This window comes from Podarcis erhardii, assembly GCF_964252035.2.
Source record: "Podarcis erhardii genome assembly, chromosome: 13".
Lineage (NCBI taxonomy): Eukaryota > Metazoa > Chordata > Lepidosauria > Squamata > Lacertidae > Podarcis > Podarcis erhardii.
Window position 1 is genome coordinate 14,341,130 of NC_138502.1, and position 140,040 is coordinate 14,481,169.

The 140,040-nt window shown below is 47.2% G+C and overlaps 7 protein-coding genes across 18 annotated transcripts; 3 read left to right on the forward strand and 4 right to left on the reverse strand.

Moving 5' to 3' along the window:
- Nucleotides 1-13,540: 13,540 nt before the first annotated feature.
- On the forward strand, nucleotides 13,541-20,185 carry LOC309326477 (uncharacterized protein). 5 transcript variants are annotated; one of them, XR_014150304.1, is made up of 3 exons: nucleotides 13,541-13,927; nucleotides 14,426-14,474; nucleotides 15,026-15,265. XR_014150304.1 is itself a non-coding variant. In XM_081835268.1 (3 exons), exon 3 carries the CDS (start codon nucleotides 18,511-18,513, stop codon nucleotides 19,873-19,875), a length of 1,365 nt encoding a protein of 454 aa, XP_081691394.1. In that variant the 5' UTR covers nucleotides 13,556-13,927; nucleotides 14,426-14,470; nucleotides 18,474-18,510; the 3' UTR covers nucleotides 19,876-20,185. The 5 variants fall into 5 exon arrangements, 3 of the variants coding, with proteins under 3 accessions (XP_081691394.1, XP_081691392.1, XP_081691393.1); XR_014150305.1 differs by having other exon boundaries at nucleotides 14,426-14,470; nucleotides 15,021-15,265; XM_081835268.1 differs by lacking the exon at nucleotides 15,026-15,265 and adding an exon at nucleotides 18,474-20,185 and having other exon boundaries at nucleotides 13,556-13,927; nucleotides 14,426-14,470.
- A 2,342-nt stretch (nucleotides 20,186-22,527) lies between these two features.
- Nucleotides 22,528-45,938, reverse strand: TGFB1I1 (transforming growth factor beta 1 induced transcript 1; the record flags this gene model as incomplete). Its single annotated transcript, XM_081835242.1, is given in 14 exon segments — nucleotides 22,528-24,036; nucleotides 25,690-25,838; nucleotides 26,344-26,425; nucleotides 27,598-27,771; nucleotides 28,155-28,406; nucleotides 29,316-29,415; nucleotides 30,778-30,874; nucleotides 32,894-33,036; nucleotides 34,299-34,378; nucleotides 36,960-37,117; nucleotides 45,556-45,757; nucleotides 45,760-45,831; nucleotides 45,833-45,862; nucleotides 45,864-45,938. Coding segments are annotated over 14 exon segments (1,881 nt in total). The 3' UTR covers nucleotides 22,528-23,769.
- A 4,583-nt stretch (nucleotides 45,939-50,521) lies between these two features.
- On the reverse strand, nucleotides 50,522-60,503 carry ARMC5 (armadillo repeat containing 5). Its single transcript, XM_081837076.1, has 6 exons — nucleotides 59,979-60,503; nucleotides 58,259-58,366; nucleotides 56,147-56,984; nucleotides 54,001-55,286; nucleotides 52,764-52,896; nucleotides 50,522-52,319 (listed from the first exon to the last, which is right to left on the reverse strand). The coding sequence occupies exons 1-6, from the start codon at nucleotides 60,316-60,318 to the stop codon at nucleotides 51,527-51,529; spliced, it is 3,498 nt and encodes a 1,165-aa protein (XP_081693202.1). The 5' UTR covers nucleotides 60,319-60,503; the 3' UTR covers nucleotides 50,522-51,526.
- Nucleotides 60,504-68,642: 8,139 nt separating this feature from the next.
- On the forward strand, nucleotides 68,643-78,785 carry LOC309326669 (carbonic anhydrase 4-like). 3 transcript variants are annotated; one of them, XM_081835541.1, is made up of 11 exons: nucleotides 68,643-68,728; nucleotides 68,967-69,258; nucleotides 71,133-71,217; nucleotides 71,372-71,401; nucleotides 71,741-71,905; nucleotides 74,306-74,454; nucleotides 74,876-74,965; nucleotides 75,657-75,735; nucleotides 76,145-76,308; nucleotides 77,601-77,756; nucleotides 78,428-78,785. In XM_081835541.1, the coding sequence occupies exons 3-11, from the start codon at nucleotides 71,139-71,141 to the stop codon at nucleotides 78,524-78,526; spliced, it is 1,011 nt and encodes a 336-aa protein (XP_081691667.1). In that variant the 5' UTR covers nucleotides 68,643-68,728; nucleotides 68,967-69,258; nucleotides 71,133-71,138; the 3' UTR covers nucleotides 78,527-78,785. The 3 variants fall into 3 exon arrangements, with proteins under 3 accessions (XP_081691667.1, XP_081691666.1, XP_081691668.1); XM_081835540.1 differs by having other exon boundaries at nucleotides 68,654-69,258; XM_081835542.1 differs by having other exon boundaries at nucleotides 68,654-69,258; nucleotides 78,431-78,785.
- A 1,539-nt stretch (nucleotides 78,786-80,324) lies between these two features.
- Nucleotides 80,325-92,819, reverse strand: LOC309326487 (carbonic anhydrase 4-like). Its single transcript, XM_081835285.1, has 9 exons — nucleotides 92,666-92,819; nucleotides 90,540-90,624; nucleotides 89,354-89,383; nucleotides 88,153-88,317; nucleotides 84,914-85,059; nucleotides 82,942-83,031; nucleotides 82,685-82,757; nucleotides 82,406-82,587; nucleotides 80,325-80,709 (listed from the first exon to the last, which is right to left on the reverse strand). The coding sequence occupies exons 2-9, from the start codon at nucleotides 90,613-90,615 to the stop codon at nucleotides 80,521-80,523; spliced, it is 951 nt and encodes a 316-aa protein (XP_081691411.1). The 5' UTR covers nucleotides 90,616-90,624; nucleotides 92,666-92,819; the 3' UTR covers nucleotides 80,325-80,520.
- An 18,995-nt stretch (nucleotides 92,820-111,814) lies between these two features.
- Nucleotides 111,815-128,198, forward strand: SLC5A2 (solute carrier family 5 member 2). The gene is made up of 15 exons (XM_081837158.1): nucleotides 111,815-111,949; nucleotides 114,444-114,515; nucleotides 115,239-115,343; nucleotides 116,211-116,270; nucleotides 117,264-117,368; nucleotides 117,628-117,733; nucleotides 120,095-120,175; nucleotides 121,018-121,247; nucleotides 122,242-122,377; nucleotides 123,480-123,587; nucleotides 123,784-123,934; nucleotides 124,363-124,531; nucleotides 125,187-125,402; nucleotides 126,015-126,186; nucleotides 126,668-128,198. Exons 1-15 carry the CDS (start codon nucleotides 111,839-111,841, stop codon nucleotides 126,892-126,894), a joined length of 2,049 nt encoding a protein of 682 aa, XP_081693284.1. The 5' UTR covers nucleotides 111,815-111,838; the 3' UTR covers nucleotides 126,895-128,198.
- On the reverse strand, nucleotides 128,195-139,070 carry RUSF1 (RUS family member 1). Of its 6 annotated transcripts, none has more exons than XM_081837160.1 (15): nucleotides 138,854-138,995; nucleotides 137,418-137,586; nucleotides 136,391-136,468; nucleotides 135,971-136,085; nucleotides 134,991-135,036; nucleotides 134,491-134,523; nucleotides 133,422-133,527; nucleotides 132,778-132,879; nucleotides 132,588-132,658; nucleotides 132,217-132,401; nucleotides 131,760-131,817; nucleotides 131,056-131,126; nucleotides 129,832-129,990; nucleotides 128,897-128,974; nucleotides 128,195-128,345 (listed from the first exon to the last, which is right to left on the reverse strand). In XM_081837160.1, the coding sequence occupies exons 2-15, from the start codon at nucleotides 137,565-137,567 to the stop codon at nucleotides 128,251-128,253; spliced, it is 1,347 nt and encodes a 448-aa protein (XP_081693286.1). In that variant the 5' UTR covers nucleotides 137,568-137,586; nucleotides 138,854-138,995; the 3' UTR covers nucleotides 128,195-128,250. The 6 variants fall into 6 exon arrangements, with proteins under 6 accessions (XP_081693286.1, XP_081693287.1, XP_081693290.1 ...); XM_081837161.1 differs by lacking the exon at nucleotides 138,854-138,995 and adding an exon at nucleotides 138,678-138,844; XM_081837164.1 differs by lacking the exon at nucleotides 137,418-137,586 and having other exon boundaries at nucleotides 132,217-132,344; nucleotides 138,854-139,069.
- Nucleotides 139,071-140,040: the final 970 nt, after the last annotated feature.

A 140,040-nucleotide genomic window follows, 5' to 3' on the forward strand; every position in this document is an offset into this window, starting at 1 on the left:
CGGGAGAGAGATTGCACTTGTTCCTGTGTCACATGGTCTCCTATTTGTTTAAGGTCAGCTGGAATATCCTGAACAAAGGAGGGCGGTCTCCCATACAGGAGCTCAAAAGGTGACAACAAGTCTTTTTGTGGGTGCACACCGAACACGAAACAGTGTTATGGGTAACACATCTACCCATCCCAATCCCGTTTCCTGGGTTAATTTTGCCAATTGGGTTTTCAGAGTCCGATTCATTCTTTCAGTTTTCCCTGAACTCTGAGGCCTATATGCTGTATGCAGTCTCCATTTTACTTGTAGGACTCGACATACATCTTGTACTACTTGATCAATGAACGCTGGCCCATTATCACTTCCAATGCATCTAGGTAATCCAAACCTTGGGATCAATTCAGTGAGGAGTCTTTTAGTTACCTCTTGTGCCTTTTCAGTTCGGGTGGGAAAAGCTTCAACCCATCCGGTAAGAGTATCTACAAACACAAGGAGATACTTGAATCCCTTAGAAGGGACCAGCTCTGTGAAGTCCACAATTAGGCTTTCCATGGGGACGTATCCCACATGCTGAATTCCAGGAGGTTGTACCGGTCCCTGCCTGGGATTGTTTTTAGCACAAAGAACACATTTCTGTGAAATGCAAGTTGCTAATTGTGATAGATTAATAATATACAACTTCCGACTGAGACTCTCTCTAGTTGCAGTACCGCCAAGGTGAGTAGATTCATGATAATTTCTTACAATTGTGCCTGCTAGATGATGAGGTACATAAATCCTATTGTCCGGCAGGATCATCCAACCGTCCTTCACAACCGCTCTTTCCTGTTCAGCCCACTTCCTCTCTTCTGGGGTATAGTGAGGTTTAACTTCTTCTGGAACTACCTCTGGTATGAGGGCTGCTATAAATCCTCCCACAGGCTTTTGGGCTGCCTCTCGGGCTGCTTTGTCAGCAGCATGATTTCCTCTGGTTATTGGATCCCTTCCTCGTCCATGACCTTTGCAGTGCATTACAGCAATCTGTTCTGGAGCCCATACTGCTTCTAACAGGATTTCTACTTCAGGTCCATATTTCAAAGCCTTCCCGTGGGCTCCGATTAGACCTCTTTCTTTCCATAGAGCTCCATGTGCATGCAGGGTTAAGAAGGCATATTTTGAATCAGTATAGATGTTTGCCTTACATCCGGCTGCCAATTGCAGAGCTCTAGTTAAACCTATAAGTTCAGCCTTTTGTGCTGAGGTGCCAGCAGGCAAAGCTTCAGCTTCCACAACTTCCTCATTGGTGACCACAGCATATCCTGCTCGTCTGGCACCTTCATGCAGGTAACTGCTACCATCAGTATAATATACAACATCTGGATTTTTCAATGGTTCATCTTTCAGATCAGGTCTACTGGAATAAACTTCATCCATTATTTGGAGACAATCATGTGATTCCTCATCATCTACCTCTGGTAGGGGCAGCAAAGTCGCTGGATTGAGCATATTCACTACTCGTAGATGAATCCTGGGATTTTCACACAATAAGCCTTGGTATCTAGCCATCCTTGGGTTCGTTAGCCAATAACTACCCTTATATTCCATGAGTGTCAGAACAGCATGAGGTACATTCACATACATCGTCTGGCCAAAGGTAAATTTATCAGCTTCTTTGACAAGGCTCGCAGTGGCTGCTACTGCCCTTAGGCATGGAGGCCATCCTTTTGCTACTGAGTCCAATTGTTTAGACAAATAAGCTACTGGACGGTTCCAACTTCCTAATCTCTGGGTCAGGACTGCCGCTGCAATCCCATTCTGTTCATGTACATACAGCTGAAAGGGTTTTTCCGAATTAGGCAATCCAAGGGCTGGTGCCTCCATAAGTCGCTGTTTGATAACTAAAAAGGCTTGTTTCTGTTCAGGTCCCCATACGAATGGGTCCTTTTCTGCACCTCGAGTGCTTTCATGTAAGGGCTTGGCCAGACTACTGAAATCAGGTATCCATAGTCTACAAAACCCTGCTGTTCCCAGGAATCCCCTAAGTTGTTTTCTTGTGGTAGGTTCCTTGATAAGGCAAATAGCTTCTTTCCTCTCTGGTCTCAATGCTCGTTGTTGGTGTGAGATGTCAAAGCCCAAATATTTGACCTTTTCTAAACATAACTGTGCCTTTTTCTGGGAAACTCGGTAGCCAGCTTCCCAGAGCAAGTGGAGCAGTTCCTCTGTCCCTTCTTTACAGGTATCAAAATCCTTTGCAGCTAGTATAAGATCATCCACATATTGCAGAACCACCTTTTCTCCCGGTATTGAGGGGTAACTTGTTAGATCCCTCGCCAAGGCAGTGCCAAATAAAGTTGGGGAATTTTTAAATCCCTGGGGCAATCTTGTCCAGGTTAGCTGGCCTTTTGTTCCTGTCAAAGGGTCTTCCCACTGGAAGGCAAATATAGGTTGGCTCTGTGGTGCCAGCCGGCAACAGAAGAATGCATCTTTCAAGTCCAATACAGTAAAAAATGTTGCTTCTGGTGGGATCAAACTCAGCAAGGTATATGGGTTTGGTACATTTGGGTGCAAGGTCTCGATAGCCTGGTTTACGAGCCTCAAGTCCTGCACTGGCCTGTATTCATCTGTCCCAGGTTTTCGAACAGGCAAAAGGGGTGTGTTCCATTCTGATTGGCAAGACTTAAGCAGACCATATTTTAATAGGCGGTCCAAATGTTTCTGGATGCCCTCTGCTGCTCGCCGGGGTAAGGGATATTGCTTTACAGATACAGGGGTAGCCATAGGTTTTAGGGTTACTACAATTGGAGCTATATTCTTAGCCATTCCTGGTGGGCTATTTTCGGCCCATACTCCTGGTGGCACCTGTAGAGTTTGGAGGAGCTTGTTTAATTCTGTATCCAATGTGGGTTGGACTTGCAAGGCTGACATTAGGCGCCATGATTGTTCCTTAGGTACTGAGAGGGTAATTATTCCTGCTGCTTTTGATGGCAGTTTCATTTCTGGACCTCGAGGAGTGAAAGTGATTTGGGCCTGCAATTTGGACAGCATATCTCTGCCTAAGAGAGGTATTGGACACTCAGGTATATACAAAAACTGATGGGTTAAACGATGTCCCCCAATCTGGCATTCCAAAGGTTGGAGGAAAGACCTCTTAGCTGACTGTCCAGTGGCACTTTTAATGATTACACTTTTGGATGCCTTTTTCTGCAATAGTTCTGGGAGTACTGAGTATTCAGCCCCAGTATCAATCATAAAGTCTATTAAATGGCTCCCTAATTGAATCGTGACCGTGGGCTCCTGGAAGCCTAACTTTATGGAGTCCGGTCTTTCCTAGTCTTGGGTAAAATCCTCTTCTGCCAGTCCAATGAAATTGTCTCTACTCCGTCCCTGTCCTGGTCTCTGATATCTTCCATCTCGGATCATTCCCCGTCCCCGTCCCTGGTTTCTTGGGCCGGAGCCGGAGCCTGGGCCTGGGCCTGGGCCTGGGCGTACTTCTTCCAACCTCAGGGGTTCAGGACACTCCCGCTTCCAATGACCCTCCTTCTTGCAATTTGCACATTGATTCCTTCCCAGTGGTGGATTCCTTCCTCGCCCTCGCCCTCCATTTAAGGGGCGGTGGTCTTGCTTCACTGCTGTAGCTAGCATCACCATCTTTTCCTTCTGCCACTTCTTCTTCTCTTGCTTCTCAGCCTCATCCCTATTCCGATAAACTCGGCGTGCAATGGCCATAATTTGGCTCATCAGCATCCCTTCCCATCCTTCTGATTTCTGAATTTTCTTACGAATGTCAGAAGCGCACTGGGCCACAAATGTAGCAGTAATCATTCTGCTGTTTTCAGGGGCTTCAGGGTCAAAAGGAGTCCATATACGATAGGCTTCCTGCAGCCTCTCTAAAAAGTCTCCCGGACTCTCATTTGGTTTTTGTTCTACTTCTGAGACTTTAGACATATTAGTGGGCTTCTGGCATGCCCTGCGGATACCTTGCACAAGTGTCTGGCGGTAGGTGGTGAGTCTGGCCAGGTGAATTGCATTGTTTGGATCCCAATTAGGATCTTCCAAGGGAAAGTTATCTTGGAGATGACGGTCAATATTATAAATATTTCCCACTCTGGCCTGCTCACGCAAATATATCTGTGCCTTTTCAATTATGTCTCTCCTTTCCTCAGTGGTGAACAGAGTATTTAGGAGCTGGCGACAATCTGTCCAAGTAGGGCTATGAGTATTTACTATTGAAGTCACCAAGTCCATCATAGCCTGAGGTTTTTCTGCAAAAGATGGGGTGTGTGTTTTCCAATTCATCAGATCTGTAGTTGTGAATGGAATATATTGCAGGGTCGAAGTTCGAGGTGGCCGTGGTCCGGGTTGCCCATTAACCAGCGCAGGCTCCTCAAGTGCATCAAATACTCTTCTAAGAGGGGCTACTACGTGACCTTTCTCTTCACTTTGCTCTAGGGGCCTCAAATCATAGGGGATGGTATCTGTCGCAAGGCGTTCTTTTAGCAGCTTTATACGCCTGGCTGTATTGCTTGCTGACCGAGCAAGGTCTCCCTGTAACTTCTGTAACATTTCTCTGGGACTTGGATGTACAGGGGTTTGGGGTGGGCAATCAGTTGTTCCACTAAAGGAGACTGTAGATGGAGGTCTATTAGGAGTCACAGGTGGAATAACCACTTCTGCTTGGGCTTTATTATAGGACTCCAATGCCTCCTGAAGATATTTATCATAATCTATCAAGGAATCAAGCTCTGTGACTCCACCCCCATTATTCATTCCAGTTTCTTGCCTTGGGGTTACAACTGGTGGAGTGTTTGGATTAAGCTCCCTTCGATGTGGAGCATAGGGTGGAGGTGGAAGCACCTCTTCCTCTGGTCCCTCAAAAATGGGTTTGAGTTTATTTGGCAAGATTCCTTTCCTAGCTTCGGCTTTTACAGCCAATAATTTGCATCGTTTGACTTTGCATTCCCTTATCCATGGAGGATTTTTATTTAATGTGCTCAGCCAGGAATCTATATATGGAAATTGTTCTGGGCACCCTCCAGTTTCTTTGGCGATATCAGTCCAAAGTTTGCTTACTAAATTTATATCAAAAGTTCCCTGAGATGGCCATCCAGTAATTTGTTTTGGCCATTCTAGTTCACATAACGTTCTCAAGCGCTCTGGCGTCATTTTGACTCCATATGCCCCTGAGAAGGCTTTCTTAAAATTATTTAACATACACTCAAGAGGTGTATTTTCCCCCTTTGAACCCCCAACTCCCATTGTATGGCCCTGTGAAGTATCCACTCAGTCACTCACAGACGCGCTTTGTGGGTTTCCTTGCCTAGATGGAGTCGCCTCACTAGGAGCCGAAGTACTGCCCACTCCACACTCAGGTCAGCTACAGATTGCTCTGTACTTTCTCACACATACAATGCGCTGGATACTTCACCACACTCTACCTCCCAATCCTTCCCTTTCCCTACACCAGATCACCATCTGATGTACCCAACCACCTAGCGTACTCAGTTTCCCCTTACTGAGACGCAGAAGTTTGATCAAGACTTCTCTTCCTCCTAATTAATTGGAGGGTCAAAAATCCCTTTGTGCACTTACCCTTGGTTGGTTCCCTGTTTCCCCCGGTCCGTCGCCGCCAGTGAGCAGGGTATCAGACAGACGAGTCTTCTGCGTTCCCCCTGGAAAAATTTACCAGTGCGCGCTTTGGGTAAGCAGTTGTCCTCTCTCTTGTACCCTGCCCAGTAGGGCGAAGGGGCTGCGTTCCAGCAGACCACTTATCCGAGTCACAGGGCACCATAAAATGTAGCACCCTGCTTGTGGTTAACGCTTAGCTGGAATGAAATATTCAACGCAGCAATAGAGAAATTAAAATAATAATTTATTTGTCAGACAAATAAATAAGAGGCACAGTGGTACATGGTTACCAAGCTCTGGCCTGGCCTCCTGCCATTCTGGCCAGCACTTATATTCCCTTAATCCAGCCCCCTTTGCTCCTCCTGTGGCTGCCTCTGTCCAATCAGCCTGGTTGAAATTCCTATTGGCTGTTTGGTAGAACCAATCACAAAAGATACACCCACAAAAGATACACCCACTTCCTTGCCCTTATAAGGGAGACAAAGAGCTATATATATGACATATAAGTAATAATATATCTTACATGGAATCTTAATTACCAGCTCACCTCTTGCCCTCCTTGCCCTATTGCCTTCTAAAACAAATGTTTAATCTTACATTTTTATGTTCAACAGATGTCAAGGATCTTGAGTTTCACATCAACATTGAAAGATTTCCTTCATTTAATGTTTCTAAACAAAATGCCTGACAACTATATATCAAGACTGCTTGGATGGCGTCTTCTGTCTGGCAGGGGGGCTAGGCTCATTTGCCCCTCTGGTCTCCTATTGCAATATGACTCTATGAAATAAGAATCTAGCATTTCTTAAATCCTTTGCATAATTACATTTAAGCCAATATATTTAAGCTAATATATTTCATACATTTATCATAGGTAGCCTCTTAAAAGAATAAAGCTTTTCAAAGTAAAAAGGAAGGAACTCAGTAAAACAGCTTTTAAAAGAAGCCTCTTCAGTTTGCACCCCTCCTTTCACAGCCAGCTAGATGCTTCTCCATTGCTCTTGGCCTTTCAACCTTAGGAAGAAGATATGGCTCATTTTACTGGGAGGCAAATGGTATTATTTTCCCCATTCCTAATGGTGTTTTTTCAGCCTTGGGGCAGCATATGTAATTCTCCCTTTTTATGACTTTGAGAATTGTTTTTCTACTATAAATCAATGGGGCCCCCTTGTCTTAGGAGAATGGCCAAGGTTTTCTCTGCCTGGCATGAAACATTTGAAAATCTAAGCCCATTTAATTTAGGAACCTGATCAAGATATAAGCCAATATAAGTCTTGATTAAAAATGCAGTCTATATTCAGATGCCACAAAAGAACCACACACACAGAGGACTCAACTATACAGCTGCAAAAAAAACCCCACACACATTTTAAGTGTGTTTTAAGTGCAATATACAGTACAATGTGAAATTAGATGGCGATGGTGAGCCTTATGGAAAATTCAATGTATTTTTAAAAACGCTTTTTAAAAAAGCATTTTCAGAACGGTTTATATGTGTGGAGATTCCACCACAGTTTCTAGTGGGGTGGTTAGATTTTTAACCACCCCACTAGAATCAGGCAAATATTTCAGGAGCTCCTCTGACATTTTCATTACTCATGTTAACTTTTAGTCTTGTTCTTTATAGCAGTTTCTCTTTCAACTGGGAGCTGCTGTGTGATGAAGTGGGGGCACTCATCTTGATCTCTCCATCACTACACCCAACCCCCAGAATATTTCCTAATGTTGTTCATTCATAAGAGTCACTGGCAGATCAGCTATTATCTCCCTTCCCTCAGATTGGGTGACATTATGCTTAGATCACTCTACATAGGCTTGCCACTTTCCTCTAGTTGCTAAAGAGAGCAATCAGTACCTGTGTATTTTGTGAAATTAATACTACAGTAAAATTAATACTACAGTAAAAAAGGGGGGGTGTAGTTTGTATTAACAATGTGCCAGGGAAAACTACTGAATCCTCATCCTGCTTTCAGTAGCGAGTTGTTTTTTTGTGTTTGCTACATTTCCAACCTAAGTGTTATACGAAAGAAGATGAAAAGCTCTATTGTTATTGGTTCCCGAAAGTTCGATTTACCTTGCTATCCACTTTGAACCTTTGAAGAAAGTGCTTTACCTGTCAGCCTCACCCATCTCATAGGGTTGTTGTGTAGATAAAACTGGGGGAATAGAGAAGAATCACATATGATGCCTTTTACTCATTGAAAGAGAGGAACAATATACATAAGGAAATGATGCAACAGATACGTCTAAGTATGTCTAAGTGGCCCAAATCAGTCCTTGGATTCCAGCTGCCCTTTCTATTCTGGTTCCCCACAAAAGTATCAAAGGGACAAACAGAAAGCAGAAGGATTATGTTCCTCTTCTCAATTTGTTGCTAAGATTTGCAAAATCAAAACAAAACAAATTCTTCAGATATCTGAAGAAGTGTGCATGCACACGAAAGCTCATACCAAGAACTGACTTAGTTGGTCTTTAAGGTGCTACTGGAAGGAATTTGTTTTGTTTTGACTATGGCAGACCAACACGGCTACCTATCTGTATTTGCAAAATCCTAAGTCTTGATTCTTGCAAAAAAAAAAAAATCAAATAAACCCAGAGATCAATCATCCCAAGTCAAGATGCTGCTGCTTCTGGGCCAAGGGTACAGCAGCTGATTCAAAACTTTCTATCTTTTCCCAGATCAGTAAGCATCACAGACAACCACCTTATCTCTAATGAAGGTTAAGTAAAGCTGCAGAAATAGTGGTATTATAAATTTTAGCACTACAAACTTTACAAGGTTTGTTGGCCTTGCTGTTCACATGGACTGTTCACACCTGATGTGACCAAAAAAACCACTGGGAAATATGCACACGCCAACACTAGAGAAGGGGAATTCACAGCTGAGAAACAGAACTACACATTTCACCAGGTGGCAGGAAATACTGAAGGCTTTCTGACTGCTAGTCACCTGATTTTTTATTCACCTTTAAAAATACCATAGGCAAAAGCCAATACAGTAGTAGCTTGGGTTACATACGCTTCAGGTTACATACACTTCAGGTTACAGACTCCGCTAACTCAGAAATATTACCTCAGGTTAAGAACTTTACCTCAGGATGAGAACAGAAATCGTGCAGCAGCAGCGGGAGGCCCCATTAGCTAAAGTGGTGCTTCAGGTTAAGAACAGTTTCAGGTTAAGAACAGACCTCCAGAACGAATTAAGTACTTAACCCGAGGTACCACTGTAGGTGTAACTAACCAAAGCAGTTGCACTTGCAGTGTCGTCGCAATGGGGGGGGCGGGGGGAGGTGTGCCCCCAGTGCCATGTCTGGGGGGGGTGACAAAAAGGCACCATGTGAGGGCTCGCTCCGCTGTGGTAGTGCGAGCAGCCATTGAGCCACCGCAGTCACATGTGGAGGGTCCTCCGATCACGGCTGCAGCCGTGAACAGAGGATCCTGGCACCGTCCGTACGGCGCTGAAGTGGTGCTGCCAGCAAACCGCTATGTACAGCACATATGCGGCGGTGCTATGTATGGCGCATGTGTCGTACGTAGGGACGCCGCACATGCGCCCTATGTAGCAATGCCCTGCCCCAGGTGTCATGATGCCTTTGTTCGCCCCTGTGCACTTGAATAAAATATTGGAGGTGGGGTTTGAAGCCCCGCTCTGTATAATCAATCACAAGACGCAGCACACACAACCATTTGAATGGTAATGGCCACCAACTTGGGGGTGGGCAGCCCCATTAAATATTTTATTGGGGGGCTGAAGGGACTCGGCCCCTAGGAGTCGGCTCCTATGGTTGTAGGAACATGGTCCTCCCAGCAAAATATATTGGGGAAATGTAATTTCCTTGAAATGGAAGCCAGATGCCTGCATTAGACCCTTGCAGCAACAGAGTGAGGAGGACTGAGCATGATAAAATACAGTAGTTGCCTCTGCAAAGTTCCCATTAGCTACATAAAAATATTTTTTGCTTCTTAAAGCATTGCTCAATACTGCAGCTCTTTCCCATCTCTCTCACACGACCCACTGCTGTGGCTTTGCTCACGATGTTGTCAGGTGGCTGCAGCCCATAAGTGCACATTCTGGCTGATACAAGCCACATCACAGTGGTTTGGCTGCTTTAAAACCCACTTCCTTGTCTCGTGAACATCTAACTGCTTTTTTAAAGAAAAGGAGAGAAACATTTGCTCCCTAGGATCTATCCATTAAATGTGCCACCTCTTTAAAGGCAATTTGGTGTCCTTTTCCTACTTAATGTGCAACATACTTTATGGCTGGATATCCATAAAGTGATTGCAATGGGATTAGGGGCTGGGCTAGATGTGTTCTTAGGGTCTTTTTCAACCTCAAGACACTTGATGGTTTGAACAGGAGACTGCTAAGAGAACCAGGATTACTTTGGTGGCCTGGCAAAGTGGCAAAATACTTTTCCACATTACTAAGGTTGCTGCCTCTAGCTCTTTTGGAAGAGGAGAGCATTTTGGAAAGAGGCCTAAGCCTCATCCCTCACTCCTCTGAGCTCTGAAATGTGCTGAGTCTGTGTGAGCAAAGATAACATATTGAGAAGCTACAGCAGGGAGAGGTTTAGACAAGAGTTGGGCTGCAGGTCAGAGTGTAAAATGAAGCTCTTGAAACATCACTGGGGTGCAAGCCTTCCCCCTCACTCCAAAATCTGGTGGCAGTCAGAGTATGTTAAGCATGCCATGAATCTATGCTGAATCTACTGTATATGTGAATAAACCATGTATCCCAGAATGCCTTAAGAGCTGCTCCAGATTGGTATATTCTGCCAAAGGTTTCTGACAAATACAGTGCATCAGTGGTGGATTTATTCTGCTTTAGTTTGTGTCCTGATGCTTCCCCAATGCTACCACATTATTGTCATCTGGAAAGGAAAAACATAAACCTGAATGTTGTCATAAGGGCAATCCAGGCAGAGAATATAACAACTCTTGGTCAGCTGTTAAGGCAGACCCACTATCCTAGTAGACCTTTCAGAAGCAGCAGGGAGGGAAAGGGTAGCTGGAAGGCTCAATTGTCATGTCCCAGTGGCCTTCTAGCAGCCCAACCAGCAGGACTGGGCCAAGACATTTTGGCACCTGAGATGAACCACAAAATGGCGCTCCCCCTCTGTAAGGGAAGAAGGGGTGAGTGAAGATCTACCTCAGGAACAAGGGGGGGACTAAAGAGCTACATTGGGAACAAGGTTTAGAACAAGGGTTCACCAGGAGGCTGCTGTACAGGCGGTCTAGGGAGGGGCTGCCGAGAAGACAGTAGATCCAGACTCCAAGGAGTGTGCTGCAGCCGTCACTGTCACTGCGGCAGTGGCAGCAAAGTTATCCCCACCACAGTAGAATTGCTATTTTTTTAAAAAAAAATCCTATCTGTATATCACATATATGCACGCCTCCATTTAACTTATAAGAGGACTCTAGAAAGGGAGCTGGCTCCTGAAAAATAATAACTTTAGCAACTCATGCTCACAAAATTTTAACAAGAGATTGTCAAAAGGCATAAAAACACAAATCAGGGACAGTTTTTTGCCCGAGACAGGGAGGAGATAGGAACTGTCCCTAATAAACAGGGATAACTGAAGCATTTGTCATATTCCTCCAGGACTTAAATTTTTAAGGGCTATCTGCCAAGAACACATCATCTAAAATTGGCAGAAGTGACACATCAGTGAGAGCTAGAAACTTTATTTTCCTCACCCAGCAAAAGAAATAGACACAAGCTGATTAGTCTGACCAAATATAGCCCTGGGGGAGAAGTCTGTCGTTCATCCGCTTGTGGTAAACTTCCTTGCTATTTAAAAATACAGATATATGAAAATTTCAACTTCCTCTTTCCTGTACTTTGGTGACCAGTGGTGGATACAGAGAAATAATAGCAGGACAGAAATGACTATATGGGATTATTTATGGCTGAGTCCAGCATTGCAATACCACTTTTGTGCAGTGACATGAACTCACTGCATTTGCAAGCTGACCTTGTGTTTCTCTTGGAAGCAGACGGGAAGAAAGAAATTCAAAATTAAAATGACACCATCATCATAAATATGGTATCCTGCTTGTTTCCTTTTTAGATAGATAGATAGATAGATAGATAGATAGATAGATAGATAGATAGATAGAGATAGATGATAGATAGATAAGGGAAATGTATTGGGGTCATACCTGAGGAAGCTTTATATGTAGAGCTGCACTCCATGATATTGGACTACAACTCCCATCAGTCCAAGCTGTTTTGGCTAAAGTCCAAGGATAATAGGAGTTGTCATCCAAAAACATCGGAAGAACATCACATTAGCTATTCCTGACCTAAATAACAATATATTTCATCTGTTATTGTTATTGTTATGCAATAAGAGATAAACCTAAAAAATTGGTGAAAGAAGAATGGGAATGTTTAAATAATTATTTAGGGCACAAGGGCTCAGCAAGAAAGATCTGGCTATGTTTAGAATGATACCACATAGAGAAATGTTCCCTGATACCAAGATGAGGGATTCCTTTGGAATGCAGATAGAGATAATTGATAAGAATAATGATCTGTGGTGAGCTTGACGAAAGTGTACAATAGATGAGCTTTCCTGCTTTGGCTCATCTTCCTTTTTCTTTTTTTTTTTCTTTTTTTCTTTTCTATTATCTTTCCCATAGTTGCTTATGTTCTGTGTCATGTACTTCGATATTTTTTGTAGTTTTTGTAGTCCCCCCCCCCATTACTATTAAGGAATTTACCTTTGTAATTTTGGTTGTCTATATTTATATGTACCCGTTTAATAGCAAAATAAAAGTTTTTTTTTAAAAAAAACAATATATTTTTATAGGTTTGTTGTGGGTCAAGTCTGATTTATCCATGAAACCCTTAAAGGCTTGTGATTCTGTGTCCAGTTTCTTTATAACGTAATTGCTTTAGCTGGCCAGCTAAGTAGCATAATTTACACGTCCAAAGAAGTTGCCATGTTGCCTTAAGGGAAAAATTGGAGCAACCCTCTTCCATCCCTCACCTAATTGGAAGTGACTATACCTTGTAAGGTAGAAGAAGAATAACCAGAGTCTCACCACTCAGAGATTGGTGAGTTAATTGTGTTCAAGGTCCTTGCATTAATTTACAAGGTTCTTGACAACTTTGGTGAAGGATCCCTCAGGGACCACCTGATCCCTCATTCCAGGGGAGTCACTGGGAGTTGTTCCCCATTGGCACAGATGCACAGCTTGTACCCACCAGGTGCAAGCATTCAATATTATGGGCCCAGTTTTATGGAACTCCCTTCCAGATGTGGTGAGTCAGCCCCACCTACTGAATAATTTTTTTATTCCAGCATGCATTTTAACTGAAGTCTGGTTTTATCATTTCAACTCTTCGTTGCATTGCATCAGATTGTAATTAAGCGGCATATAAATTGTCAAAGGAAATAAGGAATCAATTAATATTTCCAAAGAGCCCTGTTGACTTCTTTTATACCAGCTACTAGAAATCACAACAGCGGAGACGGGGGAGCGCTCTTGCCAGCTCGCTGGCTTTCCCAAAGGCATCCCAGATAGAGACTTTATTCGGCTATAAGCCCACAAGGTAACAAATCAATAAATAAAATAGCATTTTACATTCTAGGATATCAACTAAAATATTTCAACGCATAATCTCCTTCACATTACTTACAATCTCTAGATGTACCGTATTATGGCCTTGAAGATGAAGATGGTGCATAGAGTTTACTAGATTTTTAATAGTCATGCAGCATTCCATGAAGTCTTTTATATGAAAGAACTGCAAACAGGAATCTGGCAACCTGTAATGTTCTATAAGAGTCAATGTCCTGGAGTAGATAAGCTAGATGTAATTCAGGTGGTTTAGCAACAATTTCCAGAATGGTTGAACTCAGAATCCTTGATCGGGGAACAGTGTATAAAGGGCAATTAAACAAGATATGATAAAGGGATAAAGGCATCCCATGAGAACAGGGGTGCTGGATTAGATGGGGCTCTGGCTTGATCCAGCGACAAGAGGGCATTCTGCTAACTTGCTGCAAAACATCATGCTTAAGAAAAAACCACCATCAGCAGCAGCAGCAAAGCGGGAGAGCAAAGAGTTAAAACCACAGAGCGACCGCGGCATTCCCAGCTTTCTGCCAGCCAGGCTGGTGGTTCCTGAAGATGTTGGAGATCGCTGCAGGAAAAGAGAAGGGGAGCTCTGATAAAGGATGCACCTTCCTCCGTGGCTGCTCCTCCCTCCAGCTGGGCTTTGCTGGATGCTTTAAGCCACCTGGGGAGGCGGCTTGTGCCAGGAGCCATCCGGAGGGGAGGCGGGGATGGTGATGTCAGGGGCACAAATACCCTGAGTTCGGTAAGTTGGCCGGGTGTGGGCGAAGGGAGAATGAGAAAGAGGACGGATGTGTGCTATATATATATGATCATAGCATTGGGAGCCTGACGATCATCTAGTCCAGTCTCCTCTGCGATGCAGCGATAATCAGCTGTCCCATACGGGGATCGAACCTGCAACCTTGGCGTTCTCAGCAACACGCTCCAACCAGCTGAGAGAGAGAAAGAGGGAGGCAGGCAGAAAGGAGATGAACCGCGCAGGGAAACGGCAGTGGAATGCAGTGGGTGGGAGAGAAGATATAATGGGTGTTCTATAGTGTAATGCTTAGGAATGAATTGGAGCTTTACTAGCGGGTATTTAATTATACATTGCATGCCGAAAAAGAAAGGTAAACAAAGGGGAGGACCAAAAGAAGAAAATCCACATCTCACTGCAGGATTCAACATAGTAGTTCTCCCCCAATAGTTGCAATGGCAAAGTCCGCTAAACATTTATAAAGAAACCCTCATTTATTTACAGCACAATCCTAAGCAGGTCTGGTCAGAATTGAGTCCTGAATTCAAGGTGAGTTACTCCCAGAAAAGTGAGGTTAATATTGCAGCTTTAAGGTACTACAAGGGATTGAACCTTTGATCTTAATTTTATTTACTTACAGCTTTATTGGTACTATTTTATTTTATTGATTTATTTTATTCATTAAATTTATATATTCTCTTACAATAGTGCCAGCTGCTGCCTGCCTGCCTGCTATTGTCCTCCAGACTCATTTTATTCCAGTACTGGATAAGCAACTGCAATATCTCTCTAGTTTTGTTGCACATTCTGATTCCTTCCTACAGGTGTTTAAAACTACGAAGGGTATAATATAGTCTTCTTGAGTGCTCAAAGCCCTTTGTGTACAATGATCTCAGTAACCCTTACAACCACCGTGTAATATAGGTCAATATTATTCCCCTCATATTGTAGCTTGGGACAGGGTGGGACTGGGACTGAGAATGAGAAATAGCAAGCAGTGTAAAGGTAGCCTCTTTAATAATGTACTTTAACTTCTGTAGTGGGCTGACCATCATGGTGGTTGTGTGAATTATATGACCCTGCTGTTCCCATTTTGCAGATAAGGGCCTTATTAAATATGGAAAAGTCAACATTTGGATCCATCTTCAGAATCTACTTTATCAGTGATGCCTTTAGCCCAGTCCTCTGTTTTGCATGCCCTTACATAATGCAGCCTAAACACATGGATTTGAAGCAATTGCTTATTCCTTCTCTCTCTTTGTTCTTCCCCTGTGTTGAATTATAGACTGTAACCTTCTCAGGGCAGGGACCTGTTTTCTCGTACTGTGTTAAGTTCCATGCACACTGATGCAAATAAATTTATTTTGCACACTATGCAAATAAATAAATAAATAAACACGCATGAGGGAATCAACCTTTTTATAATAAATTGAGTGAAGCATACACACAAAGACACATACACACAAACATTGCATTTTACAATAAAATAAAAGCTCAGGAGTTGAAATTACACTAGAGCCATTTTTACCATGTTCATATTGATTGTGTTTCTTTTCTCATTGTTACATTTAACTTTTATAAAATTAACTCAGACTAACGTTTTTGTATTGTCATGTAGTCCAGACATCTTAGTGCTCTCTCCCATCATTGCTTTTTTGTTGTTGTGGGGTGGGGAGGGGTGCCCAAAAACATAAAAGGTTGAAAGCAAATGGGAAGAAAACAGCATATTTAATCAGTCACCCTACCACATCCATTATAAACGGTGCTAATTAAATATAAAAGACACACACACACACAGGAAAGCAGTAGAAAGGATTTCGGGGGGGGGGGACCAATAGTAATAACTGTAATAACCAAAGTACATTATATAAGACAGAGGATACTAACGAAAAGAAAAATAGATAGGGGAAAAGAGGGGTGGGGAGAAGGAAGGAAGGAAGGAAGGAAGGAAGGAAGGAAGGAAGGAAGGAAGGCAGGCGAGAGAGAGAGATTGTACATGTAGTGCAGAGGAAAGGTATTTGAAAATGGGTTGGGTGTGTGTGTTATCGCCACCCTTTCATTCCAATGACTTATAAAAAGGACCCATCGTTTTAAGAACTTGATCTCTTGTTGGTTTCTGGCTTCTCGAGTATGGCATTTTAATGCATTTTACCGCTTCTCATAATTTCTCTGGCCAGTCTTTTCATTGGGGGTGGGGGGTCACTTCATCTTCCAGCATTTAGCTAGACAAATTCTGGCTTGTGTTTCTTAAAATGAATACTGCAATATACATACCAATTTTCTTGAATGTCTGAGCATTGTTTTGGTCTGGACCCCCAGCCACCTGCCCCATTTCCCTTTCTTCCCCATACAGAACACATTGTATTATTTAAGAGTATTTGATTTTCTTTTTGGAAAGTCCAATAAAAAACTATTAATAATAATAATAATAAATCAAAATTCCAAGAATTCTGAATTTTATCCCTCTGAACAAAATACAGTAGGTTAGCTTTCTATATATGTGTGTGCTTTGAAATTCATGGTTGCTGCTAACATATCTAAAATAAAGGTATCTTCTAATGAAAATGAGTTACTAAGTATAAATACCATTAAAGAAATTGTGGAAAGAAGTACAATATTAGCTTCCCAAATTGCAAACCAGGGGTGTTTACTGGTCAAAGCATTTGACAAAGATGGGTAATAAACTCCATTTTAGGCCCCTAAACTCATTGGGTTTGGCCAAACCTACCTTACCTGTTTGTTTTTCAGCATTTGTAGGCTCTTCTATATCAAAAAGTTCTCGGGGCAGCTGAGTTAATCAAAAAAAGTTAAAGACAACAATAGGAAAATTAATAGAATACAATGTTAAGCAGAATTTAAATTCCACATTAAGCTCAGAAACAAAAAGGGGAGTGTCAAAAATGAAAACAGCAAGATTTGAAAGCCCTAGGAAATTAAGGTTGGTGCCAAGGAAGCCTCTCTGTGGAGGGCATTCCACAGCTGGGGTGCCACCACTGAAAAGACCCTTCAATTCATTTGACAATCTCTTCGCTGGTGGGGACACCTAAAGAAGATCCTCCAGCTTTGATCTCAGAGTCCAGGTAGGTACGTTAGGAGCGGCAACCCTTCAGGTACCCCTGTCCCATGCTATGAAGGGCCTTAAAACGGCATTTTGAATCTGGCCCAGAAACAGACTGTGAGCCAATGCAGATGCCAAAATAACATGTATTGTGTAAGATGTTTTTAACACTCAGTCCCAGCGAGCAATCTTGCTGTCATGTTCCTTACCAGCCAGAGTTTCTGGATAGTTTTCAAAGGCACTCCCCTCCACCTCACGACATGTTGTAATAACCTAGATGGGAGATTACCTGGACATGGTTCACCAGAGCAAGGCTTTCTCTGCCCTGGTAGAGTTATAGCTGTCCCAGCTCCTGCCAATCTAGCAGTTTGAAAGCATACCAGTGCAAGTAGATACATAGGTACCGCTGTGGTGGGAAGCTAAATGGCATTTCCATGCACTCTGGCTTCTGTCACAGTGTCCTGTTGCACCAGAAGCAGTTTAGTCATGCTGGCCACATGACCCAGAAAGCTGTCCATGGACAAACACTGGCTCCCTCAGCCTGAAAGCGAGATGAGTGCCACACCCCATAGTTGCCTCTGACTGGACTTAACTATCAAGGGGTCCTTTACCTTTACCTATAGCTGGGATACAAACCTAGGCTGGGAAGAGGCACTCTGAGCTAATGACTAAGATTGTTCCACAAGTACCTCTGAACTACAAAACTGGCCCTTGAGGTAGAGTGCAACCTCCTCCAGAACAGGTTGAACACAGAGGAACCACCTATTAACAGTACCAACAACATTTTGTCTGGATTGAGCCTTATTTATTGGCCCTTGTCCAATCCATTTCCACGTCAAGCCACTGATTTAACAACACACCTCACATAGGTTTTGATGAAAAAGATAAGTAGAACCCAGAGTTACCTGCAAATCCCCCAATGACCTCACATAGTTAAATAGCATGTTTTGAAGATAAAGAGGAGGGGATAACCCAATTGATGGAGGTTAACCTGACCTTTTAAAGGGGACTGTTTGCTCCTGTAAGATCATTTAGAATTAGATCATCTGAGGAAATTCTATTCATGGTACCACACTACAGAATGTCATAGGGCAGTGACCCCAAACCAGGCATTTTCTATTGTTGCCGCTCTTCTATGGAAGTCCCTTCCCTCTGCCATACATGAAGCAGCAATCATCAGTTGCTTCAAATATCTTCTAAAGATATATATTTTCACCAAGACCTTCCCTGACCAATAAGATTAGGGCCTGTTTTTATCTGTTTGAATTCCTGTTTTCATATGCTTTGATTTGCTTTTACATTCCATTTTGCTGGTTCTATGTTGTATTTTGTTTTAAGGATATTGTTCTGCTGCTTTTAAGTTGTACACTACTTAGAGATTTTTAAAATATTAAGCAGGTTTTCAACATAATGGCAAGGAATTAGAAAAGACTCATAAATGATTCTTGACAGAGCTTGTGTGATCCATAACCCCATTTCTGTGTTTTTTTCCAGTCTCAGTCCAGGATCTCATGTCCTCCAGGCTCCTAGAATGGAGCAGGAAGAGGATCTGATTACCCAGAGTTCAAGGGATCTACCTGAGGCTCCTAGAGGACACATAGCAAACGGTGGACCTGGGATGGCGGGACTTGTGGGCGAGCCGGCCCCTTACAAGTGCTCCATTTGCCGAAAGAGGTTCAACAAGACATCCAACCTGGTCCAGCATGAGAAGATCCACACGGGCGAGAAACCCTACAAATGCTCGCAGTGCGGGAAAAGGTTCACCCGGAGCAACAACCTGGCCGAGCACGAGAGAATCCACACAGGAGAGAAGCCTTTCAAATGTCCCGAGTGCGGGAAAACCTTCAACCGCAGCTCCATTCTGCTCAGGCACCGGAGGATCCATACGGGAGACAAGCCCTACAAGTGCCCCCGGTGCGGGAAGAGTTTCGACGAGAGCGCCCGGCTCCGGGTGCACCAAAGGACTCACCTGACGGAGGTGGCCTACTTCATCGACAGCAACGGGGAGGCCACGGCCATCGACACGAGCGGCGTGGCCCACAGCTGCTCCGATTGTGGCAAGACCTTCAGCCTCTACTCCAACCTGACGAAGCACCAGAGGATTCACACGGGCGAGAAGCCGTACCAGTGCGCCCAGTGCGGGGTCCACTTCAGCGAGGCCTCCAACCTGATCCGCCACCAGAGGTACCACGCGCGGGACAAGCCCTTCCAGTGCCCCATGTGCCAGAAGAGCTTCGGCCAGAGCTCGCACCTTATCCAGCACCAGCGCATCCACACGGGCGAGCGGCCCCACAAGTGCCCCGACTGCGGGAAGAGCTTCATCGAGAACTCAACACTGAGGAAACACCAGCGGATCCACACCGGGGAGAGGCCCCACCGGTGCATGGAGTGTGGCAAGAGCTTCAGCCTCAGCTCCCACCTGGTGACGCACCAGAGAAGCCACACCGGGGAGCGGCCTTACAAATGCGAGGAGTGCGGGAAGGGCTTCGCCGACACGTCCTCCCTCATCATCCACCGGCGGAGCCACACTGGGGAGAAGCCCTACAAGTGTGACGTGTGCGGCAAGGCCTTTGTGCTGAGCTCCGTCTACCTGAACCACCGCCGGACTCACACCGGGGAGAAGCCTTTCGGCTGCCCCGACTGCGGCCGCGCCTTCCGCCAGTGGTCGCAGCTGGTCATTCACAGGAGACTCCACACGGGCGAGCGGCCCTACAAATGCCCCTATTGCAACAAGGGGTTCTGCGACAGCTCCACCCTGACAAAGCACAAAAGGACCCACACGGGAGAGAAGCCAAACACGTGTGCCGAATGTGGGGTGAGCTTCGGCTCAAAGGCGCAGCTGGTGGAGCATCAGGCGCTGCACGGGGGAGAGGCATCCGCTCTGGCTATCCTGTAGCCCACAGCTGGCCATTGATAACCTTGCCTTTTATATTGGAGGTCCAGATGCCGTTGAACGCTTCTTCCCATCATCCCCGGTAGCTGTGGCCAGTGGTGAGGGATGATGGGAGTTGTAGTCCATCAACATCTGGATGGGCCATTCTTGCCTTTATTTTTGAGATGTGTATGGGATAGCTCTGCTAGCTGTTTGCTCATCTCTGTATTCTTTCTTGACCCTTTGCCTTCCAGTGCCAGTGAGCATGGCAACCTTCACCCCGTCGCTTAGTGTGAGGTGCATTGGTTGCTGGGCATGCAAATAGGGATGAGATGAATGCCTGCCAGAAGCAGGGGAAAGCAGAGGTGTTCCCCTCATTGGTTTCCACAGATGGGCACATAGGTGGGGGCTACTTTAACAAACAGGCTATTATCCTCCCCTCACTCTTTACTTTCAGATGATGCTCCTATGTGCACCAGCAAAACAGTGGACAGACTCACAAAGTATGGAACGTTGAGAGATGCACACTTTAGATTTTTTTTTTTAAAGGAGATGAAAACCTGCCCTCTATTTTTTCTCTGTGTAGAATTTTGAGAGTATAAGAACAGAAATTTCTCCAGCATAGCACTGTTATTAAGGGTTAACAATTACCACAGCTGCTATATTTTCCTGCATTCCACTTGGTGCTACAAAATATTTTTTTTCTCCTTGTGAAAGGAATATCCCACCATCCATGGATTTCACGGAAGAGACCCAATGTGCTGCCTCCAACCTGCCAATTCAGTGTGTGTCCATAAAACTTTTTTTTAATTGTCTTTTTACATTATTTTTTTAAAAATGTCTTTGAAAGCACCCCAAAGCCAATAGCACTGCTTCCTCAGGTATAAGGAGCAGCGTGGGAACTTTTGGCCCTGTTTAAATCACCCAAAGCTTGCTGTGTTGTCACACAAAATATAGTTAAGATTAACTATAGCTTGTTGAAAGAAGCCGACTTCAAACCACAAGGAGCTGGCCTATTTTCAACAAGTGGGACTGTCTCTGTGGCTCTCAGAGGGTTGGCCCAGCCTTAATCCAGCCCTCAGGCTAAAAGGGACCGTTGCCCTGCACTAAACCATGGCTTAGCTTTTGTGTGAAATGCACATGTGCAAAAGTAATCCAAACATTTTCCAAAACACTATATTTTTGTGTTTGCCCTTGCATTTGTCAATTCTGTTTTGGTCTATTCAATCTTCAAATGTTTGTTTCCTCCAAGTGATGAAATTTGAAGTTAAGCAAGAGCTGAATGCTTGATTTAATGGAAGCTCCTTCCAGGAGCTGCTCTAACGTTCAAGAAAATCCACAATGCTACATCTTGCAGGGATATTTGGTTTTCTCTTTGGGAGACTAATATTTTGAAAGAGTGGTGGGCCAAAGGGGCCAAAAACAGACTGGACAGAAAGATGGCCAATGATGGTCTTTGCTTACAGCCTTAAAATCCTTCCAAGAAGGATTGCAATATTTAGTCAATTATTTGATTAAAAGCATTGATAAAGGAGATGCCCCCACAATTAATTGGAAAGATCAAGATGCATTTAATTGATTCAAATGCCTGATTTCTAACACCAGTATCTGGGTATTGGAAGTGGGGATAATGAAACTAATGGGGCACTGAATAACTTTCCCTAAGTTTTGTTGTATAGCACACTAGGGCCTAGAGAGGGGATCAGCAACCAGAGCCCCCTGGGCCTAATCAAATTTCCCAGAGGATGCTCTCTTTCCCCCAATATAGAAGGCAAAGAGATGTAGTAATATTGCCATCTGTGGGATCCTCCTCATGCTGATGGAGAGGAGGAGCTTGAGGGGGTACCTCGATTTGCCCATCAAGAAAACAAGTGTTTTATTTTTGTATATGAGACCATTTAGCGAAGGGCAGGCTTTGGACGGTGGCTTAAGGTCCAGACCAAGATCATCACACCTCGTTCCTATTGAAATCAGTGGGAGCAAAGTAATCTTGACTACCTTGTCCCATTGATTTCAGTAGAAGTGCAACTAGCTTGGATTCAGCTCATTTGAATTATGGGCGAGGCATGTGGGTGATGATGAGTTACAGTATATGAAACTTTGGAAAGAGAAGTGATGGGGACAAAAACTTCCCTCAGGACTGATTTGGTGCCTTGGCGTCAAACCACAAAGAGAGGAAGCTGTGCTCTTCCTGTGAGAAGAGGACCAACCAGTGTAGAAGCTCTGAAGATCTTCCCTCCAAAATAAGGTGCCCTTCAGGTCTTCACCCTGTTGCTCTTTTTGTGGTAAAGGCGGTTAGGAATCCCTTGAAAAGTGCATAGAGCTGAAGGGGGAAGTCGAAAGAATTCCACTCTCTGCCTGCTTCCTCTGTCAGCACTGTGCTTCTCAAGGCTTAGGTTATTTCTCCTGGATTCAGCCATTACCCAGTTCCCTCAGAAAACCAAATTGTGTGTTGTCAGGGGTGGGGAATGAGAAGTGGCCAGAGGGGATGATGCCCAGGGACCTAAATGGACTGATAATGCCTGTCCTACAGAAAAACATCCTGATAATATCTTCATGCTATCGGGGAGAAGGACAAGAGTTTATTTTGGAGTGCAAAGTTTTCCAATATCTACCACACTTCCTTGTAAGTCCACTTTTTAGCTGAACCACCACACATGACAACTGTTTGGATTCTTTTTTTTTTTAATATACGTGAATTTTATTATATAATATACAGCAGTGTGAGGGTAAAAAGTTGGTGGCAGAAGGAAAACCACATGCTCCTTGGACTCCCGACCCAAGTTCTGTCATAATAAAAGCCTCAATTTGGGTTTACACCGTAAGATTTATCTATTTTTTAAATGACCCTGATAAAGTAAAACTGCAAGCTCAGGCACATTCCCCCACCCACCCATTCCCTTCCTCCTTGATTCTTTAAAACCCAAATCAAAAGTGTTTTAATTATTTGCAATCCAGGGCTTTTTAAAAACTGCAACATGCAAAGGGAGGGGGGTGGGATGCCACTTCCTTTCCTCAACACCAGCCGGTCATCTACCCAAAGCTGCTACATTAGGGAGGCTTTACTCTTGCCATCCCACTAACCTCCTTAGGACTCTGGGTCCCGAAGGGAGAGAGGCAGCTTCCCAAATCCCACTGACAGCTCACAGATATAACCCTTGGGGTGGTGTCAAACCTGATTTTACATAAACTCGCCCCAAAATCTCTGCCACTGAAGGATGGGCCACAGAGTTACTGCTGCCTCTCCCCTCTTGTAGTTGAACCATTTTAGATCATACTTGATCACAATCGTAAGTGCTTTAGGGCAGCCCCGAAGTGAAACAGCCCCTCACCTTGCACCCGAAAGCAAAAGCGGTAAAAGATACCAAAGGACCTGGAAGTAAAGGGTTTTTCTCCCCACCTCCCACCTGAATGGCTTTTATGGCTTGAGAGTAGGGAGATGGGTTTCAGGCGCTTCCTTTCCGACACACTACCGGACGGCATTGCGGGAACAGACTTCACAGGGAGCAGAGGGGGTGTGGCTTCTTTATGGCCCCGCCTTCTACCTGGGTGACATCGCCAGCTAGTCTTGTGTGAGTTGCGGCTTAAGGCACTGCCTCCTGTCTGAAGCGCTGGCGCTGTGTGGGTGTGGCTTAAAGTAGCATGTGACGGGGGGTAAGGGCTAATGATTGGCTGCTCGTGGCTGCGATGGGATTGGCTCCTGAGTAGAGTGGGAGAAGCGGACAAGTCCAGCTTCTCGCCTTTGGCTAGAGGCGTGGCTTTGGCAATTGTGTGGTGGCTCCGCCGGGGTGGAACCCATAAGGCACAGGCCTCTCCCATGCGTGGCAGTGGGCGTGGCTCGGTCAAAGGCTGGGATTGGTGGGCCTTCCCCCTTCCCATGCTGGTAGCGGGCATGGCGCGGCCGTGGCGCCCTCCTGGTCACCCAAAGAGCTTGATGAAGCAAGGGTGGCAGTAGGGCTTGTCGTTCTGCTCCTTGAAGGTGCCCTTGTTGAGCTGCTTGAGGCAGAAGGCGCAGACAAAATGCTCGGGGTGGAACTTGCGCGCCATGGCCGTGATGCAGCGGCCGGTGATGGGCTTCTCGCAGCCCGAACAGAGCGAGCCGCGCTGCTTGTGGTAGTGGATCTCGCAGAACGGGCGGCCGGCGTGCTCAAAGAAGCTCCCGTTCACAAATGGCGTGTAGCACTCCTGCAGCAGGGACAAAGGCAGAGGCGTTTCAGCAATTTGAAATGCAACGTGAAAAAAATAGTTTAAAACAACTTACAAAAATACGCCAGGGCCTAAAAATACACATCTTGGGAGTCAACAGCCAGGGTAAACAGGTGCATCTTCAGCATTTGCCAAAAAATGCACATTGAAGGTGCCACACACCCCTGTGTAGGGAACAACTCTTATTTAGTGGTCCAGCTACATCTTGTTTTCTACATCTTGTGTATTTTTTATTTTTATTTTTGGTGCTCACACTTTCAGCATGGTCCTCAGTTTCCCTTTTTGTTAACTTATGTTTGCTTTGCCAGAATTTGTGCTCCTTTTCGTTTCCTCACTTGGGCAAGACCTTCCACTGTTGAGGAGAAGCTTTGTTGCTTGTAAACCACAAGCCAATATCTTATTGGACTTGATCGCTTCCTTTCCTACTTTCTAGATGAGCTTCTGTTATTGTGGCTTTAAATAACCTCCAAATTGGGGGTGGGGTGGGCCTGGATAAATTTATCCCTCTTAACTGCTCTTAATTATTTTAAAAATCAATTCCTCCTTTGAAATCCAATGGAATAATGCTGGATTTTCTCAGAAACTTTCAATTGAGGTGATAGCACTACGGTCAGTGCCACTCGCATCTCACGAGTCCTGGACACTGGTTTGGATCCAATGTTAATTCTACTCAATGGAGACCCATTGAAACTAATGGCCAATACTAATTTAGGTCCATTGATTTTAACTGGGCTACTCTTGAGTACAGGGACACGGGTGGCGCTATGGGTAAAACCTCAGCGCCTAGGACTTGCCGATCGCATGGTCGGCGGTTTGAATCCCCGCGGCGGGGTGAGCTCCCGTTGTTCGGTCCCAGCTCCTGCCCACCTAGCAGTTCGAAAGCACCCCTAAGTGCAAGTAGATAAACAGGTACCGCTTTATAGCGGGATGGTAAACGGCGTTTCCGTGTGCTGCGCTGGTGCTGGCTCGCCAGAACAGCTTTGTCACGCTGGCCACGTGACCTGGAAGTGTCTTCGGATAGCACTGGCTCCCGGCCTCTTAAGCGAGATGAGCACACAACCCCAGAGTCGGTCACGACTGGCCCGTACGGGCAGGGGTACCTTTACCTTTACCTTACTCTTGAGTACAATTAGCATTGGGAAATGGAAGTTATCCCCCCCCCCCAAAAAAAATCCAGATATCTCAGCTGCCTCCCTCCACCAACTGCTGTTCCCATCAGCAAGGCTTCCTTAGCATCAGCCCCCTATTCCCCACTACCACTAGCTGAGTTACAATCCCCAGAGTGAAGAGGGATAGATTCTTAAACATCTCTGGAAATCGTAGCTCTGTGAGGGGAATAGGTGCCTCCTAACAACAAACTACAGCTTCCAGAATTCTGTGGGGGAAGCCACAGCTGTTTAAAGTGTATCACAGTGCTTTAAATGTATTGAGTAAAGGCAGCCCATGTCCAGATTTTCATTCGCTGATCCCCAACACCCACCCACCAATTTTTGCAGGAAAAGTTCCCTGAGGGACTTTGGGTGGAGCCCTAATTGACCCATCACTTTCTCACTTGGCTGCCTCCCTCATTGGCTTCCCCGCACCCCCCATGAAGCCCTGCCAGCCATAGGGCCCCTCTCCGGACATGCATACCCTGCAAACAAAGCATTCTGGGTGCCACAAGGCATTCAGGGCCGAGATGTAGTTCTCCAAGATGGCCTGGCTGCACCCCTGGCAACGGGTGGAGAAGAGCTCGTAGAAGTCCTGGCGGCAGTACTGCTTCCCGTCCTTCTCGTGGAAGCCTGCGGGGAACAACAAGGGATCCTTGAACTAAGCTATTGCCGCGTGTTTCCGTGGATGGAGGATTGGGGTGGGCTGTCCACACTTCTGCCATGTTCACTATTGCAGACCCTCCAAGCATCCCTATTTTCACGGGACAGTCCTGGAATCACAGAAGCCCTCCCAGTTTCTGATCCGAACCCCTGAATGTCCTGCTTTACCTTAGGAAGTCCTCTATTTTCAGTGGAGAATTGTCGGAGGGTAGGCAATTGGCATACGGCCCCGGGAAGGCTTCCCACAAGAAAAATGGGGCCCTCAGGGTGAGGAAGTTTCCCTGTCTCTGCTCTAGCCATGTTGTCTCCTAAACTACAGTAAGCTTACACGTAAAATACAAACGGGCCTATAATTCTTTATCCCCTACTTCCAAGGAAGACTAATCATGCCTCTGTGTGTGTGAGTGTGTTTTGTTGTTTTTCTTCCCCGCCCGTCATTTGAGGGGCCACTCACTAAGGCCCCACCGACACTCACCTTCCTCCCCAAAGGGCCGCCCACACTTGACGCAGCAGAAGTGTTCTGGGTGCCAGTTCTTATCCAATGCGGTCACCATTTTCTACATGAGTCAGGTGGATGCGGGGCAGGGGGGAAAAGGAGGTCGCGTCAATGAGGAAACAGCAACTTGGCAGCAAAGCAGCAAACTAGACACGACAGGCCTGTGTTTCCCAGGCTTGGCCCCTTTGGTGTCTCCTTGCCACTCTGGCACCCACAAACGGTCTCCATAAATATCCCCTTCCAAAAAATGACAATGTGCAAGAGATCATTTGCACCTCCTGTTCAGTTCCTGTATGGACTGGAACATGCCCACATGTCCATACCACTGTGTGGTCCTATCTCTTCTCCCACTCTTTCACACGTGGCAGCCATTTTGTGTTGTGCCATGCTGCCGCCACGGCAGCCATTTTTTGACCGGCGCCCACAGCACTTGCTCAAAAATCCAAACGTGCCAAGAAAAGCAGGCAAGCCCTGTATACTGTTGTCATATTCAGTAACATTTTCTGGATTACACTGGATTCAGACACACTGCCCATGCCTGGAGTGCCGTTTTAGGTTTCATCAGGAAGGGAGAGGAATGGAGTTTTGGTCTAGGGTTCAAAGGATTGCTCTTGATATACTCCAACTGTAAAAGTGCAAAAGGACCGGGGGGCGGGGAGTGGTGTACTTTAAGAACATTTGGCACAATTACTTTTTTTGCAGCACGTAATGACCAGAGATCTAGGAGAAATGGTCTGAATCACCAAAGAAGGCAACAGCAGCCCTCTCCACAAAAGAATAAAACAGAAATGATGCCTCAGGGTGGTCTGTCTTGCAGCATGAAACTGAAGGAAATTAATGAGGGGTAGCCAATGTAATGCATCAAAATGTAGTTGGACTACAACTCCCATCATCCTTAACCATTGGCTACACCTTCTGGGGCTGATGGGAGCTGGAGTCCAACAACCCCCGGAAGGTACCATGTGCACCAGCCCTGAAATAATAGCTCAGTCGGTAGAGCATGAGACTCTTAATCTCAGGGTTATGAGTTCAAGCCCCACATCAAACAAAGGATTCCTGCCTCACAAAGCTTGGTTGCCTCTAACTGTGATGTTATTTCCCGGTATAATTTTCTTTTAATATGCTTTTTTTGTGCAAATCTTTTGTGAGGCACTGAGAGTCTCTCGGGGCTGTACAGTATTCCACAACCATCTGTAAGGAAGTAGGGACCAGCTGAGGGTTAGGGCAACTCACGTCCAGGATGGGTTCATTGCAGAGTCCACAGCGGGGCGAAAAGAGCTGGAAGTAGTCCCTCTCGCAGTAGGGGGCGCCATCCTTCTCAAAGAAGTTGCTGCCCCCCATCTCCTTCTGGCAGTGGCTGCACACAAAATGCTCAGGGTGCCAGGTACTTCCCAGTGCTGTGACCACCTGGGCAAATGGGAGCGGGGAGAGGAAGCAGGGAAAGCAAAGTTCAGGGAGCGACAGATGATTCTGGGGCTCACGAGTTTTGAGAGGGAGCACGTCATGCGTACCACACAGGGTGGCGCACCTCTGTTTCTCATGCTACGTCCAGCAGTGCCAAGAACTTCCAAAGAAGTTGGGAGCAACAATTGTGGCAAGATTCCGTGGCCCTTGAAAATGGCCGACAGCATGCACAAAAACGACTTGGTTGAGGAGTCCCTCCCTAATCCCCAATCCATCTTTCTCCAGCCTGGTCTTCCCCCTGCTTTGGCCTTTGGCAATCATCTATCTGCCCCACCTGATGACCCCTCCAAGGAGAAGCCCGTTCTCCACCAGCAGCCGGCACTCACCTGCCCTGCGATGGGTTTCTGGCAGGATGCGCACAGCCCCTTGGCAGTGGTGGAGATCCCTTGGCGGCTGAGATCTGACTCCAGCATCACAAGCATACTGTCCAGATTCCCACTCGGCTGCGCTGGGGAGGTCTGTGGGGGCGCAGCAGCGGGGGTGGGGCAGACGGATGAGACCACTGGCAGCTGCGCTGAGGAGACTCGGGCAGGAGCTGGAGGGGGCGACACAGTGGTGGAGGTGGAGGCTCCTGGGAGCTAGAAGGTCAGAGATGGATATGAGTAGAGCTGAGATTTCTCACAAACACAAAAAGACATTTCCAGACAACTTTGAATGTTTCCTCTCTTCCCGCCCCAAACTAATGGAGCATTTCCATCCTCCCATCAAGCATATTTCAGCACCCATGAATTTTGGCACACCTGTGTGTCTAGCTTTGTTATTGCTGCATCTTACTTCATTTTCGTTGATGGCAGGAAATGCCCCCTGCTCCTTCCAGTCCTCCCTTTGCCCATTGCTCCCTTCGTCAACCAAGAATAGTCTTTCTTTCTTTCTTTCTTTCTTTCTTTCTTTCTTTCTTTCTTTCTTTCTTTCCCGCCCATCTGGCTGACTTTCCCCAGCCACTCTGGGCGGCTTCCAGCAAAATATTAAAATACAATAATTTATCAAATATTAAAAGCTTCCCTAAACAGGGCTGCCTTCAGATGTCTTCTAAAAGTCAGATAGTTGTTTATTTATCTAGTGGGAGGATGTTCCACAGGGCAGGAGCCACTATGGATAATGTCCACTAGCTACAAAGTGCCATTTTAAAGAAAACAGTTAGAAATTTTTACCTCCTCCAGCAGAATATTTGGCGAAATCCCCCTCCCCTCAATTTTTCTGCTTGCAAATAGCAAGTGGAATATTTGACTGGCAATTGTCACTTCATTTAAATGGCATAAATAGCTTCGGCAACTTTGCTAGGTTTAGCTGCCTCACTTTGCAGCCATAATGACTAGAAACTTGCCTTTTTAAAAAAAAAGAAAAAAGAAATCTGGGCTTTTCAGGTTTGTAATTATGCACACAATCCCTGTGTTTGCAGGTTCCTATCACCAAATCATGAACAGCCCTGGAAGTAACCCCACTCCACCCCTTCTTCAGTCCCAGTGGTGCCCGAGCCCCACGCTCACATTGCTCTGGACCCGGAAATCTGACAGGGAGGCCATCAGTTTGTCCAGCTCCAAGGTGGCAGACGTAGCCGATGGCTTTGCAGGCGGAGGAGCTGTTGACCTGAGAGTAAGAACGCAGCATCAAGGGGCATGAACAAAGATCCAGTTCTCTCAATTGCAGTTTGATTCTGAGATATTTTACAGATCCTTCATTTTAGTGACACGAGTTCAAAGCCCACTTTGGCAGCCATCTACAGACACACTGATGGCTTCTGTACTTTAGTATGGGGAATCCACCAGCATGGCTTCCTTTACCCCAGTAGTACTGGGACAGGAAAATTCTCCCTTCCACAAAACTCTGAAAGATACAGACTCTCTCTCAGGTGGGGGAGCTGGCAACAACAGGTCCCACCTCTCCCATAAGCTGTAGTCTGTACATGGGAATATAGTAGCAAACCCATCCTCACTGGGATGCTGTGAAAGCAACTCAAAGTGTTTGCATTTGAACCTGGTTAAGATCTTAGGAATGTCTGTGGGGTAGAAGAAAGAAGGCAAACTGTACTAGGGCTGCCATACATCCAGGATTTCAAAGGCAGAAGTGACATCTGGGGACAAGCAAACCGAAAATCATGGGATTTATTTGAGTTTTTGTAAAAAATAAAAAAATAAATAAAGCTCAGCAATTTTGGGATTTGAATGAATAAAAATGTTTAGGAAAGCTCAGCAACTATCCTGGTTTTTACTTTTTTGAAATATGGCAATCCTAGCCACACAGCAGTGGTCCAGAGGCCTAATTAGGCCCATGAAGCCACTCCCCTTAAACCACACCCACATGACCTGGCACCAAATGTGGCATCAGGTATGGACGTGGTTGCAAAGTAACCAACCGGGAGTTTAAAGTGAGCCCCCAATTGTTCCTTTGCAAGCAAGGCTCCCTCTTGGTGCTGATCAGCTGACAAGAATCCCTGCTGGGGCCAGAAGTCTACCTTCGAAGGAACCTGCTGTAACCATCAGCAGAGGAAAAATGCAAGAGGACTTTAAAGGCCTCTGTGTAACAAATGATCAGCTGAGCCCCTTGGAACTTTGGCAGCTGTCAGTCACCTGACACCATTCTGGCCCCGCCCATCTGTCAATGTTGGCCCACAAGGTGGGATGGTGGGAATTCATAATCTGCCCCCTCCCCCCGCCAGATCCAGTTCCCCACCTCTGCTCTATGGCAAGGCTGGGGAAACTATGGGCCTCCTGATATATTCTGGACTCCGATTCCCATCCTCCCTACCAGCTGGTCATGGGAGTTGGAGCTGATGGAGTTGGAGTCCAGCAACACCTGGAGAGCCACAGGTTGTGCCTACATAGATCACTGGGATGAAAATGGGATTTTGCAACAAACATCAGTTTGCCAAGACCCAAAGCACAGCTCTTTTGGTGCAATGCCTTTGCTTGCCATTGATCGCCCATACTACCCCATCAACCATCTGCTTACCGGGAAATGGAGCTGCCGTCTATAGATTCTTCCGGCCTGTCTTTGCCCTTGTCTCCGCCTGGGCTTTTGCTGGTTGGGAACTGAGACATTATTTCATCTGGGATGAGGAGAGAGAGAATGAGAACACATCTTTTTATCACTTGCCATTTCACATCCTTGCCAGCAGATGGCAGCACTGCTGCACTTCTAACAGCAAGAAGAGCACTCAAGCAGCACTTTGGTCCAGGGCCAGGGCTCAGAGCCACAAAAGACTGGAACCACTCCATAACATGGTGGCAGCGCCTCTGAGAATTTGCAGAGTGCCCCCCTCACACCGCTTAGCATGTCTTGGATGAGCCTAAAGGCCTTTCACCATCTGAATGTGAGGCAATGCATTCTGCTGCTGTCTCACTGCCTCTGTTCAAAGGATTTTGTACTGCCTTGATTGCAATGTATTTTGCTCCTTGCCTTTTGGATTTGATATCACGCTTTATGTTTTCAAAGCTTTGTAAGTCGCTTAGGGGCTTATTACAAGTAACCAGGCAGAGGGCCTTATCAGTGGTGGCACCCACTCTGTGGAACAACTTCCCATCAGATGTCAAGGAAATAAACAACTATCTGACTTTTAGAAGACATCTGAAGGCAGTCCTGTTTAGGAAAGTTTTTAATGTTTGATGTTGTATTGTGCTTTTAATTCTGTTGGGAGCCGCCCAGAGTGGCTCATAACTCATAAACCGAGTGGATTAATAATAATAACAAAACCAGCCAGTTATCACCAGGAGTTTCCGCTTACGCTGTCTTTAAAAAGGTAGAAGATGCAGCCTCTGCAGACCTGCCCCCTCTGTCAATCTCCTGCTGTATCCAGCAGGGGTCCAGTTTTACCTCACAGCCTGGGCTCGCCCTCCCAAGAGGCAGAGTGAAGCAGCAGCCTCAGGCGGCAAATTCTGAGTTGCAAAAAGTGGCTAGAAATGTGTGCCATGTGGTCTGCCTCAGGTTGGGACCTGGCCGCCTCATGCAGGAACAATGGAACAAAGTACATTGCACAGGTGGAACCTGCAATGTTGTGCTCCGTTGCAGGAAATAGCAAGAGCCCCACGGGGCCCCACAGCTCATGAGGCCAACTCCTACTGCTCCCAAAGTTAGCATGCAAGAGACATCACTCAGCTACAGCGTCCTTCAAATTTGTTCCCCAGATGTTGTCGGACTACAAATCCCATCATCCCAGGCCAGCTTAGCCAGCGGTCAGGAAACGATGGGAGTTGTAGCCCAACAAAGAATGCTGAGAGCACAAGACACCCAGAGCAAACTGTGGGCTGCTTGTCGAAAACAGGGGGGGCTGGTCCAATTGTCCTGACAGGGTTGAAGGGAGAGAGCTCCATTAGGAGAGACGAGATGCAAGGCCTAAGGGGAGCAGAGAACGTCACCCTCAGGGCATCATCTGAGTCACAACAAATCCAGGTTCAGCATCGGGACCTGACCCCGTGCCAAAGCCTGGAATGTGTGACCTCATTGCTAAACGAAAACAATGCAATGCCTCTGAGCAAGGGCAACCATTGCCTGCTCTCAAACACTGGAGATTGGAAAGGGACCCTGGCAGGCAGGATAAATCAGCTCCAAGGGATATTTAAGAACACAAGAGGAAATCCTCCTGGGCCAGCAATTCATGGCCAGCCTGAGAAACTCACAGACCGCAGACTGCAGCAGTCGCTCCTTGTTACTCATTCCCAGCAGAGGTATGCCACAACTTATACACGCTCTGTTTTAAGCTGTCAGTAGGGAAGGGCTGTAGGAGCTCAGCGTCTTGCAATCAAAAAAACCCAGGTTCAAACTCCAGCACCTCCAGGTAGGAATACCACTTGCCTGAAATTTTAGACTGCTGCTGCCAGCCAGTGTAGGAGGTGCTGAGTTGATGCACCATGCCTCTGACTCAGAATAAGGCAGCTTCTTACGTTCCCCATTGTGGTTTGTGTTTTTAAACCTACACTAGCATCTTCTCGTGGCAGCAAGTGAGAAATGCATGCACACACAACAGATAAATAATTCCTTTCACTGTTCCATTAGAGTCTTCGCTTCTCTCTCCTTCTCTCTCTCTGGAAATCCACCCCCCAAGCACCATTTCATACCCCACTTGCCATACCTGTGATGTTGAACTGGGTCGCGTTGAGTTCCTGCAGGAGCCGGTCCAGTTCGCAAAGTCCCGCTCCGAGCACGCCGCTGGAGGAGGAGAAGGGCGGAGGGGCCCCTTCCTTGGGCTTGGGCGAGCGAGGCTTGCAGACCGTGCTGGAAGAGGCACCCCATTAGAGAGAGGTGGGGGCAGGGGAAAGAGAGCTCAGGACTCTCTCACACACACACCCCACCCCAAGGAGGAAGATGCAGCATCCCTCCGCTCCAGAGAAAGATGGGGAAGGACGGAGCAGTAAAAGGGAGGCAGAGGGGTGGCAGCTATTTATAGGATCCCTCTGCTTAATGGATGCTCTGGAACGAGGCCAGGGGAGCTGGGCACAGCTCCCAAGGAGGCCGAACTCCTCGTCGTATTTCTTGCTCCTCACAGCTTCCCACACCCTGGTGCTTGTGGTCCTCCAAATCGGGCCAGGTTAAGGGCCAGCGAAAAAGGTGTTTCTGATATTGGAAGGGGGGTTTTGATGCTCGCCACTTCTCCCATCAAAGAGCTGTAGCAATAGGAGGAACGGCACACACTGTGTAAGATTATAAGCAAGATGCCTGCTGGATCTAGGCCAGGATCTTGTTCTCGCAGTGGCCAACCAGATGCCTCTGGGAAACAGCGCCTGAGATGCAACCGCAGCTCTCCCCGCTTGTGATTCCCAGAAAACGACATTCAGAGGTAGGAGATTCTCTGCACCTAAATTCTCCCTGGTACAACTGTTAATGGGAGAGAGAGTCCCAGTCCCTGATCAGAGGCACATTTAGGGGAGTGTAACCAGTTTGGTTGCACTGGGCCTGGTTATAAATGGTTTCGCCTGGCGCCTAAAGAGATGTGTAATGAAGGTGCCAGGTTCTTGGACTACAGCTCCCATCAGCCTCAGCCAGCAAGGCCAATGGCCAGGGGTGATGGGAGTTGTAGTCCAACAACATCTGGAAAATGCACCACTGTTGTTGTTATTGTTATTGTTGTTGCTGCTGCTGCTGCTGTTGTTCCGCCCATCTGACTGCCACTCTGGGCAGCTTCCAACAAATTAAAACACAATAAGGCATCAAACATTACAAAACTTCCCTGCCACAGACACTGTGGTTCGTAGGATTTCCTCCACCATCTTTTCTTAAATAAAAAAAGTCACCTTCCTTTCACAGCTTATTTCCCTGGTCCCACACCCCCACATCTTTGTTCTCCTGCCCCTCTCAAAACCACCTCACCAGACTGTTTCCCTTCCTTGCATTTAAAAGTCATGCTTTCACCTTATTTGGGGAAACGGCTGAGGAAATGGGAGAAATGGTTGCCCTAAACACAGCCAAGGTAACGCTAGGGACATAAGCCCTCTCTCATGTGCATGCACAGAGCCCCCACAAAACAACCCACTGTTTACCTGTACAGGTGTTCCTTGTCACTTCCGCCCTGCATGGTTGATGCTGGGAATGGGTCTACCGGCATGGCTGTGGTCCCAGCCTGAGATTAAAAGGTGGAGATGGAGGTTGTAAAAGCAGAGGAAAGAGTTTGCATCTTGATGTGCTGGACAGACACAGACTAACTAGAAGAACATGAAGCCTCTGAATGATCCACATGCAAAGACAAAACATCTAGAGATGGACAGTTTTCTTTCTTTCTAGAGTGTTGGAAGCAGCAAGGAAAAGGGAGGGCTGCTCATCTGGGTTCTTATCCTGTTCCTGAAACTTGCAAAATCTTGATCAGTGGGACAAAGGAAGTATTTGAGGAGTTAAGCCTGCCTCAAGTCATACATACAGCTGTGCATCATTTGGTTGGTGAGCTCACTGCAGAAGTGCACATTTTGTTTAGACATACTAGTCCAGGTCACACATTCTGGTAAACCAGGAGTGAGGAGTATCAGGCCTATGGACCAAATGTGGCCTTCCTGGCCTCTCTGTGTGGTCCTTGGGACTCTATCCGGGCTCCTCTTTGGCCACACCCCTCTCCCCAGGTCCCACCTATGACCAGCCCTAATGTGTACCCTCCGTGGGTGGTTTTGCCTGGCTGGAATGTGTCCTTGAACTTTGATCTTGCCTCTTGCTTTTTTCAACAGATAAGTGCAGGAGTGTTGGTAAAACTTGCCTACTGTACACAGGTAAAAATTTGCATTTGTTTCTCTGTCCATTTTTGTCCCTGTCATGCAGCTCCTGGAATGTGACCCAGGAGGAAATGTGACCCTCAGTCTGAAAAGGGTTCCCCATTCCTGTGGCAAAGCCATGTTTGAGTTCCCTCACGTCACAGTAAATAAACCATAGTTCTCATGTCACAGTAAATAAACCATAGTTAATGGTTTACCATGATGGTACACAGAAGAAGCAAACCACGATTCATGGCTTAGCAGTACATCTGAAACAGATATTGGTAAGCTAAGAATTAAGTGTCACTGGTTTGCTGGGAGAGAAATAAACATTGACCCCTGGTAATGCTAAGCCAGAGATCATGGCTTGTTTCCTCCCAGGAGGAGCCCAGAAGACAAACAGACCAGAAAGGTGTGATCATGGAAAGCCATTAATTATAGTTTACCATGAAGTACAAACAATGATGGAGCTCAGGGGGAGAAAACTGGAGCTGTGTGTTTGAGGCTGTGCACAGTGCTGATTGGCTGGGAATTAACAGCATCACTAACTCAGCTCCTCCCCAAAGAAGCTTTTCAGTAGGGTAGTTGTGACCACTAGGCCACCACCACAGCCAGCAATCAGACACCCCCACTATCAACATCTCACCCAATCAGCCACTGCGCTCTTGCAGATACCACCCAATCAGGAGTTCAGTTCCTCAGGGTGTAAGAATTCAGTAATCCTTTTCGTAGTACCTTTCCTTTAGAATTCCCTCCCCATGAAGAACAGACAAGCACAATCTCTGATATCTCTTTGGTGCCTACTGAAGACCTTCCTCTTTCAGCAAAGCCTTTTGAGTTAAGATTTTCCCCAGACTGCATCTGCACCGGAGTTGTTTTAAGAAACGTTAATTTTTTTATCATTGGTCATTTGCCACCCTGGGCTCATTTAAAGGTAAAGGTAAAGGTACCCCTGCCCATACGGGCCAGTCTTGACAGACTCTGGGGTTGTGCGCCCATCTCACTTAAGAGGCCAGGGGCCAGCGCTGTCCGGAGACACTTCCGGGTCACGTGGCCAGCGTGACATCGCTGCTCTGGCAAGCCAGAGCCGCACACGGAAACGCCGTTTACCTTCCCGCTGGTAAGCGGTCCCTATTTATCTACTTGCACCCGGAGGTGCTTTCGAACTGCTAGGTTGGCAGGCGCTGGGACCGAGCAGCGGGAGCGCACCCCGCCGCAGGGATTCGAACCGCCGACCTTTCGATCGGCAAGTCCTAGGCGCTGAGGCTTTAACCCACAGCGCCACCTGCGTCCCTGGGCTCATTTAGATAAGATTAATTAATTAATGCTTACTTTTATTGTATATTTCTCAGTGAAATGTTCTCATCAACTTTTTTTTGAGCATTAAAATTTTGTTATATTTCGGAGCTTTAGTGAATCATAGCATTTTCCTTTGTGTCATGAGCTGCCTTGAGCAGGATTTACTATGGCAAGGCAGCATTCAAATGAATGATCATTATTTTTATGGACAGATGTTCTGTTCCTTTAAAGAAACAAACAAGAGTGTTTACAGTCATACCTCAGAAGTCTAATGCCTTGCGACCTGAATGTTTTGGCTCCCGAATGCCGCAAACCCAGAAGTGAGTGTTCCAGTTTGCGAACATTCTTTGGAACCCAAACGTCCAACATGGACTCCAGTCGGAAGCTGCGCCTTGGTTTCTGAAAGTTTTAGAAGTCGAATGGACTTCCGGAATGGATTCCGTTCAACTTCCGAGGTACAAATGTATTCCCAAAGCAGCAGCTACATACATAACTCAATGGCAATGCCAGTCAGCTTGTTTCCTTTCCTCCCATAATACCTTTTGCCTCCCTTCAAACAAGTGATGGTTAAGCACTGATGCTAAAGAGAGGGAGCCACTCCCTGGGCTAAGGTCTATTGCCCCACAGAGCTCCTCTGCCCCCTCCTTAACCTCCCCAAATGCTTACCTGCTGCTGAGGGTTGTTGTACGGTGGAGGAGTTGGCTTGGGGTCTGGGGTCCCGTCTTGGCTCAGCCCGTTGGGGTGGGCTCCTCCGGAGTCGGTAAGCAGGACGGGGCGTTTGGATATATGGGAGGTTGTCGTCTCCAGGTCAGCCAGGAGAGCATCTAGTACGGAAAGAGATGAAGCAGGTTGAGAATGGGGGGAATAGCGGGGAAGGGCAGGCAGGAAGTCAGGAAGGGGGCAGTCTAGGAATATGGGGAGACCTGGAGAGGCTTTGATGTAAACATGAGGGACAGAGTAGGGGAGAGGAAGAGGCAGAGGGGGGGAGGATCACTAGCAATTCCAGCTCTCTAAGCAGAAAAGGCAAGAATCCTCATTCTGAGCAATGCCACTGCCGCCGCCCCCAATAGAAGGACTTTAAAGGAACCCTGCTAGATCTGTCCAAAGGCTCATTTAGTAGGAAGGAGCAAACATAACAGTTATAGTTTCTTTCAGTTTCTCAGTTTTCCATTCTTAAGTTTAGTTCCGCACATTTCTTCATCCGTTTGCAGGGGGGGGTGTTTTTAATCCTCACGAAACTTCACCAGCATTTAGTGCAATTTTCTCCTAGTTTTCGAATGCAATTTTGCCCCAAAAGACACATTTTTGGCAGGCCAATCCCCCCCCCATATATTGTACATGATTTTCACTCATATATTCATTTTGAAGCACCTCCTAAATATATGGAGTTTTGCACCCATGACTTGGCTGGAGAGCTCCTTTGCAAAATTTGGAGCAGTGCAAATTTCAAAGAATGGCTGTGTTTTGATTCATATACAGTTTTGGGAAGTGTGAATTAGGTAGGTTCACTGCAAACTGAACTGAATTCCCCCCTTGTCCATACTATTTATCCAACCATCTTGTTCTCACAGTGGACAGCCAGATGTCAATGGGAAGTTTGCAAGCAAGGCCTGATAGCAACTCCCCCCGGTTGTGATTCCACACAAGGGGTGCTCAGAGGCCTCGGAAGCCACAGGTAGCCACAAGTGTCTTCTGGAATGGTAATAATGCCGAGCACTGCAACCAGTCCTTTCGACGCAATCTGAACCTTCCCTCCACACAAACAGCCCAAAGTAAGTTCCCCCTAGAATGCCCCTCTTTTAGTAAAATCTGGGGAGAGACAGAAGTCTCTGATTTTCTCCTCTTCCAGTATCCAGCAGCTAAATGTGCAGGGAGAATGCTAAAGTTAGCCTGCAAGACCCCAAAATAAGCTGCAAGGCCACCCCCCGGCCAGGCCTGCTGTCTCAGAAACACAAGCAAGCAAGCCAGCAGCTGGCTTTTCCTTGTGTTTAATACTGAAAAGGAAGCATAGCCTGAATTTACATTATTTAAGCAACCATCTATTGCGTCCTTTTTATATATTGGCCCTGATTGGGCCTAAGGGACATGATCCCCTTATAATCCCATCCTGACTGGTTCTATACTTGCCACAGTCCAATGCCCTCTCTGCATATATTGATGGGGAAAGATAGTCTTACAGCAAGAGGATAGACTTGACACTGTTTGCCCTGGTTTTTTCCCCTTTTAATCTAGATATCAAGGTGCACTCCTGCACAAGAGAGGAGGCGTGCACAGCTCCTAAAGCATTTTATTAAAAGAGAATGGCAACCAACCAACAGCAGATCAATAGGATCCAGCCTAGGCTATGCCCACAACAGGAAGCTTACGCAGAGTCAGACCACTGGTCCATCTACCTCAATACTATTGACACCTACTGACAGCAGCTCTCCAGGGTTTTAAGAAGGAGTCCTAACTAGAGGTGTTGAGGATCAAACCACCCAAAGCATGTGCTCTGAATTTTGTCCCTTTCCCTCTTGCAATCGCATTCCTCACCGGAAGGGATACTGTGCTTTCTCAGGAAATTTAGCATTCTCCTTGGTACAAATCAGCAGGATTTGCGCACTCAGATAGTGTCACATCCCAGCAAACTTCAGAGAAGATACGAGGAGTGGGCTGGATGACAGATCCGAAAGAAATGCCTGTTTGTTTATGAGTCATTGACTCCACAAAGCTTAGAGTGGCCTATGCAGAACTGCCAGGCAAGCTCCCATATCCAGGCATTGATTAGACCCAGAGCTGCTTTGCTTGAGCAAAGTAGGCACGTCATGCGCCTTCAGAGCCTAGGCGGAATCCAGAGGAATTCTAACGCCACTTACATGGGAGCAAGCCCCATTGAATCCATGGGGATTTATTTCTGAGTGCGCTGCTCTGGTTCTCCAGAAGCGGCTTAGTCATGCTGGCCACATGACCCGGAAGCTGTACGCCGGCTCCCTCGGCCAATAAAGCGAGATGAGAGCCGCAACCCCAGAGTCGGTCATGACTGGACCTAATGGTCAGTGGTCCCTTTACCTTTAGACATGGTTAAGATTGCAGCCTAAGTCTCACTAAAACTAGTGGAACTTAATCAAAACCCATTAATTTCAATGAGATTAAAATGTGGTTGACTTCCCCCAGAACCATCCTATGCTCTGAGATCCAATTATTTATTTTTGTGCTTTTTGTGTGTGTAATAAAGCACACAGAGAGGCCTTCTCATGAAGCAACACAAAGCAGATGGGTCATTTTCTTTTCTCCAGCCCTCCAGTTCTGATTGACATAAAGAAAAGGAACCCAGCTAAGGTTCAAAAATAGGACGCAGATGGCGCTGTGGGTTAAAGCCTTAGCACCTAGGACTTGCCGTTCGAAAGGTCGGCAGTTCGAATCCCTGCGGCGGGGTGCGCTCCCGCTGCTCGGTCCCAGCGCCTGCCAACCTAGCAGTTCGAAAGCACCCTTGGGTGCAAGTAGATAAATAGGGACCGCTTACCAGCGGGAAGGTAAACGGCGTTTCCGTGTGCGGCTCTGGCTCGCCAGAGAAGCGATGTCACGCTGGCCACGTGACCCGGAAGTGTCTCCGGACAGCGCTGGCCCCTGGCCTCTTAAGTGAGATGGGCGCACAACCCCAGAGTCTGTCAAGACTGGCCCGTATGGGCAGGGGTACCTTTACCTTTACCTTTATAAGGCTAAAGTCGCTAGTCCTCATTCATCCCAAAGAACTCAAAGCATCCTGGTTCAAACAGTTCCCCCGACAACAACCACTAAAGAACCCAGGGATTATACCAGGCATAGGCAAACTCGGCCCTCCAGATGTTTTGGGACTACAAATCCCATCATCCCTGACTACTGGTACTGCTAGCTAGGGATGATGGGAGTTGTAGTCCCAAAACATCTGGAGGGCCGAGTTTGCCTATGCCTGGATTACACTGTATTTATTATTATTAATCTGCAGGGAGAGAGACTGATGGGCAGTATGAGGGCCCTCACCAAATACAGGGGGTTTTTTTACCCAACATGAGCTCGAACCCACAACCCTGAAATTAAGAATCACAACAACCTTGTGAGGTAGACCGAAGCTGATGTATTGTTCAGAGCTAAAGGGATGTAGTTTTCTTGCACATGCTGAGAGCCTTCCTCACAGGGTCAAAGCCTTAGAATTTAAACCACGTTCTTGGGACAAGCCCAGGAAACTTTGACCTCAGCATTGAAATCTCCCTGCATGGGCTTACAAGTTTGTTGCTTTCCATCAAGTCTTCTTGCCCGCAGAGACTTAAACTTTCCGTTTCAACTGCAGGCAAAGTTGCTCGGCCTTCCCACACAATCACTCTTTTGTACAAAAGACCCCCTCCCTGAAATTTTCCCACCCAGAGTGAGATGTCCACCACAGAGGCCTTTTTGAGTTCCCTAAACCCAACAGACCATCTGCGGCAGATCAGATGTGCATCTGGGACAAGCACTCTCTTCATCCTCCTGGTCTCAGCCAGCTTGTCCCAAGATGCCAGGAGCCAGCGTCTATATAAACAAGATGCCGACATGATTCTCAAGTGCTCCCAACGCCAGTCCGCAGTCCTGGAATAATAAAGATCTTGACAAGGTGCCCCTCGCCACCCGCAACCTGATGGCAGTTGTAGTCTGAGGCCTGTGGAGGTCCCCTCCATCCCATTCGCCCAGTCCATTTGCTTTAATACATTGGCTCTAAGGCAGGGACTGTACCACTCCTGGGTCCAGCCTAGACTCCAGCATACACTGCAGATGCTACAGAATAAATGTTAGCAGCACTTGGGCCGACAACAATGCAGCAAATGTTATTACAAAACCACCAAGTCAGGTCAGTCTGTATTATTGCTGACCAAATCTTCTTTTTTCCTTTTAAGATTCCTAATTATTGCAATGTTCCCATTTAATTAAATGCCCCAGTTTCATAATTAAATTCACACATGCAACCCAAATGTATTCCTGGACGCACAACACACACATCTTCCGGCCAGATTCTTTGCCTCAAAGCCCCAAGCAACTGGCTCCCAGGGATCCCTTCTAATCTGACCCTGTGGATTCCTGATCCCTCCCAGCCAGCATGCTCTTTTGACCACACAGGCTATAATTATAATGGATCCCTTCCAAGCCATGTTCTCCCATTGGAGGGACAGCCAGCATTTCTGGAACAGCCATTCAGAAGTCCTCTTAAAAACCAGGCCTTTGTGGTGTGAAATAAACCTCCATAATAATTGATCCCCCCTCCAATGGGTCTTTTCCCAGATCTGCACTGGTTCTCCATCTTTCAACATCCTTTTTTCTGTGTCCCTAACCATTCCTTTTAATGCACATTTGGAGCAGAACACACAGATCCTTTTGAAGCCAGAAAATCTCCCAAGAGGGTCCAGCAATTCTGCTATGGATCGTCTAGTCTAGTGGATCTGAGGCTGCAATCAGTTCCTTCCCCATGCAGAGACAGTCACATTATTATTATTATTATTATTATTATTATTATTATTATTATCACTACCCATCCCCCCCACCCCTTGCCCCTGACACACAGACCTCTTGCTCCCTTCACCAAATCTCCAGTAAATTCACCCAGTAAACTTGCTCAAGCCTGAGTGTGCCTCTTCTTCCAGAGGTCATCTCAGGCCAAAAAGAGGAGGGGGTGTCAGAAGGAGAGGGATTTGGAGAGCATAATTAGAAAGAGTGGATCTTTAACTGTTATTCCAGCTGTTTGCTGGAGTGTGCGAGCATAGAATAAGGGGAAGGGGGGAAATCTCTCTCTCTCTCCCTTCTTTCCTTCCTTCCTTTCTTCCTCTCACTCTCTCAACTTTGCCTCCCGCCCCTCTCTGGCTGATGTCACAGCGCAGAAATGTGTCTAAAGCTGAGAAGCAAACCACAGAGGGAGAGACACAGGAATGTAACATACAAGAGGGGAGGATAAGAGACATGGGGACTGGGAGCAGGGCGGGGAGGAGAGGGGGAAGAGCCAACACGCAGCCATAACCTCCCTCGGAGCACTGATGCTTCACCCCGGACCACCACCTCTCAACGCTCACTACTGATTAATCCACAAGAAAGCCATTTCTGTGCTTGAAGCTGACAAATCTAAACACACACAAACAAGGAGCCTGTCCACTAATGCGCGCAGCTGCTGTTTATTTCGGTTTCTTTGTTCCCTGCATGTTTTAGCCACCCTTCCTCCAAGAAGCTTCAAGCATTTAAATGGCAGGACAATCCTGCGAGGTAGGCCAGGCCTGAAAGACTATCATAGGCCCAAGGCCGCCTGGAGAGCTTCCAGGGCTACCTTAGAAGAACTTCCTGGTGGGCTACTTCCCACCTGAATCAGATCTGCCTCTGCAACAGGAAACCGGCACCCAAAACCGGACATGACCTCCTTGAAATGGGAGGTATAGAGATTAGGAAATAACTCTCCTCACAAGTGCTCCCTGAAAAACACAGGGCTCCATCGCTTCTTTGAGCACTCTTTGTACAACACCCCCTTGCACATAAGTCCAAAGTCAACAGTTTAAGTGTGGCCAATCCGTGTTATATGATCTTCTTCAGCCCACACAAGAGAGCGAAACTGCCCTGGCATGAGCTCTCTCACCCTGGCTTTCCTATCAGTTGGCGGCTGAGTGGCAATTGGAGGATGAATTGCTCCACAAATTTGCCCCTTGAAAATAAACCAACTGGGAGAGGGATTATAAAAGAAGATGGTAGCTTGGTGGCAGCCAGAGCTCCTGGGTTCCATGAGGTGTGTGTTTTAATGCACTAAGAGGAAGAGGTGTTCCTTTGCCTGTTCACCACATATCTGTGGGGAATTTCTGTTCCCAGCATTGTGAGGAAACTGGAGGCAAGAGGGGGAACCCACAGCGGGCACTTCTGAGAAGAGCCAGTCCTGCCATTAGGCAGAATGAGGCAGCAACTTCAGGCGGACGTTTCTGGTAAACAGGAAGCAACTGCAAAGTGTTAGGCAGAGGTGTGAGTCTTGCACGGAAGGCCAGCCACCTGCTCCCTATGCTACCCTGCAGGCCTCAGGAAAAGTGGAGGGAGCTGCCCCACATACCAGTGGAAGATTCAGCTACCAGTCTGGTCAGCTACTTTATGTGGAACGCTGTGGGGCAGTGCCAGGGAGCAAAGCATCTTGGGCGGGCCCTGGCTCTTGGGCCCTAGGCCAGAGGTTCCCAAACTGTGGTCCACAGGCCACCAGTCATCTATTAATGTTGCTCAGATGGTCCACTGCGTGTCTGTCAAGAGCAGCAGGAGTAGCAGCCAGGAGCAGCGGGTGCAGTCCACTGAATATTGATATTGGATTTTAATTTTTCTTATTGCTTCTTTTTATATTGTATGGTACTATTGTATTTGGTATTCTGTGGGGTTGTATTCTGTGGGATTCTGTGGGATTGTATTCTGTGGAATTGTATTCTGTGGGATTAAAGTTGTAGAACAATAAAATACAAAATGGGAAATAAAAACAATTCGAAATGCAATTAGAAACCATGCAGCAATTAGCACAGCACATTAAAATTGCAGCAACAGACAGAAATATCATTAAGCAGTCCGCCACTATTTTCAAGTGGTTGTGGACAGTCTGGAAACCCCTGTCCGATACATCCACACTTGTCTCCACACATTTAAAGCATTATGGTTCCACTTTAAACAGCCATGGCGTTCTCCAGAGTCTCCTGGGAACTGTAGTTTGTTAAGGCTGCAGAGAGTAGCTAGGAGACCCCTCTATTCCCCCCCACATTACAATTCCCAGAGTTCCCTGGGGGGGGAAGGATTGATTGCTGCACCCCTCTGACAGTTGCCACTCTGTGCAGGGAATAGGGGCTCTCCTAACAACCTCCAGCACCCTAAACAAACTGTACTTTCCAGGATTCCTCATGGGAGGGAACAATGACTGTTTTAAGTGTCAAAATCCTGCTTTAAATGTGTGGTGCAGATGTGGCCTTAGTCTCTGATCTAGTTTGAAGTAAAGGGAGTGGATGAGGACCTCAGATTTCTGGGTTCTCTGCTGCAACTATTTTCTCCCAGGAATGCTGGGGTGTAGAGGTGCCCCCCCCCCCATTTTCCTGCCTAGCTGAGGCAGCTGCAGGCAATGTCAGCGGGGTGCTGGGGAAGTTAAGAGAGGACTGCAAAGCACCCTTGTTCTCCCCTGGCGTCGAGCCGCTGTTCAGCTATTCCGCAAAGCCACAGGAATACGCTGAGAAATACATTCCTTCTCCGGATGGGAAGGGCTGAGGAAACGCAGCCTCTTCCCCCACCCCACCCTCGACACCCGCCCTGCCAGCTACAAGGATATGGGGAGAGAGACAGGGAGGGGCATTCAGGGAAAAGAGGGAGATAATAGGAGTGGCGAGGGATGAAAGGAGCCAGGGAGGAGGAAGACAAGGAGGTGTCAGAGAAAGAAATGGGGGGGGGTGAAAGCAGGCACAAGGAATAAAGTGCCAGTTCACACATTACTTTTGCACACTTGAAAATGTTAAATGAAGGCCACAGGCGTCAGGCGGCAATAGAAATTTGTGTGCTTGCGGACACGTGTATCAGACACAAGTACACACACTCTTCCATCAGGAGAGCCCAGAATGGGCAATCCGTCATTTCAGAGGTTAAACCAGGGTTTGTTCTCACGTAATGTGTGAAAGGGCCCGCAGAATGCGAGGAACAGCCAACAGGGGATTTCATTTCTTTCTTTTTGTAAAGAGTGAAAGAAAGTTATTGCAAAAAAAGCACTGCACAAAGACTGTACAAGAATTCATTGCCGGGGGGTGGGGATGGGGGGGTGTACAGCATCTGGCACAAAGGGTGTTTCCCACAGTAGCAGGAGCATTTAAAGAAGTGACGGGAGGAGGGAGAGTTGGACAAAAGGGGACAGCAAAAAAGTCAGACAGAAGGAGCGTCGAAAGGAAATATGGCAAGATGAATGAAGGAGGGGATCGCGCGCACAAAAACCACCCAAACCCTCAACGAGAGTAGTAAGTGAAAAGAAGAAAGGAAGGAAGAAAAAGAGGAGGGGGCAATTCGACAGGCAGGCAGACAACATGGGAAGCAAGGAGATCGGTTTGGGTCAAGAACTGCTGCTGCCAGACTGCATGCAAGAAGGAAAAACTGTCACAGAGAAAGACAAGAGGGAGCGCGGAAGAAAAGGAGAAAGAAAGAAGGAGGAAAGAAAAGGAATGCGCGAAAGAGCGCGAGGAGGGAGGAGGGAGATGGGGTAGTCGCGGGGGGGGGGGCGCGGACGGAGCTCCCTCTCGGCTCTCCTTACCCAGATCGTCCATCCCGGGCGGGCGCGGGCTGGATCCCGGACTCCGGGGCCGGTGGCTGGCTGCTGGGCGGCCCCCGCCCCAGTGACGCGCCTTCCCGGAGCGCAGCCCCGCTCGACTGCCGCGCCGCCGCTGCTGCCGCTGCGGTGACCATTTATGGCAAAGGGGATCCGAGGCTCGGGCAGGAAGGATGGAGACGCCCCCCCCCTCGCCCCACAGCGCATCGCGCGGCAGGGGGGGGCACCGCGCTGGAACTTGCCCCCCAAACACTCGATCCCCCCATCCCACCCTATAGGGCGCGGGGGCCGTGCGTTACAGGGTAATAAAGCAAGCAGCCCGTAGAAATCGCCTCCTGATCTCCCCAGCTAGGACGCCTGGGTTCCATTTCTGAGGGGTCTCGTCTTTTGAACAGGGGGGTGGGGGGGCTGGACTCTCTGGCAGAAAAGTTAATAGCGGGCTAGAACCGCAGGGTGGGAGCCTGGGGATGGAAGAGAAGAGAATATAAGCACCTTCTGGGAAAGGGAAGTAAGGCCTAGTGAGTGGAGGCAGTTGCTGAGGGCTCCTGGCACCGGTGTGGAGCATGAGACAGCAAGGCCGCCAATTTTGGACGTGGTAAAGAAGAGGCAGTAACTTTTTAAGCTACTTGATTTTATATTTTTACCTGAGCTCCTGTGGTTTTCAGCCTCAGGAGCTATAATGACTTAACTGGCCTTGGGATACTTTGCTTTACCCCCTTGGCTTTTGAGGGGAGCTTTTGCCACTGTGCCTCAGGCGGCAGAACATCTTGGACCAGCTCGGCTAATGTGTTTGGGGCAAAGATGTGGGGTGGCAGCTGCTCAAAGCTAGGAGAGCTGCTTGGCCATTTAGGAGACTCCTTCTGAAGAGGTCCAGCCTATTTATTGGTCCTGCCGGCTAGCTTCTTTTAGGGAGCGGAATGAGATGAAGCTTATGCAGAACCTTGCATGGCATGGATAAAGGTAAAGAGACCCCTGACCATTAGGCCGACTCTGGGGTTGCAGCGCTCATGTTGCTCTATTGGCTGAGGGAGCCGGCGTACAGCTTCTGGGTCATGTGGCCAGCATGACTAAGCTGCTTCTGGCGAACCAGAGCAGTGCACGGAAACGCTGTTTACCTTCCCACCGGAGCGGTACCTATTTATCTACTTGCACTTTGATGTGCTTTTGAACTGCCAGGTTGGCAGGAGCAGGGACCAAGCAACAGGAGCTCACCCCATCACGGGGATTCGAACCACCAACCTTCTGATCGGCAAGCCCTAGGCTCTGTGGTTTAACCCACAGCGCCACCCGCGTCCCACGGGTCCCACAGCGCACGGCATGGATATTATGGAGTAAAACAGTAAGAAGAGGAAAAGGTGTGAACTTTGGATTAAAAGTTATCAATTGGATTTTGAGCACTGGGAAGAAAGCCTGGCAGCTAAGCATGTATAACATCCGTATTCTCTCTTTCTCTCTCAACACACAGTCTGCACTGTACATTTAAAACAGTATCGTATCACTTTAAAATAGTCATGTCTTCCCTCAAAGAATCATGGGAAGTGTAGTCAGGGGCATACCTAAGGTTCGCTAGGTTGCTCCATAGCTGTCAACCTTCCCCGTTTTTGTGTGGGAAATTCCCTTATTTCAGCGCCATTTCCCGCTGCTATCCTGGATTGTTAGATATCCCATAGACTGTCTCAGGGGCAGGTGAGGCTGCTGATCCCTTATTTTCAAATCCGAAAGCTGACAGCTATGGGTTGCTCCCCACCAAGGGTTTAGGTCAGGCTTCCTCAACCTCAGCCCTCCAGATGTTTTGAGACGACAATTCCCATCCTCCCTGACCACTGGTCTGCTAGCTAGGGATCATGGGAGCTGTAGGCCAAAAACATCTGGAGGGCCAAGTTTGAGGAAGCCTGGTTTAGGCCCAGGGGGAGCAAAAATCACACCTCTCTGGCTCCGAGTGACTAGGAGCCCACCCACCCATTTGCTCACTTCTCCACCACTCTGGGCCACTGGGCACATGTCCTTGCCAAGGGCACAAGGGATGGGGGCCACTGCCAATACAGCTCCTTGCCAAGGGCACAAGGGAGCCTAGGTATGACTCTAAGCATCGTTTGTTAAGGGTGCGGAAAATTTTTTAGAGACCCCACTTCTTCCTAGAGAGCTACAATTCTCTGTTCTCTGGGAAGAGGGATTGGCTGTTAAACCACCCTGAGGGTTGTAGAGGGGAACAGGGTCTCACAACCCTGAGCAACCTTAACAAACTAGTTCCCAGGTGGAAACTGTGATGGTTTAAAGTGGTACGATCCTGCTTTAAATGTATAGTGCAGATGAGGCCATAGATGTGTGCATAGGAGCCAACTCCTAAGGGCCATGGGGGCTTCAGCCCCTACAATAAAATATTTGAGAGGGCTGGGCCCCCTCAAAGTTGATGGGCACTCCCATTCAGCTGGTGTGTGCCCAATGTGTCATGCGATCGATTATGTGGGGCGGGGCTTCCCTGGTCCCCCACAATATTTTATTCAAGTTGGCACTGCACCTACACGTGCACACAGGGTAGTCTACTAACTTTCCAGTATCATTTCAAGTTCTGATGAGGCCCAGGAATTCACAAGATTCCAGGTGCCAAAACGGGGAAAGAGATGTACAACTTCCAAGTCCAGCCGAGGTCATGAGGTCTTTGGACAGAAATGGGTTTTGGCTAGGCTGCAGCTGTTATTCATGATGGCGGGAGGACGGAATCTAATACCTTGTGCCAAATGAGATTATTTAATTCAGAGGATGTTTATAGAACTGAGGAAACACGGGGTGTAAATGGTGCAAGCCAAAAAAAAAGTTGCTGAGAACGAGAGAACTCCGATATGTAATAAACGTACCTGAATGTTAAATCAGGGCTGGATTGTTAAAAGCTTTGGTGGAGGTGGGCTTTTGACCATAACAATTTTGGGGTACCCATAAGGTTTGATGGCTTAAGGACTGGGGGAGGGGGACATTAGAAGTCTGTAAGAAGAGGGCAGAGAAAAAGCAAGTTTGCAGCATATGCTAATGAGAGCGAGAGTTGTGATTAGGCATGGGAGCTCAGAGCCCAGAAGTCCCTGGTTCATATCACCTCGGTTTTGTTCCCTGATAGGTAAATGGTCCATGACTCAGTAGCAGAACACATGCTTTTCTTGTGCCACCAAGGTCAGAGGCAGCAGGCCTGTGAATATGAACTGCTGGAAACAGCAGGAAGAGAAGTGCTCTCGCATTCAGATTCTGCTTGTGGGCTTCTCATGGGCATCCTGTTGACCACCGGGCAAGATGGGATACTGGCCTGATCCCGCCAAGCTGTTCCTGGTTCTCAGATTATTCATTAGACAAGACCTGGTACAGGCAAGCTTCCTAGGTAGTTACGAGTGAATTTGTCAGGCCAAAAAGGCTATTGATTTTTATCTGCCTGTTGACAGACCTTCTACATCACATCTAGTTGCAGCCCTAGGCAAGCCACTTGAGACTGAGCCCTGCCCTCAATTGAAATAGGATTTTTAAAATCCTAATCTACAAGCGTATTGATGTACTTTGAAAGCACCCTACGAGTTGTAAGCATGCGTGTGTTAAAATGGGCTGTCACAATCCTGCATGATTTTGCCTTGCAATGGTTTGTTGTTTTGAACTGCAGACCGTGTAGTATTTTGGGGATCGGGCTGTACAGTACTTACAAGGTTTAGGACTTGATGAATTTTCTAGGGTAGACGGTAGAGGAAACATTTTTGAAGTGAACACTTTGTAAGAGACTTTTTCGCAAGGTATGGTCTCAGCCCTCCTGAAAGTGGCCTGCTCACAGTGCGGGCTTTTTCAGATGAATGCTTTTTTCAGCACCATAATAAAAACTCTCCACCCAGGTTGAAACACTCACGAGCGTAAGGGGCTTGTGCCAAGAGAAGAGCCAGGCACAGGAGGAATTCGGGAAGGAAAACAAGCCCTGAAACACTCAGCCTGGTTTGCTTCTGCACCAGATATGTTGAGACTGCGTGATGGCTGCGTGATGAACAAGGGCTGCCACCGTTAGTGTTACGCCCAGCTCCTCTGCCTTCTACAGCAACCAATCATGCAGAAATTAAGCAGGTGACTGTTTTCTTGGCATAGAGATAAAATTATAGGAAATGCTTCTCACATGCTGAGGAACTGGAGCATGACCAGAAAATAACATTTTAAAAACGAAGTCCTTACAAAACCTCAAATCATCCACACAGTATCCCAAGAGGGAAGGAGCAGCGAACCTCTGCTGCATCTCCCAGCTGTGATTTTACACCATAACCTCAGCAGCAGGGCTACGTATGCTAGCGGTCAGCTTCCAGCACCCAATAAACGCCATGGAAAAAAACAGATGACAGCCAACCCTTCAAAAACAACAATGATAAGGGACAGAAAATGGGACCGAGAAAGAACCCACTGGGGAAGGCGCTCCCTCCCACCCCATCCTAGACGAACAGGCTCTATAGTAATCAGGCTCTCAGGAAGTGGTTTCTCCCTCCCCTTCGCCAGTTCTCCAGACCATCTGGATGCAGTTAGAAGCAGGCGTTTCCTGTCCTTGGCGTGGAAAGGAGGTGGGGAGGGGAGGAACGGGGGCTCAGAGGCCTCACAATTCAATTCAGTGAGGCTTGATTGGCATCACAGGGCATGCAAGTGTAAATCCAAAATCCCACCCCCAAGAGCTTGCTCAATGGCCAGAGAACTCAATTGTGCAGACCAGACACATTTCATCCCTTGTTCCTAAGAATCCTCCATTGGATGACACTGAAAAATCCCTCCCACCCATTAAGAGTGAGCGGGGTTAATGGTGAGAGACTCGTTGTGGGGTTCTGGAACAACTGGTTCGTTTGCAGAAGGCTGGCTCAAAACTGGGTCGCAGCCAACTTTGCAGCAACAAGGGTTGGTCACCTCCCATTTGTTCACTCACAGAAATAAGCTGATGCCAGGTAGACGCTCCGAGTACCTCTCTGATGTCTGTATTTCTCTATGTACAATAGCTTATATGCAATATAGTTCCATCTATACAAATGGGCCAGACTCCTCTCAGTGCTTCCACGTGTCCTGAAGAGAAGCACCTTGATATCCTGCAAATTCCTTCCACTACTTGGCATAGAGTCAATTCTTTTGCTGCCCCCTCCCCATCTCTGTGAGATGGCTCACCTTTCTTCAGTTATACATTCATGCCCTTTTAACATCTCCTCCCAAGACTAGGATCAATTCCAGGAGCAGCTGCCATCAGAACGGCACTCTCAGAAATGTTGTATTTTTCAATCTGGGGTCCCTTCCTGATACGCTATCAGAAAGGGATCCTGCCCACTTTGAACATGCTGCCATGCCCAAGATCACAACACTGAGGCTGGCCGTTCTTTGTTTTTTAAGTGCTCTTGACAGAAACCCTCCTCAAAAGGGGCTATTGTTGTGTCCAAGCGGAATCTGACACCTGGTTACTCCACCTTTCATCTTAATCAGGTGTGGAGAACCTCTGGCACTCCTGTCACTAAACTACAATGCCCACCATCCCTCAGCAAGAGTGGTCAGAGGCCAAGGATGATGGGAGTTGTAGTTCAGCAACATCTGGAGGGCCAAAAGTTCCCCACATATGATTTAAATCCTCACCCATGCGTTTTGGGTGGCAGCGTTTCCCCGGCCCTCTTCCTCCTTCCCTCCATTCTTTTCCACCCTCATGCAGTCACTTCCACCAACCTTACACACACAACCGCTCTATCAAGTGGGGCGGTCACTGCCACATCACTGCCCCACACGCTTCCCCACTCCAGAAGTTGACCCTTTGACCGCTGTGAGGCCATTCTTTTGAGTCTCACCCTATTTATTCTCCTAGCACTCCTTCTGTCATCATACTTGGGTTTCCACTATAAAGCCAGTATTTCGGTTATGTGTGTGCATGTGTGCGTGAGAGAGAGAAGGGGGGTGGAACAGAGCAGGAGGAGACAGAGCTGTAAATCCTTCAGCCCAGCTGGACCTCAGCACCAGAGCCCCACGGGGACTCCATCACCACCCTGAGCAGCTCCTCAGCCAACCTGCTAGGATTCCCAACAGATTGGAGAAGCTTGGCCAACACCGCGGCTTGGCGGGTGGGCCTTGCCACGTCCTGGAGAGTGTAAGCAGCACATTTCCGAAGCAAGCGGGGCCGGTTCTGCCGTTCAGCCAAGCAGTACACCTGGCCTAGAGTCTCGGGGCGCAGGAAGTCCCGGCACACGGCGTCATCAACCAGGGACTGGAGCTCGGGGAGGAGATACTGCTCAGCAACCGTGAGGATTTCTTCGGCTAAAGCGAAGGGGACCGAAACCCCCAGCACCGAGCAGGGTTTGCCGCGGCAGCCATGGAGGAAGTGCGCGAGAGCCAGGAAGGGCTCGGGAGACACACCACCCAGCCTCACGGTGGTGTGGCACGACTCTGCAAACCCTGTGCTCAGCATGGCACAGAAGACCTCGGAGGCTTCGCTGACGACCTGGCGCACGGTGGGCACCCGGGTGCCAGAGTCCAGCTGGAAATACAAGTCGGCCTTGCCTTCGTCCATGAAGCGGCAATAAGAGCAGGGGGGCGGGGAGTCCAGGCGCGGCCTCTTGGAGGCAGGAGGGGACGGTGAGGGAAGACTTGTGGCTTGGGAGCCCAGGAGGAGGGAGAGGGAATCCAAGGCGTAGAAAACAAGGCAGGGATCGGGGTCCCGCACCAGGGCACCTAATAGGAGACGCAGGCCAGAGTGGTCCAGCAGAAGTTTCCGGCAAAGGGAATCCTTCCTATGGGAGAAAAAGAGAAAACCGCTTTGTATCCTCAGTACCTTTCGTTAGATCCCATCTCTCCCCTTCTATTAGCTGAAAAATGAGAATTGTAAAATATCAGACCCCCAACATTAACACACTTTCCTCTTTCCTCAGTCTCCACACTTTTCGCTTCTTTCAAAAATAAATCTCTCATACACTCTTTTGAGTGCCTTGTGGTTCATGTGGTGAGGAGTAATATACCCCCCCCCCCATAGTTTCACTGTCCACACCCCCAAATCTCTGAATCTGGGGCTAAATAAAACCCTGAGGTCACTCCGTCCCAGCCCAGTGGCTGCTCCTCATTCAAGATGGCCGCCACCATTTTGGTAGCCACATGAGGAAACTGCAACCACATGAGGAAGTAAATCCTTTTTATCCCCTTCTCTTCATACCAGTTTGACAGAGCAATGTCAGACTTACCTGCAGATAAGCGGAAGGGCGAGTGCACAGGCCACCTGATCAGATTCGGAGCCTGACAGCAACATGTGGGTGAGAACACCCACCCCATAAGGGGACTCTGCTTGCACACAAAGGTTCATCAGCAGCGTCTCTCCTGATGGGAAGGGGAAGAATGGGTCAGAAATGCGTTCAACAAACAGCGCCTCCGTTTGATGCGGCATCTGCATCAACTCTGAAGGGAGCCACCCCACTTTTTGGCATCTGCCCTGCCCCCAACTGCCCAGTCAGCCTTTTCTGTATTGCAAGAGCTGCGGTCCCCCCACAATTTATTTCATGCTCCATTTTATGTCTGCAAAACATGTGGGAAGCAAAAAGGCTCTCTCTGATCTGAAGCCTCAACCCCAGCCTACGTCAGCTGGGGTGAGGTGGAGGGGACTTCAATTACTCAGCGGTGAGGGGAAAAGTGGTTCCATACACTACCATAAGGGCTCGCTTTAAGGTCGCTTTACACATTCCAGCACTGAAAACCACTTCAGAGGCTTACTGAGCATCAGCTAACAGCATGGCCTGTGGCAAAGAGAGACTAGGAACCACAGTATCCCAACAAACCAACTGGCTTTCCAATGAGCCAAAGACCCACTAAAGTGAGACACCACAGCATCTTCAACATGAGAGTACCCGGTTCCTCTTTAATATGAGGAACCACTCAAAAAAATAAAACTATGAAGGCTTGAATTCCAATATCCTAGAACAGAGGTTCTCAAATCATCCTCAGTAGACCACCTTTTTTGGTGGTCTCCTTTTGGGTGCCCCACAGAAAGGTTGTGGAATATCAATACTTTGCCCTCAACTCCCAATCCCTGAGGTAGCTCAGTTGGTAGAGCATGAGACGCTCAGGGTTATGGGTTTCAGCCCCATGTTGAGCAAAAAGATCCTTGCATTGCAGGGGGTTGGACTAGAAGACCCTTGTGGTCCCTTCAAACTCTACAATTATATGGTTTATTTTTCTGATGAGCCAAGCTAGACTTCCCTGAACTCTGTTCAAAAGCTCCCAACACATCCATTGCATTAGAAAGGCACTATCAAACGCCAACTGTAATGAGAGTTGTGCATGTGGTTTGATGTACAGGACCAAAAAAAAAAGGGGGGGGGTTATTAAGTGGCCTTTTGAGATCTCCAGAAATTTTTAATTTACTAGTGGGGGGAAAGATTAAGAACCGCTATGCTGGAATGCAGAGATAACAGAAAATCCACACACCAAGTTCCTTGAACCTCCTGGCGTCGTGCTCCCCAGCATCCAGGCTTCTTGGCTCCGCCTCTTCCCCCTCTTCCTCGGCAGTAACAGCCGCCGCCACCACCTGCTCGGGCGACACGCCAAGGATCAGCCAGGCATGGATGAGCGAAGCGCCGTAGGAACGCACAAAGGCCTCCAGGCAAGTGGGGTTGCAGGTGAGGCGATGCAGCAGCCGGAGGCAGCGAGAGGAGGGGACGGGGCTTCTCGTGACGTAGCGCAGCAGCCCTTGCAAGGTGGCCGGTGTCACCAAGCTGCGGCTGGGATCCTCAGCCTGGGAAAAGCGGGAAAGGAGCAGCAGGACAGGGGCCTCGGGGGCATGGAGCTCTCTGTCGCCCCCGTGTGGAGAGAGGGAGAGCGGCAGGGCTAGGGAGAGAAGTGGGGACGGAGTCTCGCCAGCAGGACGTGATGCTTGAGGAGGTGGCGCCTGCTCAGACGTTGACCGGAACTTGGCACGGCGTTTCCAGCAGGACGTAGGTGTCCTGTGCTCATCGGGAGAACTTGAGAGGCTCTGAATGCTCAGCTTTGGGGTGACCAGACAGGCCTCCTCGCTGGCTGGCGATTTGGCAATGGGCCTGGGGGACAGTTGGCTTTGGTCACTCTTGCTCGGAATCAACGCCATGGCAGCCAAGTGCGAGTTACTGGTCCCAGGCTCATTTTGGTCCGTTGTCAAAGCAGCCCAGGTCGACTGTTCCATATCTTCACCTGGTTTTGATGGATTCGTCAGCACTGAATCTGAGGCTGCCCCTGGAGACAATGAACAGGGCAGCTTCAACACGTCCTGTCCAGGGAGTCCTTTCTTTGGACTGGCTAGATCTTCCTCTTCTGATTTCATCAGCAGCCCCTTCTGCTGCTTACTCGTCTCAACCATTTCCAGCTCCTTGATCTCCTCTGACTCTGGCACCTCCAAACAGAGACTTCCAGGTTTGTCAAACACAGGCGATGCCACCGGGCACAGGCTCTGCTGTGGATATGCTCCATCTCCCTCCACTGGGTTTAAGGTCTCGGTAGAACTTGGCTGACATGCAAGGGGCAAATCCAGTAATGGAGAGTTTAAGAAATCAGGGGATTCGGCCCGGGACTGGGTTTTTACTCCAGATACGGCATGGCAGGGCCCAGGGGGTTCATCTTGCAGCTCTTGGTTGGGGCTGACACATCCTTGGACATCCAGTTCAGAAAGGGTGGTGTCGGGGGACCACTGTGGAGAAAGGTCCCCTGGGCTGGCAATGTAGCCTTCAGAAAGAAGCCAGGATCTGCAGAGTGGATAGAAGGAAATGCACAGATCTAAGCACAAAGGAGATTGTAGAGTTTGGGGTGGGCAGTGGGGAGGGAATCACATGACCATGTGGCATGTGGTTGGTAGCCATTAGCGGGTGCGAAGTGTTGGAGAAGAGTGCATGTATCAGCTTCTTGCCCACAGCAAGCGGACGACAGGCATCTGTTGTTGTGTGCATGACTCCGCTTTTGGCAGCCAGCTGCAAAATACTGCAAGCATCTGCACGTACAGCTGTGCGGTGGCACATGCTTGCCAGAGCCTTGAATCAATCACTGCAGGCTCCCGCTACTGCTACCACACGGCCAAACAATGGCATCAATAGGACATGGAAGCAAAATACAAAGAACACCTGGTGGCAGCAACCACAGCCACCCTCAGTAGCACAACAATCCCGGGGAACAAAGCAAGCACAGGACACAGAACCCTAAGAAACTCTAGCCCCATTTAAAAGCAAAACTATTGTTTAGTTTTCCAACCTGTGTTTCCAGCGAAGAAAAGTTTGAAAACAAGCTAAAAGTGATTCCGCAGAGCTGGAAATGGTTGGAGTAGGGCAACATCCCAGCTCCTTTGACCCCTAACAGTCCACTAGCCCCCAATCTTGACACCTTTGCTTCTTTCCATTTTCCACGGCCTGGGTAAAAATTTAGAAAAAGCTACACATTTAGATGTGACTAATTTGCACAAGACATTCCAAATAGGGTTTGTTTTGCTTTGCTGGTACAGAACTGGCATGTTCTGGGTATATACTTCTCTCACCATAAAAAGCCCTTTTTTGAAAGGACATCACCTCTTTCAGCCCTTGCATAAAACAACCCCCTAGCTCAAGACATTATTTACCTGAGGCTCTGAAAGCTGGAAGACTCTGCTCCAGGCGTGGCCTGCTCCCCACGACGCCCCTCTGCAGGTAGGTCAAAAGAAGCGGCATCCCTCTCATCTACCAGGTCGTCCTCCTCCTCTTCCTCTTCCTCCTTCCGGCCTCTCCATTGGCCCAGCGCTGCCAGCCTCCCAACCAGCAAAGGCACAAGCCCTCCAGCCTGCAGCACCTCCAGGGCCTCCTCATCATAGAAAAAGGCCACAAAGGCCACCACCACGCGATCGTGGGAGGAGCTGTGGCCCTGGTCCCGTAGCAGGGACAGCAGCAGCTCCAGCCCCCCGGCTTCTCGGACCCGGCTTCTATTGATTGCCTCTCGGCACAGCAGGCACAAAGCTTTCACCAGAGGATGTAGGGCCATGCCAGGTGCCCCGGCTCTCTGGCGTTGCCGGATCTCCCCCACTAGCACCTCCACTCCGCCAGCGTTGCCCACAGCAGGCCTCAGCATGCCCTGCAGACAGAGGTTGGACAGGGCCACGAGAGCAGTCTCCCGCACTGCCCGCTTCTCGTGGCTAGTCAAGGCCACGAGGGTTGCCACACCGCCCGCCAAGCTGAGCTGCTGTGCGCAGTCGCGGCTGCAACCCTTCGTCAGCTCCAGGAGGGCGCGCACAGCAGCTGCAACAACGGCAGCGTCATCCAAGGAGGAAGCCAAGCGCTCGGCAATGGAGCGCACCACCCCCTGCTGGACCAGCACAAGGCGATGCGCAGGCGTGTCAGCCAGGTAGCGCACTGCCCTGATCACACTCTGCAAGCACTCTCTGTCCTGGGAGGTGGTGAGGACCTGCACCAGCGGGGGCACTGCTCCTGTAATGGGATATTTTTTGGGGTTGCGGGGTGGGGGAGAGAATGGAAGAAAAAGAAAGCCAAGTTATAGTCTCTCATATATTACAATTTCTCTACAGTTTGCCAGCAAACATCCAAGCCTCTCCAACTGGCCTGCCAAGTCTCAGCACCATCTCTCTCCACAACCACCACCATCTTTTTCTGCTACTCTCAGCAGCTGCTGCAATGAAGTTGCTGGGAGCAGCAGATGCAGAGGACCTTAAAGGGCAGTAGCCACTTTCCAGGCAATTTTATCAAGGTAATATGCCACACCCTTCCAGGGTACCAGAAAAACACGTGAGTGATTTTTTAGCAGAGATGGGTGTCCACCTTACCCCCCAGCTCCGCAGAAGGGAGCAAGAAGAAAAGGATTCTGTGGCCACATCCCTTTCTTTTGAGAGGGCTGCCACAGATTCCAAAGCAACTCCTCCATTTGCATCTAAGTTTTAGAAGTTTATATGAACATCTGCACTTGAATCCAAACACAAAGTTATGCGGAAATTTCACCCAAATCACAGCAAAATTCCCACCCCTCCTCTGTTCTCTGTCCCAGATAAATGAGGGTGGGGAGAGAGATACACAGAGAGAAGTAAAACAAGTATCCAACACAAAATACGTTCCCCCACCAACTTTACCTAGGCTAAAAGAGAAAACGGCTAGCATGTTACCTAATTTAACACACAACCTGTTTGTAGTTTATCCACAAGTGACCAAATGTTCCACACAGATCCTCTATTCATTCTGGAATCCCAGTGCATTCTATCTGAGAATTTTGTAATACATGAAGACTAAATATTTTCAATAACGAGAACAAAGCTTCATGTTTATATAGTGCATTTCAAGTGCTCAGAGTACTTCACAGACATTATTGCTGTAATCTTTACAACAGCTCAGTAAGGCAGGCCAGCATGATCCTGGTATTGCAGAGCAGGTGCCAAGAGTGAGAGTGCAGAAGTTTGCCTGGGGTCACCAAGTGAGGCTATAAGTGGGATAAAACTGGGCAATTCCAGCTCAGATTCTTAGCACTCCCCTCCACTATGCTAGTTTTCACCAGGAAGCTTCCGGTTATTAAGATATGGAGGCAATGAGTAATTATATAAACTCATGTCAGTCTAACATGTGGAAATGAGGAGCACCTCATTATGGAGGTGTTGCAAAGGGGCAGGAAGTCATAACATAGGGACTGGACCCCCACCCAGCCCCTCATGAACAAACCTGCCCTCCATCCCTACCCAGTACACCATCCCACTTCCAACCTGCTTCGTGAATGGCCTGACAGTTTTCTGTGTCTACAGCCAAGTTGCCGAGGGCTCGTGCCGTCCGATTCTGGATGCTTTCTGCAGCAAGCGATCTCAGGATAGTAACTATAAACCCACAGATTGTGGCGGGGGAGGGGGAGCAGGAAGGAAGAGAGATGGAGAATAATGTAGCTGTAAAACCACAAACAACTTTCAGGAGAATAGCTGTGGTAGTCTGTTCCAGTGAAAAGCAACGAGTCTTGCGGCACTTTAAAGGCCAGCAGATTTAGCTCTCTTTGCTTTTTTTTTTGCTTTTTTAAAAGTTGGGTAAGAACAGCTGTTTAAAGAGGGTAGCATTTTCTGCCTGATTCTACCCCCACCCCTTGCATGTAATACAGGCCTTAAGCCCTCAACCAGGAATTATCACATTTCTACACTCTATATACTGCAGTGCTTACTCTACAGTGTATAGTGCTAAAGATTTATGAAAAGGTGTGGTCTCTCTTGACAACCAGTGTAAACACTGCTTTCCAAATGCACAAATGCACGAGGTTTTGCGACTGCTAGGGGGAACCTCAATATAATCCCAAATCCCGAAGATTGTTGCTGGCTTCTCCTAGAGGGAAAAAGCCAACCACTTCTAGTTTGCATGTGTTCACTCATCTTAAAACAGGCCCATAACCTATGAAAGAACCAAACGGGGTAGAAGCTGAAAAGGAAAACACTGAACTTAATTTGCATTGGTTTAAGACAGCAGTTTTGCACCGTCCTCCATCGATGGAAAGACTGAGGCTTTGGCGTTTACACGTTTAACAGCCAGGTGGCGCTGCCAGCTGCAAAAAGCAAATTACAAGTCCCTGCGCATCCTCAAGCAACTTCCCTTAAAAGATTAGGCATCTCCTCCCATCGCAGCATTCAAAGGGTCACAAGTCCAACTTGAGTAGCTCAGGATACCAAGACATGTGCGCATGTCCCAGGCCAATGCCCTTTATTCTTATTACATTTATATCCCACCTTTCTTCCAAGGAGCTCAAGATGGCATGCATGGCTGGTCCCCCCCCCCCCCCGCCAGGGCCTGGACCTGGAATGCAGGGATCTGAACCCTGGTATCCCAGGTCCTATTCTGACACCCAACATCAGTCGGGCGTAGAGGTTAACCAAGGGCGACAGCTCATCATCACCCTTAGAACTGCACGTATGGCTTCAACCCTCCCCAGCCCCACAGGGCAAAGCCTAACATTAGCTGTGACTCCTGCGTTGCAGGGGCTTGGACTGGGTGGCCCTTCCAACAGTTCTGCGACTCTGTGATTTCCCCTTGCCAACACTTAACGCCCTTTAAGCACGAGATTTTTTTAAAAAAAAAACAAAAACATAAGGAAATCCGAGCTACATCATCTTATTTAACGAGATGGGTATCACACATGACAGCCCAAAGTAAAGGTATTGGAGAAGGCAGACAGGCCCAGAAAGTGAGCCAAAGCAGCTATTATTCCACGCGAGGATCCAATAATCCTTACAAACACTGGGGGCGGGACCCCAACCTTTGACAAGTCAAGGGGGCCTTGGCAACACAGGCACCCAGGCAATTGGGGGGGGCTGGAGGGTTGACTTGGGGGGTCTTAGGATCCCACCTGGCGCCCACCCAAAGGTTGTGGGGGGACCACGACTGCCCTGCCGAGCTCCCCCTTACCCCCAAGGGGGTACCTGGTCCTCCCCATAAGTGGGGCCCCCCACTTACCGAGGGGCGGGATCCCGCCCAGCTCGCGCACCTGGGTGCGGCTGGCGCCCTCGGTGCAGCAGTTGCCCAGGATGCTGAGGGCGAGGTCCAGGGTGCGTCGCGGCCGAGGGGCGCCGGCCAGGACCCCCAGGAGAGGCGCCAGGCCCCCTCGGCTCCGGAAGCGGGCGATGCCCCCGGCCTCCTTGATGTGCTGCGTCCTGAGGGCCAGCAGGGCCCGGCCGAGGCCCGGCTCGGCGCCCTTCTGCAGCTGGGCCAAGCAGTAGCCCAGGGAGCCCCCCGGGGAGGTGGCCCCGACCCCGGCGCCCCGGGGAGCAGCAGCAGGAGGAGGGGGAGCCGCCATCTTGGGAGAAGCCCCTGCCAAGGCCGGGCGGGGGAGGGGCGGCGGAGACCTTAGAGCGGCCGGACCCCTCGGCTCTGCGGGAACTGTAGTTCGCTCCCCATGAGGACAAAGGTGCGCGGGGGGGGGTGCGAAGACTATAGGTCCCGAGATATAGCCCGAGTCCCCCTCCCGGGCCAAGGGAGGCGCGTTGCGTGATGGGAGTTGTAGTCCTTTTCCCACCTCCTGGCTATAGACGTTATAGGGAAACGTCGGGAGGAAAGACTGCAACTCCCAGAAGGCAAGGCGCCACGAAATGGTTGACTCGGGGAGAATGGAGCAAGGCACGACGGGAAAGTATCCCGGACTGCGCCGCGCGTCGTTTTTGGCGTTCGCAGCCGTCAGTTTTTCCTGTTTTCCTGGGGAGAAATACGCGAAAGTTGTGTTTTGATTGGTCGTTCCGGGCTTCAGATTTAATAAAGTGTTATCTTAAGTGCTTGCATTGGAGCACCGTGGCTTTTGCTCGTTCGATTTAAGTTTTAAAGTGTGGTGATGAAACATTGCATCAGCTAAGTAGTTAATGGCTTACACACTTAAGACGGAAAGTCAAAGGCGAGGGTTTTTTTTTAAAAAAAAAACACCGTCCCGGGAATTGTGTACAGTAGTCTAAATTTAGACAGGGAAAGAGAAGACAACAAAGGAAGAGGAGAGTCGCAGAATAAAGTTCCGCTCTGGTCACGGGGCTTTACTTAACCTGGTTGCTTCGATATTTATATTCAGGGTTACCCTTTCCAAGGTGACTTACTATATATTTTTTAAAAAACCAATTAAAATCATGTTACTTTTTTTTATTTATTAAATCTATATCCCACCTTCCAAAGGAAAATAAAAAGTTATAACTGGAAAATCCTCACACATATAACAATATGATAGTGGTGACAAATTAAAATAGCAGCAGAATCAAAAAATGCAGTGACCCCCCAAAAGCAGCAAATGTGTATATATTGAGTGTTGGCATCCGTCTGTCTTGGGAGACAATGGAAGAGTGCACCATCGAGGGTAAAGTCAAACCCAAACTGCTGGAGAATTCCAGCGCCTGCTCTGGGTGTCGAGACCAATGAGGGAGGGAAATGCTTTATTGCAGCTGTGGCAGATGAAGGCATCCAGTATAACTGATGCAGGTGCACCATGCCATTTCTTCTCTGCTCCTCCGGTGGTCATTTCTCATCTGGTTACTGATGTGGCTATACAACTTGTCTGTCTGCAGGGATTCCCATACAGTGGGGTTAATGTTGCCAGACTTCATCTCACTCTTGCAGACATCTTTGTAATGCAGAGCTGGTTGGTCAACAGGCCTGGTCTTCCTGACACAACGCAAAATCTTCCTGACACAACGCATATGGAAGGCACTGAGGCGTCGCTCCTGACCGCTGTAAGTTGCCCACAACCAACTCAAGATGCAAGCTTGGTAGATCTTCATCTTGGTATTGATCATTCTCCCAAACCCTTTTGGAGAGGTGAACCATTGCCCATAGCTGCCTTGCCAATTAGCTTGCCCAGCTCAGCATCAATGGAAAGGTTGCTGGTTATGGTGGAGTCCAGGTAGACAAAATTGTCTATCACCTCAAGCATGTGGTCACCACCACTGATGCATGGAGTGCTGGCGACATCCTGAGCCAATACGGTCTGAAAGGCTGATGGTGAGGCCTTTCCCCACAGGGGAAAGTGTCTCTAGTGTCCCAGCTATTGTGTCCTTGAGTCTAATACCTCCTGAGGGTAGATTCACAAGCATGGCCTCAGAGGTCAATATTAACCTTGGATCCAAATAAGTGGGCATAGGATTGCAGCCCCTGTAACCCAATTTCCAGTCGGCCATGCTGGTCCGTCTACAGTATAGGACAAATGTTTGCCTAAAAGGGAAGCCTCAAAAGATCAACCCCCTACTAATAATTAAACCTCACAGCCCTGCTCAGTGTACTGTGAGGGGCAGCTAAATCCGAGAGAAGATGCTTGAAGACAGGCTCTCCTTGGTGGAAGAGGACAAGCCCTTTGAAGGGATCAGCCGTGGTTCACTAGGCTATGTGGTGGAGAACTGGCCTCAGCTGGACTTGGAAACCTCTTCACCTTCCTGGCAGTAGAGATGGAGGACACTTGGGGGAGCTTGTAAACAGAGTGCTGATGACTGTAAACTTAAACCTATACCGGCAGCCACTAATGTCATTTGGGGTAGAAAGTTTATTGGGAGTGGGGTGTGGGGACCGTCCGTCCCTAAGAGAAAACAAGCCACACAAAGAGCACATTTTCAAAACAAAGCAACACGGATCGGATGAGCCTACTGATCTAGTCACCTTTATCGATTGGACAATCTGAACAAGTGTTGGCTAAACATCAAAGATGGACAGAGCCAAGGGGCGCTATTTTTCAACCTTCAACCCTCCACCTCTGGGGCCTGGTTCAGACAAAAGTACATGGTGAAGGAACATAATCATGGCCACCCCACTCAACAGGCACGGCTGTCTCTTGCCACACGTTTCAGGGGTGAAATGTCTTTTTAGATCATATCTGCACACAAATATGTTTTCATTAATGTACATAGAATCTGGGAAAGAATGGTTCAGCCTGAAACTACATTCAGTGGATTTTTTTTTATGAGCATCACCCGCCTGTGTAAAATTATGTCCATGTGTCATGTCTGTAATAAGTAAGCATGGTCCTGTTTCTTCACTGTCTGTTCCCTCAGTGTTTATTCAGACTCGGCCTGTGCGTCATGAAAAAAATGAGCTAGGCAGCATGCAACATTTTGGTGTTTGTACTTCAGATGTGGCAACATCTAGCGTCGTAGTGGTCCGAGCCTGAGTACGTGTTCCATTGCCATTAATCATAATGTCAAAAGTAGCCTTACGTAACTCAGACCCTGTATACAAAATACATTTAAAGCACTATGAAAGCATTCTAAACAGCATGGCTTCCCCCAAAGAATTATGGGAACTTTAGTTCATTAAGGGTGCCAAAAGTTGTTAGGAAATGCCCCATTCCTCTCATAGAGCAACAATTCCCAGAATTCCATGGGAAGGGGATTGATCGTTAAACCATACTGGGAACTGTAGGTCTGTGAGAGGATCAGGGGGTCTCCTAACAACTCTCCGCAGCCTTGACAAACTACAGTTCCCAGGAGAAGCCATTTTTCCAGGTGCCTCCTCAGTCTTGGGGCAGGTATTGAAGGAGCTGCAGGCTGTCTTTCTCTATTATTTATCACTCCTTTGATGTGTTAACCTTTCAGTCTGAGAATTTTGTCCAGGATCCTGGACTAGGTAGGCCATTGGCCTGATCCAGCAGGCTCTTCTTACGTTCTCATCAAAATGAAGTAAGAAGTAAGAGCCTGCTGGATCAGACCAAAGGCCTACCTAGTCCAGCATCCTGTTCTCACAGAATTCAAAGACATCCTGCCTCAGACAGCGGAGATTGAAACATAGCCATCATGGCTGGATGTCACTGATAGCCGTTTCCTCCATGAATATGTCTAATCTTTTAAAGCCACCCAAGTTTGTAGCCATTGCAAATCTTGTGGAAGTGAATTCCACAAATTAACTACATTGTGTGAAGAAGTAATTTTGAAAAATGTACCGTATTTTTTCGATATAACACGCCCCCATGTATAAGACGACCCCTATTTTTTGGGACCACAACAAAAAATGGGGTGGGGTGGGGATTGCCCAAAGTTGTTGTTGAGCTTTTTGGGGGAGGAGCCGCCGCCGCCAATCACTCTACAGTCTGCCCACCAATGCAAATCGCACGCATTGCCACAGCCACCAATTGTCTGCACACTTGCTGCCAAAAGCACACTTGCACACTCGACGAAACCACAACCAATTGCACACACACCTTGCTGATGCAGTAAATAGCCCACCCAATTTTCACAGCTGCAGCCAATCGTCAGCAGGCCTTGCCGCAGCAACCAATCACACACCCTATCACCACTGCTAATCTCCTGCTGGATGCTGCCACCAATCTTCTATCTGTGTATAAGACGACCCACAATTTTTGCCTATTATTTCTAAGGAAAAAATATCTTATACACAGAAAAATACGGTATGTGCCCAAGGTGGGTCTCGAACCCATGACCTTGAGACTGACGCTGTGAACACACCATACATTTAAATAACACCTCCCTAAGATTCCTGGGAACTGTAGTTTGCACCTCAGAGAGCTACAATTCCCAGCACCCTTAACCAACTACAGTTCCCAGGATTCCGTGGGGAGGGACATGCTTTAAACATATTATGTGCAGGCAGTCTAAGAGTCTCATGCTCTACCAACTGAACTAACTGGATGCGTAGCCCAACCACAATCTAACATTTATTTTATCGAAAGGTAACTACTGGCTTGTCTTCTCAGAAGCTTGAGGCGGTGTAGACAGAGCTATGCCATTTTTTATCTTCAGAGTTACCCTGTGAGGTAGCTTCCTAGTTGGGAGACAGTTGCCCAAGGCCACAAAGTGACCTTCATGTGTTGGGACAGCATTATCTTCCACTCCATCTCTCACAGCCTGGTTCACACTTGGTGTCAATGGCAGCAGGGACAGGAGGGCAGGAAGTATCCAATATGGTTAGTAGGGTAGGGCTGACTGGTATAAAATCAAGCCTTTTTATACCATAATATCTGCTGTTCTCAAAAGTCCTGAAATCATAAACTCATCACACCACATTCCACCTTTTTGGTTTACTAGGCGTGATGAGTCCTCAGAATGGAAGGGAGGACACTCGTAAAAAAACTAAAAAAAAAATCTGGTTGCTTTGGGGTGAACTCTGGCATAGGCGTTGTTGGCACCCCGGGACCGAGGGTGGTTTGGAGAGCAGAGAGCTGCTTGTCAGCAGGTTGCTGATTATGAAAACCAGGCCACAACAAGCTCCTTATATCTTGCCCAAATTGTCGCTACCTGTCTTTGTTTCCTCATCAGATGAAACTCTGGCCTGGCAGGCGGAAGGATGATGCAAGAGATTGCCACCTCCAAGTTGCCGCACGCAAAACAACTCTCTGCCTCAGGGCTCTTGGATTGACTCACAACAACAAGAGGGGAGGGAAGCTTGGGATATTTGGGGGAAACCCTGGGCTCCTCAATTCCCTGTCAGCATTTCTTCCTGACTTCTCAGAGCCAGACATTCAGCTTCCTCCTTGACCTGCTTCCATGAGATCCTATGGTAGCCACCATCAGCTCAGCTGACAGCAAACTGGCATGTGGTTCCTGCTCTCCCAGGACTGCCTCCCACATTATAAAATCTGTGTCACTTTAGGGAAGAATTAGGGCCTGAATTTGCTTGTTTTCCTTTCCCTCCTCATGCTTTTTTCCTTTTGTATCGGAAGGTCGGCAGTTCAAATCAGCCCGACAGGGTGAGCTCTGTCCCAGCTCCTGCCAACCTAGCAGTTTGAAAGCACACCAGTGCACATAGATAAATAGGTACCGCTGCAACAGGAAGGCAAACGGCGTTTCTGTGTGCTCTGGCACTCGTCATGGTCCTCCGTGCGCCAGAAGCAGTTTAGTCATGCTGGCCACATGACCCGGAACGCTATCTGCGAACAAACGCCAGCTCCCTCCGCCTGAAAGCAAGATGAGTGCTGCAACCCCATAGTCACCTTTGACTGGACTTAACTGTCACCTTTGACTGGACTTAACTGTCCAGGGGCCATTTACCTTTTTACCTATCCTGTCTACTGGATGGCAAGCCTATGTTGTATACTAATCTATACAACTAAAAATTGTAAAGTAAAATAAAATAAAATAAAATAAAATACTATTATATTGCCTATAAAACTTTGAGAATGGTGGTGGAGGTCACGAATGGACCAGCTAAATGAACCAATAAGGAAACCCTACTGAGAAGTTCTATAATGTGACTCAAAATGTCCACCTTGTCCTAGATGCTTATGGGGGTCGGGTGACCTGTCTTTCATGCCCCAGGGTAAAAGAGCAGTGCTTCATTATCTGAAGTCCATTTCCACTCTCTGCTTTCACCATTACTGAGTAATGCCTTACTTCCCGTTTTCTGAGAAGAACCCCTGGTGTGCCCATCCCATAACCCACAGCACTTTTGACTTCATGCACCAACCCAGAGCCAGTAATCCTGACACACAGCCCAGCTCTCTCCTTCCAAAGAATCTAGAAGTCTTGAACCCACCCACCCCTGAAAAACCAACCTGACCCTCTCAATGGCTTTGCCCAGTGCAACTCAGTCCTCTTCTGGAGGTCTCCAGGCACCAACCCCATACCCGTCTAATCTTGATTTCTCCCCTTCTAACCTGTAGTGGGAATAGAACTCCACTACCCTTGAGTATCCCTTCTCAGCCTCACTTCCTCTATTGCCCCTACAAGGATTAATACCGGGTATTGTTTAGGGTGAGTAGTACGAAGTGGATCAAAGCTGGTCAGTCCACATACCCCGCCCTGCCCCAACCGGTTCTCTTGAAATTTGCAATGAGAAAGAGGTTTGTTGTAATGACAAAACCACATCCCCCAAACGTACCAAAGAGTGTTCTTTGATGGCTAAGTGTGAGTGCCCATACAGTACTCCGGTCAAACACTTGTGTGATCTTAACATAGAAATCAGTGCCAGATTTAGGGTGCTGTGGGTGGTTCCTCCGCATAGGGTGCTGAGCCGAGGGGGTGCAAAGTCGCTGCCGCCACCACCAGCATCCCTGAAAGATCCGTAAAAAAGCTGTACCAACTGTACCAAAAGGAATTATTTTGAAAATTATATTGGGGGGGGTGCAATTTATGTCCTGGCTCAGGGCGCCATATTACCAAAGTTTTCCCCTGAGGGAAATAGCTGCTTTGGAGAGACGGGACTCCTGGTTACCCTCCCCAACAGAGAATTGGGGCCGGGTGTCTGATGGGGTGGAGGAGGAGGAATCAGTATTTTCCAGAGCAGGGCTATGTGCCCCTTGTCTCCCCTTCTAGCCTGGCTGGTTCCTTCTGCCTGAACAGCTGCAGAAATTATACAGAAACATCTGCGTCTGATGCTAGTCCTCCCCAGAGCAGACCCACTGAAGTTAATAAGCATGACTAATTTAGGCCCATTAATTTCAGTGGGTCTACTCTAAGTAGAACCTAATTAGATATTTTTTTTCTACTCTGTTCAGCTGAAAAGGCTCCCAGAGACAGTGGCGTAGCGTGGGTTGTCAGCACCCGGGGCAAGGCAAGTAATTTGCGCCCCCTAACCCGTGGATTTGCGCCCCCTAACCCTAACCCCCAGGTGTTGCGCCCGGTACGGCCGGCCCCCCTGCACCCCCCATGCTACGCCACTGCCCAGAGAGCAGCTTACAGATCAATCATTATTTTCCGAAAGGCTGTTCTTTCGACAAGCTTAAGATATTTTCTAAAATGACAGAAAAGAAAAAGGGAATGGGGAGTAGAGAGGAAGAAACCAAATGTCAGGTGCCATCAGTTCCTATTTTTAAAAACCACATGGCTTGAATTGAAATAGTTTAGATAACCGTTAAAGGCATCCCCAAACTCTGTCCCCCAGATGTTTTGGGACTACAGTTCCCATCATCCCTGACCACTGGTTGGTCCTGTTAGCTAGGGATGATGGGAGTTGTAGTCCCAAAACATCTGGAGGGCCGAGTTTGGGGATGGCTGAGATAACCTGATGGAATGGCTGAGGTGAGGGGAAAGAGCAGTCAGAGCACCTGGTCTGTCAGCAGAGCTGATGGAGAAGCCCTGCTTCTATTCTCCCTCTCCCTCTCCCTCTCCCTCTCCCTCTCCCTCTCCCTCTCCTCTGCAACCTGCCAATGTCTTTGACTGTAGAGATAAAGCTGGCAGGAGATGCAGTGATGGAGGGAAGCTTCACCTGCTGAATTTCTGCCTGCCTAATGCCTGTTACAAAAACCATAGCCCTGCTCATGGGAATCTTACCTTTGTGGAAGTGTTTGGGTGGAGGAAAAACTGATGCAATCCAGACGTTTTGAACTACAACTCGCATCAGCCCTCAACATGCCAACATGCATCTGTTGAATTGGAAAGCCTCCGCCTATCCCTGCACCTTAGGCCTCATTCCCCTTAGAATCATAGAATTGTAGAGTTGGAAGGGACCCCGGGGGTCATCTAGTCTAACCCCCTGAAGTGCAGGAATCTTTTTGCCCAATGTGGGGCTCAAACCCACAACCTTGAGATGAAGAGTCCCGTGCTCTACTTGGCTTCAAAGGTTCTTTGACAGGTGAAAAGGATCCAGCCTGTAAATCCAAGTGGCTAAGGGAATTTCCACTTGCTTTGTCATGCAGAAAGGGCGCAGGAACTTTTACTAGAGGAAAAAGTTGGCAACCCTCCCTGCTGGTGGGAAGAAACCAGTACTTCTGGGTTGTTTGAGAAAGAGAACACTTGGGATCAGGAGGGAAAGGTGGCAAGATTTTGTTGTCCGGGGAGTCCTTAATCCCCTGAAAGGCAAGTATGGATCTGCACAGGGGTTAGGGCCTTACTTTACAGAAGGGAGTGGAATCTAGTGGTTAGATCAGCCCCTGGGTTCTGCAGCACAGGGGCGGGGGGCGGGAAGGGGTTGCTTTTGGGAAATGGGGACGTGAGCTTCCTCATGTTGAAAGGTTGGCTCCTACCTCGAGTCATTTCCTAATTGTGTAATTGACTTGCTCACAGCCTTTACATATGAAATCATTGCCCTCCCCAGGAATAGGTGCCGGGGACTAAGCCTACATGGATTTGCCTGAGGCCTGCCCCTTTTCCTGCACCGTCCCTGACTGCCTGCCTGCCTCCTGCCTGCTCCTTTTTATCTTCTCTTTTCTCCTTCCTGGTAATCTACCCTCCCCTTCTCTGTAATTCCACCCGCCCCAGAAGCAGACGGGGCGGTGACCTTAATGCACAGATATATATATCCACCTAAAAGGAGCCAAGATGCTTTTCCACCATCATCTATGTCACCTTGCCCAGGAGGCGGACGGAGAGAGGAGCACACTTGACAGGTGAGTTTACCTGGGGCCGGGTGGAGAAATAATGGGGACTGGACCCCCAGATTTGGAAGGAAACCATTTTGCAGAAACTAACTTTACATGCGCTCAGGGGTACAGTTGTGGTGTTTACTAACGATATAAGTGCTCTGGTGAATCGTTTTTGTTCTGTTTCCAAAAGCGTCTGGTCAGATGCCTCTGGAAAGCAGGGCAGGAAGATGACAGCCCTGTTATTCATTCCCATCAATTGATGTTCCAAGATACACTGCTTCTGTTAATGGAAGAGCCATTCAGCTATCATAGCTAGAAGTATATATATTCTAATCTCCTTTTTAACCCATTGGCACTGGTGACCCTCACCACTTCTTGTGGCAGTCACATCCAGGAGGAAATTATCTGCACTTTCCAGAATCAGTTGAAGACATTTGTTTTGTTTCCTGTCCGCTTGTTAGGGTTTTAGTCTTGTTTTAAATACACTTATTTTTGTGTTTAACTGTTTTTAATTGTCTTATACGTAAATTGCCTTGAGACCGTGGTTTGGAAGGCGATTAGTAAATTAATGATGGCGATAATAAGAAGGTATTATTATTATTTTTCATGTCCTACAGTTTAACCGTGTCGTTTTTAGAAAGGTAAACCATTTTATGAGATGTGTCTGTGTGTATGGTGTTACACTTCTGAGAATGAATAGGCATTACTGTGGCTTGTGGTTTGGCAAGTGGGAACGCCTGTGGCTTGTTGGAAGAGCTTCCCCCTTGCATGTAGAAGATCCTGGATTCAGCTCCCGGCATCTGTAGGCAGGGCTGGAACAGATTCCTGTCCAGACCATGGAGAATCGCTGCCAGTCAATGCAGATTAATGGTCCCCAGTTACCTAAGTATTGCGGACCCCCTGTTTTTCAAAAGCCAAGACATGGCCCCCCTTACTGTTGAAATTTTCAATAACCCTATGGTAGTTTTTGTCATCTGAATGGTGCCACGGACCCCCTGGGTAGGTTACATGGACACCTCGGGTCTATGGACCACCAATTGGGAACCAGTGGCATAGACAGTACAGAGCCAGATGGAGCCCTGTAGCTTCCTATGTGCAAATCATCACAAGTGTGCCTCTCCTAGGCACATGTATCCTGTACACACCGAAAGATTTGCACACAACCACCTACACGAGATGATCTGCCCACAACTTTCATGCATTTCCCCACTTCCAGCACGTTGGGAAAGTTGGAACTTTTCAAGCAGTCCTTAGGACCCTGCTTTGAACTCGTTTGCCGCGATGCTACCTCAAAGCCACAGATGGATCCAAAGGAGAACGGCTTTTATGCCACCTGTAGATCAATTTCAAAGAGACAGAATGTTACTGATAGCCGTCCCAAGTCCTCGCAAGAGGCTCCCTTGACCTTCAACCCAAGACTCGCTAAAGTTTTCATCTGCTCCGCAAACCTTGCAAGACTCGTTTATCTGGGCTTCTGGTAGCCACATTAAACCTCTGGCCGTGAGGTTTTGAGCATGTTTTCTCTTGTTTAGTTTGAAGACGCTCGTTGCTCGTTAATGCTCTGCCGCCACCCCATTAATCCACATTTATGTGGTAACTCCACCTACCCTGTGGGAGTCCGTATCAAATCAAACTGTTATTCCAAAAGAAAACAAGTTTCTAGACCTTGTGGCTGCCTGGGGAAATCATAACGTTTGCCACCTGTAGAGAGCAGAGCAGCTACAAGTATAACGTTGGTTTTTGCATGTGTTGCCAGGTAAGCTCCCTCACCTTTCCCACCGAACGGACATTGGTAAATTCCGTATGCTGCTATTGGCACAGGCTCTTGTTCAAGAATTGTCTCATTTGTTCAAGAATGGCATTGTTTACTCATCTCTTCTCCTACACTTTTTCTCCAGCATACTATGGCTTCTGTTTGGGTACCAGCAACCTTCACTGCGGTGGTCCTTTTGCTTTCTGGGGGATGCTATGCCAGTTCTTCAGGTAACGCCACTCTGACCTCACCCGTATCCTTAGTGTCTCCATTTTGCTCTGGGAAGGGCTTTAAAGGATAATTCTTGGGGGTAAAATTAGATCTTCCTCTTTGCATGGATTCGGTCCCATAAACTTATGCCACCTATGTTTCTTTTCCTGACAGGTTCCTGGTGCTACGACAGCCTAATATGTGGTAAGAAAAATAGCAGCCCTAACTTCTCTTTAGCCACAGATTCCAAGCAAGGCATACTTTTGAGCCAAGTCCACCACACCAAACTCAACCTTTATTTCCAGGGCTTTGTTCTGTAATGGACTAAAAATGCCTCTGAACATGCGCAAAGTGCATTTTCCTCTCTACCTCCTTGTACAGATCCAGGGCTAAGTGGGAGGGCTACCTAACAGAGGATATCGTTTTCGGGAAGTTTAGACTCCTCCTCCTGCTGCTGCTGCTTCTCCGTTTTATTTATTTAATTCAGTTCCCCATCTCTAATTACCATGCTGTTTGTTTTTGGCTCTTCCTTTTCTTGGCCAGGACCTGACACGTGGTCATCCCAAGGTCATTGCAATGGCAAGAGGCAATCTCCCATCGATATTGTCACCAGCAGTGTCAGGCATAACCCCAAACTGGGTGCAGTGACTCTCACCGGCTACAACGACACCAAAAAACTGCTGGAAATGAAGAACACCGGGAAAACAGGTGAGTGTGCAAGCATTTCCTTTTTAAAACACTATGCGTCTAGTCCTTAAGGTAGCAGGAAAGTATGGGAGGGGACACAAAACTGCAAGACGGGGAAGCTGCCAAACTCCATCCCTCCATTTTGTGCCATTCATAGTAAAAAGCTGGATTTCCCCAACTTTACAGTGATGGCAGCATGGAGGAGCCCAGAAGAGTGTGGGAGAATCTCCCAACCTTTTCCCCCAGCGTGGGACAGGTTTGGAAAGGCAGCCCATTCTTTTCTGAAGGGGAGCATCATTTATTTCCCTTCAGTTTAACAGGCTGTAGGCAGATCAAGAGATTTCACCTGCATTCTGCCCACATTCTGCCAGGGCCCCATGACAGCATGTTCAGTCCTCTTCCCTCCAGTTTTTTGGGATTTTTTGTGATATTCTGCCCCCTTTCAGGTGGGTCAGAACAGCTTGGTGCTTCTCTTCTTTAGCTGGTGGGTGGACCCTTTTTATTTTTATTTTAATCCAAACCAACGGGCACCAACCACCTGAGCTGGCTGGTAGAGAGACCAGTACTTTTCAAACACAGAATCGCCTGCCCGCAGGGCAGCCCACCTGTTCTCTGTGTGTGTCACTTTCTGATTGGAAGGAGACGATCCCACCCTCCACCCTGGCAATGATTCACGCATGTTTCATAGCAGAGCAGGCAGTTCTGCATCTCTCTGATGGGGATGTTTGAATGGCCCAATCATCAATGGGAAATGCTCCATCGAGGACCATGTATTTTGCTCTTTGTTATTGGCCTGCTCTATGTGCTTCGGCAGGGACGTGGGTGGTGCTGTAGGTTAAACCACAGAGCCTAGGACTTGCTGATTAGAAGGTCGGTGGTTCAAATCCCCACAACAGGGTGAGCTCCCGTTACTCGGTCCCAGCTCCTGCCAACCTAGCAGTTCGAAAGCACGTCAAAGTGCAAGTAGATAAATAGGTACCGCTCCCGCGGGAAGGTAAACATCGTTTCCGTGCGCTGCTCTGGTTCGCCAGAAGCAGCTTAGTCATGCTGGCCACATGACCCGGAAGCTGTATAAAGCGAGATGAGCGCCGCAACCCCAGAGTCGGCCATGACTGGACCTAATGGTCAGGGGTCCCTTTACCTTTACATTTGTGCTTCGGCAGGATCCAGGCTTCGCCAGCCTGCTGCCCTCCAGATATTTTGCACGTCAAGTCCCTTCATCGTGTCCAGAGGAGGGCAACCAAAATGGTCAAAGGCCTGGAAACGATGCCTTATGAAGAACGGCTAAGGGAGCTGGGCATGTTTAGCCTGGAGAAGAGGAGGTTAAGGGGTGATATGATAGCCATGTTCAAATATATAAAAGGATGTCACATAGAGGAGGGAGAAAGGTTGTTTTCTGCTGCTCCAGAGAAGCGGACACGGAGCAATGGTTCCAAACTACAAGAAAGAAGATTCCACCTAAACATTAGGAAGAACTCCCTGACAGTAAGAGCTGTTCGACAGTGGAATTTGCTGCCAAGGAGTGTGGTGGAGTCTCCTTCTTTGGAGGTCTTTAAGCAGAGGCTTGACAACCATATGTCAGGAGTGCTCTGATGGTGTTTCCTGCTTGGCAGGGGGTTGGACTCGATGGCCCTTGTGGTCTCTTCCAACTCTATGATTCTATGATTCTATGATTCTATGATTCTATCCCCTGCTAGCACAGGAATTGATCAAAAACATATGGAGGGCGCCTCGTTGTCAATAGCCGGAAGAGGGTGCAAGAGAAGGGAGGGAGGGGTGAGGGGGGTAAGTGCCTCCTTCTAGACACGCAGCACCCACATTACTGAACCCCTGTGGCTACCTGAAGAAAAGGCACTTGTTCTATGCTTTAATTTCCAGTTTGATGATTTAATTAAAATTTAGTACAAGGCAGCAATCCTAAGCATTGTCAGGCTTCCTGGCAAAAATTAGCACCCTCAAAAATCAACACAACTAAGTCACGAATCATTATTATGTTCAACTGAAATCCAAAATCATTACTCTGCTTACTTTGTAAAAATCAATAGGATATACTTGAGAGGAGGTGCAGTTAGGTTGGGACCGTCAGTGTGTGATGGACGCTGATGTTTCTCTTTCAGGATAAAACTCGGCCCCCTCCACCCTTAAAATGCACTTCTGTGGCTATGTGCAGACTGCACCTTCACAGCACATGCAGAGCACATGTACATTTCCCTTCCTCTCACAAGAACCCTGGGAGCTGGTCTCACTTTCCCGATCATACGAACCAAAGTGTGACCAACCCAGCCCAATCCTGCGCGTCATTGATTGCAAATGACACCACTTCCGCGGCTACAAAAGCAGTAAGAGAAGCTTTTTGGTGGAGAATTCCAACACTTTTGATGCACTAATAGAAATTGGTCTGGTTTCCCCTTTTGCCTGCAGTTGACATAGAACTGGGCGAAGGTCTCCAGCTGAGCGGCCCTGGGCTTCCGGCTACATACACAGCCAAGGCCTTTCACCTCCACTGGGGAGATGGAGTCCATAAACCCGGATCAGAGCACTACATAAACGGCGAACGGTACTCTATGGAGGTGAGGATATCTTCTCTTATCTGGATTCTGGGATTGATAGCATGTTAATGTCAGCTGGCATATGTTTTATTATATTTATTTTTCTTTCCTTTTGCTTTATTAGCAAATATTTTTTGTGTTATAATAATTGTTTCCTTGAGCATGTGCACGTACATTTCTTTTACCTCTGCATAACAGCAGCATAAACTCCATCTATACTGTATTTATCAGTGTATGCAAAGCTTTCAAGTCAGAGGGCTTTTTAGAAATTATGAATGACCAGGTCTAAGGGGAGTAGACACAAGGATGGGTTTCCAATATGCACCAGGCTTTTGTGTACTGCAGTCTATCTCTTTGCTCGTGGAGGTTTCTCCACAAAGAGCAGCCAAGTGGGTCAGCAGGGATATGTCCCAAACTGATCTCTTTTCTTTTCTCCCCTCAGTTACACATCGTGCACACCAAAAACAACACGAGTCTACCAGAAGCCTTGAAGGACCCACAGGGCATTGCTGTGCTGGCATTCTTTGTCCAGGTGAGCGATTGGGGAGGTGAAGGTTTGTGCACATCTATGCTACCAGCTGGGTTATCAGTTTTAAAGCATTTTGGTTGCTTTGGCTTTTCTCAAACGATTCTGGGAACTGTGGCAAGAGTTTTTCTCTTGGCCAGTCGCTTGCCATGTCACATTAAACCATCATTTAATTTGACCGATGGTTTAATGTGATGTGCAAACCAGGCCACTGACTGAACTGCTTTGCCTCGAGTTAACTGGTAAGGGGGCACGGCTGTTGAAAACACCACTTGGCTATTCCATAGTGGAAACAGAAGAACTGGAAGAAGTGAATGTTGTTGACAAGCAGTCGATTGTTCTGTGTGATAAATGGGCAGTGTTGCTTCTGAAGAAGCACTTCTTTCAAGGAGATAATCACATTTTCCCAGCACCATCTTTTCTCGCTGGGAAAATGCAATTCCAGGTGCCGCCACCCCCATTTATTACTTCAGTTGTGAACTTCACATGGAACAAAGTTCCAAAAAGTATTCACCTGTTGGATAATGCCAACAACATCATGAGCAATGAGCACCACAATTCCTGCCTCCCTCTGCCTCTGCTTCTTTAGGTAGCCCTGGGAAGGGGAGGAAGATGTTAAAATAGGAGATGCTGAGTCCTAAGTTCCTTCATCACACATTATTTCTGGGTCTTATTTTATGTTTCCTCTTTACTGCAGGGCTATGAGAAGGCACAGGGCAAGACAGCTGAAGCATGGGAATTGTTTAAAAAGAAGCTGAAGGATGTTGAGGAAAAGGGTAAGTCCATCAGTGAGTGGAAAGCCAAGGAAAACATCTGGTTCTTCTCTCGTCTCAGAGAATCCATCATGGCTACCACAATGAACTGGAACAAAAAAATAACCAATTTGAGTGGCGGGGAGGCGTGATTCTTTCAGTCGCCTCCCTGATAAATCCTGGGAATGGTGGTTTCACAAGAGCCCTTGGAATTCTTCAGAACCGTACATAGAACTGCAGTATTCAAGAGTCCCTTGTTGGGAAACCATTATTATTATTTATGAAATCTGTATTATATCCCATGTTTCCTCTAAGGAACTCAAGGCCCCCCCCCAAAAAAAACATTTTTTCCTCACAACAACCCTGTGATGCAGGTTAGGATGCGAATTAAGTGTGGAGCATAGATGCAAGCAACTTACCTCCCCCTGTACAGGTGAAGAGACAAAATTCGACGGCAGCTTCTCTCTCCAGGACTTGCTGGGCCGCCCAGAGCTTGACCGCTATTACCGCTACCCTGGGTCCCTCACCACCCCCGGGTGTGATGAGGTTGTGCTGTGGACCATCTTTGCTGACCCCATTCTGGTGTCGGAAGACGTGGTGAGTGCTGCCATCTTGTGTGTGTCTGTGTGTAAGTAGAATGCTGAGGCACAGAAGTCCTTAGAGAGGTAGGAGGAGCTGTTGTCTAAAACATCTGAGGTACACTAGGTTGGGAAAGGCCAACTGAACAGCACAGGTATGTTATACTCTGGGATACATGAGGGAAATTTGGGAGATTGGCTTTTCCTGTCTGGGCTCCCCTTGCAGTTAGGATCAAGAGACTTTTCTTGGTGTTTGAAGTAAAAAAAAAAAAAAAAAAGGCTATTACCTACTAGAAATTGGGCTTTGGGTGGTGGCCTACGGTTTAATGATTCCTTCTCCCACAGCCACCACACCAGGAAGGTAGGAACAAATACTGAATTAGACCTGTTGGCACATCTAACTCAGGGTTTCCTCAACTTGAGTCTCCAGCTGTTTTTGGACCACAACTCCCATCACCCTCAGCTAACAGGATCAGTGGTCAGGGATGATGGGAATTGTAGTCCCCAAAAACAGCTGGAGACTCAAGTTGGAGAATTGGTTGCCCTGCATTTCAGACAGGAGACATCCTTGGAGATACCAGGGATTGAACCTGCAAAGCAAGAGCTCTGTCCCTGAGCTATGCCCTACTCTAGGGTTTCAGACAGGGGACACTCCTAGCCCTATCTGGGACTTAAAAGACAAGGCCTGGAGGAATGAGAAATGGAAGTTTAGATTTCTCAGGCAGCTGGACTCTATAGTCAACCCCAAACCCTGACCCTATTTTTTCTGTACAAGATACAGATATGATCAGCTGGAGGGTGAGCATTAGATGGGTCAGAGACCTTGAGGATATACAGGGGATGGCCAAATAGCAGGTAGGGGAGTGGTGAAGGCACCACTGGGAGGGCAGGAGAGGCTTTGAAAGCATAGGTGGCCTTGAGAAGGAAGCACCTTGATGACCAGAGAGAACAGAGCCATTTTCCTGCTGTATTACGTCCTGTTCCTTATTTGCATCATTACGTTATCCTATTCTGTCAAAAGCAGTGTCACGGGGCTGGACAGAACTGGCCTCCCCCAATTCTGTGTGTTATTTGTGGGTCGTGGAACTGGAGAGTGAGGGGGCAGTTTGCTGAATGTTCTCCAGGGGAGAACCGAAATTCTCCAGCAGTTCAAGAGCAGCTGAGAAACCTCAGTTCAGCTCCACGCTGTCGTAACTTGTGCTGTGGAGTTGCCACATCCTGGTCTTCACCGGGTAGATCCCACTGCCTGACGTAGGAGTTCCTCCTTTGCTATGTGCCACCACCTGACGCCTTCCTTCTCCCTTCCACTAGGTGCATGCTTTTCCGAATGAGCTTCATTCAACCGACTCCTCCACCGGGCCCCATATTGAGAACAACTACCGCCCTCTGCAGAACATTGGGGACCGGAAAGTGGAATCGTCTGCCGCTTTGAAGCACAAATCCGCTGCCTCGATAGCCTCTCCTCCAGTAGGGCTCCTCCTCTTCATTTCTGTGGCTACTCTTGCATCCTTCTTACCTGCATAAAGGCTGGAGGTGGGTGGGTGGATGTAGGAACCACATGGAGGAAGAGTCGGCATGATCTCCAGAGAGGCCAAAGCTAGGCCACAACTCTTTCTGTCCCCCTCAGAAACTCCAGTTAACCTCCATCTACCTCTCAACCAGCTCATCCAGTACCAGAAGCACTGGCAAAGGACACTAAAAAAGCAGGAGGTGCACATTTCAGTGAGGAGAGGAGCACAGAGAAGGAGATCAACAGGAGCTAGGATGCCCAGTGCTGGGGAAGGAGTGCACTTCAGTCCACTACAGCTAGAGCTGAAGTGAAACTTTCCATTCAAAATGGGCTCATTGTTGACATTTCCCAATCTTATACTGTGGCTTTGTTTCTCGGTGATATTTGAGTTTCCAGATCAGCGTTTGGGCTTAAGTGGAATAGAACTATCATCAACGTTTGAGCAATGACGCACATTTTGATACACTGCATACCAAAACCTCAGATGTCGACAAAAGCAAAGGGGTGGGGGGTGGCGGGGAATCACTGGAAATATATAGATTTCCTTGTGGAGTTTGAGGTTCAGGTCTGTCTGGGCTAAAACTTCCAATGATTGAAAAATCAACATTAATTTCAGCTCTCGTTTTAGCAGGAATTGGCAGAAGCTCTGCTTGTTCCCACAAACGTGACTTTGGATGGCACATTGACACGCGTCTCCAGCACTGCAGAGAATACCCATAGTCCCTAGTGGCAACCTCTCAAAGGCAACACCTCTCCAGTGAAGCGTGTTCACACGTTCAGCTGCCACTGAGGCACCAAGCGATGTGCGTGCATGTGTGACCCATCTCATTCCCCATCATGATATGAAGCAGCAACTGGGACCAGAGGTTTACATATCAGGATTTTTCTCCTTAGCTGAGAAACTGAGGCAAACAGCCACCCTTTAACTGCCTTCCTTGCTCTCTTGAAAGTTTGTTTGTTTGTTTGTTGTTATATGACCAGTGCTTTTTTCACTGGTTAAAAAGTGTGTTAAAGTGTGTTTTTTCACTGGTTAAAAAGTGTGTTAAAAAGTGTGACACACACTGTAACAATTTCATGGTGAGTACCGGCACTTATTTTTCTAGGGAAAAAAGCACTGTGTATGACCAATCTCCAGTGGTGGAAAATCACTTATTTGTGTTTTTTTTTAAAAAAAAAAACAACCACAAAATTTTTAAAGTGGAAACTTTCACGAATGGAAAATGCATGGAATGCTACTTACTGATCATTCCTTGGGAGCTTCTATTGTGAAAATAGTTTTGAGAACTAATGAATAAGCTGTGACTTAAAAGACAAATGTGTGTGGAAATTAAATTAAGCGGATTGTGTGCTGCAGTGTGTGTGGTTGCACGGACATGAATAGAGGCAAGCGATGCTAATTATTCCTTACTTTATAACTGTCTTGCTGTTGCTAATGGGGTCTCTCTATCTCCTGCCTGCCTAGCTCTAAGGGGGGGGGGCACTGAGGTCGCAGCATTCTGAGAGAGGTGGTCCGGGTGAGTGCCAGCGCTATTGCCACTTTATCATAGCAGCTAGAAATTTTATTGGAAAAGAAAGAAGCAGCTAAAGATTTAAATGAACTTCAGTAATTCTAAATTTAACTGATTTTTAAAAAAATCTGTTTTACAAATGTCATGGCAAGGCACCAATGATGGCACTTCCCCCCACCCACCCACCCACCCAACTCACCAAGAATGCTTCACTCTGAGCAGTTATGGAACTGGAAGGGACCACAAGGGTCATCTAGTCCAACCCCCTGCAACTCAGGAACCTAGCAAGGACCCACTGTCCTCAGAGTGATGCATGAGGATGGGCAAGCGCTTTGGAGAGCCCTGCATAGCCACAAGATCCTTGCTGTGTAGGCTGGGAAGGTGTTAATTCACTGTTTCCTAGACCCAGCACCTGATGCAATTGCCTCGATTTTCCTCATGATAGGGCCAGACTTGAATCTGAACTCATGTCTCCCTGGTCCTATGTCCAACTGTATACCCACTATGCCTCTAACCACAGTGGCTTAATATATCGGAGGACACCATGCCGCCACCACATTTTCCACACAAGGAGTACAGTCTCTGGGGAGTCCTGTATGGCTACTCTCAAGTTTTTCCTTGGCCTGAGGTAATTTTCCTCTCCATGTTTGTCAGCAGCACCCTGAGAACAGTAGATCAGACTGTGAGGCAACCAACCAGGAATTAATATCTGGTTAAACTGAAGCAACTCTTGGTGTTCGTGATGTTTTGGCAAAATGTTTCAGCATTTGCATGTTAAAGAAATAAAAGAATAAGCTGCCTTCCTCACTACTGGCGGGACATAGGAATGCCTCCATTTTGTGTGGGGAAGGGCCAGAGGGACAAATCACAGTCAACTCCTAAAACCTGGGCTCAGTTTCTGTTAAAACACCACAGCACAATTACTCTTCACCTGAAATCTCATGAGTTTCTTCTGTCTACTGAGTGTGAGTACAAACTGAGTAAATGTAAGTTTAATAAAAGAAAACCAGCCATGTGTGTGTGTGGTAATACAGGTGGTTTTAATTTTTCTAAGAAATACCTCATATGTGTCATCATCAAAAGGGGAGGGGGAAGGGAGAGAATATGGTCTCCCTTATGAAACACATCACATTGAGAAATTATTGATTCTTGGGTCAGGAGATGGAACTCCCTGCATAGCTCGGATCTTTCAAGCAGAAGAAAACTGTTGCCATCAGTCCTTGCAATCCACACACTCTTTGGCCCCAAAACTATTGCCAGGGCATTGTGCCGGATCGTACTCATTTAGGTTGAAGGCACTGATCCTTCGGTTGTTCAATGGTTGCACAGGACGGTAATTATCCTGCATACGACGATTTTCTTCTTTGGTGGTAAAAAAGAGCGAGTTGGTGAATTTCTTCACCTAGAAGGGAGAAAAACAGGAGAAATGGGAGGAGGAGGAAGAGAAAAGGAGAGTAGCACATACAAGCTCAGGAAATCCATGCAGCAAAAGGACCAGTGTCAAATGTCTAAAGTCGAACTTGAGTGCCTGGGGATCGAGGTGGCCTTCCGCCATGAAAGCTCTCTCCAAACGACTGTGAAAGGAGACACTGCCTACTGACCTAGAAGTTTCCGTTGCTGTTGCCAAGCCCAGATCTGTAAAGATTCTGGGCCTCCTTGGCAGGTAAACCCTAGCGCTAAGGAAAACCTTGTGCAGGAAGAACCCAACCTAGCCTGCTCACTGAAGCATTTCTGGAGATTTTGAGGTGTGCAAAGGAGCTCTCCAGAATCCCTTATAGCACCTCACCAGGGGACTTCCCCGGGGACCATGCTCATTCTATGGAGAATGTGGCTCAGCGAGGTCATAGATAATCTGGGATGCTAGTAAACTGAGTTGACATCCACACGGTACACTTAAAGCGCATGGCTTCCACCAGAGAATCTTGAGGACTAGCCTATTAAAGGGTGCAAATAATTGTAGCTCTGCAAGGTGTAAACTACAGCCCCCAGGATTCTTTGGGGGAAGCTGTGTATTTTTGAATGTGTGTCAGATGTGCTTTAAATGTGTGGTGCGGATGTGCCCCAATATTGTGTGAGGCACTGGTGGGGCGGGACACATGAGAGTCTCAAACCAGGACTCCAACTGGGCTCCAGCACCTCACTATCTGTGCTACCTAGCGTCACATTGTTCCTGCCACAAACCTTGCAGGCTGAGGTGTGTTTCTCAAAGGTACCTCCTAAGGGGATGCCCCACCACTTACCTGACAGAGCCCTCAGTCAGCTGGTCTCACAGACCAATCAGGTTCCACCAGGCCCAACAAGGGCAAGGTGTGGAACTAGGAGGCCAACTCTGAGCAGGCCCTGTCTTACTTGTATGAGGAGGATCCTGTCAGGCTAAAACACCTGCTCCTCTTCCTCTACATTGTTCAAGATGAGAGCTGACTTCTCAAGGAAACCTGATTGCTTGGAGATGCAACTCCTTACGGACCCTGAAATATTGTGTCCCTTTTGCAAGGGACTTTGGGATAGTACCATCTGATTTTACATCCTTATGAACTAACTAACTGATCACCTTCCACAACGATCTACAAAATATAATAAAAACAGCAAAAATGGTTAGGAAGCAGCATTAAAAAACCAACAACCCAGAAATGAGTTTTAAAACTATATGGAATGGACAGTCATGGCAGAGACCTTTTCGCCCAGCTGGGAAAGCTTGTTGAAACAGAAACAGCCTCATCTTTCCCCCCAGAAAGTGCATATAATGGGCACCTGCTTCATGTCAACAGAGGACTTTGTTCCACAGAGGAGGGGCTGCCACAAATAAAACCCTGCTCCAAGCTATTGTGGAGCAGGCGTCTAATTCCTTTGGGACTTGAAAGAGAAATTCTCCTGCAGCATGCAGTGACCTATTTGGGGTCGGGGATCTGAACGTGAGGGTGTTGTTTGTGGCGGTGACCTTGTGATCCGTGTCTGTTTCCTAAGAACCCACGAATCAAAACGCCAAGGCCTCAGTCCGCTCTGACCCCAGCAGGCTGCATTCAGTGAACCTAATGATTCAATCCCTCCAGCTGCCGCCACCCCCACCCTTCCTCAGAGAATAGATGACACCCACTCACCACATAGGGATGCACCTTGATGACCTTAGGAAAGACAAACCAGGTCACAGCTTCAGAGCAGTTGGGAGTGGTGAGGGAGCCCTGGTAGCGGTAATACTTGTCCGTAATTTTAACGGTGCCTCTATTTCCTGGTCCCAATAAGTCCAAAAGAGAAAATTCCCCATTCAGTGGCACAGAGTCACCTGGGGAAAGACAAGAAAGGTGAGAGGACTGGTAGAAAGAAAGATCCATTCATTTTCTAAGAAATGGAGGCAGGGTGGCGGAATGGGGGAACCTCACCTTTTTCTGGGATTCTGCGCAGGCTACTAGCCAGAAAATTCCATACACCATCAAAAGGAGCCTCAAAGGACTTCTACGGGGACAAGAAAGGTAATGGCATTCATTACAGGAAATTATCTCTATGAGCTTCTTGTCCTCCTCCATTCCAGAGGGCTGAGCTCTAAGCAGCCCACAACAGCCCCCAGGGGCTTCAGGGGCTCCTGTACCAATCCAGCCTTTGACTGCACAAGCATGGGCCACTCTGTGCTGCTCCTCACCTGTATGAAGAATCCCAGGACAACGAATCCCTGTGGGTCCTTCGCCGCTTCTTTGGTGCTTATGCCATTTTTAGTGTGGACGACGTGGAGCTGGTGCAAGAGAAGGGAAAAGAAAGGGAAGGGAAAGTGAGAACGGTGTTTCTAAATTATGCCAGAGTAAGAGCGGGAGTAAGATTCTTGGATTTAGTTCTGTGGGTAACAGTGAGCTATCTTGCTGGCCGCTCTGGATAAGAGGATGCTAGACTAGACTAGATGCGTCTTTGGTTCAATCCATCAGGGCTCTACTGAGTGCAAAGCAGATTCCTACGGCTGAGCCACACGCCTTCCATGTAAACTCAGGCATCCTTGGAGTGCTGTTGGCTCCCTTTGGAGACATGAGCTATGATTAGCAGTTGTGCTGCCTCCTCTAGAAGTCAGTCTGCTCCCAATGTGCTCTGCTTGCATATTTGGCCTGGGTTTGAAAGCAGCACCAGATTCAACCCCATAAATCTCCAGGATCCTCTCTCATCCAAAAGCAACTAAACTCTGAATTGCCCATAGATTTATCACTGCTGTCAAGAGCACTTAGTAATACTACAGCTGGTTATTATATTGTATCCTCCTTTTCAGAAAAGCAATACATTGAAAAATAAGTAGCTATGTGTATTTTTTTAATCTGGCTGTTGTGTTCTGTAAGAGCTCCTTCAGATTATCAGAGCATTCATCCCTATTTGCTTGCACCAGTTAAACCATACCCGGTCTTTTGTTGAGCATGATTTCTGATTTGTTTACGGGGTGGTTTGATGATAATGAGTGTTCATCCTGCAACTCGATTTCCTTGTGAGGTGTTTACATGCCTTTCCCTTAATCATTAGTTCATCCCACACTTTTCAATGCATTCCCTTTCACATCCCAAAGTACAAAACATCTGCTGGAAAGGGATTTGCTGTGTTAAAATGACAGAGTGTTGCTTTAATCCACTTCAACTGTGCGAACCTAAAGTTCTAGGATGCACTTGAATCCCTCCTGCATGATACTGACAGCCAAAAGTAAGGTTACCAGATGTCTCCGTTTCCCGGGACAGTCCCCAGATTTACAAATCAGTTCCCTGACAAAATCCACTGAATTCGACTGAAGTTGAAAAGTGACTCCGGATTCGTTGAAAAAAATCTGATAACCTTAACTCAAAGGCACCCTTACTCCCCCAGCTAGCCTAGGAGCTGTGACATCATATGTTTGCAAGCACACTGTCTGCTGAAGAGGAAGGTCTGCCCCGGAATGTTTGCCTTTTTTGCTCAGTGTTTCTCAGAATTGGATAGGGAGATATAGTATATAAACAAGCGAGAGCCCAGAGTTTCCAGGAGCCTTACTTGCAGCCTCAGTGAAGTTCTTAAAAAGTGAGAAAGTGTGGGTTAACCTTTGCTTGATGCAACATTGCATAACCTTCCTGCAAACTAATCAAAATGAACGTTCATCAATAAACAGCCAATATCATCTAACCTCCCCACAAACTTTTTGGAAACAATTCAAGACGAAGGCTCAATAATCAAGCCATCTGGCAGTGGCAGACCCTGGGGGGGTCTCAATTTTCAGTGACACCCTGTGCGATGCCAAAATTCAGTGACCCTTCGCCTTTTGTGCTCCATTCTAAATCATAGCTGCCGCGTCTCCTGCAGCATCTCTGAGGCTCTGTGCCCAAACCAGTCTGCATCTGGAAGTGGCCAAGATATTAAGAAAAGAGGACAGCCTGAACACCAGAGAGCGGAAAACGACATTATAGGTCCAGGGCAGCAGAACAATAATATTGGGGCTAAAATGCTCAGCTGTTGTGGACTGCAGCTCCCATCAGCTCCAGCCAACATGGTCAACTGTGGGGGTTGATGGGAGTTGTAGTCCGCAAATGTCCACAGGGCACCACCAAGCTGGCTACCCTAGTCTGCCCATTTGTTGCTCACTATCATCGCTGCTTCCCCTGCTCTCCCAGATGACTCACCTCCATTGAGTAGTGCTGGCCATTAATGGCATGTTCTGAGCCTGCATGGTGGTTGGTGCCAAAGTGGAAGTGGAAGGACTTCAGGTGGTACTTGGCCGGGAGGCTGGGGCTGGAAACAGTGGCTCCTTCCTTCATCTCAACATCAGCTGCAATGGATCCAAGAAACAAAACAAACGTTGAGTTGCGATGACTCCTTTGACTTTAAAAAAGAATAATAACGTTTCCAGGATTCCCACCATCAGTGAGGCAAAATGCTGAAGCATAGTTGGTGCTGAGGCTGGTCCATTGTTAAGAGATGGCTCAGGTAGTCAGAACGGTGTGCTCAGAAAAGATCGGACTAGGTGGCTGTGTGTGTGCTATATACATTTAAAACACATTTCCACTCCCCGAGAATCCTGGGAGCTGTAGTTTGCAAAGGGTGCTGGGAATTCATAAAATCACAGAATTGTAGAGTTGGAAGGGACCCAAATGGCCTTCTAGTCCAGCTCCCCACAATGCAGTAATAAATTGTAGTTCAGAATTGTAGTTCTGTAAAGGTTAAGCTACAGCTCCCAGGATTCTTGAAGGAGGAGCAAACACACTTTAAATGTGCATTAAATGTATTGTGCATATGCATGTGATGTTTGGGAAGGGTTGTCTGTTAGGGAGTCATTCATCCAGAAACAGGGAAAAGATTCCAGAACAGTTGTATATAAGTGGGAGTGGCACTCTGAGCCTGCGCAGCTTCAGCTGGAAGTGCCAATCAAAGGAGAACTTTCGTTTTCGCTTTTTGCAGACGACTGAGCAACAAATGCTGTCTGCAAACTGATGTGTCATGACCGCCGATAGATTGTGTCTGCCTAGGTCGTTCCCAAAGAGGAAGAGGGACTGAAGCTTAAGTATGCCGTTACAGCTATTGCTATAATGATTGTAAATAGTGCTATCGTGATGCATTTATGACCAGTCAAGCAGTAAATCACTTGACTGAGTTTTACAGCGTCTGTGGGTGTTTCATCTCAAAGTGTAACTTCAGTTGCTGACCACTGCTTCCAGAAATGCTGCTAAATGGACGAAAGCTGCTAACGAGATGCCTACACATGAGTATTCTCATGCAGCAAAAGTGTGATGGACTGTGACCTTTAATAAGGTCTCCACTGAATATCTAAAATCAAGGGCAGGGGAACTTTCTAGCCCAGCAATCTAGATCTTTCTGTCTCCACCACTCCGTCAGCCAACTCTGCCATCATAATGACATCTGGTGATTGACAAGTGGGTGATACCACCCACCTGTCAAAGTTTGCCTGCGGGGGTGGGGGAGGGGAGATAGTAACCATGCAGGATTCAGGTAAGCAAACAAGCAGGATTGAACTCCAAGTGCATCAGCTGATAGGCATGGGGTTCAGTCCTTTTTTCTGTAGGACTTAGGGATGTGAAATAATTCTCCCCAAAGAGCCAATCCAGTCATATGTCAGTTATGGGACAGGTAGACATCAGGGGCATGGCAGGTGGGTGTGATTAAGAGAAAATGGCCTTGCGGACCAAATGCCTGAAATGTATTTTGGAAGGGTGCAATTTGGAGGGAAGAAGTGGGGGGGGGGATGAGTGAGCTTATCCTTTCACCCCATCCACCACTTTCCTCGCTCAGCTGCTTTCCCCCCTTCCCTCCCCCAGCTTGGTTTTGCTCTGTGTTGATAGGACAGTCTATTTCTGCAGCGGCTTAAGTAGTTCTGTGACGTCTTTCGATTTAGGAAATCATCAAAGCTTATTTTTCAAGTCTCCTGAATTTGTAGTTGTTTATTTGCTGATGCAGTGATCCTACGAAGTACTGCAGGGCCAAACTCCTCTTCTTGGCAAATGGTTTTATCTGCATCTTAGATTATGTACAGACGGTTTAATAACACCAGTTGTTCGCTGCCCTTTAACTGATGGCAGGCTATAAAGAAGAGAGACAGGAACCTCTGTACGTCATAGACAGAGTACATGTCAACTTCTCTCTGCCTGGGGCCAGTTTACCTATGAGATTTTCCTTACCCAGTATATTCTTGCTCAACCCCTTTGATATGCAGCACTGGTCATGTTACTAGGTGCTGAATGACACCCATTCTGCACTTGTGAGGAATCTATAATTTAGTGTGGCAGCCCCCACACTTGTGAACACCCTGACTACAGTGGTACCTTGGGTTAAGTACTTAATTCGTTTCAGAGGTCCGTTCTTAACCTGAAACTGTTCTTAACCTGGAGCACCACTTCAGCTAATGGGGCCTCCTGCTGCTGCTGCCGCGCCGCCGGAGCACAATTTCTGTTCTCATCCTGAAGCAAAGTTCTTAACCCGAGGTACTATTTCTGGATTAGCAGAGTGTGTAACCTGAAGCGTCTGTAGCCTGAAGCATATGTAACCCAAGGTACCACTGTATTGACATCAGGCAGGCACTGTCACTGTACACGTTTTGGAGAATTCTAAAACCTTTTTCCATTTAGACAAGACTACCCAGATATGTGGGGAATCGGGTGGCGCTGTGGTCTAAACCACTGAGCTTCTTGGGCTTGCTGATCAGAAGGTTGGCGGTTCGAATCCATGCAACGGGGTGAGCTCCTATTGCTTGGTCTCAGTTCCTGCCAACCTAGCAGTTCGAAAGCACACCAAAAGTACAAGTAGATCAATAGGTACCGCTCTGGTGGGAAGGTAAACAGTGTTTCCGTGCGCTGCTCTGGTGTCATTGTTCCTTTACGCCAGAAGCAGCTTAGTCGTGCTGGCCACATAACCCGGAAAAACTGTCTGCGGAGCAGACAAATGAAGGCTTCCTCAGCCTGTAAAGCGAGATGAGCGCCACAACCCCAGAGTCGTTCAAGACTGGACTTAACTGTCAGGGGTCCCTTTACCTTTACCTTTTTACCTTTTTATCCAGATATGTAGAATGCCGCCATGCATTTTAAAATCTGTTTTCATCTTATCGTTGCTTTAAAAGACTTGGCGGAGCCCATTTAACCAGTGGCAGAAACCTTCCAACCCACCACCCTCCAGATGTTTGGGATCTCCACTCCCATCAGCCCAACAACTTGGCCAATAGTCAGTGATGATGGAAGCTGTAGTCTAGCAATGCCACTATCTGGGTCTCCCCACTGTGTTGAAGCATAGCTGTGAAGCCAGCAGCTCCCATGGAGACACAGAGAATAATGTGCCTGCGGTCAGAGTCCCAATTTCAAGATCCCTCCCAATGCCTTCCACATCGCCCGCCGTTGCTCAAGTCGCCTATACTTACGGTAGTCCCCTTTGTTCAAAAGCTCTCTTGGCCTCCGGCGGTCCTCATAGCCGGACAATGTCAAGGGACCCAGACAGGAATCAGGCTGTGTATACGTGGTGACAATGTTGATGGGAGACTGCTTCTTGCCATTGCACTGGCCCAGGCGTTTCCATGTAAGGGGGCCTAGGGAGAGGGAGGCAGAAGCAGGTGTGGAGCCAGTGAGGAAGAGGAGGAGCCCAAGGCAAAACTGCGTATTGCCTTCCCATTGGACAAGACAGCTTATCGAAGCAGAAAGGCTGACTGTTGGCCTTCCAGTACCATATAGACACACACTCTATTGATTAATCTGGGAGTCACGACCTGATCCTGCACACCCAGTCTTCCACAGCAACCAGCATCCACACTCCAACCATAATTGTGTACTGAAGTTGCAAGGATGGGGGAAAATTCGCTCTTCTGGGAATTGGGAATGGGGAAGGGTATCATTCCAAGGAAGGGCTGGGGAACTGGTTTTAACCTCAGGTTGAAGGTGTCACTAAAACAAAAACATTTTCTTCCTGCATCCTAGCAGGAGTTTCTGGAATCCTGCCAAACTGAGCAGGGTTTGACCCCCCCCCCACTTGTCGGCTGACGAGCAAGGGGTTAAATCCTGCTGCTCTGGTTGTGCACACCTCTTCGCTGCTGGAACAAGATTTAACCCCGCCCTCCTGAGAAGGTGTCCTCCCACCCATGCAGGATTTAACCCCGCCCTCTCAAGTGACGTCAGCTGGTGGGCGGTTGGGAAGATGGCTTTGTGGGTCAAACTCCAGCTTCTGGCCAGCAAGGATTGGCCAATGGGCTGGAGGTTCCCCATTCCTGGCCTAAACACTAATATGGATTGAACAACTGCTCAACTTCCTACCCATTTGTCCCACTTCAATGTGGAAAACTTGGAACTGCCAACAGGGAACCAGGAACCAATTGGGAATTTCAAACTGGCATTATTGGATTGGTGGCCTAGTTTGTGCTGAGGCCTCTTTCAGGCTGAATATGGCTCAGCCCAGTTTCCTGCCTAGCAGATTAAACAGGCTGCTCTGAGCTTGAAGCCCCATTAGAGAAGCCTGCTACTCTTTCTGTCCCTCAGCGATCGAACCGCTCTACTGGAGAGAAATAGTCTTTACTTCTTACACTGGGAGATACTGAGCTTGTGGATGAAACCAAGGAATGCTGTTTTGCTTACCACAGCTTGGCTCATCATAGCACCATTTCTCTGTAGGAGAAAGAGAGAAGTGTTAGCAGGTGGGAGTCCGTAGAGAAAAGAAACCCGATAACACTTTACTGAAAAAGAACAACAACAGAGGTTTTGTCTTTCTTAGTATAAGCCTTATACTTAGCAGAAAGACATTCAACCAGGCACACAGAGAGGAAAACTCCCTCTGAACTACACAGCCAATCAGAGTATGTGCTACCTCAGTGAAGATATTGCAATTCTGCTTGGTTACTAAGCAACACCTCCACCCATCACCCTGTTGGCTAGTTGACTTTAACATTAATATAATTGACCCTTAAACTACAAACTGAATGACCCCTGCACTTCAAACAAGAAGGACAGAAATTTTGTATTATATTAGAGACTTGAGAATATTGCACACACATCTTTCTGCCTTATTTCCGTCCTTAAGGCAAGAGAAGACTGGGGCTGTCTATTGTTGCCACTGTATGAAGTGAAAGCAGCTCAGTTTCACCCAACTTTCTGGCCCCCATTACAGCCATTTCGTACCTCCACTTTTCCTGCTCTACACACAGAGACAGAGGAGGATGGGGGGGAAATTCATTTGGTTAGGATTTTTTTCTGAAACCCCACCCCCCTTAATTGCATTTTCCATAATAGTAAGTGAGCTGAAACACAACTGGCTTTCTACATTCACACCTCTCTGAATTTTGTAATGCAATTCTCCAGCCAAATAATGTGGAGAAAAATGAGTATGTTGGGGAGAAAGCATGGATCAAAATGCATTGGTTTCCTGTCCTTTCTCTGGTTTAACATGAGATGATAAGATTGCAGAACCCAGTAAATCCCCAAGGACTGATGCAACACTTTCTTCCACGAAACTAATCCGAAACTCTGGCCCCATGAGCCAAAGAAATGAGCCCTGGACTCTGTGAACCTTCAGTCTCTGACCAGAGTCCCGTTAACATATATTTAAAGTACTCTGATATCACTTCCCCCAAAGAATTCTGGGAGAATTCAGTCATGGCCTCCCCCAAAGAATTCTGGGAGCTGTGGTTTGTTATGCATAATGAGAGTCACAAGGAGGCCCCTTATCCTGAGCTACAATTCTCAGAGCGATTTAACCATCAAATCCTTCTTCCTGGGGAATTCTGCACTCCAGAATTTACCGTTGCACTTTGCCGCAGAGGCTTACCTTCACAGCTAACATAGGATCCTCCCAAGAGCAGCAACATCAATAGATGTGCGATTGGTTTCAGCGTGGGAGCCATGATTGCTACCTGTGCAGAGAGGGCATGTTAGCAAAAGACTTCCCTCACTCAGTCTTGTCCAACCCTCAGCACCAAAGCAGTGCATGCGACAGCCCCGTTCACAGTCACTTTCCTCGGCTATGTGATCAGTGTCGCAATTTAGCATAAGAATGTAAGAGCAGCCCTACTGGATGAGGCCCAAGGTCCATCTAGTCCAGCATCTTGTTCTCACAATGGCCAGCCAGATGCCTCTGGGAAGCCCAGAAATGCAGCAGGACCTCTCCCTCCCCACGTGTGATTCCTAGTGGCTGGTAGGCAGAGGCACAACATCTTCAATAGTGGAGGGGGAGCACTGTCCAGGGGTGGACTTTGGCTTCTCGGATTTCAGTGGCGCCCTGCATGACACTAAAATTCAGGACCCGCTCCACCCCACCCACCTCTCATGCTCCGTTCTACACCATTGTTGTTGTGCTAGCACCCAGTGCAACCGCAACAGTTGTGCCATCCCAAATCCACCTCTGCCTTGTCTGCCTCCACTTGGAATTTTCAGAACTCTGATGCCCAACTATGAGCCAGCTTATCTAAGGCAGAACAATTGTCTTAGATCGACACCAGCCCATGCATGAAGTCTCTCATCCATTTACTTATCACCAGGATCTCCTATGTGCTAATTAGCTCAACAGCAATTAACTTCAAATTTCACAACATCAAATTTTGAATGCGGAAGGTTAAAGGGAACAAAAGGCATTCGCGTAATATTTCCATATGCCCTTATGCAACTTGGAGCAGCCTGAGGGGAAGTTTGGGTAGGATCCTTGTTGAGTGATCAGCCTGGGTGCTCCTGGCTGATCAGGGGATCACAGAGCTGCTATATTATTATTATTATTATTATTATTATTATTATTATTATTATTATTATTAGATTACCCCTGCTTTTCAGCCATGATTGGTTCCCAAAGTGACCTACAGCAATTAAACAACATATAAGAAGATACCAAGGCTGGATCTAGACACATCAATGATGCTTTTCAGTTTAAAGCGTTGTAAATTGAAACACGGAAAAACGGGACTCCACGTTGCCATCTTGGTGGCACAACGTTATATTGCACATGCAATGTACCGTATTTTTTGCTCTATAAGACTCACTTTTTCCCTCCTAAAAAGTAAGGGGAAATGTTTGTGTGTCTTATGGAGCGAATGCAGGCTGCGCAGCTATCCCAGAAGCCAGAACAGCAAGAGGGATTGCTGCTTTCACTGCATAGCGATCCCTCTTGCTGTTCTGGCTTCTGAGATTCAGAATATTTTTTTTCTTGTTTTCCTCCTCCAAAACCTCTTGTGCTCTGGTGCATCTTATAGAGTGAAAAATACAGTATATAATCACCTTAGAGCTGAGTCCCCAGTATAAAATATTGAGAGCACATTGAGTACAGAACCATAAGAAGGGACCCTAAGCATAGTATTTTACTGTGTATAGTATTTTACTCTGACACTGTCAATTGATGGCATTATCTAGGTTCCAGGAGCCTTCCTCCAGAAGGAAGGTGGAGGGAGGAGATGCGGAGAGAATCAGGGCTTGGCTGGAGCTGAAGAAGGCATCTCACAAGAACAACCTCTTCATTGATCTACACCAAGAATGGGGAACCTGCAACCCTCCAGAAATGTTGCTGGACTTTAACTGTCATAATCCCCAACCATTAATTGCACTGACTGGGGCTGATGGGAGTTGGAGTTGGACGATGACTGGAAGGACACAGGCATTCCATCCCTCATCTACAGTCCTGTATGGCTTCTAGTCAGAGAAAAGCATTTGGAAGGGACCAAAAGGTCTTCCAGTGTGGCCCTACACTTACCCAAGGGCAGCAGCGTAATATACCCACCCACAACACACACGCAACCAGGCTGTGCAAGCTTCTAGACCCTATTGTGCCCCAAGCTGAAAGCTGGGGACTGAAGAGAGGCACAGACCAGGAGATCACATTATGACAGACAACAGAGGAGGAGGAATCCTGCGAATCCTAGAGATTCTCCTGCCCTTGATCTCTACTCCAGGAGAATGCCTCCCCGTTCTTACCTTCTGTACCAGAGTCGCCCTGCGTTGTTGCCGAATCCTCTGGGAGTTGCTTCTTTCCAGAGATGTACTACTTCAATTACGGGCCCCTCCCCACGGAGGAGGGGAGCAGTGGGTGAGAAAGATGGGTTACCCAAGGGTGGCAATTGGGCACACCCTGTAGCACAAGAGATACCTAGTTGAGGACAAGACAGATAGGCACTCAAGAGGAGGTGCCAAGTGCGGTGATGAACAGGTTGACAATGTACTCTATGTGCACTTTGCATACGACAAGGAAGTCATCATATATAAAATTAGGTGGCTGGTCATCTGATTTTTTTAATTGAGAAATCTCTCTCTCTCTCTCTCTCTCTCTCTCTCTCTCTCTCTCTCTCTCTCTCTCTAACATGTCATCTTTGACGTTTTGTTTTTAATTAGTTTGAGACTTCAGAATATAGAACATTCCCTATCAGGGTCATCCGCTTGGTGCAGGTGCGATCAGTTCCATTATCAGCAAGTGGGAAAGTGCTGGTATTAGGAAGGATGGTCCTGCTGTACCATGAAGTATCGTGAAGCAGCAGTTTGGGGCATCAGGAGACTTCATTTCCCTCCTCTCCTTCTCCCTTTTCAGTTTGAAGCAGCAGGGTCTCTTTAGCTTTTTATACTTGGGCAGTTTGACGTTTTGAGATATGTTAAAGGACTATTTGTTCTCTGTTTTATAAACCAAAGTTGGCTTGGGTGCATTAAGCCCTCTTTAAAGTGCCATTGAGTGGCTGAGACAGGGCCATACCTCTGAGGTCACAGCATCCATGCCGCATACAGAAGGACCCAAGTTCAATCCCTGGTGTCTCCAGGCAGGGCTGGAAAAGATCCCTGCCTGTAAACCTGGAGATCCACTAGCCAGTCAGTGCAAACAATCCTGACCTAGACGGACTGGTGTTCTGACTTTGTATAAAGGTAGCTTATTATGTAGGAGAGACTGGAACAAGGGCAGAAGTTGGGCCTACAGTGAGCTACGGCAGCTGCCTCAGGCACAAAGACAGATCTGGAGACCATTAAAGACAGTGGAGGAGAACGTGATACACTGGTTAGAGGGTTGGACCAGGCCCTGGAAAGCCAGGGCTCAAATCCCCACTCAGCCACAAAGCTCACTGGGATGACCTTGGGCCAGTCACTGTCTCTCAGCCCAATCTACCTCACAGGGTTGTTGTGGGGACAGAATGGGGAGGAGAAGTTTTGCATGGCACCTTGAGCTTCTTGGAGGAAAGGTGGACTATAAAGGGATGAATGAATGAATGAATGAGCAGAGCCTGTTGGATCAGGCCGATAGCCGATCAAGCTCAGCATCCAGTGGCCAAGCAGATGCCCATGGGAAACCTGCAAGCAGCACCCCTGGCACAACAGCACCCTCTTCACTCCTGCAGTTCCCAGCAAGTGGTATTCAGAAACAGGCTGCTTCTGACAGCAGAAGTAAAGACAGAAATGTCTGACCCGTAGGGCACAGGGAAGCAAGCGACTGAGGTAGAAAACCCAAATGGTTTTCTGCGGGTTGACGTTTGTTCCAATCCAGTAGTAAACTGTGTGTTTTCCTGGGGGAAGCAGCGGGACAAAAGAAATCCCTCTTGGGCTCATGCCTAGCAATCACAAGACAAAAGAAGATGAAATCAGGGGACAAAGGGAAGTGTGGATGAGCCCTAATTAATTTATTATCTGTCGGCTTTTTGGTGCTTGCTAAAGGCGCTCCTCTTTCGAGGAGCAAAGGGAGATCTTTATGCCAGATGCTATCTGTATTGGGTTTGAATTAATTTTATATATGCACTATTGTTGTCTTAAACTCTGTGTGTGTGTGTGTGTGTGTGTGTGTGTGTGTGAGAGAGAGAGAGAGAGAGAGAGAGAGAGAGAGAGAGAGAGAGAGAGAGAAAGAAAGAAAGAAAGAAAGAAAGAAAGAAAGAAAGAAAGAAGACGAGTGAATCAGTGTGTATCTCACCAGCAGGTCCCAGGGTGGGTTACAGCCATTTAAAACTCAGAACTAAACATTTAAATATGCCCCTTCCCTAAGCCCTTTGCATCTTGCCCACCATTTCAGACAATAACAAGCATTGTGGCTTTCTTTCCCTTCCCTGCTTCTCTTAAAAAACCAGCACTTGACAACCAGAGGAAATTCCAGGGCCACCTGTTTAAAACAAAAGGCAGAACCCCAAACCTCAGGGCACCATCAACCTACGCCTCCTCATTACGCTTTAATAACCGGGACTTTACGGGAAACATTGGTGGAGAGAATGCAACCCCAAATACATCCTCAAGTGGAAACCACAAACACTCAGTGTTTGCACACAGTGGCAATTCTACAGCAGAGGACCCAAGGAGGAAGGAAGAATCTGCTACCGTAAATCTTTCCTGGATGAGGTTGTGTTGTGCCATTCCTGGCAGTTGCAAAGGCTGATTGCCAGGGATTATGAAGGATTAGACCTTGGAACCTGCTTCCTATGCTCAGGGCACCAACGTGAAATACAAAGATTTTGAGCGTGTGATGTGTCTTTCCCATATACATCCCATGCCATCCACACCATTAGCCAAAGTGAGGACCCACCTCAGGTCAAGCTGAGAGCCAGTGGTGGGTCCCAACACACCCGGTGAACCCGTGATCTGGAGGAAAACAAGACCCCCACACGTTAGAGGGTACGACTTTCCCATAGACATGAACCCCACTATTTCCAGTTTCCTTCCATTTCTATTTCCCATTCTTAAATTCAGTTCACATTTCCACATCAGCTTGCGAATGCATTTTTAAAAGTCGTCATGAAAATTCGTCAGTATGTTTTGCATGCAATGTTTCCTAATACACACAATTTTGACAAATACAACAGTGGGATATTTTCACTATTACAGCCACACTTTCCCCTAGCAGATGCCTTTTGTATACATTATTTGGGTGGAGAATTGCACTGCAAAACTTGGAAAAGTGAAAATTTCAAAGGGTGAGTGTGTTCCAGTTTGCATGTCATTTCAGAAAGTGTGAATTAGGGAAATTTGCAGTTAAATATGAACTGTAGCAAATGGCACCCCTCTCCCCACTGTTGGATCAGTATCCTTTTCATTTTAGCAGCGCTCCTGTGCCTTGTACAGAAGGATACGACAAAAGTTCAACAGGATCAGTTTTTTCCACCATAGAGACGCAATTACAGTGTAAGTGCAGTTGGAGACGAAGGGGAAACTTGACCTGTTGAATTTCTGCCTGTTTTTCAGTTGCCTAAAGACACAAGAGCCAAGCAAGGGGCGGAAGCTGGCAACCTTACATGCATACCAGTTTTAATTAGTGTTGGCTCAGCACATTCTGTGGTCGAATCACAAACCTACCACATTAACCTTAATTCATTTCTTTCAGTCACAAGCCATAACAAATTGCATATGGGTTCAAAATGTGATGTTAAAACAAAATGTACAGAACAACCGTGGGGAAACTTTTCATAACTTTTCATAAGGGATACAAAAGTACATCTCTTGTGACAAAAATTGTGAAACCATATGGCACAGTGTACGTGTTGATCCAAATGGCAGTAGAAAACATGTCTACACATTTTGTCCCATTTTTAGCTGGTGGGAATACAAAGATGGCCACTTTTGGAGAAACCTCTTCATTATCTGAAAGCAAACAAACCTAGTGGGGTGTTTTGTTTTTACAACTCTGACCATTTCAAACTTGTCATTTTAACAGCCCAGGGAGCAAAGCATTCTAAACATGTTCAGTTATAATACAACTAAGCAGGAACTGCAGGGCGTCCTTCCCAACAAATACAATGCCTCAAATTATTTTTATTCTGATATCCATCCTCTAACACAATAGGTATTAGTTGCAGTCTGAGAGGATGAGAGAATTTCTTAAGGAGAACTTATTGAAACCATGCTGGAACAACCAGGGGGCTGCCATAGTATTACTCCAGAGAGATCATCGTTCTCATCTATTTCTTATACCCAGAAGATCTGACTGGGTTGCCCCAGCCACGCTGGGTGGCCTCCAACAAAAATACAGGAAAACAATAACAACAACAACAACAACAACAACCATTTAAAGCTTCCTGAAACAGCGCTGCCTTCAGATGTCTATGAAAAATTATCTAGCCATTTAACTTTATGTCGTCTGCTGGGAGGGCATTCCACAGGATGGGTGCGATTACCAAAAAGGCCTTCTGTCTGATTCCAGGCCTGGAAAGCAAGCCTTTTGAGGAACAGTTGAAGGAACTGGGTTGTTTAGCCTGGAAAAGAGGAGAGTGAGAGGAGATACGATAGCCGTCTTCAAATATCTTAAGAGATGGAGCAAACTTGTTTTCTCCTACTCTGGAGGGTAGGGGACGAACAAATGGCTTCAAGTTATAAGAAAGGAGATTCTGACTAAACAACAGGAAGAACATTTTGACAGGAAGAGCTGTTGGACAATGGAACTGTCTTCCTCGGGAGGTTGTGAACTCCTTCCTGGAAGCTGGATCTCTCTGACACCTTCGTACTAATCCCCGATGCCACCCCCACCATCCACTGCCTGAAGCAACTATTGCACTTTCCCTAATGGTAGGGCTGGCCCTGTAGTTCAGATCTGGAATAACTATGGTGCTACAAAGTATCATGCATTCTTTGGAACAATCCTTCCACCTTTGTGGTCTGGCTGGAGAAGATTGCTCAGGAAGGTGAGCAAAATGCTGAGTTCTAGCCAGGAGGAATGGCTGCCATTTCAGTTGCCCAGGTGGAAGGCGAGAGATCTTCCTACCTGTCATGGCCCGACAGCTGCCCTGATTCTGCCTCACCCCTACGCCCTCGCTAGCCTGCAGGTCACCCATCTTAACCAGCAGGTAGTTCTGTCCACAACTGCCTCTGGGAGCCTCTCTAAGGGCACCCAAAATAGCAAGAAATGAAGCTGGAAGCAGCAGCACTGAAGGAAGAGCCACACTTAAGTTTTAAAAGACATATTGAGACCATATAGAGTTCCAGTGGTACCTCGGGTTACATACACTTCAGGTTACATACACTTCAGGTTACATACACTTCAGGTTACAGACTCAGCTAACCCAGAAATAGTACCTTGGGTTAAGAACTTTGCTTCAGGATGAGAACAGAAATCGTGCTCCAGCAGCACGGAGGCAGCGGGAGGCCCCATTAGCTAAAGTGGTGCTTCAGGTTAATAACAGTTTCAGGTTAAGAACAGACCTCCAGAATGAATTAAGTACTTAACCCGAGGTACCACCGTACAAACCATGCGCTTAAAGCAGAGGTTTTATTGCTGCTATATTTATTGCAGGTTCTTTGGAATCCCTTGTGAGAAAACGAGGGTCAAAATATCATTCACTCAAATCAACGCACCAGACGGCTATTAAAAGTCATGGGATCCAGGAAGGTTCGAGGCCAAAACTGCATGCAATGCCGTGCCAGCTTCACCTTAATGTTTATACTGTACGTTATTATCGCTTCAGGCCTTCTGGCGCTAAAGACTGGTACTAGAATCAGGGATGAGGCCTGCCCAGCAGGTCCTCGTTCCAATCGGTAGTGTAGTGCCAAATTTAGAAGTGCGGGGTCAGAAATGCCACACCCCATCTAAGATTATACAATCATAATTATATAATAGCAACAATAATTAGGGGTGCATTGCAATGATCAGATCTTCATGTGTTGCCTTTCAGCTAGCTCTATTACTTCCTGTGCACCTACAGAAAACTGGAGTGCTCCAAAATCATCTTCTGGGTTGTCCTAAATTGCATTTTCCACAAAGTTCAATTGTGTGGAAAAGAACTTGCATGCCGTTCTCTTGAAACTGAAGCGCCTTGTGTTTCCAGGGTTCCTAAACGCTTTATTTTGGACCTTACAGTGGCTCCCTTTTCATGTTGATTGGGCAGCTCTAGGAGACAGGGACCCTGCTGCAGAAATAGTAATGGGTCTCTGACACCGGACCGCTATACCACTGATACCGTTTAATCCCATTCAATTTCATCCATTTAATTTTGAGCCTCTGAGGGTTAGAACAATGGAGATGCAGAGTTTATGTGTTTTCAAGGAGAGAAAGAAGTTCTTCTGGTAACAACAGAGAATGGTGTTCATGATCACAACTGCTGGCTTTTGTCAGCAGATTAGGAAAAGAAGTGCAGTAAAGCAAGTTTGCACAGAGGTGCAGTATGGATGGGAAAGAAATTCAATTCGGATTTAATGAAAATTCACACTTTCTGAAACATCGCCCACACTTCCATTTGTCCCATGCTTTTTAGGTACAAGTTTGAGGTGTTTTTATTTTGTCCTGCCTCTTTCCCCTGGAAAACCCGCTGTCTACTGCTGAATCAGAACAAATGTCCATCGGGATTGACATTTGTTCTGATTCAAAAGTAATCAATGGGTGGCACGATGAAAGAAAAACCTCTCAAACTGGTGCCTAGAAAGTACGGTACAAACAAGTGTGGATGAGCCTAATATGCAAGCTGAAACAGGTGTCCTCTGCACTCTGCACCTTGAAATCTCGTGATGCAATTCTCCAGCCAAATAATGTGTGCAAATTTGTGTGATACGGGAAAGGATGAATTAAAATGTATAGATCTGCAAAAAATAACACATATAAATCCATTCTGCTATGGGAAAATGCTTGCCAAAACATGAATATCTGTCAGGCTTTGGAGAATCGGCTTCCTCCCCTGTGGCCGTAAATGAGCAGATCAGACAAAAGGGAATTCTTACCAATTAGTTTCTTTAATAAACACAGCAAAGGACAAAAGAAAACATCTTCCCAGAATGGCGGTTTGGTCTGACAATATCAGACCAAACAGGATATAGAATGTGTGTATTAGGAAAAAATTGCATTCATATTTGCTCATGAGGACTTCATCACAACTGATGCAGAAATGCAAGGAAATTTTAAGACAGGAGGGGGGAAATAAGCAACAGAGAAAATGAAATTGACAGATCTGTCCATCCCTACACAAAGGAAAACAAAAGCTCAGGGAGACCACCACTTGCTGTGTGGGGCAAAGGGATCTAGTGGCTCTCAGCTTATTGGATAGGAGCATGAGCTGGCCCCCCAGACATCCTTGTCCTGTTTGCCTCCAGAGAGTAGGTCACTCACCCGCCATCTCTTTTGAGAGCTCACACCCTGAACTTTGGAGAGCAATTATAGTTGCTGCACACGTTGCAATCAAGAGTTGCTATATTAAGAGCTTTTAATTCCCCTTCTGAGGGAGTGCCAGCAGGAAGGCAGATTCTTGATGAGATGCCATGAAGCCTGGCCGGGCAAATGCCAAACAAAATTACCAGTATGTTCCATCAATTTGCAATTTTCAACTGGACCACCTTGCCAACTGCAAAGGTATACCAAGAAGAGCAAAACCCACGTCAGTCTTCCAAAGCATTCTATATTTGCCCCTACAAAGTCTACAAAGTTGGGGGTGACGGGGGAATGGGTTCAGGCTTGGCTCTTGCAAAAAAAACAGCCCCACCTCCAATCCTCAGATAATAATCTTGTCACCAATGTATTCCTGTTGTGTTTTATGATTTTCCTGATATTGTAAGTGAGCCGGAACTGGTCTGTGACCATGATAATAAAATTCAATTCAATCTTGTCACTACTCACATGCTCAGAGAGAGAACAGGGAGTGACAGCAAGGATGTGGGTGGCGCTGTGGTCTAAACCACTGAGCCTCTTGACTTGCCGATAAGAGGGTCGGCTGTTTGAATCCCCGCAATGGAGTGAGCTCCCATTGCTCCATCCCAGCTCCTGCCAACCTAGCAGTTCGAAAGCATACCAGTGTAAGTAGACAAAAAGGTATCACTGCAGCGGGAAGGTAATCAGTGATTCCGTGCGCTTTGGCTTTTGCCACAGTGTCCCGTTGCACCAGAAGTGGTTTAGTCATGCTGGCCACATGACCCAGAAAGCTGTCTGCAGACAAACGCCGGCTCCCTCGGCCTGAAAGTGAGATGAGTGCCACACCCCATAGTCGCCTTTGACTGGACTTAACTGTCTAGGGGTCCTTTACCTTTTTACCTTTCTGGGGGTCAACAGTGGTATGGGCCTCAGCAACTGCCCAAAGATGCCAACTCTGGTGCCAATCCTGCCAGTCCTCCCTTCCTGCTAGGCTTCTTCCTCCCACCACTCACAGGATTTCATTCAAAAATAAATTTCAAAACAAAGGATTGTAAAAGGCAAGGGCACATGATGCAGCCTCTGTTGATTTTCTGTATTGCGAATCCAGAATGACGTGTTCCCATGCTTCCCTCAGTTTTTGAAAAGCATACTTTCGCTAAGGTGGGATGGGTGCAGGAGAAGTTAGTCTCAGATCCACATGATGCATTCGTAATACCTAACTGAAGTTACACCGAATTCAGTGGAACTAAAGAGCGACTAACTTCCTCTGGATACAACTCAATTTACTGAAGCATATACTCTTCTGAGTCTTAAAGCCAAAATAGATATTATTGTGAGGTGAAAATTGAAATTGAAATTAATTTATTACGGTCATAGACCAGAAGAAAAACAAAAAACAACGGTAGTTTACAAGGGGAGTAATGGTGTCAATTTAAAAAATTATACATAAAAGCAATGCACACATGCACACACACACACACACACACGCACACACGCGCTGCAATATATGTATAGGCTTAAAAAAGAGTGGGCTTGTCCGGGGGTCAAGTCTTTTACTTTTTTACAGCTAATGCCCTCCGCTTGATCGCAGCCGCAGAAAATTTGGCCACTTTCAGTGTTACTTCTGGGTTTTTATCTCCTAGTAGGATTTTCAGCCGCTGAGATTCAGATCGACCTGGAAATTTCTGAACGATAGGGGAAATAAACAGTGACCTGATATCCCCATAGAGGTCGCAGTGTAGCAACACATGTGAAGCCGTTTCCACCTCTTTCAGACCACATGGGCAGACTCGTTCAGCATAGGGTTTGCCCACGTATCTGCCCTTTAGTAAGGCAGATGGCAGTACATCAAATCTGGTAAGGGTAAACGCCCGCCTGTATTTTGCGATTTGTAAATCCAGCAAATATGGTGTTAAATTGAACCCTTTTCCATAATCTTGGATAGCTGGATATTTATCTATCTTGCTTATGTGGTCCTGAAGCTCTACATCTCCTATTCGCTGGCTCACCATCCTTTTAGCCTTTTCAAAACCTGAGGCTATAAGTTCTTGTGGGGAAAGCCCCAGGCCCTTCAATTTTTCATAGAGCAACAATCTCCATTTAGACTGGAACGGGTCTAATAGAGTCAAAGGAGCCACTCCCACTGGGAAAAATATGAGTTTTAGCCAGAAGTGAATCTTCAGGATCCATATCCTGGCATTGATAGGGAGTTGACCTACCTCCAGCCTAATGGCTGTGTTGGAAACACAGGTAGGTAACCCTAGTAGGGAGCGGTAAAATTTAGTTTGTACAGATTCCAGAGACTTGAGTTTTTGACAATTTAATATCTGGGTGCCATACATCAGTTGTGGAAGTATTTTTGCGACAAAGACCTGGGAGGCAGCAGGAACATATTGACCTCCTTTTCTATAAAAGAAACTTATGATAGCTCTGGAAGATCTTTGCGCATTTGCAATGGAATTCTTAATCTGATGGCACCAGGATCCCTTCTCATCAAAGATTATTCCAAGACATCCTTTAGATATCTTGGAATAAAATAGATATTATTGTGAGGTGAATTTTTTTGGAGGGGATTAGGACATATGCCTGAGTCCCTTCTAATTCCTGAATCCAGCAAGAGCTAAAATCTAAACAGAGGATTCAGTTGCTGGAATAGCCAGGCCAACTTCTTGGTGAGTTTAGCTCCTAAGTGCAGGTCAGTATGGTAACAAAGGAAGTATAGGTGCCAACTCCCTAGGGCCCTGGGTGCCCGAGCACCCACAAAATTCCCCATGAAGGGGCCGGGCACCCACAGATTTCAGTGCCAGGGCCATGCAGGCTGCATGGCACCCACAGTTGCAGGGCCAAGTTGGCACTTCTGAGAGGAAGTAGCTTTGAGACAGGGGGGCAAGGGGGTGAGTCCTCTCCCTCACTCAGCTAGTAGTGAGAAGGGCAATAACTAGAGTTGTGTGTGCAAGAGCTGGGCTAGAAGCAGGCAGATGCCTGAGAGTGAGAGCTGTGCCTGATTTCTGCTGGAATCCAAGGCTGTGGCTATGGGAGAAGCAAGACCTTCTGGGGTGTTAATGCTGTGAGCCGCTCCATCATAGGCTCAGGTTGTATATAGTTGTAAATAAACCATATATCTTAAAGACACCACCGTCTCCGCCGTGCCTCATTCCAAAGAAAGCAAATGTTGGGTAATCGCCTGGAATCCTGCACCACTCGGGAGACTGGGATGGAAACACTATGATATTTGATGCATATGTTACCCTTGTATTGTTGTCGCTTTCAAAGGAAGCTGCCTTATCCTGAGTCAGACCATCGAGGTCAGTATTGTCTGCACAAATAGCAGCTCTCCTGGTTTCAGGCATGAAACCTCACCCAAGCCTACCTGGAGATGCCAGGAACTGAACCTGGGACCTTCTGAATACTAAGCAGATACCCTACTGCTGAGCTATAGCCCTTCCTCTAAATAAATAGCTAGAAGGGGAGGGAAAATAAGATGGGGGTGGGGAGCTTTAATAATTTGCCCCCACCTTCTGCCTGCTATTTGCAGAACAAGGAAAGCTCCCATTGCTGAATAGCTGACATGGAGGTTTGCTTTCCGGCTGGGACCACGGTGAGGGCAAGGCGTTAGAGAGCAACCCCTGCTGGGTTACAGCCCTGATCCAGCTTCTCCCCACCCCAACTGTTTAAAAACTCATTAATTTTCCATTTTTAGCTCATGTTTCCAATTCTCATTATTCTTTAATGCAATAATCAAATTTACTCATTGATTAAAAAAAATAAATCCAAATAAAGCCAGCGGAGGTGATTATAATAACCTATAATTTTTACAGTTGCACCAAGAGACATATTTATTTGAGGGGGGGGGGAGTTCTTGATGTGATCTCAAAAAAGTTTATAATCTGCTATGCCTGCCCTATAGGGTTTATTTAGTTTGGAAATGGTGAGTAATTAACCGTAGGGCACAGCCAACCGTATTTTAATTAAATCTGCCCTTTCTTGCTTGGGAGGGAAGGAGGGAAAGAAGTGTATGAACTTGCCAGCGTGGAGAACAGACTCTTAGAAGTATGGAGGTGAAAGGGTTCGTCAGCCGGAGGAAGCCAGGTTGCAACCCTAAAGCGGCTAGTAACCAGCCTGTACCTGACACAATCCAGACTACAGGATGCCAAGGGGAAAAGGCAGAGGCGCTGGCTGCTTCCAGACAACCTACGTATTGAGCATTCGTCCTGCTTTCTTTGCAAGGAGCTTAGACATTGGCCATTTTGGGGGCACTCTGCTCAGTGGCATCTACATGACGGTGCCAGTGCAACCATTAGGCAAAGTGAGGTCTCTGCCTCAGGTGGTAGATGCTGTGGGGTTGGCAGGCACTGTTCCCCCTGTGCCTTCTAACATGCATAGGATTGCAAAGCAGAAACAATTAATCATGGATAAATGCACCCAGAAGAAGAAGAAACTGTGGGGACCAACATGTGAATAAACCCCTTAAGTACCTACCACTTCTTTGGGTTTCAGGGGCTGATGGGAGTTGTAGTCCAGCAACATTGGGAGGGCCAAGAGTTTCCCATGCATACTTTACAGCAGGCTTCCTCAATCTTGACCCTCCAGGTGTTTTTGGACTACAACTCCCATGATCCCTAAGTAGCAGGACCAGTGGTCAGGGATGGTGGGAATTGTAGCCCCAAAACATCTGGAGGGCCGAGGTTGAGGAAGCCTGCTTTAAAGCCAACTCTGTGCATGTTCAGGGGTGCCTTTATGGGCACCACTTTCTACTCTGCTGTAAAATGTATCGGGCTGGCCCTGCTGACCATCTGAATATTAAGTATACTTTCTCCCTACGTTCCAATTTGTCATATTCGTATGCAAATTGATGAAGCGGTGGATCAGCTAACACTAAGTCAATCCACTGAAATGTCTTTAATCAGGCTGGGTTGGTAAAACCTGTATGAGCTTGATGGAAGGATGGGGTGGTTTAAAACAAAACAAAACAAAAAACATTGACAGCAGAAAACCAGAATAAATTGACAGCCTGTTGTTCTCCGAAAGGCCAATTTAAAATCTTGTTCTGAGAATAAGCATTAGCAGGGAGGTGCCTTTTCGGTAGCATCTCTCGATTCTGAAGCTACCACAAGAATAGTGGGGGAAACACATACGACAACTTTCAGAGCCACCCTCCCTGTGGGCCAACTCCTTTCCGCTCCCTCGCGCCTCCTTGCCTCGGTCTCCCTTTTCATCTCCCGTCTCAGCCAAGGCTACCTGACGCCAGGCTAGTCGGGATGTGATGCAGGAGCTGGTCTCCCTGACACAAGGCCAACAGGGTTCCTGCATTATTCATTGGCGCGGTGTGTCGAACTCTTCATAATTCATCAGTGTGTTAGTTACATTGAGGAGAAAGACATGTCTAAGAGGGCACAGAAAGGAGAAGCCTGGCAGAGATGACGGCGGCAGGAAAGTTGCCACGAGGGAGCCTGGCTATCTCCTCTCTCAGACGGAAAAGGACCTTCTGAGACCAAAGTTGGGAAGGCAAGTTACAGCCAGGGAGCGGGAACAAGACATTTTCGCTACCTCAAGCATTCACACTGGGATATACCCCCCCCCTTTCAAAAGAAGAGAATGTGGCCCTCAGGTTCCTCACCTCTGTTTTAAACACTGGGATGCTGATTTTGGGCTCCTTTATTTGTTGTGGTTATTACATTTACACAGTGCTATTTTTCTAGAAAAACTCACTACAAACGCCTGCCTTGTTCTCTTATAATGGCAGTGGTGCCCACCTGAGTGGTGCCAGAACTGAGTACCAGTGAGCTCTGGCTGAGAAAAAGCCCTGCATTTATACCCGACCTTTCTTCTGAAGAGCTCAAGGTGACACACAGAGTGCTCCATTTCATCATCACATCAGCCCTGTGAGGTAGGCTAGGCTGAGAGATAGTGGCTGGTCCAAGGTCACCCAGCGAGCCCCATGGCAGAGTGGAGATTTGAAGCCTGGTCTCCCAGATCAAACCACTACACACACACCTGTCTCTCCTGGTCCTTATTTAGTCCAGAAATGCAATGCATTTGTACTTCTGCAAGGAACATTGCTGCACCATCAAACAGAAGCCAGCACCTGCCTTTTCGTAGCGCGCATCATGGATGTCCTCTTTACAGAAGTGGTCCAGAGCTTATTTGGGGAGCATAGGTAAAGGTAAAGGGACCCCTGACCATTAGGTTCAGTCGTGGCCGACTCTGGGGTTGCAGCGCTCATCTTGCTTTACTGGCCGAGGGAGCCGGCGTACAGCTTCCGGGTCATGTGGCCAGCATGACTAAGCTGCTTTGGCGAACCAGAGCAGCGCACAGAAATGCCGTTTACCTTCCTGCCAGAGCAGTGCCTATTTATCTACTTGCACTTTGACATGCTTTTGAACTGCTGGGTTGTCAGGAGCAGGGACCGAGCAACCGAAGCTCATCCCATCGCGGGGATTCGAACCACCGACCTTCTTATTGGCAAGTCCTAGGCTCTGTGGTTTAACCCACAACGCCACCCGCGTCCAATTGGGGAGCATAGTTCTGTTCAAATTGACAGAGTTCTGGCATCTAGCTGTTACGTGTTCAAGACTTGTAGACGTAACAGCTTCTGTCTTTATGTGTGCACTGTGGAGAGGATGAGGATCTGGGATAATCTGCCCCACACACCCCCAGAAGGTTTCTCACTAGGTGACATGGTCCATGAATTGAGTATGGTTCCCCCACCCGCCTGGAGGAGAAGCTAGTTGGGCTCATTGTGGCATCATCACATTCCAGCCACGGAGGAGAGGGGTTGCCACAAGACCTAGCATTTCCCTCTTCAGACCTTTGCCCAAACCTTTCCAGGCACACAATGTCCCCATTTATTTATCATATTTAACAGGATTTCTACACTGTTAAATTAACGAAACCTCCAAACATCTAATATAAAATCTACCTTAAAATTACCAACAACAAAAAAAGCAGATATCAGGAACAAGGGGTTTTGCTCTGAGTAAACCCACTGAAATGAATGAGCCTAAGTTAGTCATGGTCAGTCACTTCAGTGGGCCTACTCTGAGCAAAGGTTAGTGGAATGCAACCTCTGTTGGGATAAAAGTTTTCCAAAGAAAATTGGTAGGCTTAAAAATTACCTATTAAAAGCATGTCGAATTTGCATGTCTGGGAAGGCAAAACAAAAGGCAGAACAAAAATGTTTTTTTAGAAGGTGCCAAAAACCATGGAGCAAAGGCGCTGGCCTAATATCAATGGGCAGGGAGTTCCAGGGAAGAGATGTTGCCACACTGAAGAATCAATTCCTTTTATGTGCGGAATGAACATCATGTGTACCTTGCAAAACTGCCAGTTCCCTTTAATTTGATTAACTTGATGTGCAAACAGGGCTTAAGAGGAGGGTGTATCTGGGTTTTAAAATAAATAAATAAATAAATAAATAGGCCACATATGAGAAAGGTCATCAATACCCAAACTCACCCCCCACCCCACCCAATTTGAGCTGTAATCTTGATTATTTAAATTATCCAGATCTTAGCTGCTTTGCTATTAATCAGGAAGTTCCCTGTTCAAAAAAGACACATCCTCTCAAGATTATCATCACCCCCTCAGCTGTGGGGAATTTATTAATGGGTCCCCACTTGTGCAGATTTGTTTCAATAAGCATTAGCACCGATAAGATTATAGTTCTTTACACACAAGACATTTCTGTTTCCAAGTGTGTGTATTTAAGGACTTCCGGGTTCAGAGTCTCAAGAATGATTAAGGGAGTCATACCCTTCATGGCCAGTTTCCAGCGTAGAAGCAAATTGTATTGGAGACTTTACTCCTTTTTCTGAAAACACAGATCAAAGTTATGTTTTCCCTTACACTAATCATATATGATTTATTTAGCACGGTGTAATAAAATGTGAAAAAAGTAGTAACAACAGTAGTTTGTCACTGAATCTCTTTGAATGTTCATATATCATCATAGCCAAAAAAGGGTGGCAAATGATCTGCTAGAAAATAATTCAGAAAATAATATTTCCATGGGTACATCATGGCCAAATCACCTTTTCCAGACATCCACAAATACAGACAGATACTCCTTGACCTGGATTCACACATTAGCAGCTAGGTCATGGCTATTAATTGTCCGAATGCCAACCATGGTTTAGCTACCAACATGAGTTTGACCAAACTGTGGGAGGCAGTGGAAGACAGGAGTGCCTGGCGTGCTCTGGTCCATGGGGTCATGAAGAGTCGGACATGACTAAACAACTAAACAACAACAAGTAAAATCAGGTTTGCACATTCCCGACTCCAGCACTCCCACCTGATATGCCAGTGGAACAGATCATCTGTTTATGTTTATATTTAATTGACTTACTGAAACCTATCAGTTGATTCTACTGTAAGTCACCCTGAGGCTGTGGCACAGGTGATTAAGGACTCTTTCAGATGACCTGTTTATTGAGCAGTCACCCTAATTTGCTTGCACAGAGGTTACCTTATAACTGGTGTGTACTGAACATTTGTTTGACTCAATTCGCAATAAGGTTATATAGAACAATGAGTATTCATATTGCGTTCATCCTGATTTGCTTGCGGGGTGTTTGAGCATCTTCCTATTAGTCATTCGCTCCTCCTACCCCTTTCCAGGGAATTCCCCTGTCACTTTCCTAACTGCAAATGTGTTCATTCCTATTTTTAAGTGGATTAGTTGTGCTACGGTGACAGAACGCTTTAATGCGCTTTAATGGCACAAGCCTAAATTTCCCAGCTATGAGCTTGAACTCCTCCTGCAAAGCACTGACCGTCTCTGGAGGAAACTCAAGAAGTCAAATGAAGAACCAAATAATAAAATGGGGTGCAGTTGTGGGTGGAACAAGGAAGCACAGGCTTGGGAGCACTCTCACGCCCCTGCCGAAAGGGGAACTTGGCAGCTGTCACCATGAATCTCATCAGTGACTACTCTGTGTCAACAGCCACCTCAGTGACATTGCCACAGCACCCAATCACATGGCACACCACCTCCAGCATGAAAGAAACCCCATAAGTCAGATGATGGGACACATGGTACGGGACAGCATCTCTCTGGCTTAAGGTTTGAAACAGAATTGTGTGGCTTTGTGGGCTGACCTGCCTCCCACAGCACTTTTGTTGTTGTTGTTGTTTAGTCATTTAGTCATGTCCGACTCTTCGCGACTCCCTGGACCAGAGCACGCCAGGCACTTCTGTCTTCCACTGCCTCCCGTAGTTTGGTCAAACTCATGCTGGTAGCTTCGAGAACACTGTCCATCCATCTCATACCCCATCTCCTTGTGCCCTCCATCTTTCCCAGCATCAGGGACTTTTCCAGGGAGTCTTCTCTTCTCATGAGGTGGCCAAAGTATTGGAGCCTCAGCTTCAGGATCTGTCCTTCCAGTGAGCACTCAGGGCTGATTTCCTTAAGAATGGATAGGTTTGATCTTCTTGCAGTCCATGGGACTCTCAAGAGTCTCCTCCAGCACCACCCACATCACTTACAGTACTGGAAAACTGCAACAGGGACAGTCTGTTGTTTTTTGTTTCAGCAGCCTTCCCTATGGAATGATTTGCCTGGGGAAATCGCAGTTTAGGAAATTATCTTTTTCAGAAACCTTTCTCAGTTCTTCTTGACTCCCTGTTTCTAAGGTCTTCTGCTGGTTTTAAATTAGCTTTCTTTCGGAGACTTTAACACAAGATTTAAGAATCTGTGACCTTCCATCTAGAAGAGGGGTGGGAACCAGAGATTCCTGGACTCCAAACTCTCACCAGCCGCAGCCAGCATGCTCAATGGTCAGGGGTGCCGGGAGGCCCACAGGCTGTCTGTCCCTGTTTTAACAGCGTGATGTGGTTTAAATGTTTGAGGGCTTGTCTGCTCTTTTGTTGCCACTTCCATGCCACTTAGGCTTACAGCAGGAAAAACAATTTTTAAATGTTATTCATGGGTATTTTATTATAAGTGAATGGTTGCATTGTTGTGCCAAATGAGTATAGACTGCCCCCTGGCGGTGGTGCCTGTGTAGTGTAGGATAGATATCAGATGTGTGAAAACCAAATGAAGGACAGATCAGGGTCAGGGCTGATCTGAAATGACGGATTGGGGCTCAAACTGTTGGGTGGGGGTATAACCCCAATTTTTACCAATATCTATATTTTATGCCCACTTTGCCTCAGTTTGTGCATTTTAGTACACATAACTTGGTTGGATAACAGAATTGCAAAATTCAGAGTTGTACGAATTTAAAGGATGGCTATTTTGGTACTGAAAGCATGAATTAGGTAGGTTCATCTTTAAATGCAAACAATTGGAGTTCCCTCTCTGGCTCAGGCAAGGAGAGAGGAGTGCTTGGCTGGGCCTGGGGGCTGAGAACAGAGCTTGATGAATCCAGCTCAACCAGAACAACCTTTGTGGTTCTATTCCTGTACTCTGAGATTTTAGTCTTTCCTCTTGAGAGACCTTGAAAAAGAGACTAAACCTGGCAGGAGCTTTGAGTTTTGAGTGTAGCTGAGCTTTGTTCCATGTTTAGATCAGAAGGCCTGGAAAGCCTCCTAAGGCCTTTTGGAAAAGAATGGGGAGAGCCTCAACTTCAGCTAGAATTCATCACAGTACATATTGAAAGCTTGTTTTCAGGGCTAAAACATGAAGGTAGAAACACTTCCGGTGCCCACAAGTAAGTATGAACCAACAGGCAGAGATGTCAGAGAATTCCACCAGAAGCACAAATGGGTGTTGAAATTGCCACAATTCTGATTTTCACCCAAGGTCAGGCACAGATCTCCCGCAAATGAATATGAGTAGTAATCACTGTGGCTGTGGGGTTTTTTGGGTCCGTGAAAATTTCAAAAATAATTAAGGTTGTTTTCTGCATTGTTTTTGATATTTCCCTTCCGTTGAAATGCACCAAAGTGAATTACGTAATTAAAGACATTAGCTTCAGCCATTGTGGATAGCAAGACGAACAAAATAGGTTTTAGCAGGAAAATGTTATGAAAATGATGTATAGGTGGTATTTAACACCAGTTAAACTGGCCAAAATGTATAGAACAAAAAATGAATTTTGGAAATGTAAGGAAAAGGAATGTACTTTTTACCCTATGTGATGGACATGTAAAGGAGGTGAAAGCTTTCTGGGAAATGATATATAATAAGTTAAAAGAAAATGTTTAAAAACACCTTTGTTAATAAAACCAGAAGCTTTTATGTTGGGTATAGTGGGTAGAGAGATGCCGAGACAAGATAAAAAAAAATGTTCTTATATGCAACAACTGCAGCAATAATTTTGTTTACCCAAAGATGGAAACAACATGAGTTACCAACAAAAGAATAGTGGCAGATGAAGCTGATGGACTTTGCAGAACGGGCAAAACTGACAGGAAGAATCCGGAACCAGCAAGACCAAGCAAAGGACTGGAACAAATTTATATTTGAAAGTCAACTGTAAGCAATTAACATCATTAGCAGGGCTATATGAAGATTTGTAAGATGAAATTCTACCTATAAAGGTTCAGTAATATAATATTTTAGGTAATGATATAACAAGGATAAGAAACGAAGCAAAATGTAAAGATGTAAAGTTTAATTTTGTAAACCATCAGACGGGAAGGAGGGAAGTCATTGGCCTCAGTTGAGCCAAAGAGATAAAATAAGAGGGTACAATGTTATGTAATGTGATTATATGTAAAACCAATAAAAAGCATTCGTAAAAACAAAATAGGTTTTAGCAGGAGCCAAAAAACTTATAGCAGCGCTGATTCTGATGAACACAGGGAAGAATGGAAATTGCCACCCCTTGACATCCCTACTGCCAACAGGTGAAGCTTATCCAAGAAGGGAGATCCAGGAATCTGAAATGAAATGTCAGTTGCTGTCTGTGGAGACACACAACTTTTTGTCTGTAAAAGAAAAGGTAACAACTTGAGCCAGGGTTCCTGGAAGTTGCCCTCTCCCCACATCGCCCTGCTTCCCATCCACCACGTAGAGTCCAAGTTAATCGCACATCCAACCCATGACTGAGTTTTTTATTAACCACCACTCCTTAGAGGAGCTGCCCCAGAGAGTTCCTTGACTTTGCCTACTTGACTGTGGGAGAGTCAGAGCTTGAGGCACCATGGAGGAGGAATCGCCAGTCCTTGAGCCAGAGAGGGCGGCCATCAACAATCCAGCAGACATTTCCGTCATCTGCTTCTACTTCCTTGCGGTCATTGGAGTCGGTCTGTGGGTATGTATGTAGGGAGGGAGGGTGCTCCTCTCACGTAAACACGCTTCCCTCATCTAGGGTTTTTTCCCAGACTGTCTTTATTTTCAGGTGGGATTCTATCCCATCTGGGAAAATTCAGGTTGTGCAATTAGTTGATTGGGAGCTCCTGTGTAACAGACTTGTTTCTCCTCCCCTGAAACCAGACTTTTTGCAATAAGTTATGGGAAAATGCACCGGGAAATGAGTCTGTTTGATATACAACATCATCTAATCTCCCTGCAAACAGATCCCAATAAATGCTTGATAAACAGGCTATCTGGAAGTGACCTAGGAAAGAAAGGACTCAGTTCCTCACTTAGAAAACAAAGCCTTGCTGTGGGGAAGGAATTGGAACCAGCATTTGAGGGGGGAAACATGGAGCTGTCAGACCCAAGCCGGGCCAAACAACATACCATCACCTATTTTTCTGTTATTCAGCCCATTTCCTTGCATAGCTCAAAAGATTCCTGCATTGTAAGGGGTTGGACTAGATGAACTCCCTTTCAAATTGACAATTCTAAGATTCTATTATTCTAGCGCAAACACAACTCGTTCGCCCACCATCATCTCTCCATTTGAGTCTTCCATGTCTTCTCTCAGAGTATTTCAGGTTCATCTATTCATTTACAAGGCAACTTGGGTCCAGGGTCTCTTAAGGACAGCCTGATTCCTTATATCCCTGGTCTGACCACTGAGATATTTGGGGGAGTCTTTGTTAGTGGCCCCCAATGCCATCGATACACGGCTTGTATCTACCAGAAGCCACACATTCAATATTGCGAATCCAATCCTATGGAAAGCCCCCCCAGCTGAAATTAGACAGAACCACCCCCACCACCCCACCCCCATTGAATGTCAAGTGCTTGACAAAGACTTTTCCGTTCCAGCAGGCATTTTAAGTTCACCGGTTTTGATAATAAATTTTCATTTATTTTAGCCACTGTGTGTTGACGGGGTGGGGATAGATTCTAATTGGTTTTATCCATCGTATACTTTTTTAGAATTTCTTTATGTAGACTGCTTAGAAATCCTGGAGATTAAGTGTCCTGTATAAATAGTATAAATAAAACAAATTTACAGAAAGGAGCTGAAGTGCTAGACTCAAATGCACTCTAACGGTTCACTGAAGGGACTACTCAGTTACAAAATGTCATTAATAATAACTATAAGCATGAAAAACACAGAATAAATTTGTGGGGGTGCTGGTCCATTAGGGCTGCTCCTCCAACTTTGGTTGGCTTTCAGCTGGCCCCCGCCAGACCACCTTATTACTTGCAACCAGGCTGGGGGGGCATTGCCCATCAGCGTCTTCCTCCTTGATCTTAGTGTTTCCCTTCTAGATGCTTTCAGGGAGGAGGTTGGGGAGCAAAACTAGAATTAATTGACTCCACCTATCACTGGCTCTCGGTCCACCTCCTGTGGTCCTCCCTGCCTTCCACCCATCCAGTCCCAGTGGGCAGAAGACACCAACTGATAAATTTGCCCGAAGGTTGGAGCAGATGCTTTCAGAAACACACCACACCCTGTTCAGTTTTGTTAAAGCAGCTGCACTGGCTGCCCATCTGCTTCTGAGCCGGAAACAAGATTCTTGTATTAATTTACAAAACAACTTCGGTCCAGGGTAGCTCAGAAACCACCTAAACCTTTCTTTCCCAGCTCAATACTGAGATCATTCGCAGGAGCATCGGTGGTCATTCGCTGATTTTGCAAGGCTCATTTGCTGTTGAAACCTGAATGTCACCCCTGATTGACAGGTCGATGTGTCAACACATGGAATGGGACCAAGTCTCAAACCCATGAAAGGCCACTGTGAGCCTATATTGACACCTCTCAAGGATGCAACTAGAACTACTTCTTTTTTAAAGCCTGATTAATATATCAAACTTCTCCCAAGGCACTGCAGATAAATATAAAGATTTAAACTAATCTGTGTATACCTAAACTGCAAGTTACTTGGATGTTATTAACTAAGTTATTTTTTTAAAGTGTTAAATTTAACTGGGGGTAGTCTGTTCCGTTATGCCGCCTGAGGCAGCTACTTCATGGCCCTGTAAATGCAGTTGAGGAACCTAGAACCCAAACACTGCCTCAAGACTTTCCTCTGCTGTTCTCCTCTCCTACAGGGTTTCTCTGCCCCACATTCTCTGCCCCACAGAGCATGTTTTCTGCTTTTCTCCCCATCCTTGTCTCTTCTCTTTGATCCTAGGCCTGGTCGTTCCAGATGGGTTAATGATTGCAAAAAGTTACACTGGTCAGGAATGTACTAGCAAGCTGGTAATGAGGTGTAAAATTGAACAGATTAGCAATTGAACAATCTGTTCCCTAAAGGATGGGCTCCGTTCCCTCTGTGCTTGTCTCCTTTTGATGCAGCCAGGGCAAGAAATATGCCCCATATTATAACACACACACTCCAAAATGGCTGAGCCCTTCCACAATGTCTACTCACACCACCTTTCCTCTCTCTTTTGGCTCACAGTCGATGTGCCGGACCAACAGGGGTACGGTCAGGGGATATTTCTTGGCTGGCAGGAACATGGTGTGGTGGCCGGTGAGTAACAGAAAATGGACAGGAACAAAGGAAGAGATGGGAGCCCTGGGGCCTGGGAACAGGGGGGAAAGAGGCCCCAAATCAAAGAATGGGAAAGCTTTTTCAGCCTGAGGGCCATATTCCCCTTTAGGCAACTTTCTGGGGGCCGCAGGCCAAGTGCACAGGCAAAAATGGGCAAAGCCGTGGATGTTTACCTTTGTACAGTAGGCCAGTTTCCAGACAGAGTCACACACCCCTCCCTCCCCACCATGCAGGGAAGCAAAAGGCATTACTAGAATTCAAGGACACATCCCAAGGCTGCTTAGGGGTGTGGCCCCAGGGAGAGCCCCAAGGGCCAGAGAGCTGTATTTGACCCCCAGTCCTGGGGCTCAAAACACCTGCCCCAAATACTTCAGCTTGGGGAGAGGGATGGATAGGAACGAAATAAGATGATGAGAATGGGGGGGTGGAAAGATAGATCAGAAGACAGGGAAGATCGGGAGCGAAGAGGAAAAATACAGGGAAGCAAAAAGAGAGTGAGAAATAAATTAAGATGATGAACAGGCATGGCAAGGGGAGAATTAAAATATTTAGGACATTGGATGAAACTGGAGTTAGGAGGGAAGAGAGGGAAGAAGCACCAAGGTCAAGATGGTGGGTGGGCTTTGGTGTGTTGTTGGTGGTGTGTGTGGGGAACGTCAAGAAGCTGCCCAATCCCTTCTTTGGCGGTTGGTGTGCCCACAGATCGGCGCCTCTCTCTTTGCCAGCAACATCGGCAGCGGTCATTTTGTGGGCTTGGCAGGCACTGGGGCAGCGACCGGCCTGGCCGTGGCAGGATTCGAGTGGAACGTAAGCAATGGGCTGCAGGCTCCATCTTTCTTTTCCGGGAACACAGCGTGCGGGTGGGGAGGCAAGATGCTTTCATTCGGCGAACGGAAACTGCAAGCGGGACTGATCACATACACACTTGGATCGGGGCCTGCTGTCACCTGGGCAGCTTTCTGAGGCCACCTGCCATCTGTGGGTGGGCCATAGTGGGAAGTGGGAGGGGCAACACATGCAAATTCTACCTTTGTACAGTAGGCTAGTTTCTATGCATACACACACTCCATCCTTCATCCAGGCCGTCCAGAGGCAAGATCAGAATGCAAAGGAACATTCCAGCCAGGCACAAGCACTCAAGGAGGGTGTGAAGCAGGGGGCAGTGAGTGGTTTGGCCTGGGAAGAGTTCCGAGGGCCAGGCAGAGAGGTATTGAGGGCCACATCTGGCCCCCTAGCCTGAGGTACACTACTTTTCCTATAGTCAAAATAAAATAAAAAAATTCCTTCCAGTAGCACCTTAAAGACCAACTAAGTTAGTTCTAGGTATGAGCTTTCGTGTGCATGCACACTTCTTCAGATACCATGCACACGAAAGCTCATACCTAGAACTAACTTAGTTGGTCTTTAAGGTGCTACTGGAAGGAATTTTTTTATTTTGTTTTGACTATGGCAGACCAACACGGCTACCTATCTGTAACTGGTACTTTTCATATAGACATTCAGCTGGTGTTGATTTTCCCAACGTGAAAAGGCAGTGATAGAGGAAACTTCACCCATTACATTTCTGCCTCTTACGAACACGTTAATGACTTAGAAGCCCTACCAAAGAACAAGATTATTATTTTTTAAGTGAGAACTTGAGCCACCCTAACCCACTTCTCTCTTTCCTCCCAGGCTCTCTTCCTTGTCCTCCTCCTAGGATGGCTCTTCGTCCCGGTCTACCTCACAGCTGGGGTAATAAGAACACACATTGCTTGCTTCTTTGTGACATTTTAAATCTCTTCAAGGAACCCAGGGTAGCCCCATGGTTCTCCCTGACTCCAATTTTATCCTCACAACTGTACTGGGTGTGGGTTGGGCTGAGAGATGGGGACTGATCTGCAGTCACCCAGCTAGCATCATGGCTGCGCAGAAGTTTGAACTCAGGTCTCCCATGTCTAAATCCAGCATTCTTAACTCCTTGGCTATGTCAAACAACGACTGGTGTGTGAAAACTGAGGGCACGAGAAGAGGAAGATGCTGAGTGGGTCTGGGTGGCAAGAGAAAAGAGGATGGAAAACCAGGATGCCTGTGGGGTTAGTAGGTTGGGAATGGAAGAGCAGAGCCAAAATATTAGATTCATCCCAGGGAGCATGCTAAGAAGCTAACCCTTGGAACAAGAAGCTCCCCTTTTCCCATACAGCTGTGTGCCATTAATACCTATTTATTAGACCAGGTGTGGAGAACCTGGGACCTTCCAGATGTTGCTGAACTACAAGCCATTCAGCCCTGGTAAGCATGGCCATTGGCCAGGGATCATGGGAGTTGTAGTTCAGCAACAATCTGAAGGGCCGAAGGTTCCCCGCACCTCTACTACACCAATAAGCTTCAGATTTAAGCAGAGTATTCATTTTAAATGTGCAATTTAAAAAAAATCAAATGTTAACAACAAGTTGACTTTAAATTTATCATCATAATGTGAGCTTTAAAAAATATATATCAACAATCACACACACAAATTACATGTCTAGAAAGGCTTGCCAAAGAAGAATGGCATATTTAGCAGGCATCTAAAACAGTAGTGCAAAGCTGCCTGTCTTATGTCAAGGGGCAGGGAGTTCCAGGGTTTAGGCGTTGGCCCTCTGAAAGATTAACTCCTTGATAGTGCAGAGCAAACATTATGCGGTTCTTGCTTATTGCTATGAAAGACAGCAGTGACATCTCCCCTGCTGCTTCCTCCCCCTGCAGGTCATCACAATGCCACAGTACCTGAAGAAGCGCTTTGGAGGCAGACGTATCCGACTCTACCTCTCCGTCCTCTCCCTTTTCATGTATATCTTCACCAAGATCTCAGTAGGTCATTTCTCTGGGCATGAAGAACTGAGAGGGTGGGTGCAGGATTTCCAACAAGGGTTTGGCTGGTCCACTTCCACCTGAGGAGAGAAGGCCACTTTAATGGTGCACAAAAGCTGCCAGGGAAAGCCTGTCCCCTCACCCAGCCTCCTGGCGAGGCCACCTCTTGGAGAGGGAAGAACCCCTTTCCCATTCTGATTTCTTTGGGGACCATTAGCCACGATCCATGGACTTGGGCTTTCTCTTTCTCACCTGGCAGGTGGACATGTTCTCTGGAGCCGTCTTCATCCAGCAAGCTTTGGGCTGGAATATTTATGTGGCCGTCATAGCCCTCCTGATCATAACCACCATTTACACAGTGACAGGTAACTGGAACGTTGAAATGGTTATCGGAACAGGCTGGTGGCAGGGAATACAATAGAGAACTGGGTTGCCAACCGGCCATGAGAGAGAGGCAGCCTGACCTGTTCATGCCCCTTTAACCACAGCAGAAACCAGCTTTTCAGACCGTCAACCTGTTAACTGCTGCAAGTCAACATGCTTGACAGGTACAGGGGTAAATGACACCTCATCCCCAGAGCCAAGCTATATTATACTAATAGCTTTCTTCTTCTTCTTCTTCTTCTTCTTCTTCTTCTTCTTCTTCTTCTTCTGCAATCACTTGTAGCCAAGTAAGATTGTCTTCCATGAACACAGTTTTAACAGTGAGTCTGTGACTGTGGAGGCCAATTTTGGATCCACACGTCCTTCCACAGTGGGGACATTGGTTTCCGGGCGGGAGTTGATCTCTGCGTGGATTTGCCAAGCGTGCCTTCCTCTTAGCACGTTTCTCCTTTTTGTCCTGAGTTCAAGCATCTTCAAAGCCCATGATACTAATAGCACCCAGGGCTAGTCAAGGGTTTGTTTGCTTGCTTGCTTGCTTGCTTGCTTGCTTGCTTGCATCTGAGGCAGAAAATCTCACATGTGCCTCTCCCCGTCCCAGGCAGCAAAGAGACAATAGGAATGAATTAAATAATAAAATATTTGCAGTTGTGAAACTGCTGGCCTAACGGAATGACAGGCAGTCATTTCTAGTTCATAAGATGGAAACCTCAGAGAGGTAGACAGGCAGGTCTGTGCGCATATGTGGAAGAGAGAGAGAATGGGAGAGGGAGAAAAGGGAAGCAGTGTGTGTGTGTGTGTATGTGAGAGGAGAAGAGTGTGTATGTATTGCAGTGAGTGACAGACAATATGAGAGTGAGAGAGACTGAGAGGCAAGCGCTCTCTCTCTCTCTCTCTCTCTCTCTCTCTCTCTCTCTCTCTCTCGTGTGTGTGTGTGTGTGTGTGTGTGTGTGTGTGACAGAGAAGAAATGCTGTGCCAAGCATAGCCATTACTCCTTGCATTAACCAAGTTAATTGCATACGATTTCCCAACAAAACATAGTCTAGGGGGCCACCCACCAACCCACCCCCTGCTTAGAAATGGACTTTGCGCTCTTTGTGTGTTTGAATCACAAAGGAGGGAGCCTCCTCTCACTGCACTATCTCCCCTTCCCTGCATCCCAGCACATAGGCAATCTTACCCCTGGGAACATTACGCACATTTTCTGCCCTCAGATCTTCAAGCGCAGCCTTTTCTGAGTCAACTCCAGTTCCCCACCCCCAGCTTCTATTTGCCCCAAGTAGAAGAACTAAGCTCTATTTGGCTCCAAAATCTGCTTCCTCGGCTAATAGGAGCAGCTGAGGAGGAGGAAAGGGTTCAACCCCCATTCCTCAAACTGGGGGACCCCACTTCTATGAGTCACTTTTTAAAAATAAGACACAGCAGCAAGGGCTAAGGGCCTAACTCTGGCTGAAAATATGCAAAGAAATGTACCTCAGACCGTGGGCAGAATGCCTCAGTAATGCATAACCGCTGCTTACACATCCCACTGAGTTTTGGTGCTCTGGGCATTCAGGTGTTGTTTCCTTGAAGAGTTGAGGCATTCCCTATTTTTCTAAAAATTGATAACAAACAGGCTAGGCTACCTGAAAATGGCAAACATCAATGGCACATATAATAAAGCTACTGCTGATCCACAGATTTGACACCCATTTTTCAAAGCACTGTCATTCCATGACGCTTCCACCTCATGGATGAAGTTGCCGATGTTTCTAGTTTTCTGTCCTGAAATCATTGGTTGCGGTTGTTTTTAGAACGTGTTTTGTCATCTATACGTCAACCACTCCTTTGGGAGGGAGGGCAGGATATAAACTGAATGAATGTAGAACTGAAGGGAAAGGCTCCTGTGCCTTTAAATATCTATGCAGCAGGCAGAGCTTCAACAGGCAAAGCTTTGCCTCATCCTGAGGGAGAGTTCACCTGTTGAATTTCTGACTGACATTAAGGATCCCTTCCAGAAAAAAAGATAAGCAGCCTGACTAGTGATGAACAGGAAGAACAGGTCTGGTTATTCCTTTAATGCCCTTGAGAAACCCCGAGCTGTTGCTGGTCTGTGTTATAGTGGTAGCATTTCGACAGAGCCTGTTGTGCACATAGTGCTTTCCAGAGTTTAAGAGGACAGGTCTTTGCCCTGAGGAGCTTACAGTCCAAAGTGCAGCTGGTGCCAAGTGAGATGGATCAACCAAATGAAAAGATGATCCCCAGATTTCCCTGTTCCAACTCTGCAGTTCTATGATTCTATGATTTAGTGCAGTAATATGGTTCCCTCTGACGTGTGCATGGCCTTCTCCTGTCTTTCCTCCAGGTGGGTTGGCAGCGCTGATGTTCACAGACACAATCCAGTCATTTGTCATGATTGGTGGATCCTGTGTCCTGATGGGGTTTGGTGAGTAGGTCACTTCCTGTGGCGGATATGACACTGAGGCATGGGCACCATATTGGTAACAGAGGCAGTGGGGTGCAATGGTTAGAGGTTTGGACGAAGACCTGGAAGACCAGGGTCCAAGTCCTCATTGAGTGACCTCGGGGCAGTCACTGACTCTTGGCCAAACCTACCTCACAGGATTGTTGTGAAGATAAAGTGGGGAGGAGGTGGAATCCACCCCGTATGCCACCTTGAGGTCCTTGAAGGTGGGACATTAAACAAATCAACAAACAAGCTTTTAATCAGTGCTAAAATGCTTTCCCCACTGTTTTTCAAAGAAATATATTAGATATTAATGAAATATTTTCTGAACTTAAAACATTGGAAAAAGTGGTGCTTAAATTAAAGTAATAAAGAGAGCTATAAAGCTAAAATGCTTTAAAAAAACAACAACCTCTGGTCATCACCATTTTAGCAATTTCCTCCACGTTCCCAGTCTACATTTCTGATCCAAAACACATCTTTTTTTACCAGAAAAAAACCCATATCCGGGGTTGCACTGGGGGCTTGATGCTAAATGAATACTTTATTTTACTAATTTTAAAACTAGGATTATTATTTTTGATGAGATAACTCAGCTGTGCATCTTCCACATTTCATCTCGGTATCCCTTGTACAACTCTGGTTTGAAAATCTTGTTCTAAAAACAATCTTTATTTGTGATTTATTTGTGGTGGAGAACGCCTGGGTTCTTTTCAGGTTGGAAGGAAAAGTTTGGGCAACAGTAGCAGATGTTTGGGGTGACATTATGAGTGGGTGTGCCATTTCCTGTCTTTAAATTGCCCGCCTCTATTCCGCTGCAGCCTTTAATGCAGTGGGAGGATACCAGGCGCTGTTCGACAAGTACATGAAGGCCCTTCCCAGGCAGACCCTTTCCCCGAACCCCGCTCTGTACAACATCTCAGCCTCCTGCTACCTGCCCCGCGAAGACTCCTTTCAGATGATGAGAGATGCCGTCGTCAGCGACATGCCCTGGCCAGCTGTTATCCTTGGCCTCTCCATCAATTCTCTCTGGTACTGGTGCACTGACCAGGTATGGCAAGGCAAGGGCGAGAGTATCTCTCTCTCTCTCTCTCTGCCTGGCTGTATCGCAATCTCCTAATGGCTTCTTGCACAAGATCATACCCTTTTCCTCTGGATTTCAACACCCAGTTTCTGACTCGCCGTCTTTCTAATGTTGTAACTTTTCTGCAACCAGGACTTGATCGTTCTGGTTGCAGTTTCCTGCACCTTTTCCAGCTTTGTGCTATTTGAGTTGCAATGGCCAGAACTGGATATACAGCAGTGGTTTGCAACTGGGGGTCCGCTTAACCCACCCAGGGGGTCCCCATGGCACCATTCATGTAGCAAAAACTACCATAGAGATATCACAACTTTCAAAAGCAGAGGATCCGTGGCTTGGCGTTTGAAAAAGAGGGGGTCTGCAGTACTTAGCCAATTGGAAAACACTGGTATTCAGTTTTTCCAAGTGCAGTTGCACCATAGATTTGCGCAAAGTGGGCTGGGGAACCTCCTGCTAGCCAATTCAAAAAAGAAAAGGCCACTTGTCAATTAGCTGGTGTCATCCTGATGGGCAGGGGATGTCAGATGATGTGCTGCTGGGTTTGAGTTTGCTCAGTTTGGCTGTGTGGCACTGTTCCCTGCCCATCAGTTCATAAGTGGGGATGTGGAGGTGTTACCGGTAAATCCTGCAGGGACCTACTGTGCATAGTCAATCCTTGCAAAAAGCAGAATTTATGAGCAGCGATTTACATCCTGCTCCACCCCTGTACACCAACTTTGACAGATGAGAGGGGTATAAAAATTACGGTATTATTATTATTATTATTACTGTGGTTTTTGCTATTGAAAGGTGCGTGGTCTCACCTGCCTGCCAAGCACCTGGCATCATGATGACATTTGTTGAATGACAGGCGAGGGATCCTCAGGGTAAAAGCCACCCCCCACCCCACCCCAGGTGTAAAGGCATTAGCTAAATCATGGAAAAGATGACTGGCAGCAAAAGTTCCTGTTTTCATCCCGCACAGGTGATCGTGCAGAGGTGCCTGGCTGGGAAGAACCTCACCCATGTCAAAGCCGGCTGCATCCTTTGTGGCTACCTCAAGCTGCTGCCCATGTTTCTTATGGTTATGCCAGGCATGATCAGCCGGATCCTGTATCCAGGTAAACAGCCGGGGAGAGCTGGGGAGGCAGGTCAGAACTGGGGGGAGGAGGTCATGTCCTGGTATTCCATGAAGGCGGAAAAAGTTTGGATTGCTTTCCTGATCTCAGGGCATGCCGCTGGTGCTAGACTGCCGACGTACAACGCAACCACATCCTTCAGTCCTGTCACCAGTGGCCTGAATAGAGCTGACGGGCTTTTATTCTCAATATATGCGTTGCCCTCACTAACTACTGCTGTTGCGACTGGGCAGCTGTGCTTATTCTGCATGCATTTAAGATTTAATCAGATAATCTTAGGCCATGGTACATCTGTTAGCCTGCAACCGCCACAAAGCTCTCTCCTGCTTTTGTTGAAAAACACTAACACAGTTACCCTTCTAGAAGCTGAAAAGTGAGTTTGGTTCCTCTCAGCAGGTAGAAACTTCTAGCTCTCCAGCTTTTTTCTCCACTTTCGTTGTGCTCTTGGAGACCTCAAGAGATTGCTGGCGGTTTAAGAATTTAGGTTGCATGCACACCATACATTTAAAACAGATTTTCCTGTCAAAGATTCCTGGGAACTCTAGTTTAAGGGTGCAGGGGATTGTGGCTCTGTGGGGGGTAAACTAAAGTTCCATGGTTCTTTGAGGGTGGGACGTAAGCACCTATTTAGACATTGGCTACCTGCAACGTAAAAGCCAACGGCTCTGGCCCGGCACCCAGTAAGCGGCGCGCACACAAAACATCAGTCCAGAACTGAAGGCACCCCTGCAGTCTTCCCATGACACTTGCAGCCCCCCCCCCCCACAACTCACCGGTCCTTGGGCATGAGGTAGCTGTTTTCCCTTCCTTGAAAAATACACAAAGCTGAAACAAGGAAGTTCCCCTTTCTGCTCTGCAGGCTTTTCCAGGCTCAGAATAAGTCTGCAGAATCAGACTTTCATCCAAATCCTTTGGAAGAGAGAAGTGGGTGTGCACACGATTTCTCACTTCCTGTCTCTCTGCAAGTGGGGAGAAGGGGTGGCCCCCACGACCCTCGTTCAAAGATCCAAATGTACTGACAGGCCGGCGACACCTGCAGTTATTTTAATCCGGGAGTTACATTGCGTCCCCTCTGCTTTCTCAGACGAAGTGGCTTGCGTCATCCCAGAGGAATGCAAACGGATCTGTGGCACGGAAGTTGGGTGCTCCAACATTGCGTACCCCAAACTGGTGGTGTCTCTCATGCCGAGTGGTAAGGAGCAGTGCTGTTAAGGGGGGGGCGGATTTTGCCTGACTTTATTGCGCTTGAAATCCCGAGTCCTTCGGAACCCACTGCACTCGCCTTATTATGGATTCTGAGCAGCTCCATCTGTGTCACCTGAGAGATGCTGAGCTCCGAGGAAGACGGACCTGCTTCCCTTCCCACTTCATTGTGTCTCCCTCCGCAGGCCTCCGGGGTCTCATGCTGGCCGTGATGCTGGCGGCATTAATGAGCTCGCTGGCTTCCATCTTCAACAGCAGCGGTACCCTCTTCACCATGGACATCTACAACCGCCTGAGGCCGCAAGCCAGCGACAAGGAGCTCTTGATCGTGGGCAGGTGAGGAAGAGCGCTGGGTCGTGCCACCATAGCTGTCAACTTTTCCCTTTTTTAAAGGGAAATTCCCTTCATTCGCTAAGATAACTTAATGGAGCCCTGCAGCAGAAATGGGGAGCTCAGGACGGGTCCAGTTTGCCTCCATTCTGCTGTTTGAAAACCCTAGAAACTGTCACGGAACAAATACACTTTTTACATTAAAAAAACTAGCAACAACCACAGACCAGATACGTTGACTGCCAAGATGGCTTTTGTAAAAATTCTTTTGGAAAACCAAACCAGTTGATGCCACAGCACAAGGCAAGGACTTGCAGAAATCCGTCCCCAACTGCAACCAAGCACTGCTGGCTAAATGCCTTTGGTGGTGCCTCCATTCTCCTGCTCTCCCCAAGGAGGGTGCTGTGTTCTCACCTTGCTGTTGCTCCCCATAGAGTGTGGATCCTGCTCCTTGTGGGAGTGAGCATTGCGTGGATCCCAGTGGTGCAGGCAGCCCAGGGGGGCCAGCTCTTCGACTATATCCAGTCCGTCAGCAGCTACTTGGCCCCGCCGATCGCGGCCATTTTTCTCCTTGGGCTCTTTGTCAAAAGGGTTAATGAGCAGGTGAGTGACATTCGGGAAGGGGCCAGCATGGGAAAGGGACACTCAGCCAGTGGTGAGAAAAGCCAGGTGCCTAAGATAAAGGGAATTTAAGCAATAGGCAGTAGCCATTTTGGGATATGGAATTCAGGTGCTCGGGGGATGGGGAAACACTGGAATAAAAGATACAGTGGTACCTCAGGTTACATACGCTTCAGGTTACATACACTTCAGGTTACAGACTCCGCTAACCCAGAAATAGTGCTTCAGGTTAAGAACTTTGCTTCAGGATAAGAACAGAAATTGTGCTCCGGCGGCGCAGCAGCAGCAGGAGGCCCCATTAGCTAAAGTGGTGCTTCAGGTTAAGAACAGTTTCAGGTTAAGTACGGACCTCCAGAACGAATTAAGTACTTAACCCGAGGTACCACTGTACAGAGAAGTCACTGCAAAGAAGCCTAACTCTCCATAAAGCATGTCACAGGTTTATTTTAGGATCCATCCTTGTTCAGGTTCTGCTGCGGACCCTCAATTTTAGGGTGCAGCACAGGAGACCAAAAAGAACAGGACAAGCAAATATTTGGGTTAGAAAGGATGCAAAGCAGCCAGACCTAGCCCAGCGCCTTGGCTCTGTTGTTGTTCATCCTTCTCTTTCACCCTGTTTTTCTCTCTCCCTCTTTAGGGTGCGTTCTGGGGGCTGGTGGGGGGGCTAGCCATAGGCATGGCCCGGATGATCCCGGAATTTTTTTACGGGACAGGAAGTTGCCTCTTCCCCAGCACCTGCCCCCGCCTGATCTGTGGAGTCCACTATCTCTACTTTGCTTTCATCCTCTTCTGCCTCACGGCCACCATTGCGGTGGGTGTCTCTCTCTGCACCTCACCTATCCCCGAGAAACATGTGAGTATAGAGGCCGGGTGGGCAGAGGAATCCACGTGAACCTGGCACACGAACCTAAACTGGGGGCTATAGGGTGACAGGGCCTCACTGCCAAGACAACTGAGGGTTGCCACCTCCAAATCTGCAGCCTCCAAAAGCCCAACTCTAGTTTACAGTCTTTAAATGCATGGTGGGGGTGTAGCTCGTTTTGGCTAAGGCAGGCCTAGTGGTATGAAAGACGAGCCACAGAAAAGTATATTTAGAGCACACACAAGAATCCTGGGAACTGTTGTTTCCCCCATCAAAAAACTATAGTTCTCATCGCATTTAACAAACTACGGTCTAACTACCAATCAATTGACGGAGTGCCCCCCCCCCATTTGTTCTCTGGCACAGAGCCACTTCCTTTGGTCCCTTATGGCCCATTACCCAGGCTATCGCCTCACTAGGAAGCTGGCCTGGCTACTCCAAGACTTAGAAGGGGGCCCAGGCATACAACCAACCCGTCTGCCAACGCATAACAATACTATATTTGCCCATCCGTTGTCAAGGGAAGGAGAGGAGGGCTTGGGCAGGTGAACAACGCAACCATGCACCTTGCGTCTAACCAAACTACCCGTCTTGCCACCCTAGCTGCATCGCCTGGTGTTCAGCCTCAGACACAGTAAAGAGGAGCGAGTTGATCTGGACACAGAGGAAGAGGAGGAAGCCAAACAAAGGGAGGCTGCCCGGCAGCAGCGCCGGGAACATGCAGAGATGGAAGTCGCCAGGAACGGGAGGCTGGAGCAGGCGCTGGAGGTGGAGGGTGAGGCAGAGAGGAGGCTTTGTATCGCAAGGGCGGGAAGCCTTTCGCACCCCAAGGGCCATATTCCCTCCTGGAGAGCTTTCCGAGGGCCACACGCAGGGTCAGGTGCAAAAGTGGGAGGAGCAGCAACTGCAAATTTTACTTTTGTAAAGTAGGGCAGATACACACATTCACACACCTGTCTCAATCCCCCATTCAGAGACAGGAGTTTGAGGACACATTCCAGCCAGGCAAAAACAACTGAGTTTTGAGGAAAAGTCCTGGGGAAAGTTCCAAGGGCCAGTGAGAGGGGCTCATAGGGCCACATTCAGCCCCATCAGGAGATGAGAGGCAGGCCATTCCACTTTTCCCCTCTTAACTTTCCCTGCAGGAGGCCCCAAACCACTTATTACTCGGTGGCGTCATTTTCCTTCTGAGGTGGCCTCAGCCACACAGCCTTGTAGGCCCTGACCATCCTCTGTTTCTTCCCCTCTCCGCGCAGATCCCAAAGCAGCGGCCTCCTCTGGCAGGCTGCGCCGGTGCCTCGGCTGGTTCTGTGGGATGGCGGCAGACAGCCAGGAGCAGCCGGAGCCGAGCCCAGAAGAGAAGGCTGAGGAGCTGCGGCGCCTGACAGACATCACTGAGCATCCAACATGGAGGCGCGTCGTCAACATCAACGCCGTCGTCATGATGGCCCTAGCGATATTTTTGTGGGGCTACTATGCCTGAGCGCCACCCAAGACGACAGCTCTCCGTAAACCTCTTGACACCCTCCCATACACCAACCCCATCTGGGCATAACCTCAGCCTCTGAGGGACAGTGGCATCAATGAGTTGTCAGGGAACGAGCAGTCATCAACCCACCAGCCAGGATCACCCAAGCCCACCAAAGACCAACCCTTGTAATCCAATTCAGAGAGGGCATCATAACGTGACACACAGAAGGGGAAGCTGTGACCTTTCAGGTGTTGTTGGACTCCAGTTCCCATCAGCCCCAACCAGCATGGCCAGGGATGATGTGCTTTGTAGTCTAACATCAGGGAAGCGTACTGGCTCCCCGTACGTGTTGTAGCAAGATGCGCCATTTTGAAGGCCCTTCTTAGTTCCTCTGTGCAATACCACATATACTGCCTCTCTCCCACAGCCCTCACCTCAAAGGTATGAAGCCTATGAGGAAAGACAAACCACCCAATGTTAGTGGCGTTACAAAAAAATAAAAAAATGGCATGTTCTTCTTGGGGGCCCCACCGATTTGCCACCTGGGGTCCTCACCCCTTCGAGTCCCTAGAGCAAGACATTCCAGCTTCTTGTCCATGCTTCCACTTTCCTTAAGTCTGGTTATCCAAACCACACACTTTCTCCCAATGCTTTTCACCTTCATCACATTTGTGCGGCCCCTGGAATTCAAGTACCCCTCATGCCGTCATCACCATTTTCACCAAGGTCAGTGTAACAGAGGTTGTTCAGTTCCTCCAGAGCCACATGGAGGTCATGAGAGTCAGGCACAAGGGTACCTCCCTTATTACTTAGTTTGAGGTAGGCAATGCTGGCCTGCCCATCGCCCCCCCCCCCCAGTAGGCCGCACATCTGACAGCATCAGCAGCATCCAGACCCAGTCTGTTTTGGAAAACAAAGAGGCCAAAGAACGGGGCAATAAATGTGACTGTGACAATGACCAATGTGCTTTTGTATGTTCTAGGCTGGAGGCAAATGGGGAACCTGAAGGAAGGCAAGTTCCCACTGCAACTTATTCTGTCAGGAATGGAGATGTGTCTGCCTGAATGTTTAATTTGACAAATATAGGCCTCAAAAATGCACAAGGAAGTTATCGGTCCTGCAAAACTACTACATGCACATATATAAAATTTTCATACATACAATGCAAAAGAAGAAACACTTTTAAACTTCACATTTATAAAAAAAGGTTTATTTTTGTGTTTCCCTCTCACCCTCAAAAAATCAGGGAGGGAGCAGGTACCCTGCGCTCCCCTCCATTTTGGCATTAAAAACTCTGACAACCCCACACAACTGAGAGCCACTCTTTCCAAGGCTTTAGCAAGTCGCCATGTTAAATGTCTCTTGGAGTTAAAGGGTTTTCTTTTCAGGGATGGTCCAATCCATGCGCCACTCATCAGGGCCCAGAAGGTTCCGGTCTGTTACCCATCCTGCTGCTGTCAATCCTTGGAAGACACGGGTGGGCCCAAAGTGAAAGGAAGGGAGTCTTGTTTAGCTATAGCTATACATTCAATTAATTCTCAACCTAGACTTTCCTACTCTCTGATACAGGACAATGCAGAAGGGTGAAATATAAGCAGGACTGAATGGTTTTTTTGGGGTAGGGGTGAGGATTCTTGCAAGGAGAAACAGCATGAGAAATCATAAAAACTTCTGCAGTCTTTTTAAAGGACAGCAAGTTTCCACTCCTTAGGATTAAGTTGAAAATCTGTGATGGGCAAAGCCTGATAAAAGTTCTGAAATCAGAGCAGGGGTTCTAACAGGGGTGAGGCGATTCCCTTTCCCCAGATCTAATTAATATGCTATTATACTAATCTTATTATTATATACAGCTAAACAAGCAGCTAGATGCAAATCTATTAAATTTTCATAACTTACCTAATTTTCATAACTTACACAGGTCGTGGAAATGTAGATTTGCTCGGTGCTGCATTCAGAATACTTATTTTTTATTTTTTAAGTAAAGGTCAGCATCTATATCACGACCCCACTGTACCTGCCAGGAATCTGGGAAATATTTTGTCCAACAGCTGATGTGTTTCAGAAATCACAGTGCTGTCCTTATTCTCAGGTTCTGAATGATCCAAAAAAGAAAAAAGGAAGGAAATCAGAGCATCCTCCCTGAGCAGGGCTACACCAAGAAAAGAGCACAGCATATTAAAATGGGTACATTGTTCGCACTTGAGCTCTAGGTATACGGTGGGCTCTAAATGCAAATAAAATAAACTATCAAGGAGCAGCCCAATAGGAAGGGGGAAATCTCTCTCTAAAAAAAAAAAAAAACCGCAGAAAATAAGGACGGAAGCAGCTGTCTTTATGCTGCCCGACAACCCAGCTTCATCCATTTTGACTGGTGGTACAATGTCAGAGAGAAAGATCACCTTCCCAACCCTTTAAGTCATATCTTTTAAGCCTCAGGTGGACAGCTGTTTTAATTTCGTTTTATTAATACATTTCTATCTCCCCCCCCCCTTCTTCCAAGAAGCATGTGGTCGTGTACAAAGTTCTCTTCCTTCTCAGTTCATCCTCATCCACAACCCTCCGAGAGAAGAACTGACCCAGAGTAGCCCAGTCAGCTTTCTTGCTGAGTGAGGACTTGAACCCTGCTCCCCCCAGGTCCAGCACTCTAACCACTACACTACACCACCACGTACCCCTCTGCCTGATTTCACACAGTCCTCAACCTGATTTCATGCAGGTGGCCCAAAGAGCAGAAATGAGGGGTGAGGGGGAGGAAGTGGGCCATGGAAAAAGAGACACAAGAAGGATGTCCTGCCCACTTTTGGCTCTGGGCCCACCTGCCACTCTCCACAGGAGCGGAGGGTAGGATTCTTCACCCATGGAGATGCCAGAAATTGAAGGGGAAATCTGTGTGCCCCATCCCATTGAGCTGTCCTTGCTCCTCACTCCCCTTCCCTCCTGGTTCATCACCTTCACGAAGCCTACGCTGCAGATTCAGGAGAGACTCTTCCTCCAAGGCAGACGTTGTCCCGTCTTGATACAGCAGGACTTCCAGGAGGAAGGCGTGAGTGCAGGCCTTAATTACATCCACGCTGCCTGCCAGTGGGTGTAGGAGAATGGAGACAGTCCCTGGGGATGGAGGGAGAGAGGTGGGGAAAGGTCATCCTCATCGTTTTATTTGTATGCCGCCTTTCCATAGTTAAAACCAGTGCTTTTTTTGGGGGGGTGCAGGGGTACATATGCCCCTAAATGTTTTGTGAATCTTTGTACTTTTGTCCATTTACTGTATTTATTTATCCTTTTTTGAACTATCAAATGGTGATTTTCTTGAGTCAAAATGAGAGTACCCCTAAACATTTTTTTTGGGGGGGGGAAGGAAGCACTGGTTAAAACTGTCCTCAAGGTGGCTTACAACGTGACGAGATTTACACCATTCCAAACCTAACAAAAGTAATAAACAATAAATAAAACACATAAAAAAGTACACAACCAAGTTGAAACAATTTCCACATAAATAATAAGATCTAAAAATAAAGATGCAGAAATCAATACCATTAACTTACCAAAAAAACCCCAACTTAAGCAATATCACAGCCTAAGAGTGTGTTCAGCAGTTTTTGTAGCTGGAGTCAGTCCTGTTTTCCAGAACTCACAGCCAAGATGGTGCTCAGTATCTCACATGCTGACACACCTTTCTACTAGGACCCCAAATCTGCCGCCAGAGGTTGCATCCAGACCAGCCTTTACTCTGGCAGAGAGTGAAGCCGTCAACTGTGATTGGGAATTAAGGACCAATTTAAAAAACAGGTAACTTTAGTTCATGGTCCAAACTTCGCTGCCCCTTGAAATATCTATCTCTATTGTTATTGCTTCTGCTACTCCACTTTATACCCCACCTTTCTACATTAATATATGCTCTGAGGCTGACTGTAATCAAAATACAACAATCTAATAATTAGGGAAAAAATACAAAATAAAAAATGTGATGAAAAAATGATATATGTATAAGATTAAAAAACGACGACTCAAACTCATTTGCAACCTCTCTCTTTTTCATGCCACATTGCCTCAGGCTGCAATCCTAACCCCATTTACTTGGGAGTAAGCCCCACTGAATTCAATAGAGTAGACAAGATTAGTATTGCACTCTTAATAGCCAGACACTTCATATATGAAACTTTCTCACCAACCCACCTGCTGCTCGGTTGAAGAAGATTAAGTGATTTGTGGTGTTCCCTTCAAGGGCTTTCTGGAAATCTGCAACTCTGGTTGGAGTTGGAAGAGAAATTCATGAATGCCAAAAAGTGATGCAGGTGCACCGTGGCCAGGATGGGAAATTCAATCTGAAAGACAAACCTCTGGGACTCCTCTGCACCCAGGAAGAATAGTTTAGGCCCTGGGACCAAAGGCTGCATCTAGAAGCCTGCCTTTCAGTAGAATAAATGCATGGAGGTTTTTTACTTTTAAAAATTCAATTACATTACTTTTAAAATTCCTATAGACACCTTTCCCAGGTTATATTTACACACTGTCGCTTGGCAACAATGCGGAAGTGATCGCCCCCCAACCTCTGGAATGCCTTCCCCTCAAGGAATTGGTTACACTTTCAAAAGTGCGCTTATCCAAGCTTGTCCTGGACTCTTACATGTTTAATTCTCTGTTCTGTACACTGCTCAGTTTAATTCGTGATATGTACTTTTTCTGTTTTTAAACCAGATTTCTAGGAAATCTTATTCGATTATTATTGCTATTGTTTTCATCATTTTTATGCCATGCACTTGGACATTTTTAGTTAGAGTAAGTGGGCTGAAAAACTTCACGAAGAAACGGCAAGCTTAGGAATAAATTATCTTCCAGAGAATGGAGGGTTAAAGGGGCACCTGATAGTTCTTACTCACCTGGAGGCCACAGTGTGGAGCGGTGTCCCAAGGTTCATCCTGAGCTCCTGCTGAAACCCTAGGCATGGGGAGTGAAAAACCTCCGGGTTTTTAAGGATGCAATCCTGATGGCCTTTTGCTGAAGTCCCACCATGTCGGCAAAACCAAGGTAGGTCACCACTGTGACAGACACGCTGGCCAAACCTTCCCTGGCCTTGTACCCTTCAGATGTTTTAGACTATCTACAATTGGAGATGTCACTGAGGAGAGTTGAGCAAGCCATACAGAGAGACCTGGAGGGCTGCATTTGGCTCCCCACCAAATGACCTGGGACATAATGTGACTGTCAGATCTATGGTCTCGCTCTCCCACCAAAGGATGGGGTGGGGAAGAAGAGGAGGAGGCAGAAGGCATGAGCATGGCCAAAGCTCTCAGGGGGCACCACTCCTCCTTCCCCCTGGCACCAGAGGCTCCTTACCTGGCACCAGAGGCTCCTGAGGGTTGGCGAGAGCAGGGCCCAGCACTTTACCCTGCTGCAAAAAATGCCGCAAGACCAGGCGGAGCCGGGCACGGTTGAGGGTCTCCATGCAGACGGATCGTACCGCCCTATAATTGGCGTAGAGATGCAAGGCAGTGAAGAGGCCGTAGAGGGAATAAGTGAGGCTGAAGGGAAAGGAAGCAGACAAATCAGAGAAAAGACTCACCTAAGAAAGGACTTTCTTCCGTCCCTCAGTGGCCCCTGCCAAACACTTCCATTCCTTCTATCCTTGTAAAGCCTGACTCTTCCACAGCCCACCTCCCTAACTGCCACGCAGAGAGAGAGGGGGGGGGCAGCATCCTTCCACTCACCGGAGATTGTCTGCTACAAGAGGAATGAGGAGGAGACTGAAGAAGAGGCCAGCTAGGTTCACCAGGGTCTCCTGGGTAAGCAAGAGAGGACGTCACCAGAAGGCAAATGGTAGGCCTCAGGCCTTGCACAGCCCTAACAAGAGTTGGCCAACGCATGCCTCATTCCATCCACACACCCTAGCACTCTCACCTGGCTTCCATCTTTGGCCGAAACATCGGCCATGTTGTCCCGCCGGGCCTGGTGCATGGTGAGGGCTGCCCGAGTGGCCCCTCCAGCAACTCCCACAATGCACTGAAGCAGAGAGAAAAATGGAGATGGAAGGAGAACAGAAAACTTTGTGGGTCACACACTGACACAACTACATACTCCTCCAAACAAACAACAGAACATGACACCATGACCTCCTCAGCCGCCCGGGCTATCCACAACCCATCAGGAAAACTAGGATGAAAATGGACACCAAGCTTTGTCCCAATACTGGCTCACAGAAGCCTTAGGCCACATTTGCACCATACATTTAAAGTACTATGATACCAGGTTAAACAGTGGCTTTCCCCAAAGAATTCTGGGACCTAAGACCCCTGATTTTCCTCCCAGAGTAGAATTGGGAATTGTAGTTCTGTGAGGGTAAACTACAGGTCCCAGAATTCTTTGGAGGAAGCCACGATTGTTTAAAGTGGCACCATAGTCCTTTTAACATATTGTGTGAACGTGACCTTACAATAAATGTCTCACCCAGTTATACCCGCCAAGTTCCACTCCAGTTGCACATCTCAATTATCCCAGCATCTCACCAAGCCAACTCCCATCCCTCCTCATTTATTTTTTTTTACCTTGAAGAAGCCACTGATGCAAAGAATGAGAGTGAAGCATGCTGGGAATGCTGGGGCCAGGATCTCCATTAAGATGGCCAGGTCATTCAGGACATCAGCAAAGAGCCTAAGAGGTGGTTTTTTTGTTGGGGGGGGTATTAAGTGTCAATCAAAGAGAAAACACTGACCCAGCAAGTGTCTGTCTAAGCACAACACCCACAAGAAGGCAATTAACGACAACCTGGAATCTAAATATCCGTACAATACAAACTGAAATACAGTGGTGCCCCGCAAGACGAATGCCTCGCAAGACGGAAAACCCGCTAGATGAAAGGGTTTTCCATTTTGGAGGCGCTTCGCAAAACGAATTTCCCTATGGGCTTGCTTCGCAAGACTAAATGTCTTGCGAGTTCCTGCGGGTTTTTTCCCCTTTCCCCCCCCCTTTTCCTAAGCCGCTAAGCCGCTTATCAATTGATCCGCTAAAAGCCGCTAAACCGCTAATAGCACTAATCCGCTAAGCTGTCAATGGGCTTGATTCGCAAGACGAAAAAACTGCTATACGAAGAGCCTCACGGAACGGATTAATTTCGTCTTGCGAGGCACCACTGTAATGTGGGACTGGTATTATAAAATCATTTTATATCACAAGTATAAACAATTACAAACATGGTCTGAAATCACTCAACTCAGTAAAATAAACCCAAACACATTTCGCCCTTATTGTATTCCCCAGTAGTCAATAATATTAATACATACATATGTACACACACAGAGAGAGAGGCATATATTTCAATGTATTTCAAACAGTTGGAGCCATCAGTGAAATTAATAAGTAAACACACACCAAATAAGGCTACTACTGGTCTTGTTTCTTATCATACTACGGATGGCCACATATGTGTGCCTGTAAACCAAAACTAGCACTCAAGCAAAGCCATAAACCGTCCTTCCAACTGGAACATATGTCTAAAAGCTAATGAACCAACAGAAAGTACAGTTGGTGATAAAGTACTGGATTTGTACCTAATTTTAGACATGCAGCTAGAGAGGATGACACCTATGAAGTTGGGGTCAAAACACCCCTCTTTACCTCCATTGCTTCGCATCACAGTCCAGTTTGCTCCTGGAAGATAAAAAGAAAATGGGTTAATGTGGGAAGGAGGAGGACAGGGCCCCACAGAGAACAAACAGGGGGCCCCTTGCAGCCTAGCCTACCTCATAAGATTGTTGTAGGGATAAAACTGGGGCAGGGGGTGTAAAATCATGTGTGCCACCTTGAAGGAAAGGTGGGATAGCAATGGCTTCTAGCCATGATGGTTCTGTTACATCTCCGCTGCCAGTGGCAGCATGTCTCATGTGGGGTAGAAAATCTCAAGTGTGGAAAACCCTTTGTTGCCCTCAGGTCCTCCTTCTGGGCTCCCCACAGGCATCTGGTTGGGCACTGCATGAACAGGGGGTGGGACTGGATGGAGCTTTGGCCTGATCCAGCAATGCACTGGAATAAATAAAACATGAACAGTCCCACCCTTGCACATTCCTCCTCCCCACCCCCCACTAGCACCAACAACACAGGGCGGAAGCAGGACTCACCCCTTACTCCAGGCAAAGAGAATTCGGCCCAGCATCCCAGTCCCATCTGAGGAAGAAGGGATAGAGAGCACACATCAGTGGTTGCCACAAAGGGACAACTGGTCCACGTGAGATTGGAGGTTACAGGAAGCTGGCTCGCAACACAGTTTGAATCTGCAAGTTACAGGAGCTTCTTTTTGGAGTGGAGTAGAGACTGTATTGCTAGCAAGATGAGGAATGAACTGGAAAAGGGAGAACAGTGCTGAGGGGGTCACCTTAACCTGAGTAGTTCTGGGTTCAAATCAAGATGAACAGATTTGGGGAAAGGCTCTGAGGGAGCAGTTTTACATGGCACATTTTCCCCTCCTGCTTACCAAAACTTAGGCCACATTCAGCCATGGGCTCTATTGCATTAGATTTACTGTTTATACTGCTAGCCCTTCTGTTTCTAAATGTTCCTAAATGTTGTGGGGCAGTAAAGAGGGTTTGATTTTGTGGGCACCAGTAATTTAAGTGTTGTTTAAACGCTTACTAAGCATTTATTTTTTAGGGACACGGGTGGCGCTGTGGGTTAAGCCACAGAGCATAGGGCTTGCCGATCAGAAGGTCGGCGGTTCGAATCCCCGCGACGAGGTGAGCTCCCGTTGCTCGGTCCCTGCTCCTGCCAACCTAGCAGTTCAAAGTTCAAGTAGATAAATAGGTACCGCTCTGGTGGGAAGGTAAACAGCGTTTTCGTGCGCTGCTCTGGTTCACCAGAAGCGGCTTAGTCATGTTGGCCACATGACCCAGAAGCTGTACACCGGCTCCCTCAGCCAATAAAGCGAGAGGAGCACCGCAACCCCAGAGTTGTCCACGACTGGACCTAATGGTCAGGGGTCCCTTTACCTTTAACTTTAAGCATTTATTTAAAGTTCCCAGCAAGCACCTCAAGCTATTTTTAACTGTGGGAAAGGATCAGAAGAGGAAAAGTCGCAGAGGATTAACAGAAGCGGAAGTCCCACCTTTCAGGATCCAAGTGACAGTGGCAGCCGTGACGGTTGAAGCCTCATCCCCGACTCCCACCCCTTTCAGCACAGCCTGGGTGGCCAGAGTCCCTGTGATGCTACTGGCAAAGGCCTGGGTTGGGGCAGGGAAAAGAGAGGGGGCAGTTAGGGCAGAACAGAGGAGGGTTTTTGCCCCACTTAACCACCAGTTTGAGACCTTCCCTTGGGCCTTCGATATCCTATCCTGCCTCAAACCACACAGTTTCATCCAAGCCAAAATACTTCCTTTAAAAAAATACCCTCCACAGAACTGATGCCCTCACTTTTTCCAGCCTCTGATAATGAAGAGGATGAGCAGGATGTTGGAAACCAATCACCCCACCGAAAAGCAGACCATCCCCACCCCTGCCCCACCAGGATGGAGAATAGAGCCCTCACCTGCACCGTGTCCCAAATCTGGTAGGCCAGGTAGTCTGAACTCACACTTTCCGGATAACCCTGGGGTAGGAAGACCAACTGCAGGAAGGAGAATAGAGGTTGTTGTCATTGTTTTTAAATTCACGACCACTGAGACACATCCGTTTTGACTGTTGGAGTACTTCGGACTTGTTGCCACGTGTTTCCCCTCTCATCCCCATCCGAAGAGAAAAGGGTGGCTGTAGGCTCAGCAGCCCCTCTTTGATTTTTTTAAGAGCATTGTTTTTGCATACATTGCCTTTCATGCCCACACCTAAGGCCACACGATATGTTTCAAGCATTATGATACCCCTTTAACTGTCATGGCTTCCCCCAAGAATCCTATCCTGGGAACTGTAGTTTATTAGTGGTGCTGAGAGCTGCTACAAGACCCCTATTCCCCTCCCAGAGCTACAATAACCAGAGGTCGCTGGGAAGAGGGTTTGTTTGCTGAGCATTTTGAAAACATCTTTTAAGAGTCAGGGATGCTTTTCCTCTTCACCCTCCTTCTTGCCAAGACACAACCTGGCATAATACGCAGCACTCGCTCCCACTGACAGATAACACATCACCCCCAAATTCTGTCCTACATCTGTTCCCAACCAATTTCCCTTCTTCAAAAACACAAATCATGCAGCATGCATGATGCATCTGGTATCACTTATCCCTTTCTGCTCCCACACCTGACACACACACACACAAACACACACAAACCAATACAGACCAAGGCATCCTTCTTCCCATCACTATCTTCTTCCTAAACCACTATCATCAAACAGTCCTTCCATCCACTCTGCTAAATCTGTCCTGCAAAAACACAAATGGACAATGGACGTTTGTTTGTGTGTGTGTGTGTCCATATACAAACACACACACTCTCTCCTATACACACACACACAGAGAGAGAGAGAGAGAGAGAGAGAGAGAGAGAGAAATTTAATAAATAATAATAATTCGCATATACAACATTCAGGAGCCCTTTGGAAACACCCAACAGCTGTTTTCTCACCATGAAGATCTCCCGTAGTGAACGGAATCCTTGATTTTTAGGTCCGTCTGGAATGCAGTCTAGCCTCCCATCAGGCAAGGCCCGGTAGTGCTGAGCACTGCGAGAGCCATAACTTTCCATACAAAGCGGCTGAACCCCCAAATTGGTCATATCTCAAGCAGCTCCTAAGCTGTTAAGGACACACGGTATTATTAATCAATTGTTAATTTTGCATTTGAGAAACAGAGTATGTGAACAGGAATGCATAGGTTAGGTCATGAGAACCTCAGGTCCAAGGACTAGATGTGGCCCTCTAAGCCTTTCTACCTGCCCTTGGGATTCTCCTCAGGGCAGCCATGTCTTCTCCTGACCGGGATGTGTTCTTAAACTCTGATAAGGGCTTCCCCTGCACTGTACATTGAAAGTAGCAGCAGACCATGTGGAAGAGTCATGGCTTCCCCAAAGGAATCCTAGTAACTGTAGTTTGCTAAGCATCCTGAGAGTAGTTAGGAGACCCCTTTTCCCCTCACAGAGTTGCAATTCCCAGAATTTCCTGGAAATTCCCAGTATTCTCTTTTGGCCTCTGCTTAAAACATTTTCGTTTAGGCAAGCCTACCAGACAACATGCAGACATTGATGTGCTCTAATCTCTTCCTGCTGATTTTAATTATATTATAAATGTTACAGTTACAGTGGTACCTTGGGTTAAGTACTTAATTCGTTCTGGAGGTCCGTTCTTAACCTGAAACTGTTCTTAACCTGAAGCACCACTTTGGCTAATGGGGCCTCCTGCTGCCGCCGCACCGCCAGAGCACGATTTCTGTTCTTATCCTGAAGCAAAGTTCTTAACCTGAGGTACTATTTCTGGGTTAGCGGAGTCTGTAACCTGAAGCGTATGTAACCTGAAGCGTATGTAACCCGAGGTACCACTGTATTTGCTTTCTTGCTGGCCTTATTGATAATGTTAATATTTCTTGTAAAGCGCTTAAAGGTCGTATCACAATCAAGCGGCATATAAATTTTGCTAAATAAAACCAATAAATTACACTACTTTCACGAAGTACTCTAGACAGCTTGCCACTTTACCGACACAACTGATCTATCCCAAAAGCCCCAGCTAAGTCATTTTCAGATGCTGCCTGCTTTAAAAACAAAACAAAACAAAAACCTTCCACATTTAAAGGCGTGTGCATCCTGGAACATTATAAACAGGGGGAATCCCCAAGTATTCAGCACAGGCAACCCAACCCCCTTTTGCACCTAGCTCCTGGGCATACATACAGATATTGTCACTTAAGCTCTAAGAATGTACGGGGGACGCATCCGGAAGCCAGCTTTTCCCAGCAGTGATTGTTGACTGGCAGCTCTGACAGAAGCGCGCACGCCAATGCCTGCTGGCTCCCGGATCTCTCTCCGGGGCTTGGCTTATGGCACCGCCACCCCGAGCCCAGCCTAGCCTTTGCAAGCCGCCGTCCAGGCGCCACCCGCTCAGCGCCCAGATCTATTTCGCCAAGTGGCAGGTCTCGGTTGCTCCAATCTGGGGAGGTTAGGGCTGCAGAGGATGCCGGGGGATAGTTGCAAGGGACTATGGAGGTTGTAGTTTTGGGTGGCATTGAGGCCTCTTCCTCTCCCTAACCGGTGTCCTCCTTCGTTATTAAGATACAGTAGAGTGTTTGCTTCTTGGGAAGAAAAAGAAATCCGGAGGGGTGGTCATATTAATCTGTCACAGCGGCGCAGGATCTTGCAGGTTGTGGAAACTCGTAAGGTTTTGTGGACTAGGCTTACGATGCCAGCTGGCAAATTATATAGATTAAAAGTTATACCGTAATTAATGCGCTCGGTAGCACAAGGCTACTGTTAAATAAATAACAAAAGCCTTTTTTGCGGGGGTGGAAAATGCATATTTACACGCACCCCGAATACCCCATCTCCAGGTTCTTAAGTGAAGTCTTATCCGCGAAGGTATCGCTGCTTAAAACGCTTGCAGAGGTACACAGATTTGGCAGCAGCTTTTCCCAGCGTGGATTTGGGGAAAGCTCTGCAGGGGAAATTGCTGCCTGGCACGCAGCCGCCTATGGGCACAGGGGCTTTATAGGGGGAGAGAGAGAAAGGGGGCGCCTTCCGTTCTGTTGCGGGGCTGGAGCTGGTTCGTTCCCAGCTGACGCAGCAGTTCTTTACTGCGCGGGATTTAGCTGGAGAGAAACGAGGCGCAAAAACTCAACGCGAAAAGGAACCGTTTCCTCCTTTACGAAATAGGCAGCCACGTCCTCCGGGAAGCACCTCCAGCAATCCGGAAGCGCCGAGGATCCAGCAGGAACGACGGGAGGAGTTGCAACCCCGGTTCCAAGGAGCTCTGGGAAATGTGGTCCTCCATCGTTGCAGTTGCTGTCATGACCGTCCATAGAATTCTGCTTTTCTCCGAGTTTATTGAATCCCTTTTAAAGCCATCTAAGTCCACAGCCATGACCACCCCATGCCGTGGCAATAAATCCCACAATGATTTATTTTTAAAAAAAGAAGTGGAGAACGTTTATGCATACAATCTGCTGATTTCCATCTGAATTAGCAAGGTGCAATGGGGGACAACAGAAGAGATGGTTGGACAGCGTTCTTGAAGTGTTCTTGAAGCTACTAACATGAGTTT

Bases quoted from the DNA above. Each gene is read 5' to 3' on its own strand.
- SLC5A2 (XM_081837158.1), top strand. From the start codon at position 111,839: ATGGAGGAGGAATCGCCAGTCCTTGAGCCAGAGAGGGCGGCCATCAAC. The intron at 117,734-120,094 runs GTAACTGGAACG...TCTTTCCTCCAG, and splicing joins CACCATTTACACAGTGACAG to GTGGGTTGGCAGCGCTGATG. The intron at 125,403-126,014 runs GTGAGTATAGAG...TTGCCACCCTAG, and splicing joins CACCTATCCCCGAGAAACAT to CTGCATCGCCTGGTGTTCAG.
- ARMC5 (XM_081837076.1), bottom strand. From the start codon at position 60,318: ATGGCGGCTCCCCCTCCTCCTGCTGCTGCTCCCCGGGGCGCCGGGGTC. The intron at 55,287-56,146 runs GTAAATAATGTC...TCCACTCTGCAG, and splicing joins TCCAGCTTTCAGAGCCTCAG to ATCCTGGCTTCTTTCTGAAG. The intron at 52,320-52,763 runs GTAAGTCTGACA...TTTCTCCCATAG, and splicing joins GCCCTTCCGCTTATCTGCAG to GAAGGATTCCCTTTGCCGGA.
- RUSF1 (XM_081837159.1), bottom strand. From the start codon at position 139,009: ATGCCACCCAAAACTACAACCTCCATAGTCCCTTGCAACTATCCCCCG. The intron at 136,469-138,853 runs GCTAGGCTGGGC...TCCTTCCTGCAG, and splicing joins CTGGACGGCGGCTTGCAAAG to TTGGTCTTCCTACCCCAGGG. The intron at 132,402-132,587 runs GTGAGTGGAAGG...CTTTCCCTTCAG, and splicing joins CTTGTAGCAGACAATCTCCG to CCTCACTTATTCCCTCTACG.
- LOC309326487 (XM_081835285.1), bottom strand. From the start codon at position 90,615: ATGGCTCCCACGCTGAAACCAATCGCACATCTATTGATGTTGCTGCTC. The intron at 88,318-89,353 runs GTAAGCAAAACA...CCCTCTCCCTAG, and splicing joins CTATGATGAGCCAAGCTGTG to GCCCCCTTACATGGAAACGC. The intron at 83,032-84,913 runs GTGAGTCATCTG...CTCTTGCACCAG, and splicing joins GCCAGCACTACTCAATGGAG to CTCCACGTCGTCCACACTAA.
- LOC309326669 (XM_081835541.1), top strand. From the start codon at position 71,139: ATGGCTTCTGTTTGGGTACCAGCAACCTTCACTGCGGTGGTCCTTTTG. The intron at 76,309-77,600 runs GTGAGTGCTGCC...CCCTTCCACTAG, and splicing joins TTCTGGTGTCGGAAGACGTG to GTGCATGCTTTTCCGAATGA. The intron at 77,757-78,427 runs GTAGGGCTCCTC...CTCTCGTTTTAG, and splicing joins CCTCGATAGCCTCTCCTCCA to CAGGAATTGGCAGAAGCTCT.
- LOC309326477 (XM_081835268.1), top strand. From the start codon at position 18,511: ATGGAGCAGGAAGAGGATCTGATTACCCAGAGTTCAAGGGATCTACCT.